Source organism: Panthera tigris, chromosome D1, assembly GCF_018350195.1.
Source record: "Panthera tigris isolate Pti1 chromosome D1, P.tigris_Pti1_mat1.1, whole genome shotgun sequence".
Taxonomy (NCBI): Eukaryota; Metazoa; Chordata; class Mammalia; order Carnivora; family Felidae; genus Panthera; species Panthera tigris.
The window spans coordinates 30838463-30941224 of record NC_056669.1 but is presented as its reverse complement, the minus strand read 5'-3'; the positions used below and the strand labels follow the sequence as shown (position 1 = coordinate 30941224).

Here is a 102762-nt window from a genome sequence, read left to right as displayed (position 1 = left end):
AGACCAAGAGTCACATGCTTTACTGACTAAGCCAGCCAAGCAGCCCCTAGATAATAAAGTCTAAAGTTAAGATCTGAGCATTACAGAAACTTTAGCGCTCGTTCTCTCTCTCTCTCTCTCTCTCTCTCTTTGCAGTCACAGCATTTCACCTTAGATATTTTCTCCTGGTCTTATAATTTATATAGATTTTGCCCTCAAATTAGACATTAGTATATTTTTTATCCAATTAATGTTTGTTTACATGTATTTGAATATTTGTCAACATCCTTCCTTACTTCACATTTTTTCTTGAACCTCAAACATTCCCACTGGGGTTATTTTCTTTCTGCTGACAGAACAGGCCTTAGAATATCTTTTCTTAGCTGAGGTTCCCAGAGAGACTTAAGCTGTAATGCCCTAAGTCACCTGTGGTCTGTATAGAATTAACTTTCCTAACATGCATCGATAAGAAATAAGAAACGATAAGAAACTAGTCATTGAAAACATTTTCTGTAAGGTGTTATCTTATGGAACCCCAATTGAGAAAATCTGCCTCAGAATTCCCTTTATAACATAGCTTTTTCTTTTTTTATATATATGTTTATTTATTCTTGAGTGAGGGAGAGACAAAGTGTGAGCAGGGGAGGGGCAGAGAGAGACACACACACAGAGAATCTGGAACAGGCTCCAGGCTATGAGCTGTCAGCACAGAGCCTGATGCAGGGCTCAAACTCACAAACCGTGAGATCATGACCTAAGCCGAAGTAGGATGATTAACCCACTGAGCCATTCTGGTGCCCAAATGGATCTTTTGATGATAAAACCTTTTGGCACTTGTCTAAAAGGTTTAAATTCTGTTTTGTTTTTCTTGGACAGTTTTGCTGGGTAAAGTGTTCTAAGCTGTGAGCACTTTTCTGTAAGCACACTGAAAAGATTACATCTTCTGGATAGTATTGTTGCATTAATATTTGGAAAAGACTGATGTAGGTATGAAGCTGAGGTATAATAACAGAAGAACAGATGTAAATAGAGAGACATGTATTCAAACACTTCTTTGAACCTTGGTTTCTCCATCTACAAAGTGGAAAAGCTACATGGTTGCTAAGATTAGAAATAATGTATATACCTCATCTGAAATATAACACATACTATGATCTTCATGATTATTATTTCTGTTTTTCTCTCTTGGTCTATAGTATATCCATAGATTTTATGAGTTTGAGTTGACAGCCCAGAGAATAAATTTTTATGTAGAAATTGTGTGGGTGCATGATAGAATTCTCCTTCAGTGAGCCAGCCAGTCAGATTATTGAGAAAGAAAATCATCTGGCTCCTCTGTCCTCATCCCAAGTAGGCAGGTTCCTTTCTTCCTTTTGACACCAGATTATTTGCTAAATTTCTTAGAGACCTTAGGCACCATATCTAACTAAGTGATCAGATATTATTATAGTGCAATGGTTTGAATTTAGGTTAAGTGCTATAAGTTGATTATAAAAAATGTGATTAGTTTCCCATGGCATCATTTGAGGAAATTCACTGGACTAATATTTGTTCACTATCAGTAAGAGGTTTGACTATATACATATAGCTGAGGAATAAAAAGACACAGAGTACTCAATTCCAGGCTTTGCTGTCATACCCATCAGTACCCAGCAACCAAATTGCTATACCTTCTCTGGTTGGGTGTGATCTACCATATCACCTTGGAGACACACAGGGTGTAGGGAAATGCCTGAAGACATTGTTCCTGGTGCCTTGTATTCCTCCCACCTACATGCACACATGCACACATGCACACACACACACACACACACACACACACACTTCAGGAATTTGCCCATCAGCATATACAGTACTTTCTCTGACATAGAGCAGTAATCCTTATTCTCTCTTAGGCCAGAGACTCTTTTTTTTCCCTCCCGCCTGAGTAGGAACAAACATAAATAAAATTTGGTGCTATTTTATTCATATATGCCTAAAAGCACACTTGATTAGAGAATAAGAATATGCTAAGGATTAGGCATCTAACTGGGTAAATCAGTCATTGAAGATGTTGAAGACTTGTTAAAGCCTAAAATAGGCATGACATGGATATAGTATAATACTTATAACAATTTCCCTGTTGAGTTTTTAGGTTCTTTTTACATTTCTGCTATTGTAGGCAACACTGATTTTCTCAACATAAATCTTCCTACAAAAAAACTGCTTGTAGATGAGTTCCAACAATCTAAGAAATGTGTCATAACACAGTATTACAGCTTGGGTTCATCTATAGTTTGGATGTATGAACCACTCTTCCTTTTCTCAAACAGGATGATCTATGAAGAAAAGAAATGTTGACAGTAAGAAAGGGTAAGCCTATTCAGTACAGAATGGAAAAAAAACCCTGAATTGCATTCTGGGCATGAAGGCAGATTTTAATGTTTATAAAACATAGAAGGGATGGGAGGACTCACCTCATTGTCTCTTGGATGAAGCCAGGTACCAGGGAGGTAAAGTGTTTCCTGAGGTCCAATAATTGAATATCGCCCAAGGTTACGTCCATTGATGAACACAAACCCATAATTCCAGTTCTGAAAAGGATGGAATCTTGAGACATAGGAACAGATTCACACAGGCAAGGGAAAACCTAAGGCACTTTGGGGAGCGAGAGCAAGACTCAATGTTTTGTGGCACTGAAAGTGGAAGTGAGTTTAGACTGGGATATGTTCTACCAAGCTGTAACTAGTTTAGGGATGACAGAGAAAAACACGAACCAACCCTTTAATGCCCCATGATATATTTTGCTGCAGTTTTTTTTTTTTTAAGCTGTTGTTCTGTTTCCAGAGGTAACTACTAGGTCGTAAAGATGAATACTAATGCTAAGAACAGTTATAAAAGCTACACATTTTTTTTTTAATCGGCTTGCAATACAATGATGAATGACAGAACTAACATCTAGGAAAAGAAAACTGAGAGACAAGAAGATATTGAGACAATTTTTCCACTAGAGGCATCTGCTTATTTAGAAAGAGGTGGCTGAGAAGCTGAGCAGAACCTTTCACAGCCTCATAAGTTTAGGGGAACAAAAGCTAGATACCATGGAATCTTACTAAGTAATTTACACTCTGGGTTGTGATCCTGAGGGGCTACACCTGAGGAGAAGAATAAATAAGAAATAGTCCAGCCATTGGATGGAAGCCTTGATTCAAATCATTTCAGTCCTCATAATTGTAGTAAGGTGATTACTAGTGTAACTAATCAATACAGAGGTGGATGTAAACCCTCTAACATCATTTTAGGCTTTGAATTATTTTTAGCATTTTTCATATATAATTTCTGGAACTCAACAAAAAATAATCAAGCAGGTGATGTGGGGAAGACAACAAAATAAAATAAAATAAAATACTATAAATACAACACAATACAATACAAAAGAGGAACAAAAGACAATAAGAATAGATGCACAGGTGATGCAGATAATGGATTTACAAGTCACAGGCTTTAAAATAATTATGCTTATTAAATTAGTATTTTCATAGAGTTCAAAGAAACGACCTAGAATTTTGTAAAAAAAAAAAAAAGGAAGCTATAAAAAACATCTAAAATTATATAATGAAAATTCTAGAACTAAAAATTGTAATAATTAAAATTAAGGATTTAACAAATGTTTTGAATAGATTAGATACAATAAATAGACAATATAGCTAAATATAGAATTACTAAACTGAATAATAGGAGAGAAAGTTTTCAAAATTAAGCTGAGAGGAAAGAAGAATGAGAAGCACACAAGACAGGAAGAGACAAAAGGTATATGGCAAAATGGTCCAACATATAAAATTAGGGCCTCCGAAATGCTCCAGTTAAAAAAATTAAAATTTCTGGACTGCATGTTAAATAAAGCAGTTATATGATATTTATAAGAAAACAATCTATAAAGACATCAAACAAAATAAAAGAAAGAACATAAAAAGATAGAATAGATAAACCATAAGCAAAATGAAGTTGCTATGTCAGAAAATGTTGACGTTTAAGGTAAGGAGCACTACTAGAGGTAAAGTGAAACACCTCCTGATGATAAAAATCTTAATCTACTCTGAATGATAATGATATATTAAGAAAGTAAAAGTATAGATTCAGAATATATAAGCAAAATTGATGAAATAACAGGAGAAATAAAATTCACAACCATAGTCTAAAACATTCACACAATGTTTCAATAGCTAATAGGTAAAGTACACAGGAATCAATAAAGACACAATATTTAAAATAAGGTGATTAATAAAGTTGAACTAATTGACACATGTAGAAAATTGATCTAAAATACATGCAGAATATACCTGTTCTTTCAAGTATACATAATAATCTTTATAAATTTTACCCCATGGTGGACTAAACAAGGGTTGTATTTTAAAGTTCTCAGACCACAATGCAAAAAAAACAATTGATAACAAAAAATAGTATAAAGTAGCCAAATATTTGGAAATTATGAAACATGTACACTTCTAAGTAACCCAGAGGCCAAAGCAAAAATCATGAGGGAAATTAGAACATATTTGAATTCATTGGTGTTGAAAATAAAACATATAAAAACTTAAAGCATATATATCCAGAATAGACAAATCCATTGACACAAGGAGATTATTGTTTTTCAGGGGCTGAGGGGAGGGGAAGATGGGGAAGTAACTGCTTAATGGGTACAGGGTTTCCTTTTAGGGTTATAAAAGTGTTTTGGAACTAGATGAGGAATTGTTCCATTCATTGTAAATGTACTAAATGCCTCTGAATTGTTCACTTTAAAATGGTTAATTTTAGGGGCACCTGGTTGGCTCAGTTGGTTGTCTGACTCTTGATTTTGGCTCAGGTCATGATCTCATGGCTTGTGAGTTCAATCTCTGCATCAGGCTCTGCACTGACAGTGTGGAGCCTGCTTGGGATTCTCTCTAACCCTCTCTCCTTGCCCCTCCCCTGCTTACACACATGCACTCATTTATCTATCTCTGAAAATAAATAAACTTAAAATAACTTTTAAAATGGTTAATTTTATGTTAATGTGAATTTCACGTCAATAAATGTTTTAAACTTATGGGATACAGCCAAATTCATATTTAAATGAAAATATAATTTCAATTCCTATGTTAAAAAAGAATAAAAAGAAAGAAGATAATTACTAAGATAAAAAGTAGAACAAACAAAACACTTTACACTTTCAGAATGGCTATTATCAAAAAATTAAAAAAACAAATAAACAATAAATAGCAAGTGTTGCCAAGGATGTGGATAAAACAAAACCCTCATGCACTGTTGGCGGGAATGTAAATTGGTATAGCTACTCTGGAAATCAGTATGGAGTTTCCTCCAAAAATTTAAAATGGAGGGGCACGTGGGTGGCTCAGTGGGTTAAGCACACAGCTCTCGATATTTGCTCAGGTCATGATCTCACACTTTGTGGGTATAAGTCCCCTGTCTGGTTCGGTGCTGGCAGTATGGAACCTGCTTAGGATTCTCTCTCTTCCCTCTCTCTCTCTGCCCCTCTCCCACTTGCACTGTCTGTCTCTCTCAAAATAAATAAATAAACTTTTTAAAAAAAGATTTAAAATAGAATTACTATATGATCCAGTAATTGCACTACTAGGTATTTACCCAAAGAAAACAAAACATTAATTTAAAAAAAAATATATGCATCTCTATGTTTATTACAGCATTATTTATAATAGCCAAGATATGATAGCAACCCAAGTACCCATGGATAGGTGAATGGATAAGGAAGTTGAGTGAATGGAATATTACTCAGCCATAAAAAAGAATGAGATCTTACAATTTGCATCAACATGGATGCAATACCTAGAAGGTATTAATGCTAAGTGAAATAAGTCATACAGAAAGATACCATATGATGTCGTTCATATGTGAAATTTAAATAACAAAACAAATTAACAAAGAAAAATAGATACAAGTGAGAAAACAGACTCTTACATACAGAGAACAAACTAGTGGTTGCCAGAAGGAAGGTGAGTGGAGGAATGGGTGAAATAGGTGATGGGGACTGAGAGTACTCTCATCTTCATGAGCACTGAGAAATGTATCTAATTGGTGAATCATTATATTGAACATCTAAAACTAACATAACACTGGATGTTAATTATACTTGAATAAAAATCTTTAAAAAGCAAAACAATAGAACTAGGTGATGGGAAATTATTAGTATTTAGAATTTGGACCATTAAAGTAATATATGTTAGAAAAATATTTTAAATGCTTAATATTTTATTTTATTTTATTTTATTTTATTTTAAGGTTTATTTATTTTTATCATGTGAGTGGGGGAGAGGCAGAGTGAGAGGGGGACAGAGGATCCAAAGTGGGCTCTGTGTTGACAGCAGACATCCTGACATGGGGCTTGAACCCATGAACTGCAAGATCATGACATTAGCCGAAGTCAGATGCTTAACTGACTGAGCCACCTAGATGCCCCAATATATTTTTATTTTAAAATAGTTTCAGATTGGTTGCCTGGGTGGCTCCATCGGTTAAATGTCTGACTTTGGCTCAGGTCATGACCTCATGGTTCGTGAGTTTGAGCCCCACATTAGGCTCTGTGCTGACAGCTCAGAGCCTGGAGCCTGCTTCAGATTCTGTGTCTTCCTCTCTGCTCTTCCGCCACTCATGCTCTGTCTCTCTCTCTCTCTCTCTCAAAAATAAATAAACATTAACAAAAATTAAAAAATTTTTAAAATTAAAAAATTAAATAGTTTCAGATCTATAAGAAATTTGCAAAGATAGTACAGGATTTCACAAAAGAACAAAATAATAATAATAATAATAATAATAATAATGGCAATGGCAGAAATGAAACAGAAAAGAACTATATAATACAGTAAAAGTCACAGCCAACCATTGATTCTTTGAAAGATTAATAAATTGGTAATATTCCAGTGAAACATAAAAAGGAGCAATCAAACATAATACATTGAAAATTCAGATGAAATGGAAAAATTCCCAGAAAAACAAATTTTATGAAAGCCAACTTTTAAAGAAACAAAATCTGAATAGTACTTTAATCTTGAAGGATTTTAATTCACACTTACAAACCTTCCCACACACACACACAAAAATGTTAGCCCTACATGGTTCAACTAAGGAAATCTACCAAACATGTAAGAAATAATACCAGGCTTACACAAACTTTACTTCCCAAATCATTTCTGGGGGTCTTAAAACTTGGTACCAAAATATGACTAAGATATTTCAGTCACGAATATAAACACAAAAGTAATCTTAATATTTATAGTAGTCAGAGATAGAAGATGGAGGCATAGGAAGATGCTGGGCTCACCTCGTCCAGCTGATCACTTAGATTCCACCCACATCTGCCTAAATAACCCAGAAAATCACCAGAACACTAGCAGAACAGACTCCCCTGAGCCAAGAGGCCCACAGAAGAGGGTAGGAAGGGCAGAGAGGCAGTGTATGCTACACAGACTGGCAGTAGGGAACCAGGGCAGTGGAGGGGCAGCCCGCCCAGCAAGGCAGAGCCCCAAAGTCTAGCTCACAAAGGTGGAGGGGCTGGATTCTGTGGGTCTGACAGCCAGCGGGACTTAACATCTGGAATGTTAAAAGTCAATAGCTCTGCTCTCAGAGAGTGGGGAGGGCAAGAGGACACCAGGAGGGAAAGTTGTTGAGTCCTGGAAGACAGAGCTCAGTTTGGCAGGTGAACAAAGGCGCTGGCAAGTGCAATATCCCTCTCCCATCCCCCAGCCTAAATTCCAAAGGGAACCAGTTCCTATCACTGAACTTGCTTGCTCTGCAAAAATGCCCAACACTGTGCTTCTGTGGATCCATCCCTCCGACCAGCCTGCCTCTCTCCCAATGCTGCAGGGCTCCTCATGCAGGGGACCACCAACAGCAAAGCCAGCTGTGCCTGCCCCTCCCACCCCTGTGCACCTTGCGGACCCACCCTGGCTAATACGCCAGATCCCATAGAAGCAGCACCACAAGCCTGGCAGTGGGCAAGTGGCTCAGACAGGAGCCACACCACTCCACAGTGAGTCCTTGCCCCTGGGAGAGGGGAAGATAAGGTACACACCAGTCTGACTGTGGACCCAGCGGTGGGCTGGGGGCAGACATCAGATCTGACTGTGCCCCACCCACCAACACAAGTTACTCTGGACAGCACAGGGGAAGTGCCCAGCAGTTCGGAGCCACAGCAGGGACTACCCCAAATAGTGAAATGGAAGAATTCTCCTAAAAAGAAACTCCAGGAAGTAGCGACAGCTAATGAATTGATAAAAAACGATTTAGGCAATATAACAGAACAAAAATTTAGAATAATAGTCATAAAATTAATCGCTGGGTTTAAAAAAAGCACAGAGGACAGAAGAGAGTCTATTACTACAGAGATCAAGGGACTAAGAAATAGTCATGAGGAGCTAAAAAATGCTATAAATGAGATGCAAAATGAAATAGAGGCGGCCATAGCACGGATTGAAGAGGCAGAGGAGAGAATAGGTGAATTAGAAGATAAAATTATGGAAAAGAGGAAGCTGAGAAAAAGATAAAAAAATCCAGAGTATGAGGGGAGAACTAGAGAACTAAGTGATGCAATCAAATGGAACAATATCCATATCATATGAATTCCAGAAGAAGAGAGACAGAAAGGGGCTGAAGGTGTACTCGAAAAAATCATAGCTGAGAACTTCCCTATCTGGGGAAGGAAACAGGCATTGAAATCCAAGAGGCACAGAGAACATCCTTCAGACGTAACTTGAATCGATCTTCTGCATGACATATCATAGTGAAACTGGCAAAATACAAGGATAAAGAGAAAATTCTGAAAGCAGGTATGGGGGATCCTGGGAAGATGGCGGCGTAGGACTCTGGGCTCACTGCACGTCCTGCTTATCACTTAGATTCCACCTACACCTGCCTAAATAACCCAGAAAACCACCAGAAGACTAGCAGAATGGAATCTCCGGAGCCAGGCACAGACGAGAGGCCCACGGAAGAGGGTAGGAAGGGCGGGGAGGTGGTGCGTGCTCCACAGACTGGCGGGAGGGAGCCGGGGCGGAGGGGCGGCCCGCCGGCCAAGTAGAGCCCCCGAGTCTGGCTTGCAAAAGCACAGGGGCCAGACGGAGTGTGTTCCAACAGCAAGTAGGACTTGACATCTGGAAGGTTATAAGCTAACAGCTCTGCTCGGAGAACGGGAGGGCTGGAGGACAACAGGAGAGAGAGTTGTTGAGCCCCGGACGACAGAGCTCAGCTTGGCAGGGAACAAAGGCGCTCGCCAGTGCCATCTCCCTTGCCCATCCCCCAGCCAAAATCCCAAAGGGAACCAGTTCCTGCCAGGGAACTTGCTTGCACTGCACAAACACCCAACGCTGTGCTTCTGCAGACCCATCCCTCTGGCGGGTCTGACTCCCTCCCGGTGCCGCAGGACCCCTACCGAAGCGGATCTCCAAAGGAAAAGTGAGCTGAGCCTGCCCCTCCCGCCCCTGTGCACCATGCCGATCCACCCCAGCTAATACGCCAGATCCCCAGCATCACAAGCCTGGCAGTGTGCAAGTAGCCCAGATGGGCCATACCACCCCACAGTGAATCATGCCCCTAGGAGCGTCTGACTGTAGCCCCAGTGGTGGGCTGGGGGCAGACATCAGGTCTGACTGCGGCCCCGCCCACCATCACAAGTAATTCAAGACAGCACAGGGGAAGTGCCCCACAGTCCTGCACCACTCCAGGAACTATCCAAAATGACAAAACAGAAGAATTCCCCTCAGAAAAACGTCCAGGAAATAACAACAGCTAATGAACTGATCAAAAATGATTTAAACAATATAACAGAAAGTGAATTTAGAAAAATAGTCATAAAATTAATCGCTGGGCTTGAAAACAGTATAAAGGACAGCAGAGAATCTCTTGCTACAGAGATCAAGGGGCTAAGGAACAGCCAGGAGGAGCTAAAAAATGCTATCAATGAACTGCAAAATAAAATGGAGACAACTACGGCTCGGATTGAAGAAGCAGAGGAGAGAATAGGTGAACTAGAAGAAAAAATTACGGAAAAAGAAGAAGCTGAGAAAAAGAGAGAAAAAAAATCCAGGAGTATGAGAGGAAAATTAGAGAACTAAGTGATGCACTAAAGAGAAATAATCTACGCATAATTGGTATTCCAGAGGAGGAAGAGAGAGGGAAAGGTGCTGAAGGTGTACTTGAAGAAATAATAGCTGAGAACTTCCCGGATCTGGGGAAGGAAAAAGGCATTGAAATCCAAGAGGCACAGAGAACTCCCTTCAGATGCAACTGTAAATTGAATCGATCTTATGCACGACATATCATAGTGAAACTGGCAAAATACAAGGATAAAGAGAAAATTCTGAAAGCAGCTAGAGATAAACGTGCTCTAACATATAACAGGAGAACTATAAGACTCGTGACCGATCTCTCTACTGAAACTTGGCGGGCCAGAAAGGAATGGCAGGAGATCTTTAATGTGATGAACAGAAAAAATATGCAGCTGAGAATCCTTTATCCAGTAAATCTGTCATTTAGAATAGAAGGAGAGATAAAGGTCTTCCCAAACAAAAACTGAAGGAATTCGTCACCACTAAACCAGCCCTACAAGAGATCCTAAGGGGGATCCTGTGAGACAAAGTACCAGAGACATTGCTACAAGCATGAAACCTACGAACATCACAATGACTCTAAACCCATATCTTTCTATAATAACACTGAATGTAAATGGATTAAATGCGCCAACCAAAAGACATAGGGTATCAGAATGGATAAAAAAACAAGACCCATCTATTTGCTGTCTACAAGAGACTCATTTTAGACCTGAGGACACCTTCAGATTGAGAGGGAGGGGATGGAGAACTATTTATCATGCCACTGGAAGTCAAAAGAAAGCTGGAGTAGCCATACTTATATCAGACAAACTAGACATTAAGTTAAAGGCTATAACAAGAGATGAAGAAGGGCATTATATAATAATCACAGGGTCTATCCATGAGAAAGAGCTAACAATTATAAATGTCTATGCGCTGAATACAGGAGCCCCCAAATATATAAAACAATTACTCACAAACATAAGCAACCTTATTGATAAGAATGTGGTAATTGCAGGGGACTTTAACACTCCACTTACAGAAATGGATAGATCATCTAGACACACGGTCAATAAAAAAACAAGGGCCCTGAATGATACATTGGATCACATGGACTTGACAGACATATTTAGAACTCTGCATCCCAAAGCAACAGAATATACTTTCCTCTCGAGTGCACATGGAACATTCTCCAAGATAGATCACCTATTGGGTCACAAAACAGCCCTTCATACGTATACAAGAATTGAAATCATACCATGCATACTTTCAGACCACAATGCTATGAAGCTTGAAATCAACCACAGGAAAAAGCCTGGAAAACCTCCAAAAGCATGGAGGTTAAAGATCACCCTACTAAAGAATGAATGGGTCAACCAGGCAATTAGAGAAGAAATTAAAAAATATATGGAAACAAATGAAAATTAAAATACAACAATCCAAATGCTTTGGGACGCAGTGAAGGCAGTCCTGAGAGGAAAATACGTTGCAATCCAGGCCTATCTCAAGAAACAAGAAAAATCCCAAATACAAAATCTAACAGCACACCTAAAGGAACTAGAAGCAGAACAGCAAAGGCAGCCTAAACCCAGCAGAAGAAGAGAAATAATAAAGATCAGAGCCGAAATAAACAATAAAGAATCTAAAAAAACTGTAGAGCAGATCAACGAAACCAAGAGTTGGTTTTTTGAAAAAATAAAACGAAATTGACAAACCTCTAGTCAGGCTTCTCAAAAAGAAAAGGGAGATGACCCAAATAGATAAAATCATGAATGAAAATGGAATTATTACAACCAATCCCTCAGAGATACAAGCAATTATCAGGGAATACTATGAAAAATTATATGCCAACAAACTGGACAACCTGGAAGAAATGGACAAGTTCCTAAAAACCCACAAGCTTCCAAAACTCAATCAGGAGGAAATAGAAAGCTTGAACAGACCCATAACCAGCGAAGAAATTGAATCAGTCATCAAAAATCTCCCAACAAATAAGAGTCCAGGACCAGATGGCTTCCCAGGGGAGTCCTACCAGACATTTAAAGCAGAGATAATACCTATCCTTCTCAAGCTATTCAAAAAAATAGAAAGGGAAGGAAAACTTACAGACTCATTCTATGAAGCCAGTATTACTTTGATTCCTAAACCAGAGAGAGAGAGACCCAGCAAAAAAAAGAGAACTACAGGCCAATATCCCTGATGAATATGGATGCAAAAATTCTCAATAAGATACTAGCAAATCGAATTCAACAGCATATAAAAATAATTATTCACCATGATCAAGTGGGATTCATTCCTGGGATGCAGGGCTGGTTCAACATTCGCAAATCAATCAATGTGATACATCACATTAATAAAAGAAAAGATAAGAACCATATGATCCTGTCAATCGATGCAGAAAAGACCTTTGACAAAATTCAGCAACCATTCTTAATAAAAACCCTCGAGGAAGTCAGGATAGAAGGAACATACTTAAAGATCATAAAAGCCATTTATGAAAAGCCCACAGCTAACATCATTCTCAATGGGGAAAAACTGACAGCTTTTTCCCTAAGATCAGGAACACGACAGGGATGTCCACTCTCACTAATGTTGTTTAACATAGTGTTGGAAGTGCCAGCATCAGCAACCAGACAACAAAAGGAAATCAAAGGCATCAAAATTGGCAAAGATGAAGTTAAGCTTTCACTTTTTGCAGATGATATGATATTATACATGGAAAATCCGATAGACTCCACCAGAAGTCTGCTAGAACTGATACATGAATTTAGCAAAGTTGCAGGATACAAAGTCAATGTACAAATCAGTTGCATACGCTAATAATGAAGCAAAAGAAAGACAAATAAAGAAACTGATCCCATTCACAGTTGCACCAAGAGGCATAAAATACCTAGGAAGAAACTTAACCAAAGATGTAAAAGCTCTGTATGCTGAAAACTATAGAAAGCTCATGAAGGAAATTGAAGAAGATATAAAGAAATGGAAAAACATTCCGTGCTCATATATTGGAAGAATAAATATTGTCAAAATGTCAATACTACCCAAAGCTATCTACACATTCAATGCAATCCCAATCAAAATTGCACCAGCATTCTTCTTGAAACTAGAACAAGCAATCCTAAAATTCGTATGGAACCACAAAAGACCCCGAATAGCCAAAGTAATTTTGAAGAAGAAGACCAAAGCAGGAGGCATCACAATCCCAGACATTAGCCTCTACTACAAAGTTGTAATCATCAAGACAGCATGGTATTGGCACAAAAACAGACACATCGACCAATGGAATAGAATAGAAACCCCAGAACTAGACCCACAAACGTATGCCCAACTCATCTTTGACAAAGCAAGAAAGAATATGCAATGGAAAAAAGACAGTCTCTTTAAAAAATGGTGCTGGGAGAACTGGACAGCAACATGCAGAAGAATGAAACTAGACCACTTTCTTACACATTCACAAATGTAAACTCAAAATGGATGAAGGACCTGAATGTGAGACAGGAAACCATCAAAACCCTAGAGGAGAAAGCAGGAAAAAACCTCTCTGACCTCAGCCGCAGAAATTTACTTGACACATCTCCAAAGGCAAAAAATTAAAAGAAAAAATGAACTATTGGAACCTCATGAAGATAAAAAGCTTCTGCACTGCAAAGGAAACAATCAAAAAACTAAAAGGCAACCAACGGAATGGAAAAAGATATTTGCAAATGACATATCGGACAAAGGGCTAGTATCCAAAATCTATAAAGAAACTGACCAAACTCCATTCCTGAAAAACAAAGAATCCAGTGAAGAAATGGGCAGAAAACATGAATAGACACTTCTCTAAAGAAGACATCCAGATGGCCAACAGGCACATGAAAAGATGCTCAACATCACTCCTCATCAGGGAAATACAAATCAAAACCACACTCAGATACCACCTCATGCCAGTCAGGGTGGCCGAAATGAACAAATCAGGAGACTATAGATGCTGGAGAGGATGTGGAGAAACAGGAACCCTCTTGCACTGTTGGTGGGAATGCAAACTGGTGCAGCCACTCTGGAAAACAACGTGGAGGTTCCTCAAAAAATTAAAAACAGATCTACTCTGCCCCAGCAATAGCACTGCTAGGAATTTACCCAAGGGATACAGGAGTGCTGATGCATAGGGGCACTTGTACCCCAATGTTTATAGCAGCATTTTCAACAATAGCCAAATTATGGAAAGAGCCTAAATGTCCATCAACTGATGAATGGATAAAGAAGTTTTGGTTTATATACACAATGGAATACTACGTGGCCATGAGAAAGAATGAAATATGGCCTTTTGTAGCAATGTGGATGGGACTGGAGAGTGTTATGCTAAGTGAAATAAGTCATACAGAGAAAGACAGTTACCTGATGTTTTCACTCTTATGTAGATCCTGAGAAACTTAACAGAAGACCATGGGGGAGTAGAAGGGGGAATAAAAAAAAGGACAGAGAGGGAAGGAGTCAAACCATAAGAGACCCTTAAAAACTGAGAACAAACTGAGGGTTGATGGGGGGTGGTGGGAGGGGAAAATGGGTGATGGGCATTGAGGAGAGAACCTGTTTGTTCTCTCCCAGGAGCACTCACCCAGGAGCACTGGGTGTTCTATGGGAACCAATTTGACAATAAATTTCATATTAAAAAGAAAATATATATATATATAGTAGTCAAACACTAGAAATAATATAAATGTCTATCAACAGTAGAATGATGGTTGAAGATTAAATAAAGTATGATATTTTATAAAATGGAATCCTATACAACTATGAAAATGAATAAAGCCCCACAACATCATTTAATGGCTGAATCTCAGCAACAAAAAAAGCCACGCAGGGGGGGAAAGGGGGGGAAAGGCAGTTCAACTTACATGAAGTCTAAAGAAGAAGCACTGAATTGGAGTGTTAGAAGTCAAGATAATAGTTAGAGAGGAGAGGCAGTGATTGGGAGGGGTGCTGACAATATTTTATTTTTTTATTTCAAATAAATTACATGGTGTTCACTTTGTGATAATTTATTGAACTGTTCATTTATTTTGTGCATAATAGTTCATGCATTTATGTCATTATGTGTATGTATATGTGTGTGTATATATATATATATATATATATATATATATATATATATACTAGGTAAAAATAGCTATACTAGGTAAAAATTACTGCACCCCCAAAGTTGCAGAATATAATTTAGGGAATGATCCCCTTCCTATTAATGGAATAATTGTGTATATGTTTTGGCAAAGTTATATATGAAATCGCACAAACTGTTGATATCACCAGCCTAATCCCCTGAACTCAGGAAATTTCTTATAGAAGTTTCTGTCTGTAAATATTACCTTTTAGGAACTAAACTCCTAGAAGCTTCTACCTAGCTGTCAATCTTACCTTTAGAAAGAAACTAAGGTACTGCTGGAATAGAAAAAGAAATATTTGAGGGCCACACCTGTGCAGAGGAACCAAAAATTGCTAGAAGTGACCTCAACCTCATGATAATGCTAAAACCCCTTCCGAATATCCATTCCAAGCCCTACTAAAAGGAATCTGCTTTCCCATCTTTAAGGGGACAGGCTTTGTAAATTATTTTTCATGATCTCCTTGTAGGCAACTCCACTTGGTATAGTCTCTATCCATAACTCACCAAGGAGTGGCCCATTTTGGTCCAGTGACATGGGTAATGTTTAGTCCTGAGAAGTAGAAAGGAATTGGAACAGGGAATAGATTAGAAGGAGAAATGTCATCATTTTCATTCTATAGCTTCCTATTATTTCGAATTTTCCATTGTGTTCTGATTTATTATTTTTTTAATAATGATAAATCAGGAAGATTGAGAAATGTCGGAAGTCTTGTTCCAAATGAGAAAGAGAAAAACAAGTAGAATAGGGAGGTATTCCTTCCAGGAACACTATAGCTTTGCTTCAAAACTCTTTTGAAAAGAATAGGTGGTTGGGACACCAGAAGAGATTAGGTCAGCTCACTTACAAGTAGTCTCAGGAAAGTGTCCTTGGGTGAAGAACCAGCCTTCAAGGTACCAAGGTAGAAGGCAGGGCCTGAATAGTTTTTTTGGACAGGCTTCCAGGTGGCAGAGCGGAGCCTAGAGAAAGAGCAGAGCGTTGAAAAAGACCCCCTCCTCTTTCTAGTGCCAACGTTTCCCCACTCAGAGCCCATAATTCTGATATCAGGGAGATATATTAGAAGCATTAAATCAGGAGTCAGGAGACTAGTTCTGGGGTTCTAGTCCTGACCTTAAAGCACTCTATAATCAGGGGTAAATCATTTCACTTTTCTGAATCTTGGCTCGTCATCTGCAAAGTGAAGAGTTTGACATCTGTAAGCCCCCTGATCCCTCCAAGTGTTTTTTGGGCATAAGTAGGAACATACCTTTCAAAGAAGCTCATGGTCATCTCCAGAGAGTAGATAATAAAACCGTTCAAGGGAATGTTATCAATAGTGACAGATCCAGTTAATCCTGCAAGTGGGGGGTAGGAAAGAATGTGGACAGGAACTAGACATTCTTCAGTGTCTGGAAAAGAAATGCAGACTGTATATGCCTGTGACAATGGCTCAGACAGGAGGGCAAACACTTGTCTGGCCTGCTATAACTGAAAGTTTCTTGTATGTTTCCATATTACCAAGAAAACGTCCCACTTAGTATCAGAACTTTCTCTGAAATTCCCAATGGGAGACTGGGCCTTGCTCCACAATAGGCCAAGACCCAACCTAACTGCTGTGTTTTCCTACCAGGAGAAGGCAGGACCAGGGAGAGGGAAGGAATTTGAGTCTTTGGTTCTGGGACCTAGGTATCCCACTGCTCAAGGGTTTCATTTTTTCCTCCCAAGTGCAATACTGCTTCAGTATAGGATCCAATTAACCATAAAGAGAGATTACAGCCTGTTTCCCACCTTTCCGCTGATCTTGAATTTTCCATGAAAAATTCACTCGTCCTTGATTCTCCACCAGGATTCTTAGAAGTTGACATTCCTAAGAAGAAGCAGAGGGACAGGGAGAGAGAAAGGAGAGGGTGAGGAGGCGGAGGGAAAAGGAGGAGGAGAAAGAGGAAGAGGAGAAGGAGGAGGAGAAGTAGTTGTTGACATTCCTGCTTGGGATAGACCAGTTCACAGAGATTACATGGCTACGTAGAGTTTTTACTCTAGAACCCATTCTATTCTCTGAGTCCCAGATGGAAGTACAAGTAAATGGGAGAAAATGGGCTCTGCTCTAGAGCCCAACAATCCTCCTCTCTCATGAGGACTCTTTGTGTTCCTGTTCCAAACTCAATCTTCCGTTTTCCCTGCTGACTTGCCTTGGGAAAGAATTTGCCTTGACTCAACTGTGTGCCTTTGATCAGAGACCTAACCAGGGGCAGATGATTGACTCGGGGCCTAATGGGGAAGTTCCATTCACACTGAAGCGTGTATGCTGCAGCTCTGCTAAACTTGGACCTAGGAGATGCATTTATGCTTATAGCCCTAAATACTTGCTGCTGGAAACCCAAATGAGGAACAATACCAAAGGGCAGTGGCATAAGAAGGAGGTAGTCTATCTCAGGACCAGGCTATGACTACATTTGAGTCAGAGGTCTAAGGAAGCACCCAGACTCTTGAATCACATACCCTGATTTTAGGAATGTTCAACTTCTTAATACCATCACCCAGAAGTCCTATATTTTTCTCATTCAAAAACACCTGCAAAAGAAGAGTCAGCATCAGACCGGTAGGTGTACCTGAAGAAAGGAAAAGAGAGGCTCTGGTTTAGGGAACAGATCATTATGAAGTAAGGGGCTGGCCTTGGTGATCACAGATGGATAGAAGCTGACCAGGAGGCTTTCATACACTTAATTTGTGATAAAGCAGAAAGCAAGTTTCTTTGGTTTGACTTTATATTCCCAATGCCTCACAGATAGTAGGTGCTTGAAAATATTATCTAACAGTAAAGTGACCATTGACAATCCTTCCCAATAAGTCAGGCTAAATGTTCTGCTTACCTCCATAGACAGCCTGCTGACCCCTACCTGTGCTGTATCTTGAACATTAGCATGGAGAGAACCTCCACAGCAGATAAAAGTCTCATAAAGCACTAATCCATAGGACTGGCCATTCCCATTGTTTATAGGGAGGCTCTCCATGTTGACTGGTGTATGAGATATAACAGGCTGTGAGAGAAACATTGCAGAAACAGGAACCAGGATGATGAGAAGTTGGGATCCTTCTTCCACAGGTTCTTGTCATTTTTTGTTGTACCTCTTAATTGTCCCCAACAGATATTTGGATGAGAAATACTAAAACCAATGCAATGTGATAATGCTCTTTTGCATCATCTCCACGTCTTCACTGTCTGAAAAACTCAAGGGATGGTGGGAGCATGGTAGAGGGAAAAATTACTGCAATCATGCAATTAATGGAGTGAATAAGTTGTATTTCAACATAAACTAAGTTAAGTAAAGAATTATGCACTAAAGCAAACATTTAGTTAGCATCTACAATGTGCCGATCATGACTTTTTATCTAAAATAGTGATAGCAGAGGTGAAACTAATATGAATTCAAGAGTTAAAATTTTTCAAATAATTTTAACCTTTTCTTCAAAATAGTCCAAGTAATATAATTTTAAAGGGAGAGTATGAACCCATAAAAGTTCAGTGATTTGGCCTATTTGATTGTAGAGTCAAACTCGGTGTCATGGGTTCCTGGCTCTTAGTCTTTCCCATAGGGATCATGTAGTCCCACACAAGAGCATCTATCAGATGGGTTCATCTGAGCTGGCAAAGAGGATCCTCCAATATCTTGCCTCTCCCCCACCCTCATTCATTCTTCAGGTTGAAGCCTCTTCACAGTCTACCCAGAAAGTTTCTGGTTCTTACCCCATAATTCTAAATATGGGCATCCAAAGGATTTATTTTCACCCTTCCCAATAAAAAGTTCTTAAAGGATTCTCTACTCTGTGGCCTAAGGCCTTGTCCCCATGCCCCCAATGGTCACCCCTCCATTCCAGTGCCAGGCAGTACTCACCTTATTTAAGTACTGTAGAACATCCCACAGTGGCAAATAAAGGGACGGTTTCACAGCGGGATACTCAGCCTTGGGAGAGAGCTTGGGTAAAGGGGGCAGATGCACTGCTGAAATGAAAATGAGTCATGGGGCAAGAAGTGCCTGAAATAACTACTGCCTTCTCCAAATTTCCTCAGCCCTACCCAAGAACTCTTGTACCCCAGAGCCAACAAGAGAAATGGGTCCTATCCTAGCATATGAGATACTTCTCCAAGAGTGATGAGAAACTGTAAATAACAGTTGGAACTATTTTGTATGCACAGATAGCTGATAGACACACACCTCTACAGGGTAATGTTGGTCATATAGACTAAGGGCTCTCAGGGAACAAGAACTGTACCTTATGCCTTCTGGCAATGCCAGTGCTCACTTACTTTCTAGAACATAGTAGATGATTGACTTTATTTAAACAAGTAAAATGAAGTAAGATAGCTTTTGCTATTTTATGTGAGGGTACTATGTCATCATATTAAGAGCTCTACAAATAGTAACTTAATTTTCACAGTCACTATAGGAGTCAAATATCATTGTCTTTATGTTTCAATGAGGAAACAGGTTTATGGGCTTAAAATACTCATGCAAAGCCACTTGTCTTTTAAGTGGGAAAACTGGGATTTGAACTTAAGTTTGCCATAGGTCTTAAGTCTCCAAGTTTCTGCCCATGAGGGAACCTTCCCTTGCCTTACCCTTCCACTTCATCAGGAGAACCTCCCTCAAGTTAAAAATGTTGCTGAGTACCTACAACAGATCCAAAGAGTTTTCGAAGCTTGAAATATTTTTCTGTGTAATCCCCAGCCTCTGTCAGCACAGCATCATAGTCTGCAAGACACCAGGATATTTTCATTGGCAGGAAACCCTCCATAATAGACCCTGTTTCAGCACTTCTGTCATGAGACAGGTCAGGACTACCAGAGGGAGACAGAAGATACATCTTCCCCACCCCCTGGACCAGTCCATCCCAGGCTGGGGCGGGGTGGGAGGGTGCAAGTAATGCCACTTTGGGAGCATTCCACACAACACTTCCTGAGGATCTGAGGCTACCAAGACACTGGACTCATCTTTCTGTTTTACTTTCTAATGGACACTCCCTTCTTCCCTCAATCTGGATTGCCTTGGTGTGTCTATCAGTGCCCACACAGCAGTCACTATTTGTATTCTGTGTGTCTTAGAAGGTTCAAATCAAGGGATCAGTATATACGATGAGTGAAGCAGGGCTCTAGGTCTGAGGCACCGCATCTATTCAATTACAGCCTGTTGGGGGCATTATGAACATCACAAAAGAAAGGAAATTAGACAGGAAAATCCTGAATCCTCAGCATAAATTATAGGTCAAGAATTCATTGATGCTCAGGGCATGCTTTTGGAACCTCCTCTGTAGAGCTCCAGTACCACTATGCCAAGAGGTGACCATACCAGTGAGCACTTGCCATAACTAGTGACAACACCTCTGTGTTTCCCAAAATATGTGGCCCCATTCATGAAACCAAAGTTGGTTCCACCATGGAACATATATACATTGAAGGAGATTTCAGATGTGATAAATTTGGACACAGTATCCTCAACATCTGTAAAGGAGGAAGATAAGAACACAGAGAAAATTAAAAATTAAGACAGAAGTCTCTGATAAAATCTTATTCTCAAACCCCTCCCCCACATAATCAACTTAATTATTTTGTTCTCCAACCTCCACTAAGATTCTAACCAGAAAATAGGTGGAATTTACCACAACTATTCCAGGAAACCAAGTCTTATCAATACCAAAAGACTTTTAAAAAATTATTTTTCTCAGAGTATGGACATAATTTGGCTGTATGTTATATATATTTAATAATAGCCCAAGAACCTTTATGTCACTTAAGTATCTAATGTTCATTAAATTTTTTGAAATTGTACAAATAAATTAATATAACCTCATTACTCCATTCCAGGATTACTATCTCTTGAGACACTCATTTAAAACCACTGCAATAGTCCACAAGTGGTTATTCCCAATATTTAGCCACAGAAACTCTTATTTTGTCACCATGATTTAAAAGGTATGATCATCTTTCTACTGGCCATCATGGGGAACATGTGGAATTCAATCCTGGCTGTGCTTTTTAATATTTGCATGAATTGGACAGCCTATTTTTCTCTCAGAGCCTCCTTCTTTATCTCCTAAATGAAGGTCCTAATTCCTACTACCTCATAGTATTGATGACAGAATATACATAAGAAACATGGCATAGTGCCTGACATGAAAGTGATCAGAAAACTTTGGTGGTGGTGGTGGGTTTTTTTGTTTTGTTTTGGTTTGTTTCGGTCCAAGTGCGCTTTCCTCAGTTACCTGGTATTTTTTGTTGGTTTGCTTTACTTCTGGTACAAGTGAGCTTGTTTTCATATCAACAGCAAAATATCTTTAGTAGCAAAATACTTTTATTAAGTCAACAATATCTGCCAGGCACTGTTCTGAGTGGTTTATCTAATTAAATCCTCACAACAAGCCTATGAGGAATAGCCTTGATAATTCCTGTTTCAGGTGAGGGCACTGAGACTTAGCAGACAAGGAAAGCTGCCTTGGGTCACGCAGCTAGTTATGCAGACTAGCAGAGTTGAGACTGAAATCCTTATCTCTTTGGTTCCAGGATCCATGCTTTCAACTATCATCACATATTATCTTCTGATAATTACTACCAGGTAGTTGACAACACCATGGCAATGGCCTGTGCATTTACCAGAGACGATTAAGACTTTTAGCAAATGCATCCCCTTCTTCAGAGATGTTATCTTTCCAAGACCCTTTCCATGACCACCTCGCCTTACCTCTGCAGGCCTGTCCCTGTCTTTTCTATCACTGCACCTGTTTGTTTGCTTCAAAGCACTTTTAATATATGGAACTCTTGATCATTTCTTAACTGTCAATTATACTAAACTCTTAATTATCTTTCATCTCTACCCTGAGGGTAGGAACCAGGTCATTTTTGTTCATCAATGCACCCTCAAGCCTACCCAAATCCCTGTACCTAATAAGTATTGAATAATATTTGTGGGTGAATGAGCTAATTAATTAGCAAAGAAATGTGTAAATGATCCATGACTCAGGGCCACCTCTACTTGGGGTCAAACACTGCAAAACACTTACCTTCAGCATTTTTAATCATATGTTTACCTCCCCATGTGTCAAACCAGCCAACCCAGAATTCCATGACCATAATGGGTTTATTCCTCTAAAAACAAACAAAAGCAAATACCAAGCCTGAGAAGATGTAAAATGAATATCAGAAAAATTGAATACAAGATAAAAACTTTAAATAAAAAGTTAAAAATGAGTTGGAGGTAAAATTGAGGAAATTTCCTATAAATAGTAAAAGTAACAGGATGTAAAATATGAGACAACTTAAATATCTTATAAGATCAATTTAGGATGCCCAACACCTTACTGATAAAAGTTATGAAAAGAGGACAAAGAACACAGAGGAAAGGAAATTACAAATAACTAACATGAAAACTTCCTTTAACTGAAGGATATGTATCTCTAGATTGAAAATGCCCCTCAAATGGTCAACACAATAAATGATAAAATTATTTCAAAGGTTTCTTTTGGTTCTCTGAGTATCCCTTTTTCTTAATATCTTACTCTTGTCTCATGTATAAATAATATTATCCGTATATTTATGAATATTAATAAGAATTTTTATATTATATTCTGTTTCCTGAATTAAATCCATATTACCTGGCTTCCATTTTCTTTCTTTTTGGTAGTTTAATTACTTTTTCATTGGAAACTTTTACTACACAAATGCCATTCGTATTAAAGAGGGAAGACTGATTTCTGGTATTAAAGTGGTACTGTGCTATTGGTGCATTTGATATTCTCCTCTTGGATATCCTCAAAACCAAAATAAAGAATGAGAAATGGAAACACAAACAACATCTTCCATGAACCTAGCAGACATCTGAAACTTCAAAATATAAATTAAAAAGAACAAGTGCCAAAGTACTGAAGTTCTATCACGTATTAAACAAATGAAGAAAGAAGATGCTTTTTGTTGATGATTTTAGGAAAGGGTGCCAGCACAAATTTCTCCCAAATATAAAGCATATCCTATAGTGAAATATCACAGTTTTTTTTATTTTTAATTACAAAATGGGGCATATGAGCTGGCAAAAGGAGTACACTTTGCATAACAAAATGTATCAGAAGCTTGAAAGAAAGCAATTATCGCAGAATCACAGATAAAAACTATTAGTGGAAAGAAGTCTGCTTGTGAGGCATCTGAGAGCAGATTTCAACTGCTTCCCTTGGTCAGCCAAAAATGGGAAAAAGGAGGTAGGTAAAGAAAAGAATTCATCCCTACATAAAACAATGTGTCATTAAGATTGTTAGCCTGAGATGCAGTCATGTACTCTATCTCATAGAACATCACTTAAGTTTTTTAACCAATAAAAACTGATCTTAACTAAAGAGTAATAATAAAAAAGGAATAAGAACAGAATATGTTTTTTTAATTACCATAAAAACAGGGAGAAAAAAAGGAAAGAAATTACAAAGGATAAACATCAAACACTTGCCATGGGACAGTCAAAATTGTGGCCCAAAAATATTGCTGTGAAGTTAAGAATCTCAATGAAACAGTTACCTCTATAAACTCAGGCATTAAACACAACTAAAAGTGCTCAAGGAAGACAGAATAAGAAAACATAAGAAGCTAAAATATTAACCTGGTGCCTTTAAATAGATGCAGAAAAAGCATTTGACAAAATACAGCATCCTTTCTTGATAAAAACCCTCAAGAAAGTAGGGATAGAAGGAACATAGCTTAACATCATAAAAGCCATATATGAGAGGCCCACAGCTAATATCATACTCAATGGGGAAAAACTGAGAGCTTTCCCCCTAAGGTCAGAAACACAACAGGGATGTCTACTTTCACCACTGTTGTTCAACATAGTATTAGAAGTCCTAGCCTCAGCAATCAGACAACAAAAAGAAAAAAGGCATCCAAATCAGCAAGGAAGAAGTAAAACTCTTTGCAGATGACATGATACTCTGTATGGAATACCTGAAAGATTTCACCAAAAAATTGCTAGAGATGACACATGAATTCAGCAAAGTTGCAAGATATAAAACCAATGCACAGAAATTGCCTGCATTTCTATACACCACTAATGAAGCAGCAGCAAGAGATATCAAGGAATCAATCCCATTTACAATTGCACCAAAACCCATAAAATACTAGGAATAAACCTAACCAAAAAGGTAAAAGATCTGTATGCTGAAAACTATAGAAATTTATGGAAGAAATTGAAGAAGACTCAAAGAAATGGGCAAACATTCCATGCTCATGGATTAGAAGAAAAAATATTGCTAAGATGTTGATACTACCCAAAACAATCTACACATTCAATGCAATCCGTATCAAAATAACACCAGCATTCTTCACAGACCTAGAACAAACAATCCTAAAATTTGTATGGAACCACAAAAGACCCCTGAATAGCCAAAGTAATGTTGAAAAAGAAAACCAGAGACACCTGGGTAGTTAAATAAACACCATAATGTAATAACGTTAATAAATAAAAGTTTAAAAATTTGTAAAATAAAAGAAAAAGAAAAAGAAAACCAAAGCTGGAGGCATCACAATTCCAGACTTTAAACTGTATTACAAAGCTGTAATCATTAATACAGTATGGTACTGGCACAAAAAGAGACACATAGATCAATGGAATAGAATACAGAACCCAGAAATGGAACCGCAAATATATGGTCAACTAATATTTTACAAAGCAGGAAGGAGTATACAATGCAATACAGTATTTTCAGCAAATGGTTCTAGGAAAAAAGGACAGCGAAATGCAGAATGAATCTGGGCCACTTTCTTATACCATACACAAAATATTTCAAAATGAATTAAAGGCCTGAACGTGAGACAGGAAAATATCAAAATCCTACAGAAGACAAGCAGCAACTTCTTTGACCTTGGTCACAGCAACTTCTTACTTGATATGTCTCAGAAGACAAAGGAAATAAAAGCAAAAATGAACTATTTGGACTTCATCAAACTAAAAAGCTTCTGCACAGTGAAGGAAACAATCAACAAAACTAAAAGGCAACCAACAAAATGGGAGAAGATATTTGCACATAACATATCGAATAAAGGGTTAGTATCCAAAATCTATAAAGAACTTACCAAACTCAACACCCAAAAAAACAAATAATCCAGTGAAGAAATGGGTAGAAGACATGAATACAGACTTTTCCAAAGACATCCAGATGGCTAACAGACACATGAAAAGATGCTCAAAAAACCAAGAAAGACCTCAAATCAACAACCTAACATTATATCTCAAGGAACTAAAAAAAGAACAAATTAACCCAAAGTTAATAGAAGAAAGGCAATATTGGGGCCCCTGGGTGGCTCAGTCGGTTAAGCACCCGACTTTAGCTCAGATCATGATCTCACAGTTTGTGAGTTTGAGCCTCTCATCGGGCTCTGCACTGACAGCTCAGAGCCTGAAGCCTGCTTCAGATTTGATTCTCTTCTCTCTCTCTCTCTCTCTCTCTCTCTCTGTCTCTCTGTCTCTCTCAAAAATAAGATAAAAACATTTTAAACGTTTTTAAAAAGAAGAAAGAAAATATTAAAGATCAGAGTAGAAATAAATGAGAGACTAAAAACACAATAAAAAGATCAATGAAACTAAGAGCTGTTTTCTTTTTCAAGATTGACAAAATAGAAAAACCTTTGGGTAAACTTACCAAGAAGATAGAGGACTCATATAAATAAAATCAGAAATGAAAGAGGACATACAATTGATAGCACAAATATACAAGGAAAACAAGAGACTGCAATGAACAATTATATGCTAAAAAATTGGACAACCAAGATGAAATACATAAGTGTCTAGAAACATACAACCTGCCAAGGCTGAATGATGAAGATATAGAGAATCTAATACATCCCAATAAACAAAAGTCCAGAACCAGATGGATTAACTGGTGAATACTTCCAAACATTTAAAGAATAACTAATGCAAATCCTTTTCAAACTCTTCCAAAAAATATAAGGAGGGAATATTTTTAAAAACATTTTCCAAGGCCAACATTACCCTGATATCAAAACCAAGCATACTTCAAGAATAGAAAATAGTAAGCCAATATACCTGAAGAATGTATATCCAAAAATCTTCAACAAAATATTAGCAAACTGAGTTCAACAATACATTAAAAGAATCACTCACCATGATCAACTGGGATTTATCCCTACAATGCAAGAAGGTTTAACAACCACAAATCAAACAATGTAGAATAGAATTGAGAGCCCAGAAATAAATCCATGCATATATGGTCAATTAATTTATAACAAAGAAGCCAAGAATACAAAACGGGGAAAGAATATTCCCTTTGATAAATGGTGTTAGGAAAACAGGACACCCACATGTAGAAGAATGAAACTGGACCCCTATCTTATAACTTACACAAAGGCTAACTCAAAATAAATTAAATACTTGAATGTAAGACCCAAAACCATGGAATTCCTAAAAGAAAACATAGGCAGTAAGCTCCTTGACATTGGTCTTGGCAATGATTTTTGGATCTGACATCAAAAGCAAAGGCAACAAACAAAAAAATAAACAAGTGGTATCACATCAAACTAAACAGCTTCTGTTCAGCAAAGGAAACCATTAACAAAATGAAAAGGCAACCTACTTAATGGGATAAAATACTTGCAAATCATCTATCTGATAACCACTTAATATCCAAAATACCTAAAGAACTCATACAACTCAATAGCAAAAAAAACAAAAAAAAAAACAAAAAAAACAAAAAAAACCCCCAAATAGCTGATTAAAAACTGGGCAGAAGTTCTGAATAGACATTTTTCCAGAGAAGAAATATAGATAGGGAACAAATACATGGAAATATGCTCAACATCACTAATCATCCAGGGAAATGTGAATCAGAACCACAATGAGATATCATCTCGCACCGGTCAGAAAAACAAGAAATAAGTGTTGGTGATTATGTAGAGACAAGGGAACACAGTGTTGATGGGAATGTAATATCTGTGGAACCGCTATAGAAAACAATGCAGAGGTTCCTCAAAACATCAATAATAGAAATACCATATGATCTAGCAATTCCACATCTGGGTATTTATCATACAAAAATTAAAACACTAACTCAAAAAGATATACACACCCCCATGTTTATTGCAGCATTATGCAATAGCCAATGTATGAAAACAACCTAGGGGTCCATTGATGGATGAATGGATAAAGAAGATGTGCTATATATATGAGAATTTAAATATTTCAGCCATAAAGAAAAATGAAATCTTGCCATTTGTGACAATATGGATGGACCTGAGCGCATTGCACAAAGTGAAGTAAGTCAAATAGAGAAAGACAAACACCACATGATCTCACTTATATGTAGAATATTTTTTTAAAAAGTTAAAAACCAACAACAAAAAACAAAGCTCAGAGATACAGAGAACATACTGCTGGTTGCCAGATTGTGGGGGGGGTATGTAGTTGGGGGGTTGGGTGAAATAGGTAAAGGGGGTCAAAAAGTATAAATTTCTAGTTACAAAACAAATAAGTCATGGGGATGTAACACACAGCATGGTGACTATAATTGATAATACTGTATTCATATATGAACATTGCTGACAGTAGATCTTAAAAGTTCTCATCACAAGAAAAAAAATTGTTACCAAGTGTGGTATCGCATGTTAACTAGACTTATTATAGTGATTTTTTTCACAATATAGAAAAATATCAAATCATTATGTTATATACATGAAACTAATATAATATTATATGTCAATTATACCTCAGTAAAAAAAAGAAATCATAAAGGAAAAAAACAACCAAAAAATAATAATGAACACTTAGAAAAAAAAGAGGGGGAGAAAAACCTATGAGCACCCCTAAATGGGTAAATCCTAAACTGATACAATGATAGTTTTATCCTGAGTATGGTTATTCTCTTATCTTCAGTCATTTCTCATTGCCTTTTTAAAGATGTTCAAAAGAACATAGGGAAACATATTGAGCTAGCATCCCTGGGGGCCTGTGTGGGGTGGATCTTACACCTTTTTTTGGTAATCTTTATTTATATTTGAGAGAGCACAGGTAGGGGAGGGGTAGAGAGAGAGAGAGAGGGAGACACAGAATCTGAAGCAAGCCCCTGGCTCTGAACTGTCAACACAGAGACTAATGTGGGGCTCCAACTCACAAACCATGAGATCATGACCTGAGCAGAAGTCGGACACTTAACCAACTGAGCCACCCAGGCACCCTGGTGGGTCTTAGGCCTTTATGAAGGTTTTACCTACACAAATTCCACCACATGTTCTGAGGGAAAATTGGGGAGAATCCTCAGTAACTTTCTGTTACAGGTGAATTGCCCTCCCCCAATTCATATATTGAGGTCCTAACTTCCAGGACCTCAGAATGTGACTATATTTGGAGACAGGATTTTTAAAGAAGTAATTAAGTGAAAAAGAGGTCAGTAGGGTAAGCCATAATCCAAAATGAGTGGTGTCTATAAAAAATGGAAATTTAAATACATACAAGAATAGAGGAAAGACCATGTGAAGACACAAGGAGGAGAAGATGACCATCTACAGGCCAAGGAGAGAATCTCAGATAGAAACAACTCTGTGGGCACCTTGATCTTTGACATCTAAGCCTCTAGAATTTTGAAAAGATACATGTCCATTGTTTAAGCACCTAGTCTGTCGTGTTCTATTATTGCAGGCCAAGGAAACTAGTACAGATTTTGGTACCAAGAAATGGGGTACTGCAGTGACTTGTTATTAGTTAACAAATACCTAAAGATATGGAAGTGGCTTTGGAACTGGGTAATGGGTAGAGGCTGGATGAACCTTGAAGTACATGCTTTTAAAAAAAAAAGCCTAGATTTCCTTGAAGGGAATGTAAATAGAAATATGGACTTAAAGGCAATTTTGGTGAGAGCTCAGAAAAATATGAGGAGAGCTGGAGAGAGAGCTTGTATCATCATAGAGAATAAAAATGTCATCATAAACAGATTGTTGTTAGAAATATGAATGTTAATGATGCTTCTGATGAGATCTCAGGTGGAAATGAGTAAATGTTATTAGAAAATGGAAAGGAGGGGCGCCTGGGTGGCGCAGTCGGTTAAGCGTCCGACTTCAGCCAGGTCACGATCTCGCGGTCCGTGAGTTCGAGCCCCGCATCAGGCTCTGGGCTGATGGCTCGGAGCCTGGAGCCTGTTTCCGATTCTGTGTCTCCCTCTCTCTCTGCCCCTCCCCAGTTCATGCTCTGTCTCTCTCTGTCCCAAAAATAAAAAAATAAAAAACGTTGAAAAAAAAAAAAAAAAAAAAAAAAAAAAGAAAATGGAAAGGAAAGTCGATCCTTCTTATAAAATGGCAAATAACTTGGATAAATAGAGTTCTAATATTTTGTGGAAAGCAGAACTTGCAATTGATGAACCTCAATATTTAGATGAGGAGATTCCTAAGAAAATGTTGATGGGCATGGCCTGGTTTCTCCCTGTTCCTTATAGTGAAATATAAGAAGACAGAGATAAATTGAGGAAGGAATTTTTTTAATATGAAATTTATTGTCAAATTGGTTTCCATACAACACCCAGTGCTCATCCCAACAGATGCCCTCCTCAATACCCCTCACCCACACTCCCCTCCCTCCCACCCCCCATCAACCCTCAGTTTATTCTCAGTTTTTAAGAGTCTCTTATGTTTTGGCTCCCTCCCTCTCTAACCTTTTTTTTTTTTTTCTTCTCCTCCCCCATGGTCTTCTCTTAAGTTTCTCAGGATCCACATAGGAGTGAAAACGTATGCTATCTGTCTTTCTCTGTATGACTTATTTCACTTAGCATAACACTCTCCAGTTCCATCCACATTGTTACAAAAAGCCATATTTCATTCTTTCTCATTGCCAAGTAGAATTCCATTGTGTATATAAACCACAATTTCTTTATCCATTCATCAGTTGATGGACATTTGGGCTCTTTCCATAATTTGGCTATTGTTGAAAGTGCTGCTATAAACATTGGGGTACAAGTGCCCCTATGCATCAGCACTCCTGTATCCCTTGGGAAAATTCCTATCAGTGCTTTTGGTGGGTCATAGGGTAGATCTATTTTTAATTTTTTGAGGACTCCACACTTTTCCAGAGAGGCTGCACCAGTTTGCATTCCCACCAACAGTGCAAGAGGGTTCCCGTTTCTCCACATCCTTGCCAGCATCTATAGTCTCTGAATGAAACTAGACCACTTTCTTACACCATTCACAGAAATATACTCAAAATGGATAACGGACCTGAATGTGAGACAGGAAACCATCAAAACCGTAGATGAGAAAGCAGGAAAAAACCTCTCTGACCTCAGCCACAGCAACTTCTTACTTGACACATCCCCAAAGGCAAGGGAATTAAAAGCAAAAATGAACTATTGGGACCTCATGAAGATAAAAAGCTTACTCACTGCAAAGGAAACAATCAACAAAACTAAAGGCAACCAATGGAATGGGAAAAGATATTTGCAAATGACCTATCGGACAAAGGGCTAGTATCCAAAATCTATGAAGAACTTACCAAACCCAACACCCAAAAAACAAAGAATCCAGTGAAGAAATAGGAAGAAAACATGAATAGACGCTTCTCTAAAGAAGACATCCAGATGGCCAACAGGCACATGAAAAGATGCTCAATGTCACTCCTCATCAGGGAAATACAAACCAAAACCACACTCAGATACCACCTCACACCAGTCAAAGTGGCTAAGAGGAAGGAATTGTTAAGCAAAAAAGGAACATGGGGCACCTGGGTGGCTCAGTCAGTTAAGCTCAGGTCATGATCTCACAGTCCATGGATTCAAGCCTCACATCAGGCTCTGTGCTGACAGCTCAGAGCCTGGAGCCTCCTTCGGATTCTGTGTCTCCTTGTCTCTCTGCCTCTGCCCCACTCATGCTCAGTCTCTCTCTCTCTCCCTCTCTCTCTCAAAAATAAATAAACATTAATTTTTTTTTAAAGGAACCAGAACCTGAAGATTTGTAAAATTCTTGGCCTATGTATATTGTAAAACAATGAGAAAGTGTGATTACAGAATATCGAGGATGTGGCTGGACAATCATTTGCTACAGAGGTTGTTGGTGTATGGCTGATGGATCCATTCAGCCATATCAACAGAAGCCAGAAATAGAGATGGAGCTATCTAGGAAAGATGTAAGGATGACCCTCTTGTCTAATGGCTTGGACTCCCATGAATTGTACAGGAGGCCAACAGATTTTTAAAAATTTCATTCTAGCAGAAATGCTACTTGCTTGGACTGAAGGTGGCAGAGCTGAGACAAAATGAAGGAAAGATGTCAGACTTCTGAGATTCTACAGGATGTGTCAATAGAGCTTGTCACAGACTTTGAGTCTGGAGTTCTCTCTTGTCCAGCAAGAGAGCAGATGCAGAATTGAATACGAGAGAGGCTAATGTCTGGGAGGAGACAAGAGCCCCAAACTGGGGTTTTGTCTCTGTATTTATTGAGCTTTCAAGGTTTTACATTTGTGGTGAACATACAGAAGAAAACAAATAAAATAGTGACTATTAACTTGTGTGTGTAAGAAGCAAAGGGTTTTGGGGCGGGCGGGTGGTGAGTGGTGTTTGAAGTTGAGATTAAAGCACAATGATATATTGGCACCAGATGCCAGATGGACAGTTTCTCTGTGGGCGATACAGCCAAGTAGCTGTTATCTCTAAAGTTTAAGATTGCTGGAGCATGCTGCCTCAAGGTTAACAAGGCACCCTTTTCACTAGCTAATCTTGGGTGCTTTTGCCCCATAGCTTTCTACCTCTAATTTTTCTTGGACATTTTCACCCTGGGGAGGCGGCTTTTCACCCTAAGCCTTGTTTTGCTTGATGACTAACCTTGGGCGCTTTTGCCCTGTGGCAGTTTTCTGCTGTAAGCCTTGTTAACCCATTGGTGCAGGCATACAGAATTCTTAAACTTATTTCCCACAAGAGCTATGGGGCTACAAACATGCATTACCCTTCAAAAAAAAAAAAAGAGGAATGACCCTGAAGGTGGTTGAGAGGTCAGCAGGCCAGCATTACTACTGTGGGAACAGAGGGCATAGGCTCAGTGGATGAGGATGTCATGTCTTTTTCTTGGTTCCAGAGGAGTCAGGACCACTGCGCAGGGCTGAGGATGTGGGGCTGTCACCCAGGTGGACCTGAAAGGAGGCCCATCCTGGTAGACACAGAGAACAGAGAATTATTATTGTCTTAAAATCTAATTATTATTCTGAAGCCTTAAAATCTAATGTAATTGACCCTACAAGGTTTTGTACTTGTTTAGGAACCGTGACCCCTTTCTTCTTTTCAATTTCTCCCTTTTCAAATGGATTGTCTGTCCTATGTCTGTCCTACATTGTATTTTGGAAGCAGATAACTTGCTACCTGGTTCCACAAGTTCACACTTGAAGAAGCACTTTACCTAGGATGAATAATATCTGGAGTATCATCTCTACCTGACTTAGATGATATTTAGATGAGATTTTGGACTCAGAACTGATGCTGAAATGAAAAAAAAAATTGGACGTTGGGTCTCCTGGGATGAGGTTAATATATTTTGCATGCAGAAGGACCTGAATCTGGGTGAGGGCAGAAAGTTATGGGCTGAATTGTGCCACCACCTCCCCCCATTTATACTGAAATTCTAATCCCTAGTACCTCGGAAAATGACTATATTTGGGAAAAGTGTATTTAAACAGGAAAATGTTTAATTTTAGGTTAAATGTTTTGGAAAATGTTTAGTTAAGATTAAATGAAATTATTAGGGTGGGCCCTAATCCAATACCACTAGTATCCTTATAAGAAGAGATTAGCATTCAGACATACACAGAGGGACAACTTTGTGGCGATGCAGGGTGAAGTCAGCCACTTACAGGCCAAGGAGAACAGCCTCAGAAGAAACAAATCCTTCTGACACCTTGATCTCAGATTCTAGCCTCCAGAACTGTGAGAAGATAAATGTTGTTTAAGCCACCAAGTCTGCAGTACTTTGATTTCATTCCTGGTACTGGTTGGGGAAGGGGAGCAGCAGCCACTACCAAATCTCCCACAGCCCTCATTTCTAGGGAACAAAAGCCTTAATCTGCAGAGACAAGAGCAAGAAAAGCTGTCATCTTAGGGCACTGGTGAAAACCTGCTTCCTGGAAACAGAAGCAGGAAAAAAAACTACAAAACAAACCACTAGTGTTGGGAGAAGAGTAAGAAACTATGCGGGGCCTGGAACTGCAGCTCAGGGAGAAACAGGAGCATTTGCAAAGGTCAGCCCCTCAGACCCAGGCACATGGTGACTAAGACCAAGGCTCAACCAGAACATCAGGGAATGCATTCCTTCCCTCACCATCAGGCTAACCAGTGTAGAGAATAGATAACATGCAGTAGAGCTAGCAGTGCTGAGAAGAACAGACTCTCTCTGGGGTACAATGCAAAGGGAAGAACCAAAGCCAAGGGGAGCTCAGACATAGAGATGGTACTAGAGGAATTTGAAGCCTATGATGCAAGGAGGATAAACTTAGCAATAACAAACTTCAAATTTAGCCCAATTCCCTACTAAATTAACACAAAAGCCCCACATTAAAAGCCTAGCAGGGGGCACCTGGGTGGCTCAGGCGGACTCTTGATTTTGGCACAGGTCATGATATCATGGCTCATCAGTTCAAGCTCTGTGTTCGGCTCTGTGCTGACAGTGCACAGCCTGCTTGGGATTCTCTCTCTCCTTCTCTCTCTGCCCCTCCTCCATGCATTCTCACTCTCTTTCTCTCTCTCTCCCTCTCTCTCAAAATAAATAAATAAACTTAAAATAAAAAGCCTAGCAGAAAGACATGCTTATGTCAAAGACAATATCTATGTCCCACACAAGATGTTCCATTTTCATTAAAAAACTATGAGTCATACGAAAAGGCAAGGAAAAAAACATACTTTGAAGAGACAAAGCAATAATCAAGAACAGTCTCAGATAGGACACAGATGTTGTAATTAAACAGTGAATTTAAAATAGGCATTTATCCACGGGAGATGGGTGTGCTGGTTCGAAGGGACACATACACCCCCATGTTTATAGCAGCACTATCAACAATAGCCAAAGTATGGAAAGAGCCCAAATGTCCATCAATGGAAGAATGGATAAAGAAAATGTGGTATATATATATATATATATATATATATATATATATATATATAATGGAGTATTACTCGGCAATCAAAAAGAATGAAATCTTGCCATTTGCAACTATGTGGATGGAACTGGAGGGTATTAGGCTAAGTGAAATTAGTCAGAGAAAGACAAAAATCATATGACTTCACTCATATGAGGACTTTAGGAGGCAAAACAGATGAACATAAGGGAAGGGAAACAAAAATAATATAAAAACAGGGAGGGGGGCAAAACAGAAGAGACTCATAAATATGGAGAACAAACTGAGGGTTACTAAAGGGGTTGTGGGAGGGGGGGATGGGCTAAATGGGTAAGAGGCACTAAGGAATCTACTCCTGAAATCAATGTTGCACTATATGGTAACTAATTTGGATATAAATTTAAACAAATTTTAAAAATGTTAAAAAAAATAAAATAATGATGATTAATATGATAAAGGTTGCAATAGAAACAGGTAGATACCATGCAAAATAATATGGGTAATTTTAGCTGAGAGATGGAAGCTATAGGAATGGAATTGAAAAACTAGAAATCAAAAACACAGTAACAGAAATGAGGAAGTCCTTCAGTGAGCTCACTGGTGAAGTCAACAAAGGAGAAGAATGAATCAGTGTACTTAAAGAGAAGCTAATAGAAATCAACCAAACTGAACTTAAAAATAAAGAGAAAAAGAGTAGGGGGAAAAACAGCATCCAAGCAGTTTGAGACAATATTAAATGATCTAATGTACACATAATTGGACCTGCAGAAGAAGAAAGAGAGAAGAGAGGAAATATTTGAATAAGTAATGGTTGACAATTTTCTAAAATTAATTACAGACACCAAACCACAGATCCATTCTGTGAGAATATCAAGCAGGATAAACTCTAAGAAGCAAACCACACCTAAGTATATTATACTCAAGCTTCTAAAAGCTACAGACAATGAGAAAATTCTGAAGGCAGTCAGAGAATAAAAGACAAATTACCTGCAAAAGCCACAGATAAGAATTAATATCAGAAACCATGAAAACAAAAACAAAAACAAAACAAACAAAAAAACCCCACAATAGAATGTCATCTTTAAAATGAGTATTTAGGAATATATTATTGTAAGATATTATTACTACATGTGAAGCAGTTCACTATTTGAAAGTACTTTCAGATTAATTTAACATGTATATTTCAAATCCTTGGGCAACAGCTAAAACTTAAAACCTGAGAAAAGAAATTAGTCCATAGAGGAGATAAAATTTAATCATAAAAACTGCTCAATTAACTGAAGGGGGATAAAAAAGGAACATAACAAATGGGACAAATAGAAAAGAATTAGCAAGATGATAGATTTTAATCCAACTATATCAATAATCACTTTAAACGTGAATTATCTAACCATATCAGTTAAGAGACAAAAACTGTCAGGTTGAATCTTTAAAAATGTAATACAGGGGCGCCTGGGTGGCTCAGTCGGTTAAGCATCCAACTTTGGCTCAGGTCATGATCTCGCAGTTCGTGAGTTCGAGCCCCGCGTCAGGCTCTGTGCTGACAGCTCGGAGCCTGGAGCCTGCTTCACATTCTGCGTCTCCCTCTCTCTCTGCCCCTTCCCTGCTCATGCTCTGTCTCTCTCTGTCTCAAAAATAAATAAACATTAAAAAAAATTTTTTTAATGTAATACATAATTATATGCTATCTACAAGAAATCCACTTTAAATACAAATACTTAAAAAAAGGTAAAAAGTAAAAAGATAAAGAAAGATACAGAATGCAAACACTAACCAAAAGAAAGGTAGAATAGCTATATTTATATCAGCCAAAGCAGACCTCAAAACAAGGAACAGAGGGACGCCTGGGTGGCTCAGTCAGTTAAGACTCCAACTCTTGATTTCAGTTCAGGTCATGATCTCATGGTTCATGAGATTGAGGCCTGTGTCAAGCTTTGCACTGACAGCATGGAGTCTGCTTGGGGTTCTCTCTGTCCCCCTCTCACTCTGCCCCTCACTCACTCACTCTCTCTCAAAATAAATAAATAAACATTTTTTTAAAAACAACATTAAAGGAATTCACCCAAGAGATACACAAGTGCTGATCCATAGGGGCACTTGCACCCCAATGTTTACAGCAGCACTTTCAACAATAGCCAAATTATGGAAAGAGCCTAAATGTCCATCAACTGACAATGGATAAAGAAGATGTGGTTTATATATACAATGGAATACTCCTTGGCAATGAGAAAGAATGAAATCAGGCCATTTGCAGCAATGCGGATGGAACTGGAGGGTATTATGCTAAGTGAATCAGGCAGAGAAAGACAGATACCATATGTTTTCACTCTTATGTGGATCCTGAGAAACTTAACAGAGAACCATGGTAAACTTCTAGTTACACGGACCGAGATAAAAAGATGAAAAGAGAAGACACGAAGTTACTAATATGGGGAATGAAAGAAGGGCCACCACTACCAACAACAAAGACATACAAGGATATCAACAAAATATCACAAACAATTCTGTGACCATTAATTCATAAACTTAGATGAAATAGAATAGAATAAATCCTTGAAAGACATAAACTACTAAAACTCGCTCAAGAAGAAATAATCTAAATGGTGCTACATCTATTAGAGAAAAGAAATTTCTAGTTAAAAGTCTTTTAAAAAAGAAAACTTCAGAGGCGCCTGAGTGGCTCAGTTGGTTAAGCATCTGACTTTGGCGTAGGTCATGATCTTACTGTTTCGTGGGTTCAAGCCCCGCATCCAGCTCTGTGCTGACATCTCAGAGCCTGGAGCCTGCTTCAAATTCTGTGTATTCCTCTCTTTCTTCCCATCCTGACTCATTCTCTCTCTCTCTCACTCTCTCTCGCTCTCTCAGATAAATAAACACTTAAAAATTTAAAAAAAAAAAAAAAGGAAACTTCCGGTCCAGACGGTTTCACTGGTGGATTTTACCAAACATTAAATAAGAAATGCTATCAATTCTGTACAATTTCTTCCAGAAAATAGGAAAGGAACCCATTACTCTGATTCTAAAATAAAGACATTTCAATAAAAGAAAACCAAAGACCAATATTCCTCGTGAACATGGAAGCAAAACTTCTCAATAAGACATGAACGAATTGAATCCAGCAGTATATAAAATGATAATACAGGGGCACCTGGGTGGCTCAGTCGGTTAAGTGGCCGACTTCAGCTCAGGTCATGATCTCACGGTCAGTGAGTTCGAGCCCCGCGTCGGGCTCTGTGCTGACATCTCGGAGCCTGGAGCCTGTTTCAGATTCTTTGTCTCCCTCTCTCTGACCCTCCCCCGTTCATGCTCTGTCTCTCTCTGTCTCAAAAATAAATAAACGTTAAAAAAATTTTTTTTAAATGATAATACAATTGAGTAGGATTATTCCCAGGAATACAAGACTGAATCAAACTTTAAAATTAATGTTAGCCATATTAGTTACAAAGAAGGACATATGAGAAAAACTGCATGAACTTTGGCTTTGTCTATGACCTTAGACATAGGATACAAGAGCATGATACAAGCCAAGATACTTGGCTATCAAAAGGAATCAGGTACTGATTCATGCTACAGTACAGATGAAAATTAAAAACATCAAGCAAGAAGCCAGATGCAAAAGACTAGTAACTGTATGATTCCATTTATATTATATGTCTAGAAAAGACAAATTTATAGCGATGGAAAGCAGACCAGTGTTTGCCTAGGGCTGGAGATGGCAACAGGGGATTTACCATAAATGAAGATGAGAAAATTCTTTAGATTGTGGGAATGGTTATAAAAATCTATATTGAATTGTATATTTATAATGGGTGAATTTAATGGTGTATAAATTATATTTCAACAAAGCTACTTTTAAAAAAAGTGACAAGAGAAAAAGAACCAACAGCAAAAAAGAGACTTATTACAGCAATTAAAAACTAGATAACCATAGATCCAGCTCTGGCAGAGTCCCTTCTTTTTACTAGGTCAAAAGCTGTGTAGAAATTAGTGAGAAGAGGAAATAAGATCAATTTGTTCTTTAATTAAAACTTGTGTAGGAGGGTATAGGGCACTGGAGGAAGCACCATGGGGCCAAGTGCCATACTCTGCAGGACTGAAGAAGGATTTCCTGTATAAGCGAGAAGAGCAGAGAGGGCTGGGCCTGGAAAGGAAGATTGCATCAGGTCACACCAGGCTTTGCAGGCTATGGCATGGGTTTTGGATTATGCTGGGAACAAAAGGAGACCCAGGAAAGTGTGTTAAGCAGAGGAAACTATAATCACGTTTGGTCTGTAAGAGCTCGATCCAGCTGTTATGTGGAGAAAGGATATAATCCTCAAAGGCATGGACTATGGTTTGTCCATCCTTGAAACTATTACAGGGTACCACCCACTGAGAGGAAACTGGAGCTACTCAATCCATGGTTGTTAATGAATTCATGTACAATAGTCATTCATTCCCATAATTTGCAGAGTCTGGCTGAAAAAGGCTGACTCTGACAAAGCTATGTATGAGCCCTCTGTCAGCAATGTATTTAGCCCATTTCTGAGGTCTGTCTTTGGAGAAGAAAAAGAACATCATCTCCCTCTGACTTATGTCACATAATCCCCTCTTCCTCCCTCTGATCATCTCCATAAGGTGCTTCACTAACAGTGGTGATAGAAGCAGGACTTACTCCTCATTCCCCATGACAAAAGGCATAAGCTCCCCAAATTGCTTTGGAACCCAACTGAGGCTCTGGGGAGATGGGGAGCAGGGAAGCAGAAGTCTTTTTGCTAAGCCTGCTGTTCTCACTCAGTACCAGGTGCACAGGCTAAGGAGATTTGGGCAGGCAAAGGAGCAAAGACTCTTCATCTTTAAGACAGCCTTACCTGCACCTGGGAAAGCTGCTTGAAATCATTCATCTGAAATGTGTTCATATTGATGGTGGCCAGAACTAAAGAGAGAAGAGACAGGTGCTGAATGAGGTACTGTGACAGTGCCACCAGGGAATGGTTGGAGGCCCACACCTTGTACACAGAAGGAATTTGGGCCAAGTAACAAGGATGAGACACTACTTTTATTCCACTTTGCAAAGTACAAAAGGCTGCCACACATGTCCTGATATCACTGGACACTTGTAAGGACAATGCAAGATAAGAAGGGTAGGTAAGGGGTGCCTGGGTGGCTCAGTCAGTTAAGCGTCCAACTTTAGTTCAGGTCATGATCTCACAGTTTGTGGATTTGAGCCCCAACTTGGGATCCATGCTGACAGTGCAGAGCCTGCTTAGGAGTCTCTGATTGTCCCTCTCCCACCTGCACTTTCTCTCTCAAAATAAATAAATACACTTAATTTTTTTTTAAAGGCAGTTAAAATTAACCATATTTTTTGTAGAAAACTAGAACAGGACAAGATCATATAACTTGATTAGACCTAGGAACTGAACACAGGTTTGCTGACCCAAGTTCAGCACACTTCCCAGTGTACTATAATAATGTGGAGAAGAGGGGCTCAGTTGGTTAAGTGTGCAACTCTTGATTTGGGCTCAGGTCAACTCAATTCTGTGAGTTGGAGCCCACATCGGGCTCTGTGCTGACAGTGCAGAGCTTACTTGGGATTCTCCCTCTTTGCCCTTCCCCTGCTTGCGCTCTCTGTCTAAGAATAAATATATAAACTTAAAAAATAAATTCCTAGAAAAATAATGTGAGGAAGAGCCACCAAAAAGGAGCGGAGAAAAGTGGTATAAAGAAGTAACTAGTCTTGAGCTAAGGACTACCTGACAGATACTCCCCTGGGCTCATATGGCTGTTTATAATACCTTGGTCACTTCCCTCACTATCATCATCTTATGATTCTGGTCTGAACTGTTCTGTTACTTGACTCTCTATGATGAACTCTACTCCAAGTCCACAGTGAGTGGACTTCAAGATCCCAGACTGGGGCTTGGCCTAGGCAGCCTTCCTGACACACATCTATCTTCTGTTTCTCCATGTGGCTCTCCATGTTAGTGGAGAAGACCTGGATTCTAAGCCATGCCCAATACCAATATGAATTCTTAGCCCACAGAAAAATTATGAAAGACAAAAAAGTGTATTGAGGCCAGAAGAGCTTGTCTGTTTAAAGACAAGAAGGGCAAGGGAGAGAGTTAGGGTTGGTAAGTGGACTCTTCACTTGGACCTTGAGTCCTCATTCATTGTAATACCAAATTTCTGGAGTCCACTTCAATGAACATGGGAGAGACATCAGAGATATAGTTGGTTCTTTCTGAGGCTTGTTGAATATTCAAGCTGGCTGGCGAAGGGCCTCAATTCTTACTCAAAATGAGTCTAAATTTATACCTCCTTCTATGTAGCCTTTTAGCACGTGTTTTGCATCATCCGAGGTCATGAGCAGTTCCACAATCCCTCTTTCCAGCAGGGCCTGTTGGGAAAACTGACAAAATGAATCTACTTCCTTTGCTCCCATGGGAAGAAGGAAACATAAGGAAATTAGGAAACAAATACAGCTTGGGCTTGCTTGGACAGCATGTGAGCTAGAGAGAGGTTTGAGTTTAGAGTCTGACCATCTGCAATTCAGTAAATTAGGGGAATGTTGTTTGGTCTCTGTCTCAGCCTGTGTTGATCCCGGGAACCACAAGAGCAGCTAAGTATGGGTTCTGACATCCATGGCCACTGCCTCAAGGGGAAAAGCAAAAGGCTGAGTTTTATGAGGAAACACTTGAGGGAAACTCTAAATCCAAGAGAAAAAGAGAAGGCTTTCTCTTGAAGGGGAGAGTCCAAGGCTGTGGGGATCGCAGATAAATTTTGTAAAGTTTGGGTCCTACCCAGACACTAAAAGGAAGCAAGGAAGCCTGCCATGGCTTCAAAGAAGGGGGAATCTAATTTGCAAATTATATCTACTAAAGGCAGAGGAGCAGACACGTGGCCAGAGGGCAAAAGGACTTTGTGTTTTCTTTGTTAACTTCATGCCTGGCCCTGGGAGAAAAGTCAAGTGGCAAATTCTGAAAATCAAGAAAAAGCAATGCTAGCTGAATGACATTAATTTGGGGAGATCTGATGTGATGCCCCTGAGAAAAATTAGGGAGGGGAATCCCTCACAGAACTTGTCCAGTACCAGAGGCTACAGCTGCAGGGCCAGAGCCAGGATGTATGGGAAGCCCAACCCTGCCTTCCTTCCTCTCTGGTCACCTTCTTGTTCTTTCTTTCCCATCTGACAACTCCTCCCCACTGCTTTCCAGACCATCCCACCCAGGGGGTTCTGTGTGGACACAGCCAACATGCAACCCCAAGTTCTGCTCACCAACCTGGAGAGGAGGTCCAGTTTATATAAAACTCATCAGCTTCTTCACTGTGGGAAGTTAGGGACAGGAAGGGGCCCGAACCATCAGAAAGGCAACCAGGCAGGACTGCAGTTATTCCCTGGCCTGAGACATTCCCCCCATGGAGAAGCAAGGGCAAGCATGCATTTATGAGGAAAGAGTGTTAGCACTACAGGTCAGGAAGCCACAAGATGAGAGCCATGTTATTAAGTTCATGAAGCATTATTTATTTACTATGGATGTAAATTCACCAGCGCCCAGATTTAAGGAGAATTGTGGGTCATAGAGATAGCAACAGGAAAGAATCAACTTTCCACATCCATTTTTATCTCCTAATGAAGTTATTTGAGGAAACCCTGACAGCTGTGGCAATACTGAAGCTTCACAGAGACACTGAACTTGATCTCACATATTCTCATCACCCACAGCACCTACCACAGGATCACCCATGCAACAGGGTCTCAGAAATGCATGCTTGTAAAAGTGTCAGAGTGAGGAAGAAAGCATGTAAATATGGGGACAAATCAAATGTTTCTTACCTTCTGAATATAAGGCATGTAATCTTTATCCTCGGCAAATGAACCATATTCATTCTCCACCTGCACTGCAATGATGGGGCCTCTCTTGCGATACTGAGAGACAAGCAGATCAAGGAATAGTGTGAAGCTACTGGTGGAAAAAGCCTGGAGTCTCTGGGTTTCCTGCTAAGATCACATATCTGGTGCAGTAAGCTTTGATCCAAGTAGTTACCTCATGTTCCCTCGGTACTCCCTCTCCTCCAGGGCCCAGGGTCAGTCACCTCCAGTTGCCTCAGCTGTTGCACAGAGTTCCACCTTCCCTAGTCTTTGGATTTAAGCAACTCCTACAGTTTTCCCTCTTTTTCTCATACTAATTATCTTTTTCTCATACTAATTATCTGCTTAAATATGAATCCCAAACCTACAAACTCCCCTGCTTCCATGCCCACCCTATCTACTTTCCCCAGAATATGAAAGGGGCATCCCTCCCTCCTCCTGTCTTAGGATAATGCCACCACTCATGTATGGAGTCCCACTGCCTCCTACCACCTGCTTGGGAACTTGGCTCTCTGCCCTGTTCCCTCTACCTTCTCTACTTTCAACCTTTCCTTCCAAACCAACTGCCCTCCATCATCATGGAAATTTATTCTGAACCATCACACTAGAGAGAGGGAGAGTAAACATGGACCCCAATCCCGTTCCCCCACCCACAGTTCTCTTGCTTTCTCATTTTAAAGAACCCTGTTTCTTGAAAGAATTACCAGTTGTCTACACTCACTGTCTCTGCTTTCTCACTTTGACTCCACTCCTCAAACCACAATGGTAAGTGTTCCAATGCCATCTTGCCACCTGTCATCAAGAGTGACCTAGTGCTACTGAAATTATAAGTTTGCAATGTTTAACTTAATCTTTCAATGTTCTTCCACACTCAAGTGCAGAAGTCTCTCTTGATACTGAAGGCAGAGTGAGCTCTTGACAGCCTGACCACTTCACCCACCACATGGCTCCTTATTGCCTATGGAGTAAATGCCAATTTTAGAGTGATATTCCCTTTTGTACAATGGGACCCTAGCCCCTGAGTTGGAACAGAAGAGAATGAGTATGTGTAGTGGGTTTTCCTCTACAGCTTCACCTTTTGCCTCTTTCCCACCTCAGATTCTATGCTCCACACCAACTGCACTTCCTCCAGCTCTTCAGACTCTTCATTCTATCTCTTGTCCTCTGGTCTTCACCCATGATGGAGACTCCTGACCATTGCTAATGCCTGCCCACCCTTCAGGTCACTGTTTAAGTTACTTTTTCTGGAGAGCATGCCCTGAACCTTCCTTTCTCCTTGGCTGCTTACCCCTATGAGGGGTGTCCTGCACTTCTTCCACTGAAGCAACTATTCCTCAATTTGTAAGTGGTCATTGCCTCCATGGGACAGGGACAATGTCTGTCCTTCTCTCCATTGGAAGCTAAGCTCCTACACAGCAGCTGGCACATAGCAAGTGCTCAATAATTACTTGTTGAGTGAACCTAAGTATTCCTCATTGATGAAGTGAGAACAGTTGTTTGTATTATTGAACCATATCTTCTCCCCAACATGAAGGGTGAGATTTCTAAAATCCCCGTCACAGGAGAATTCACAGCTGACCTTACAAAACAAACAGGTTGAGAAGAATGAAAGTCCCAAGTAAAAGAGTAAATACACTATAAAAATTATTTAAATACAGTAATTAAAACAATGAAGGTAACCTAATAGAAAACATTAAAATACTAACAATTTAGTAATAATAGGTCTTTTAAATTTCATTTGCACTTATAATTCCTTGCTTCTTAAAAATTTCCTAAGATTTCTCACCTCATGATTTCAGTGGGATATTTATATATTTGCTTTGCTTGCTGCATCTGCACTAATGCTACATGGCATTTGTACTTGTGCTTGAACTTCTAGCCAAACATTCAAAGTCTTTCTAATTTTAAGGCTCAGAGATTTTTGCTCCTACATCAGGCCCCATCTAAATGCCAGAAACATATGGCTTTCAGCCTTTCTTGACTCTGCATAACAGACCCAGAGTTTAATTCTAAAGATGATGTCTTCTTCCCTGCAGCATTGCTCATCTCTCCTAAAGCTATACTACAGAGACATTATTCTTAATCTGTCTTTCCCTTTATTTCTATTCCTAATCTCCTGTTTCTTTTCTCAATAATTATTCCAATAGTAACTCACAATTCACAATTGAGAAGTAGTTATAAAGGGCTAGGTCCGTATCATATTTCCCCCAAAAAGAAGACTCTAATAAGCTCTTTATTGGTATTTATAAAAACATAATAACTGGTTTTTATCCCCAATCAAGTTATATCAAGAGATACACTCTTAAAATAAGATATATTTTTATTTAAATAATAACCATGTGTCTCCTCTTGTTTATAAGAAAGTTGTATTTAAAAAAAAAACATAATGACCAAATAATTCCTGCCTTATAAACTTCAGGGTATAATATTTGTTCTTTATTGTTTTTATAGACTGGTCTTTGGGCTGTGGGTACCTTGCATAAGATGAGGAGACTCCATGAAGAAAGGAAAATGCATGGTATCTGTACTCTTTACATTTATGAAACTTAAACAAACTGGAATGTGAGCAAGAGAAAATATATCCACACAGGTACAAAGTGATATGTGAACCAAGTTATGCATTATAGCATAAATTTAAAAAATCAAATGTCGACAGGAGAGACGGAAGATGGCGGCGTAGGAGGACGCTGGGCTCACCTTGCATCCTGCTGACCACTTAGATTCCACCTACACCTGCCTAAACCCAGAAAACCGCCAGAGGATTAGCAGAACGGAGTCTCCGGAGCCAAGCGCAGACGAGAGGCCCACGGAAGAGGGTAGGAAGGGCAGCGAGGCCGTGTGCGCTCCATGGACTGGCGGGAGGGAGCCGGGGCAGAGGGGCGGCTCGCCGGCCAAGCAGAGCCCCCGAGTCTGGCTGGCAAAAGCGGAGGGGCCTGACGGACTGTGTTCCGACAGCAAGCGCGACTTAGCATTTGGGAGGTCATAAGTTAACAGCTCTGCTCAGAAAGCAGGAAGGCTGGAGGACAAAGAGAGGGAGAGCTGCTGAGCCCCCGGACGACAGAGCTCAGTTTGGCGGGGAACAAAGGCGCTCGCCAGCGCCATCTCCCCCGCCCATCCCGCAGCCAAAATCCCAAAGGGAACCAGTTCCTGCCAGGGAACTTGCTCGCTCCGCGCAAACACCCAACTCTGTGCTCCTGCGGAGCCAAACCTCCGGCAGCGGATCTGACTCCCTCGCTGCCACAGGGCCCCTCCTGAAGTGGATCACCTAAGGAGAAGCGAGCTAAGCCTGCCCCTCCTGCCCCCGGGCACCTTGCCTGCCCACCCCAGCTAATATGCCAGATCCCCAGCACCACAAGCCTGGCAGTGTGCATGTACCCCAGATGGGCCACGCCACCCCACAGTGAATCCTAGGAGAGGGGAAGAGAAGGCACACACCAGTCTGACTGTGGCCCCAGCGGTGGGCTGGGGGCAGACATCAGGTCGGACTGTGGCCCTGCCCACCAACTCCAGTTATACACCACAGCACAGGGGAAGTGCCCTGCAGGTCCTCACCACTCCAGGGACTATCCAAAATGACCAAATGGAAGAATTCCCCTCAGAAGAATCTCCAGGAAATAACAACAGCTAATGAAATGATCAAAAAGGATTTAAATAATATAACAAAAACTGAATTTAGAATAATAGTCATAAAATTAATCGCTGGGCTTGAAAACAATATAGAGGACAGCAGAGAATCTCTTGGTACAGAGATCAAGGGACTAAGGAACAGTCACGAGGAGCTGAAAAGCGCTTTAAACGAAATGCAAAACAAAATGGAAACGACGACAGCTCGGATTGAAGAGGCAGAGGAGAGAATAGGTGAACTAGAAGATAAAGTTATGGAAAAAGAGGAAGCTGAGAGAAAGAGAGATAAAAAAATCCAGGAGTATGAGGGGAAAATTAGAGAACTAAGTGATACACTAAAAAGAAATAATATACGCATAATTGGTATCCCAGAGGAGGAAGAGAGAGGGAAAGGTGCTGAAGGGGTTCTTGAAGAAATAATAGCTGAGAACTTCCCTGAACTGGGGAAGGAAAAAGGCATTGAAGTCCAAGAGGCACAGAGAACTCCCTTCAGACTTAACTTGAATCAATCTTCTGCACGACATATCATAGTGAAACTGGCAAAATACAAGGATAAAGAGAAAATTCTGAAAGCAGCAAGGGATAAACGTGCCCTCACATATAAAGGGAGACCTATAAGACTCGTGACTGATTTGTCTTTTGAAACTTGGAAGGCCAGAAAGGCTTGGCACGATATCTTCAGTGTGCTAAACAGAAAAAATATGCAGCCGAGAATCCTTTACCCAGCAAGTCTGTCATTTAGAATAGAAGGAGAGATAAAGGTCTTCCCAAACAAACAAAAACTGAAGGAATTCGTCACCACTAAACCAGCCCTACAAGAGATCCTAAGGGGGATCCTGTGAGACAAAGTACCAGAGACATTGCTACAAGCATAAAACATACAGACATCACAATGATTCTAAACCCGTATCTTTCTATAATAACACTGAATGTAAATGGATTCAATGCGCCAACTAAAAGACACAGGGTATCAGAATGGATAAAAAAACAAGACCCATCTATTTGCTGTCTACAAGAGACTCATTTTAGATCTGAGGACGCCTTTAGATTGAGAGTGAGGGGATGGAGAACTATTTATCATGCTACTGGAAGCCAAAAGAAAGCTGGAGTAGCCATACTTATATCAGACAAACTAGACATTAAATTAAAGGCTGTAACAAGAGATGAAGAAGGGCATTATATAACAATTACAGGGTCTAACCATCAGGAAGAGCTAACAATTATAAATGTCTATGCGCTGAATACTGGAGCCCCCAAATATATAAAACAATTACTCATAAACATAAGCAACCTTATTGATAAGAATGTGGTAATTGCAGGGGACTTTAACACTCCACTTACAGAAATGGATAGATCATCTAGACACACAGTCAATAAAGAAACAAGGGCCGTGAATGATACATTGGATCAGATGGACTTGACAGATATATTGAGAACTCTGCATCCCAAAGCAACACAATATACTTTCTTCTCGAGTGCACATGGAACATTCTCCAAGATAGATCATATACTGGGTCACAAAACAGCCCTTCATAAGTTTACAAGAACTGAAATTATACCATGCATACTTTCAGACCACAATGCTATGAAGCTTGAAATCAACCACAGGAAAAAGTCTGGAAAACCTCCAAAAGCATGGAGGTTAAAGAACACCCTACTAACGAATGAGTGGGTCAACCAGGCAATTAGAGAAGAAATTAAAAAATATATGGAAACAAACAAAAATGAAAATAGAACAATCCAAACGCTTTGGGATGCAGCAAAGGCAGTCCTGAGAGGAAAATACATTGCAATCCAGGCCTATCTCAAGAAACAAGAAAAATCCCAAATACAAAATCTAACAGCACACCTAAAGGAAATAGAAGCAGAACAGCAAAGGCAGCCTAAACCCAGCAGAAGAAGAGAAATAATAAAGATCAGAGTAGAAATAAACAATATAGAATCTAAAAAACTGTAGAGCAGATCAACGAAACCAAGAGTTGGTTTTTTGAAAAAATAAACAAAATTGACAAACCTCTAGCCAGGCTTCTCAAAAAGAAAAGGGAGAGGACCCAAATAGATAAAATCATGAATGAAAATGGAATTATTACAACCAATCCTTCAGAGATACAAATAATTATCAGGGAATACTATGAAAAATTATATGCCAACAAATTGGACAACCTGGAAGAAATGGACAAATTCCTAAACACCCACACTCTTCCAAAACTCAATCAGGAGGAAATAGAAAGCTTGAACAGACTCATAACCAGCGAAGAAATTGAATCGGTTATCAAAAGTCTCCCAACAAATAAGAGTCCAGGACCAGATGGCTTCCCAGGGGAGTTCTACCAGACGTTTAAAGCAGAGATAATACCTATCCTTCTCAAGCTATTCCAAGAAATAGAAAGGGAAGGAGAACTTCCAGACTCATTCTATGAAGCCAGTATTACTTTGATTCCTAAACCAGACAGAGACCCAGTAAAAAAAAGAGAACTACAGGCCAATATCCCTGATGAATATGGATGCAAAAATTCTCAATAAGATACTAGCAAATCGAATTCAACGGCATATAAAAAGAATTATACACCATGATCAAGTGGGATTCATTCCTGGGCTGCAGGGCTGGTTCAACATTCACAAATCAATCAACGTGATACATCACATTAACAAAAAAAAAAGGAAGAACCATATGATCCTGTCAATTGATGCAGAAAAGGCCTTTGACAAAATCCAGCACCCTTTCTTAATAAAAACCCTTGAGAAAGTCTGGATAGAAGGAACATACTTAAAGATCATAAAAACCATTTATGAAAAGCCCACAGCTAACATCATCCTCAACGGGGAAAAACTGAGAGCTTTTTCCCTGAGATCAGGAACACGACAGGGATGCCCACTCTCACCGCTGTTGTTTAACATAGTGCTGGAAGTTCTAGCATCAGCAATCAGACAACAAAAAGAAATCAAAGGCATACAAATTGGCAAAGATGAAGTCAAGCTTTCGCTTTTTGCAGATGACATGATATTATACATGGAAAATCCGATAGACTCCACCAGAAGTCTGCTAGAACTGATACATGAATTCAGCAAAGTTGCAGGATACAAAACCAATGTACATAAATCAGTTGCATTCTTATACACTAACAATGAAGCAACAGAAAGACAAATAAAGAAACTGATCCCATTCACAATTGCACCAAGAAGCATAAAATACCTAGGAATAAACCTAACCAAAGATGTAAAAGATCTGTATGCTGAAAACTATAGAAAGCTTATGAAGGTAATTGAAGAAGATTTAAAGAAATGGAAAGACATTCCCTGCTCATGGATTGGAAGAATAAATATTGTCAAAATGTCAATACTACCCAAAGCTATCTACACATTCAATGCAATCCCAATCAAAATTGCACCAGCATTCTTCTCGAAAGTAGAACAAGCAATCCTAAAATTCATATGGAACCACAAAAGGCCCTGAATAGCCAAAGTAATTTTGAAGAAGAAGACCAAAGCAGGAGGCATCCCAATCCCAGACTTTAGCCTCTACTACAAAACTGTCATCATCAAGACAGCCTGGTATTGGCACAAAAACAGACACATAGAACAATGGAATAGAATAGAAACCCCAAAACTAGACCCACAAAAGTATGGCCAACTCATCTTTGACAGAGCAGGAAAGAACATCCAATGGAAAAAAGATAGTTTCTTTAACAAATGGTGCTGGGAGAACTGGACAGCAACATGCAGAGGTTGAAACTAGACCACTTTCTTACACCATTCACAAAAATAAACTCAAAATGGATAAAGGACCTGAATGTGATACAGGAAACCATCAAAACCTTAGAGCAGAAAGCAGGAAAAGACCTCTCTGACCTCAGCCGTAGCAATCTCTTACTCGACACATCCCCAAAGGCAAGGGAATTAAAAGCAAAAGTGAATTACTGGGACCTTATGAAGATAAAAAGCTTCTGCACAGCAAAGGAAACAACCAACAAAACTAAAAGGCAACCAACAGAATGGAAAAAGATATTTGCAAATGACATATCGGACAAAGGGCTAGTATCCAAAATCTATAAAGAAACTGACCAAACTCCACTCCTGAAAAACAAAGAATCCAGTGAAGAAATGGGCAGAAAACATGAATAGACACTTCTCTAAAGAAGACATCCGGATGGCCAACAGGCACATGAAAAGATGTTCAACGTCGCTCCTCATCAGGGAAATACAAATCAAAACCACACTCAGATATCACCTCACACCAGTCAGAGTGGCCAAAATGAACAAATCAGGAGACTATAGATGCTGGAGAGGATGTGGAGAAACGGGAACCCTCTTGCACTGTTGGGGGGAATGCAAATTGGTGCAGCCGCTCTGGAAAGCAGTGTGGAGGTTCCTCAGAAAATTAAAAATAGACCTACCCTATGACCCAGCAATAGCACTGCTAGGAATTTATCCAAGGGATACAGGAGTACTGATGCATAGGGGCACTTGTACCCCAATGTTTATAGCAGCACTCTCAACAATAGCCAAATTATGGAAAGAGCCTAAATGTCCATCAACTGATGAATGGATAAAGAAGTTGTGGTTTATATACACAATGGAATACTACGTGGCAATGAGAAAAAATAAAATATGGCCTTTTGTAGCAACGTGTATGGAACTGGAGAGTGTGATGCTATGTGAAATAAGCCATACAGAGAAAGACAGATACCATATGGTTTCACTCTTATGTGGATCCCGAGAAACTTAACAGAAACCCATGGGGAGGGGAAGAAAAAAAAAAAAAGAGGTTAGAGTGGGAGAGAACCAAAGCATAAGAGACTGTTAAAAACTGAGAACAAACTGAGGGTTGATGGGGGGTGGGAGGGAGGGGAGGGTGGGTGATGGGTATTGAGGAGGGCGCCTTTTGGGATGAGCACTGGGTGTTGTATGGAAACCAATTTGACAATAAATTTCATATATTAAAAAAAAAAAATCAAATGTCCATGACAAGGTACTAGTTAAATGAATTATGATATATCCATTTGTGGAATGCTATGCAGTCCTTAAAAAGAATGGGTTCCAAAAATATATTTTTAAGTTAACAAGAAAATTTTCAGTGGAAATTGCATATTTTTTATTAAAAAGTATGCATACATACACATGTGTAAGTGTGTGTATAAATAATTTGTTTCTATATGTGTAGAAATCCTCTGGAAAGACACAAAAATCTAGCAAAATTGTCTCCTGAAAAGACAATGAATGGCTTTCGTTCAGGGTAAGAGGGGAGACTTATTTCACCATAAACTCTTTTGTACTCTGTTGAGCTTTATCACCAAGAGCTTGTATTAACTATTTAAAACAATAAAGATAATTTAAGGGTAAAAATAAGCAGTATGAATATCAGTGAGTTTAATGAATATCGAGTACATTCAGAACAATGACAACCACAAATGAACACCCTTCATCAGTCCCTTGTAAGATGTGTGTCTTTCTAGAAACCTTGAGGTAAAGGCTGCACTTAAGACAAAGGTCTAGAATTGAAAATTGCAAGAATATCAGTTTAAATTCTCACAGAGACTAGGCATGACCTATTCTGTGAACAAGCCAGAAAAATTATTTTCCTAGAGCAAAGATAAGAAAGAAGGAAAGAGGAATTTGCTTTACCTGGAGAGGAACAACTCTGGAAATGAGGTGGTCAAAATACTTATTAACTGCTTCAACAAAGCCCTTGTAGGTTGTTCTTAATATCATCTTAGGGTCTTGCAGCAACCAGCTGGGGGTGAAAGAAGACAAGCTCAGTTCTGAGTTGGGAATGCAGAGGTGCGGGGGCTGGGCCAGGCATGACAGTCTGCCCCTTTCCAGATCTCTCTTGGGCAGTTTTACATCCTCTGATCATGTCCATGATCCTGGAGAACTCAGGGGTCCTGAAGGGATGTGTCCATGTCAGCTTTTTGGACCATCCCACAGATTTAGAAGAAAAGATACCACCTCCATCGACATGACACTTTACAACTTACCATCAAGATTTGTACACCCACATCTTAATACCCTCCTCCATTCTTATTCAGTTTATTTAAAACATTTTTCTTGAACACAGTGTACGTACTTTAGGCAAATGGTTACATTTCCTCCAAGACCTAAGATTTCCAGCACAGAGGAGGAGCTTACAAGTAAGTAAGCTTGTCCCCAGGTCAACTTGTAAGGTGCTGGGCATGGCTTCCAGCTAACTGCACCATGAATTGCTGCTTCTGGAAAGCTCCCTCTTCTTGCAAGGGTCAGGCATTTTCTGCTCCAGAGCTGGAAAGCGAAAACTAGCTCACCTTGGACAAAAGAAATGCCTTTACATGACAAAGGGGAGTAAAAGTACTCACCTGGGGGCAAAGCCATGAACTAAATGGGCAGTCCTGTCAGCTTGTGGAGATAACAGAAGAGCATTCTTAAATTCTCACCCTGAACCTTAGTTGTTTGGATTAAAAGCATGCATCACAGATGAGAGAAAAAGGCAAAGAAAAATGAGAGGGAGGGGAGGGAATCTGAAGGCGCTTAGTACAAGAGAACTTGGTCTTCCACTGACAAAAGAACAATCAGACATCATCAGAACAAGCCCACCCATCACTGTCTAAAGCTTCTGTTCCCATTCTTCCCACTACTGACAGAGTTGGGCATAGCTCTCTCCAGTGGGGCAAGAAGACTATGATCATCCCAATGCTTCCTCTTCCCCTGCACACTCTTGGCCACATGCCTAGAGCACTAGGAAGATGTGTCATCTGTAAAATGAGGATTACAAGAGTACCTATACCTCACCCTATTACTGCAACCATTGTCTGAGACAATGTGTGTAAAGCACATAACAGTGCAAGACACAGCGGATGTGCTCATTTGTTATTAGACTGAAGTTTTATGTTTAGTAAAGCCAACAACTTTACTATACTGGACTCAGCACTGCTCACCTGGGCAAGCCCCCGAGGTCCATCTCACTGCAGATGTAGGGGCCTGGACGCAGAATCACCCACAACCCGATCTCCGCAGCCATCAGCACAAAGGCCCTAGGGAGGTCAGTGTCAGCAGCTCTCAAGACATCAGAGGGGGAGGGTGGGGATGAGCCTGGCACACATCACAAGGTGGTGGATCTACCTGGCTCCTCCCCTCCCTGCTTTCAGACGCCCTGCGAGCTGGATTCTCCCCTGCTCCCAGCCCAGTACCTTCTGCATACCTCCACTGGGGGCAAGAGGACCAAGGGCATCAGACAGGATACAGGGAGGGGTGGAAGTGGGGTCCTAACAGTGAACCTGACCCCAAGTGCCTTACTACCCTAGAGAGGCAAGCCTTGTCCCAGACCAGATGGCTGGACCACACTGCAAAGCAAGGCAGACACTGGGGATTAGGCACCTCCGAGCTGCAGTGAAAAGGTCTGAGCTCAGACGAGGTAAACCCAGACCCCTGAGAGTAACAAGTTCATGGCTAGAGAGCATTTGGGTCTTGAGAACAAGGTTCCAGGTCCCAGCCTCTCTCTGGTTCTCAATGCAGAACCAAGATGGCCTAATCAAATCCAAGGGGCCACGTCTCTGTCTCCCCACCCTGGACCAGGCCACAGAAGCAGTGACAGCATTTACTTACTCCAGGTCCAGGTTTCCAGAGAAGTCAAATTTGCCTCTTTGCGGCTCATGGAGGTTCCATGGAACATAGCTGTAATAGGGAAGGGGGAAGTACAATAAGCATCTTTCGATTTCTTTCTTCTAAATTTCTAGATCAGTCCCAAATCCATGCTAACACCTGGGATAGTTCTATTTGGGAATAAGCTGAAGTTTCCAATGGCAATTAAATCTGTATTACATGAACAATGACTATTGTCAATAGCTCTTTTCTTTATTAACCAGTTGTGATCCATGCTGCCAATAATCCTATGATTCTAGGTTCCTTGGATTTATATACATTAATTATCCCACTCACCACCCCATTCTCTGTACTAGCCAGTAAGAAAATAAAGAAAATCACAAACCCCACAAATGTCTATATAGGCCCAATAAATTTTTGCTAAGAATTAATCAAAATAAGAATAGAGGAGGATTTTCTATAAGGATAATGGAGATAGAATAAAGAAAAATAGCACATTTAGATTTAGCAAGAAGGACCCATCCAGGCCCCTCCCCTATAGGGCTGAGTCTATAGGGCCAACGGGACATGTGTAAAATTTTTGTTAGGTGCTATTTTTATTAGTGACTATCTTTTTTGTGTGCATCACCAACAAATTTCTTGAGTGTTGTGCCCCTAACCTCATGTTTGCCATTAGCCCTGTAGTTCTTGTTACACAATTGTACACAATGCAGATTTGTAAGAATGCATATGTTGCATTATGGCAGAACTGACTGTATTTCAAGATCTTCTGTTGTAAGGAGGAATGAAGAGTTGGTTTGCTAAAAACTTAAATATGCATGATAAAGTTTATAGCTGTACACTGAAAGAGCAGAATGAAAACATTTTGCTAAATGAGGCTTACAAGTGACTTACTTCAAAAAATATTGCTGGATAAAGTTGAAAACAAAAAGATGGAAAAAGATATATATGAGGCAAAATTATTCTAGCAAATTTTAAATAGGAGGCAAGATGGATTTTAAGGCAAAAAAAATCCCTCACAAATAGATGTTGAGAGGCATCAAATAATAAAAAAGGAAATGATCCATCAAGAAGATATAGTAATCATGGCCTTACGTGCTCCATAAACATGGCTTCAAGTAAGGGAGGAGTTTACTGAATCAGAGAAGGGGACAAATCCATAGCCATAGAGGGAAGATTTAAAATACTTCCCTAAGAAATAAAGATAATAGCAAAAAGTTGTAAGGATATATATTTGAATAACACAAATGAAAGGCCCAATCTAAGAAATACATAGAAACCTCAGTAGCCAACAGGTGGAGTACATACATTCTTAAAAAACACATGCAACAGTTGTAAAATACAAAATAAATCTCAACAAATTTCAAAAATGTCCGTAATCCCAAGGCAATTGCTACACTAGAAAATTATGCTTGAAAATGATAAAAAGTTAAATAAATAAATAAATAAATAAATCAGAAAGCATATTCCCAAATAGCTGAAATGTTTGAAAACAAATGACATTCAAAGTATTACACAGCAAAATGTATGGGATATGTAACCAAAGCAATAATTAGAGGTACACTCATATCTCTGAATAAATATATTAGAAAAAGCAAAATCCTGGAAAGAAAGTGAGCTCAACTATTCAACTCAGGAGACAAGAAGAAAATAAGAGAAAGAGAAGGAGAAGGAGGAAAAGAGGAGGTGGAGAAGGAAGAGAAGAGGAGAGGGGGAAAAATGCTAAACCAAATAAGGTAGAAGAAAGGAAATTATACGTAATTCAGGAACTATCAAATAGAAAACAAAAAGATACAGAGAATATTAATAAAGTTACAAGCTAGTTCTTTGAAAAGACTAAACATTTAAAGATTAAAGGGGGAAAAAAGGCTGATACACCATATGATGTGCAAGAAAGAAAGAATTTTTAAAAGTCCCAGTCAATCCACAAGAAGAAGAAAGAAAAAGAAAAAAACGATATATAGAATAAAAATAGTATATACACTAGGAGAAAAAGCAATAACCATTCAACAAAGTTATACTACCCCAAAAAACTCCACCTCACAACCACAAAAGACAGTAATCACAGAGGTTTTATAGGTGAATTTTAAGAAACATTCACGGTAAAGATAATTCTTTTGCAAGATAGTTTCAGAGAAGAGAAATATATACATATATAGTCACTTGGTGAGTTTATTATAAGATTGATATCAAAAGTGGGCAAGATACTAACAGAAATACAATTTTAAATCCATTTCAGTTATAATCATAAACACACATATCTGAAATAAAACATGAATATGTCAAGTCTAGCAATCTATGTGTGTGTGTGTGTGTGTGTGTGTTTGCACATTCACATGTTCATGTCTCCTAATCAAATAGAACCTATTGCAGAGCCGTGGATTGGTTGAATATCAGAAAAAGATGTCCATATAATTTACTATTTCAATCGATGAGTGAAGAAAAACCATATAATTTCTTCAATAGATGCAGAAAAGCCTCTAAATAAAACTCGATTATTTATTATTAAATCCTTTGTATATTAGATAAGCCAATTATTAATTTAGTGCCTCCCAGCTTCATATTCACTCTTTAGTATCAGCTTTGCAATAATGGAGCCAGCCCTTGAAGCATTTTCTCCTTTATACTGAGTACCACCTTTAGCTTTGCCACAAGAGGGCGGTGGAGGGACATTCAGGAGGAAAGGGGCTTCTGTGATCTCCAGTGCAGTTTTTGTATTACTATGGTCCTGCTATATATCTGGTCAGTGGTGTAGGTGTGTGAGGACATCTGGTGGTTCTTTCTTTTTAAAAAAATCAATGCATCGTAAGTATACTTTGTAACAACCAATGTAGAATTAACCCAGAAAGGGAAGGGAACTCAACTATTATGGAATTAACATAATTAATATAGCTACAGATGTAAAACATTAAATTACATAGCCCATAGCATTTTGCTAACACTTTTCTGCTCTTTCCCTTCATATAATTTAATTTTAAGCCTTTCAGAACTGCCTTTACTTTTTCCTGATGTTAACTAATAAAACCCCACAGCTTGACCATGAAGACAATAGACCCTTCTAATCGCTGGTGACAAACCAAACGTCTCATCAAAAAACAGAAAAATACATTCTGCATCATAAAATGATAAAATGCCCTGTAAAGGGGACTTAGACTTTACAAGAGTTTACAAGCAGGATTGCAAAGCTCTGTGAATGTCCTCCTCAATCTCCAAGTAAAGTCCACAATTATGAAAGACAGTTGAATTGCTTAGCAGCTGGAACCAGGTGCTGGGCTGAACTCAAAGCATAGCTCCACAATTACTAACACTGTGTCTTCAAGAAAGTGCCTTAACCTCTCTCTGCCTGAGTTTTCTCACCTACAAAAGATAGTGATAATACTATTCACCACATAGTATTGCTATAGTGATGAAGTGAGTTAATATCTTCCAGGGTTTAGAACATGCCCAACTGAATGTAAATACTATATACATGTTCTCTGAATAACTAAAACTGGTTGACTTACTTTATAGCGTAGATATATTTAAGTCAGAATTTCCATCCTCTATCAAAGGTGGTATCCTTACACTAAGGGTGGGCGTTCCCGCCTTTTCTCTGACTTCAGAAACACCATTCCCATACACCTGTCACAGTTCTGCCTTCCACGGAATTGTTTCTTTTGGCTCACCCTTCAACACACCTTTCTTGACTCCCAATTTTTTGAATCTCAAGACTTTTCTGTAAATAGGTCTGTTATGAAAGGATCTCCACTGTTCCTAATTCAAATGTGATTTTTATTTTGGGCTAGATTTATGTGACTGGCCATCTGTGCACAGGCAGGAGTCTATGCCTAGGTATGACTTTGGTGACATCCTCATTCACAACTGTATGGTCACACCTTGAGGCGATTGTGGGAGGAGACTCACCCTGAGCAAGCTAGTTAAGCCCTCTATTCTTCTGTTATTGTCCCTCACACAGTAAGAATGACACTATCCGGTCCACAGGACAGCTAGTTGGAGGATTAAATGATTTTGTGAAAATGATTACAAATGCCCAGCCATCAATACACCCTAAATACATGTTACGTTTTGTCACTATACACCTAATCATGTTAAAGATCACGCTAAATTTATCATGTTAAATGTACATTTAATCATTTTACATTTATGTTTAAATTCTTCTGATTGACTAAAGTAGGTTTGTATTTCTTTTTGCCATCATAATGAGCACAGGCATTGTGATAGGCATTTTTCACATACGTAAGGTAAGCGTTTTATCTCATTTAATCATCAAGACAAACTTGAAGCAATTTTTATTTTGTTTACTTATGGATGAAGAGGACATCAGGGCTCTGGGAGGCAATGGTTTGAGGCAGAGCTGGGACTGAAGACAGGTCTTTCTGAATCTCTATGCTTTTAATTATTAATGACATTAAACTTCACTTGAGTGATACTGGTATTTCCTTACATGTTCATTTTATTCATGCTATTATTCCTTTACAAGCTCACTTTAATTGCCTAAAAATTGTTTTTAAAATACCACATATTTATCTGTAAATATACTTTAAGCATTTGTCATTAAGCTGAGTGCTCCTAACGGACCCAGTGACTCTCCTATTAGAGACATTACTGTGGAAATCACTTATTCCTTCTGTTTCTCTCATTAACCCTTATCCAAGGCTGTGACCACAGCAAACTGTGAGATGTGACACTTAAAGGGCACATGCTAGAAATGACTATCAGAAGGTAAATTCTCAGACAGGCAATCCCAAAACCAGAGGCTCGGAGCCTGGATGCAGACATCAGGAGTCCCTGTGGGGTAGAAAGGTCACAGAGAGCTAGGGGACCAGCACTCACGTGGTAAGGGTGTTGAAGCCACAGGCCTTCAGCTTCAGCAAGCGGTCCCTCCAGTACTCCCTGGGCACCCGGAAATAGTGGATGGAGCCCCCGAAAATCAGGAACTTGTGACCCCCGAGGGTGAAGTACGGCTTACTTCCAACTCTGCTTTCAGTCTGAAGTCCCACAGATCTGTCCATCAGCTTGAGGGGGGTCAGGTGAGACCAATTAAACATGCTGAGAGACAGAGAAAGAGAGGAGAGGCTGCCATAGCCTTGCCAGAGAAGGAAGTTCTTGTAGCAGGAGTTGCTGTGGGCATGCTTCTGATATAATTCTCTCCAAAAAAGGAGAAAAGGCTCCCCTCCCTCCCCACTCAGGCAAACCTGTACTGGGCTGGCTGTAGCTGTGCATTTGCAAATATAAGATCCTCTTTGTCTTTCACTCGAGGAGCAAAACCTGATAAGATAACTGGCAGGAAAAAGATGCACACGATTCTTTTCCAGGAGAAACACAGGCTGAAAGAGAAAAAATGACAATGAAAAGGGGAAAACACTGGACTCATCAAGCTGTAAGGACCAAAATGCCACTCTAGAGGCAAGTTAGAGGAAAAAGCCACAGATGCTCACATCAAGGCAGGTCTCTGAGGTTAGCCTAATGTGCAGGGAGGCTGGGGCTTTATCTGAGTCCACTGAGGTCCCCTGCACCACCAGGGCTGTCCCAGAGCCCACCTCAGTACATCTAGAAAGCTGAGGATAGACTGAGTCCTAGAAGCCTGCAGCCAGGAACAGGACAGGACAGGCATGGCACCTGGGCAAGGGGATCCTGGGAAAAGCTGGAAGAAAAGTAAGGGAGGAAGGGTAAGGAAAAGATCAGGGACAGGGGGAAGCATTCCATCCACCAAGTTCAGAAAGGCTGCAGGGCCTGATCACTGGAGCACTATGTCACCATCCACACGCTGATTCTTTTCTCTCTTGGGCAATGGATAGACTCTCACCAGGACTGGCTTATCTAAGGTGTGGGCAGAAGAAAGAACTGGAAGAGAGAAGGTATGAAAGAGGAGTCGATGAGGAGAGGCTCAAGCAGATAGGAGGACCCACGGGGGCGTCCCAGTCCAAAGGGGCCCTTGCTCCACGTATTGCCCCCAGTGCCCAGCGAAATAAATGCCTGTGGATGACTGGCTGACTAACAGAACGAAGAGGGAGGTCCAGGAGGCCTCCCGGGTTGTGCGCTCAGGGCATCCGGCAGGCGAGCTGGGCGCAAAATCCCCGGCGCCTGGAACGGCAGGCGGGACTGTGGGCTGGCCAGGGCAATGGTGCCGAAGGTCACCTGAAGCGCTGCAGGGAGCCCATCACGCGCCGCTCGAGAGCCTAGTCCAGCGCTGCTCCCGCCTCATCTCCGCGGACCCAGACGCCGCGCACCGGGGCCAGGGAGCCTGCCAGGCAGTGCCCAGTAAGTCTCAGGCTCTGGGTGGCGGGAAGGGCAGAGAGCTCCGCATCGAACCCAGTGAGTCCGAACTGCCTGTGGGAGCAGATGCCTTTCAGCCTGTGCAAGTAACGTGGGAGGGTCTTGAGTTATCGCTATGACCTTGGTTTTCCTATACTGTGCGTCACCAGACTGACGGGACGGAAAGGCAGAGGTAAGTGGGAGGAAAAGAGGACAAGTTAGCCTACGCGTGTTCCACGGGCTCAGGGACTGTGGTGAGTGTCCCTGTGGCTGCAGACAGCGCGTTCAGAGCAATGGGTGGGGTGTGAGCACAGAGGAATAGTTTCAAAATGATGGGCAAATGCCAAAATACAGGTTCACCTGGGTACTTGTCTAGGTGAGGGACACCAGCTACGCTGGAGTATAGTTTAACCAAACCGAATCTGTAAAATGAGAGTATTATCAGAGCAAAGAAGGGAGTGCTGTTCCTACCAGTGGGTCAGCTTGAAAGTGTCTACATAGGATATGCAAGAACTACAGCTTGGAATTCCTTGGTTACAAACCAGCAGGAGACAGGGCTGGAGAGATCAGATTGGGAGGAAGCAGGCCAGGAAGGGCAGTGGAAGCAAATGCTAAGCAGCTCAATCTCTTCTCAGAAACTAAGTCAGATATTAATTTTCTTGAGATTAGGTGATTGCAAGATGTAGGCTAGATGGGAAACAGACAAGTCACCCACATAGACCTGGTGATCACAGGATAAGAGCTGGGGATGTTCTCATGGTGGTAAGCAAGAGGATGGAGTTGATTTAAGAAAATTTGGGGAAGTAAAACTGGTAGGTTTTATTAAGTGATTGAATGAGGCAGATGATACATAGAGGAGTCTGGGTTGACACTGTGTGTCAGCCTAAGTGACAGCCTAAGGGTAGGTGGTGGTGACATGTATTGAGATGAGAATCACAGGAAGTGGCAAAAGTTTGAGTTGATTAACCCAATTTGAAACCTGCCAGATTTGAAGTTCCTGTAATGAAGAGAAGTCTTTTGAGTTTTCTCTTTGAAGCTGTTACTTTTTCTCTCCCATTTGAAAGAACAAAGCCTGTGGCATTAGGTTGAAATCAGACTATAGTTTTCAGAGACTATTATGGGTTTTCCTCTCTTGTCTCACTCTTTACAAGGTATAATTTGTCAGTGTAGATTATCCATTTTTTCTCATTCTTAGGTTGGAAGCAATGGACTCTTGGGACTTCCTACATCTTACACAGAAGCATGATATTCAACTTCTTTGAAGATATCCTGTTTTATAAATGTGGTTTTAACAGCTACAAACCTTTATTCTTCTTTGCCAAGATCTTTTTTAAGCTACATTAATTTATTTTTTATATCATTTATTGACAAGTTAGCTAACATACAGTGTATACAGTGTGTTTTGGGCTTTGGGAGTAGATTCCCGTAATTCATCCCTTACATAACTATTCTAAGGCTTGTGCCTTTCCATATAAAATGTAGGAAAAGCTTGTCTATTTCTACAAAAAGCCATGCTAAAACACAGATAGGAATTGCAATCGACCTACAGATCCAGTTATGGAGATTTGGCATCTTTACAATGTTTAGCCTTCAAATCCTTGAACGTGGTATGTGTCTCCATCTCTTTTGGTCTTCTTTCGCTTTTTTAAGTAAGAATTTTGTGATTTTTTTTTTTTTTTACACACAGATCCTCTGCATCTTTTGTCAGGTTTATACCTCAGTGTAGCAACTTATTTTGAGTGATTTTAAACGGTATTATATTTTTAACTTTGGTTTCAACATGTTTATTCTTAGCATCTAGACATTCTATTAAGTTTCTTGTATTGATGTTGGATTCTGTGACCTTGGTAAACTCACTTACTAATTCTAACAGGCAGTTTGAGGAATTGATCCAATTCATTGGGATCTTCTGCAGACGCAATCATGCCATCTGCAAATACAGAAAGTTTTATTTCTTTCTTTCCAATCTGTATGTCTTTTATTTCTTTTTCTTATCTTATTGTGGCAGCTAGAATTTCTAGTACTATGTTGAATCGTACTTTGTTCCCAGACTTGGGTAAAAAATGTCCAGTCTTTCACCATTAAAAATGATGTTAGATGTGGGGTTTGTGTATATGTTGTTTATCAAGTTGAAGTAGTTCTCTCTATTCCTAATTTGCCGAGAGTATTTATTATGAATGGTGTTGGATTTTGTGAATTACTTGGATCCTGTCTTCACTTTCTATAACATTACTATCTTAATTTTCTCCTAAAACATACTTTTGCCAGATATAGAATTTGCAGATGTGTGATATTATATGATATAATGAGAAAAATATGTTTGGTCTTCATTCCCAGTTCCTGCCACAAAACTCCTAAACACTTAGAATTTCCTGAGTGAAAAAGATAAGAAGAGCAATTTTTGTTACTCATAGCAAGCCTTTTTCAAACATGTCTGAATTTATGTTAATGAAGCAACTTTTGGAAAGCCCCTAAGGATGAGGAACTGGTTACCAGCAGACCAAACCATCTGATTAGAGAGTTGGGAATTTCAGAATCCCCCCACCCACCCAACTCTAACCTCTGAGGAAAAGGTAGGGGAGGAGGCAAAGGTTGACTTAACTACCAATAGCCAATGATTTAATCAACCATGCCCATATAATGAAGCCTGCATAGAAACCTTAACTGAAGAGGTTCAGAGAGCTTCCACATTGATGAACACATCGAGGTGCTGGAAGGGTGGTAGCCTCAGAAAAAGCATGGAAGCTTGAGCCTCCTTCCCCATATCTAGCCCTATGCATCTTTTCCACCTGGCTGTTTTTGAAGTGTATCCTTTATAATAAACTGGTAAACCTAAGTGTTTCCTGAAGTTCTGTGAGTAGTTCTAGCAAATTAACAAGCATAGAAGAAAGTCATGAAGAATTCTGATTTATAGCCAATCAGAAGAACAAGTGACATCCTGGGACTGGCATCTGAAATGGGGTGAGTGGAGGACAATCATGTGAGACTGAGCCCTTAACTTGTGGAGTATATTCCTTGGATTGTATAAACATTATTGTTTCAAAAACTCTTTCAACCCAACTTTCTTTTTCAAGTTTATTTATTTTGAGAGAGAGAGAGAGCACAAGCAGGGGAGAGGCAGAGAGAGAGGGAGAGAGAGTATCCCAAGCAGGCTCTGCACTGTCAGGACAGAACCCCATGCAGGGCTTGATCTCATAAACCATGAGATAATGACCTGAGCCAAAACAAAGAGTCAGACACTTATCTAACTGAGCCACCAGGTTCCCCAACAGTCCAACTTTATTTTTCCTCTCCTTCTGGGACTCCAAATGATATAAATGTTAGATGTTTTTTATTACTTGTTTCCCACAGGCCCCTGAGTTTCTGTGTTTTATTTGGTTTTGTTTTTGTTATTTAACTTATTTGCTCTCTGCTGTTAATATTGGGTGAAATCTTTTATTCTCAGGTTCTTGGATCTTTCCCTCTGTCCCCTGTTGTGATTATATTCCTGCATGCCTTGGTGTCTTTGGTGTCCTTGAACAGAAGAGGAGTGTCTCAGGACTGCAAAGAGAGAGAGACTCCCCAAAGTGGCCCCTGCGATTGGAAGCTGTTGCTATTGTGCCTGCCTTGGTGTCACTGGGTGAGGAAAGGGAGTCCATGTTCTAAATGACAGCTTGGTATTTTATTTGGAGTATTAGTATTGAAACCTAAACCTAAAAGAAATGTGTATACAACCTGTCACACTTTCAATTTTGAAAGAACTATCCTGCACATAGAAATTAAAAAGTAATAGGGTACCTGGTTAACCATCCAACTTTGGCTCAAGTCATGATCTCATGGTTGTGAGTTCAAGCCCTGCATAGGGCTCTGTACTGACAGCTCAGAGCCTGGAGCCTCCTTCAGATTCTGTGTCTCCCTCTCTCTCTGCCCCTCCCCTACTCACACTCTGTCTGTCTCTCACTCTCAAAAATAAACATTAGAAGAAAAAATAAATTAAAAAGTAGTTACACCAAGATATAAGCAAGGATAATAAAAATATTAAAACCATAACTTCTAGAACAGATTATATCATCTGGTGATGTCTCAAAAGTAAAACTCATGTATTTGGTTGCAGAAAGGAAAGTAGATTTTTAGCTTATTCAGGTTGTATTCAGGAGGAAAAGATAGATAGAAGGAATAAAACGCTATAATAATCTTAAGAAATAAGAAATGGAAATAATCTGTAATAGAAAATGTGCCAGATGCCTTTGTATTGGTGGGAAAATATTAGAGTAGAATACCTATAATGAATCTAGGACATAGTTTCTCTCACTATGCTACTAATACCTGCAAGAAAAAATTTAAATACAATAAAAGATCTACGGTATTTGTTTTTCTGGATAAAAATACATTAGTACCTGAAGCATCAAAATCATAACTAACAAATTATATTATATTGCATTATATATATTATATTGACTATGCTGATCATACAACTTTTATTTAACGTTATTACTTAACATTCTAGAAAAATTCAGGCTTTTTGCCTGGTTCTTATATTTATATATTTTTTTTCCAATTTCTGAAAACTTCTTATAAATTAATGCAGCACTCTTAATTATCTCTACTATAGCAAAAAATATATTATTCAGTTTTTCATACATATCCTTCAGTAAATTTGGGCATTTAAGTAAAATAAAAATTAGTTTCCATAATCTTAAAATCTAAATAGAGGACTTTATCCAACAAGATGTAACATGTAATGGAACAGACTTACCCTCTTGCCTTAAAAATCTAGAAAACCAGACCAGACAAAAATATTTCAGTGTTTTTCAGATTTGGACAGAAAGCAGCACAGGATGTGATCCTTGAGATAAGGGAAGCCAAAAAGATAAGCCCTATGACTGCATGAGCTTACTGCCTAAAATCAGTTTCCAGGGTATAGCACAGTGAGAGCAATACAAATAGAGCCCAGTATCCTTGCTAAGTTGAAGAGATAGAGATCCAAATTCAGGAGGGCCAAGGCAGCTAAATTGTACTAAGGCAAATACTTTATAGAACAAAGTACTGAAGAGAAATCTGCAACAGGGTGTTCCAGAGAGCTACAGAAATGATCCCATGGGTCTTTGACTGAGTTCTGAACTGGGAATATATATGCAAAAACTACCAAGGCCATGGAAAGAACCACTAAAAAGGATTAAGCAGGAAAAAAAAATCCTCGGGTTTGCATAGGGCTAGGAATAGTTCACATTTCACCAACCAGTGTGGGAAGACAGTCTCTTAATGCCTGGAGAACCTGGTAAAGTCCTAATAAAGATATTGCAATATATACTTCCTCTAACAAAGCTTATAAACAATCCTTGAAAGGATTGAATTAATCCCAAGTAACATAGTGGTATCCCATAACAAAATCCAAAAATATCTAAAGAATTACAGCAAATCCAGCAAACAACATGAAATTGACAATGTCCAGCATACAATAAAAAATTACCAGCCATACAAGAATAAGGAAAGTATGATGAATAACCAGGAGAACATCTAATCAGTAGAAATATACTTACATGTGACATAGATAAAGGAGCTAGCAGAAAAGGATGTTAAAATAGCTAATACAGTTATACTCCATGTAGTCAAGATGGTTGAGGAAAACATGAGCATGATAAAGAGATAAAATAAAATTTTGAATAAATCTAAATGTAATGTCCAGCAATAAAAATACAATATATGAAATTAAAAATACACTGGGTAAATGAACAACACTACAGAATATACCAGTGAGCCTGAATAGCAAGAGAAATTATCCAAAATGAAGGACACAGAAAAAAAAAAAAAAACAACAACTGAACAAAGCATTAGTATCCTTTGGGACAATACCAAGTGGTCCAGTATATGTGTAATTGGAGTCCCAGAAGAAGGGAAACAGAAAAATATTTTACTTGAAGAAATAATGGGAAAATATTTCATATTTGGCATAAGGTGTTTACCTCAGATTCAAGATGTTTAATAACCTCTAAGGAAAAAAAAAATCATAAAACTGCATCAAGATCAAATTGCCTAGGGGCATCTGGGTGGCTCAGTTGGTTAAGAGTCCAACTTCATCCCAGGTCATGACCTCATAGTTTGTGAGTTTAAGCCCTACATTGGGCTCTCTGCTGTCATCACAGAGCCCACTCCAGATGTCTCTCTCTCTCTCTTTCTCTCTCTGTCCCTGCCCTATACTCTCTCTCTCTCAAAAATAAATAAACATTAACAAAAAAAGATCAGTTTGCCTAAATCACTGATAAAAATTTGTTCTTGTTTGTTCAGAGCAGTTTAAATGTTTGTTTGTTTGTGTGTTTGTCTTAAGGAGAGAGAAGGAAGCATGATCAGATGAGGGGTAGAGAGAGAGGGAGAGAGAGAGAATCCCAAGCTGGGTCTGAACTGTCAGCACAGAGTCCAATGCAGGGCTCAATCTCACAACTGTGCGATCATGACCAGAACCAAAATCAAGACTGCAATGCTTAAGTGAGTTGCCCAGGTGGACCTGTTCAGAGCAGTTTAATAAATAATAGCCAAATAACAGGAAACAAACTGAAAACCTATTAGCTGGTGAATGGGTAAACAAATTGTGGTAGCTTCAGATAATAGAATTCTATGTAACAATAAAAGTTTTTAAATTACTTGATATATATATATATATATATATATATATATATATATATATATCAGAATATATATCGGAATACTACTCATCCATAAAAAATGAATGAAATCTTGCCATTTGCAATGATGTGGATGGAGCTACAGAGTATTATGCTAAGCTTAAAAATAACTCAGTCAGAGAAAAACAAATACCATATGATTTCACTCCTATATGGAAGTTAAGAAATAAAAAAAATGAACATGGGGGGAAAAAAAGAGAGGCAGATCAAGAAACACACTGCCAAGTATATAGAACAAATTGATGGCTACCAGAGGGGAGGTAGTTGGGGGGATGGGTTAAACAGGTGATGGGTATTAAGGAGGGCACTGATTGTGAAGTACACTGGGTATTGTATGTAAGTGATGAATCACTAAATTCTACACCTGAAACTAATATTGCATTGTATGTTAACCAGCTGAAATTGAAATAAAAACTTAGAAAAAAGATTAAAATTTACTGATATACATAATATGAATACATCTCAAGGCACTTTGTTAAATGAAAAAATTCAGATGTATAAGAAAATATATTGTATCATTCTGTGTATATACATTCTAGAAAATGCAAAACTATAGTAACAGACAGAAAATCAATGGATTCCATGTCCAGAACAAAAGGAACTATAATCAGGTATGAATATGTTCAGTTAAATGCAAAAAGAAATGTCTGCTGTGATTCCCTTAAAATAAAGGGAGGAACACTGTGATAAGTGACAGCACATCCAGGCCATACTTAGCCCCTGCTGAACCCTAGCAACCTGGTGGCTATCCCAGAGTTCCAGGGGACTCCCTGCTAGGCTCTTGTTCTGCCCCTTGCTCTGTAACTCCATGGCTTTTGCCTGGAGATAGGTTGGAGATAGGTTTTGGAACTCTGGTATTCTGTTTCAGAATCCATGTTTTTAATTACTATGCCAGAGATTTAACTATATTTGAAAATTTAGACACTTATGATAAAAATAACTATTACTAATTAATAAACTTACTGATCATTTGTTATTGGACATTTTGATGAGTGCTTCATATGAATTTGCTAATTTTAACCTCACAACTATATGAGGTAGCTATTAATATCATCCCAACTTTACATGAAGAAATGGAAACATAGAAAGGAAAAGTAACTTACCTTAAGTCACACAGCCTATAGGGAGCCCAACTTGGGACCCAAACCCAAGTATATCTAACAACAAAGTCCATGTTCTTAAACACCAAAATGTCTTTCCTTTGAGAGAAGTGTGGTAGAAAATGGCCTATTCAAGAAATGTTACTAAGACTTGATCCCAAACTCATTCCTTACAACATCATAAGTTTCACATATATCACAGATTCATGAGTAAAAAACAAAATCATAGAAATACTATAAGAAAAAAAATGCAACAAAAACTGAAAGATGATAGTAAATTCACAAAAGAAGAAATAAAAGGGTTCAAAATATGTGAAGAAGTTAGCCTCACCAGTAACAAAGAAATAAAAATTAAATATCATTTACATGAAAAGTTTCTACATGCTGACAACATTTTTTTGAGAATATGAGTTAATTGTCATCTACTCTTTTTGATTCATCTCTCTGTAGAAATTTACTTTAAAATGTTAGTCACATAAATGTGAAAAGACATTAATATCCAAGGATAATCATCAAAGTATTGCTTATCATAATACAACTTTGGAGATGATCCAAATGATGATCAGTGTGCCCACAGTTAAGAATACATATATACAGGGGCACCTGGGTGACTCAGTCAGTTGAGCGACCAACTTCAGCACAAGTCATGATCTCACAGCTCATGAGTTTGAGCCTCGCACTGGGCTTTGTGCTGACAGCTTAGAGCCTGGAAGCTGCTTCAGATTCTGCACTTCCCCTTCTCTCTGCCCCTCCCTGCTCACACTCTCTGTCTCTCTCTTTCAAAAATAAATAAACATTAAAAAATTTAAAAACAAGAACACATATATACAATAAAATATGATGCAAGTGTTTAAAAGGTGGTAGATCTATATTGATTGACATGAAGTTTATCAACCTCTCATTTTTCTGTGGAAATTAGGCATTAAAGAATAGATAAAGAGAAATAATCCAATTATATAAAATAGAATATGTGTGGGATACTGATTACCACTATTTTAAGAATGCTTTTCTCTGGATGGTGGAATTTTGAATGATTTACTTCTTTCTTATGTTTTTGTATGTGGTTTAAATTTTGTTAAATAGTTTTAAAACACAAAAAAAAAACCCAAGAGAGAATTACACTATTCTTTTCCATCTTTGTATCTTTCATAGACAATATTGGTGAGGTTGGCTTCTACCTGAGCTGAACACTGAGTATCACAGCCACTTATCTGATGTCTGCATCCTGTAATGTTGATGTGCCTTACGTAAAGAAATAACCAATATGCCAGCACCCAGGATTTTCTGTGGAGTCAGATGAGAGATTTTCCAAGAGTGGAGGGCTCATAAACTGAGTTATTAGTTCATTTTAAGAAGGACTGATCCCTGGGGCACCTGGGTGGCTCAGTTGGTTGAGCGTCCGACTTCGGCTCAGGTCAGGATCTCACAGTTTGTGAGTTAGAGCCCCGCGTTGGGCTCTGTGCTGAAAGTTCAGAGCCTGGAGCCTGTTTCAGATTCTGTGTCTCCCTCTCTCTGCCCCCTCCCCGCTTATGCTCTGTCTCTCTCTGTCTCTCAAAAATGAATAAACGTTTAAAAAATTAAAAAAAAAGGACTGATCCCGAGCTGTGAGCTGACCCGCAGAGTGCCCTGCTGCAGGTGCAGCTGCACCTGACCGTGGCCGCCTTGCCTTGAAAGCACGTCCTAGCAGATTTGTAAGAAGTTGTTCAGCATTGGAAGAGGGGCCAACATGGCAGAGAAATAGGGGGATCCAAAGTTCTCTCATCTCACAAAGCAGTGTTGAAACTAAAGGACTTTGAACTCTGAGAGTCTTGGAAGAAAAGAGACAGTAGCGCTTCCAGGGACCCACTGGGACAACCTGACAGGCATTATTGCAAACTGGGAGAGATAAAATGAGAACTGGGAGAAATAAAATGAAAGGAGGGGAGGGATCCCCTTCTGCAGAGAGACAAAAGGAAGAGAAAGAGATACTGGGGAAACATAGGACTGTATCTGGACAAGAGAAAAGCCACGGATAGGGTCAGAGAAAGAGCCAATCTCTAACTGAGGGGCTTTCTCCAGACTGAGGCCAGCTGCCTGGATCGTGCACCTGAGGAGGAGGGGAGCTCAGTGACTGGGTCAGGGGTGTAGTCTGCAGTAGGAGACAGTGATTCCCTCCCTATGGTGCTGTGGGACATGACAAAGCCTGCCTATGCCTGCCAGCCAGGGAACACATATTGGGCAGTGCAAGGCGGTGCTTCCCCAGTACAGGGGCACACAAGAGCAAGAGTTTGAATCCCAGCCAAGCACCAGGGCATGGGAGTCAGCAGAGCAGGACAAACCGCCTTGTTTGCACCTGTGGCAGAGTGAGGACAGCTCGAACAAAGTGGTTTGAGATGCCTTGTCCATGGAGGAGAGACTGGGGTGTCGCCATTTTTCTCCCCATCACCAACAAGGAGTGACAACGGGGCCCACAGTGGAGGCAGCACCCACCTACACCAAAACAAGTCCCTCCTCACCTGGTAACTGTGTATCTACTAAAGCAGGATTGATGCTGATGAACCAGATGGCCTCTCCTCCAGACCAGCGCTGTTGCATTGCCTGATTTAATCCTCAGACAGTTATTATATAGATATATTCTTCCTTCCTTTTCTCCTTCTTATCTCTTCCCTCCTCTAGTCTGGTTACTCTGGTTGTTAGTTTGTTTAAGCAGACATATTTAATCCATTCTCTTGATGCGTGTTCCACACCTCCTTCTTTATCCTCCTTTCTCTCTGGATTAAGCCATATAGTTTCTCTGTCTAGATAACTTTCTTTCTTTTTCTTTTTCCCCACCTTTTTATATTCCTTTCTCTCTCTCTGGATTAAGCTGTATAGTTTCTCTGGTCAATTTTTATTCTTCCCCACCCCCCCCCCCACGCTGTAATTTCTGTCTTTATGGGATAATGCCTCTTCCATCATCACCACCTCCACCCTGTTGTTTACTTGTAGCTGGTGTTTCTGGTTGTGTGTGTGTGTTTGAGTGTTTTTGTTTTCTGTTTCTTTTTTGTTGTTTTGTTTGTTTGTTTTCCTTTTCAGGGCTACTTAAAGGAACAAATGAAAGCACACCTAGTAGAGGGTTCAAAATATCGAGTAGGGAGATAAAGTAACCGAACTCACAAAAACAGAGAACAAGTAACACTTTCCAAAAAAAAAAAAAAAAAAAAAAAAAAAAACCTCCTAAAGGGCCAGACCCAGGACAGTGTATGACCTCTCTTTAATATAGTGGTGCTCGCAGGTGAAGGGCACATAACAAGCTTTTCAAACACATAAGGGACAGAAAGCTAGCCAAAATGACGAAATGGAAGAATTCTCCTCAAAAGAAATTCCAGGAAGAAATGGCAAATGTTTTATATAAAAACATATAAAAATATAACTGAACAAGAATTTAGAATAATAGTTGTAATGTTAATTGCTGGACTTGAAAAAAGCATAGAAGACAGCAGAGAATCTATTGTTACAGAGATCAAGGAGCTAAAAAAGAGTAATGGTGAATTAAAAATGCTATAAATGAGGTGCAAAATAAACTAGAGGTGGTGAGAGCCAGAACTGAAGAGGCAGAGGAGAGAATAGGAAGTAGAAAATAAAAATATGGAAAAGATGAAGCTAAGAAAAAGAGAGAAAAAAATTCTGGATCATAAGGGGAGAATTAGAGAACTATGTGACTCAATGAAATGAAACAATATCCATATCATAGGAGTTACAGAAGTAGAAGAGAGAGAGAAAAGGGCTGAAGGTTTGCTTGAACAAATCATAGCTGAGAACTTCCCCAATCTGGGGAAGGAAACAGACATTGAAATCCAAGAGGCACAGAGAACTCCCTTCAGATGTAACATGAATTGATCTTCTGCATGACATATCATAGTGAAACTGGCAAAATACAAAGATAAAGAGAATTCTGAAAGCAGCCAGAAATAAATGGGCCTTAAACTACAGAAGTAGACACATAAGGGAAATAACAGGCCTATCTACTGAAACTTGGCAGGCCAGAAAGGAGTGGCAGGACGTTTTCAATGTAATGAATAGAAAACTACACAACCAAGAATCCTTTATACAGCAAGCTTGTCATTCAGAATAGAAGGAGAGATAAAGATTTTCCCAAACAAACAAAAATTGAGGGAATTTATCACCACTAAATCAGCCCTACAAGAGAACCTAAGGGGGACTCTGTGAGTATTGTAAACACTATAAAGGACCAGAGACACCACTACAAGCATGAAACCTACAGGTAATACAATGACTCTGAACACATATCTTTCAATAATAACACTGAATGTAAATGGACTAAATTCTCCAATCAAAAGATTCAGGGTATCAGAATGGATAAAAAAAAAAACAAACAAACAAGACCCATCTATTTGCTGTCTACAAGAGACCAATTTTAGACATGAGAACACCTTCAGATTGAAAGTGAAGGGATGGAGAACCATCTATCATGCTACTGGAAGTCAAAAGAAAGCTGGAGTAGCCATACATATATCAGACAAACTAGATTTTAAACTGAAGACTGTAACAAGATATGAAGAAGGGTATTATGTAATAATTACAGTATCTATCCATCAAGAAGAGCTAATAATTATAAATGATTATGCACCAAATTCAGGGGAACTAAATATATAAAACAATTAATCACAAAGCTAAGCAATCTTATTGGTAAAAATGTAATTGCAGGGACTTTAATGCTCCACTTACAACAATGGACAAATCATCTAGAGAGAAAATCAATAAAGAAACAATGGCTCTGAATGATACACTGGAACAGATGGACTTGACAGATATATTTAGAACTTTTCATCCAAAAGCAGCAGAATATACATTCTTCTCGAGTGCACGTGGAACATTCTCCAAGATAGATTATGTAATGGGTCACAAAACAGCACTCAATAAATGTAAAAGAATTGAGATAATATCATGCGCACTTTCAGATTACAATGCTATGAAACTTGAAATCAACCACAGGAAAAAGTTTGGAAAACTTCCAAATGCAGGGAGGTTAAAGAACATCCTACTAAAGAACAAATGAGTCAAACAGACATATAAGAAGAAACTAAAAAATATATGGAAACTAATGAAATGAAAACACAACAACCCAAACCCTTTGGTATGCAGGAAAAGTAGTCCTAAAAGGAAAATACATTGCAATCCATAAATTAATCCATAAATTAGAAAAATCCCAAATACAAAATCTAACAGCACACCTAAAGGAACTAGAAGCAGAACAACAAAGAAACCCCAAACCCAGCAGAAGAAGAGAAATAATAAAGATCAGAGCAGAAATAAACAATATAGAATCCAAACAAACAAACAAACAAACCAGTAGAACAGATCAATGAAACTAAGAGTTGATTTTTTTAAAAAATAAACAAAATTGATAAACCCCTAGCCTGACTTCTCAAAAACAAAAGAGAGAAGACCCAAATAGATAAAATAACAAAATGAAAATGGATTTATCACAACCAATCCCTCAGAAATACAAATAATTATCATGGAATACCATGAAAAATTATTTGCCAGCAAACAGGACAACCTGGAAGAAATGGACAAATTCCTAGACACCCACACACTACCAAGTGGGAAGAAATAGAAAATTTGAACAGACCCATAACTAGTGAAGAAATTGAATAAAAAATCTCCCAACAAACAAGAATCCTCGACCAGATGGCTTCCCTGGGTAATTCTACCAAACATTTAAAGCAGACTTAATACCTATCTTTCTCAAGCTGTTCCAAAAAATAGAAATGGAAGGAAAACTTACAGTCTCCTTCTATGAAGCCAGTATTACCTTTGTTGCTAAACCAGATACAGATCCCACAAAAAAGGAAAACTACAGGCCAATATCCCTGATGAACTTAGATGCAAAAATTCTCAACAAGATCTAGCAATTCAAATTCAACAGTGTATAAAAAGAATCATTCACCATGATCAAGTGGGTGGATCAAGTGTTTTCGTTCCTGAGCTACAGGACTGGTTCCATATTCTCAAATCAATCAATGTGATACATCACATTAATAAAAGAAAGGATAAGAACCATATGATCCTGTCAATAGATGCAGAAAAAGCATTTGACAAAATACAACATATTTTCCTAATAAAAACCCTCAAAAAAGTCTGGATAGAAGGAATATACCTAAACATTATTAAAGCCATATATGAAAAGCCTACAGCCTACTGCTAGAACTGATCCATGAATTCAGCGAAGTTGCAGGATATAAAATCAATGCACAGAAATTGGTTGTATTCCTATACACCAACGGTGAAGCAACAGAAAGAGAAATCAAGGCGTCAATCCCATTTACAATTGTACCAAAAACCATAAAACACCTAGGAATATAACCAAAGAGGTGAAAAATCTATACACTGAAAACTATATAAAGCTTGTGAAAGAAATTGAAGAAGACACAAAAAAAAATGGAAAAAGTTTCCATGTTCCTCGATAGGAAGAACATATATTGTTAAAATGTCGATACTACCCACAGAAATCCACATATTCAATGCAATCCCTATCAAAATAGCACCAGCATTCTTCACAGAGCTAGAACAAACAATCCTAAAATTTGTATGGAACCAGAAAACACCCCGAATAGCCAAAGCAATCTTGAAAAAGAAAACCAAAGCAGGAGGCATCATAATCCTAGACTTCCAGCTATACTACAAAGCTGTAATCATCAAGACAGTATGGTACTGGCACAAGAACAGACACTCAGATCAATGGAAGAGAATAGAGAACCCAGAAATGGACCCACAAATGTATGGCCAACTAATCTTTGACAAAGCAGGAAAGAATATCCAATGGAATCAAGACAGTCTCTTCAGCAATTGGTGCTGGGAAACCTGGACAGAGACATGCAGAAGAATGAACCTGGACCACTTTCTTACACCATACACGAAAATAAACTCAAAATGGATGAAAGATCTAAATGTAAGAGAGGAAATCATCAAAATCTTCAAGGGGAAAGCAAGCAAAAACCTCTTTGATCTTGGCCACAGCAACTTCTTACTCAACACGTCTCCAGAGGCAAGGGAAACAAAAGCAAAACTGAACTACTGGGACCACATCAAAATAAAAGCCTTCTGCACAGCAAAGGAAACAATCAGCAAAACTAAAAGGCAACCGATAGAATGGGAGAAGATATTTGCAAACAACATATCAGATACAGGTTTAGTATCCAAAATCTATAAAGTACTTATCAAATTTAACACCCAAGAAACAAATAATCCAGTGAAGAAATGGGCAAAAGAGATGAAGACATGAAGAATGAGACATGACTTCTCCAAAGAAGACATCCTGATGGCCACTTGACACGTGAAAAAATGCTCAACATCACTGATCATCAGGGAAATACAAATCAAAACCACAATGAGTTACCACCTCACACCTGTCAGAATGGCTAACATTAACAACTCAGGCAACAACAGATGTTGGCGTGGATATGGAGAAAGAGGATATCTTTTGCACTGCTGGTGGGAATATAAACTGGTGCAGCCACTCTGGAAAACAGTATGGAGGTTCCTCAAAATATTAAAAATAAAACTACCCTATGACCCAGCAATTGCACTACGAGGTAGTTATCCAAGGGATACAGGTATGCTGTTTCGAAGGGACACATGCACCCCCATGTTTATAGCAGCACTATCAATAATAACCAAAGTATGGAAAAAGCCCAAATGTCTATCGATGGATGAATGGATAAAGAAGATGTGTTATATATATACAATGGAGTAATACTTGGCACCAAAAAAGAATGAAATCTTGCCATTTACAACTATGTGGATGGAACTAAAGTGTAGTATGCTTGGCAAAATTAGTCAGTCAGAGAAAGACAAATATCATATGACTTCACTCATATGAGGACTTTAAGACACAGAACAGATGAACACAAGGGAAGGGAAGCAAAAATAATATAAAAACAGGGAGATGGACAAAACATAAGAGACTCTTAAATATGGAAAACAGAGGGTTACTGGAGGGATTGTGTGAGGGGGGATGGGCTAAATGGGTAAGGGGCATTAAGGAATCTACTTCTGAAATCATTGTTGCACTATATGCTAATTAATTTGGATGTAAATTAAAAAATAAAATTAAAAATAAAAAAATAAAGTACAATTAAAACAGATATTAGATATCTGAAAAAAAAAAAGGGACTGATCCCATGCCTTTTTGCTATCTTTGGGTTTCATCTGTCAATGGATTCAATAGCCTCTACCATTGAATCCTGGAAGGAATTTGCAAGTTTCCCAGACTTCTATGTCAATTAAATCTGTAGAATTTCTAAAGAAGTACAAAGTGAAGCAAGATCTTGATCAGACAAAGTGTCAGTTTATGTCTTGAGATTAAGGAGTAAACCTCTGTAATAGACCGAATTGTGTTCCCCCCAAATTCATGTCTTGGACTCCCAATCCCATTATGACTGTATTTGTAAGGAGGGGCCTTTAAAGAGATAATTAAGGTTACATGAGATCATAAGGATGGGGCCCTATCAAGTGTGACTGGTGCCCTTATTAGAAGACATGGGGACACCAGGGATACAAAAAAGACCATGTAAAGAAGCAGCACGAGAGTGGCCATATTCATGCCAAGGAGAGTGGCCTCAGGCAAAACCAGACCTCAGGAGAAACATGTTGACACCTTGATCTTGAACTTTAAGCCTCCAAAATTGTGATAAAATAAGTTACTGTTTAAGACATCCAGTCCGTAATATTTTGTTATGACAGCCTGAACAAACTAACATAATCTTAAAAGAGAAAGATCAAACACACAACATCCCAAATACAAATGAGCCACTGGAGCTGGACACCCAAATTCCTGATACTATTTGTTAAAAAATTAAAATTTTCCCCTTCAGTTTCCATCCAGCAACTGATTATTGCAGCAGTTAATGACCTAAAGCAGGGGAGAATATCAAAGGGTTTGAGGACATGACCGTGCAAACTTCCTTGCTGGCAGTTTAATGGTAAGCACAATTCCCTCTCCTAAATTATTCTACTATATTAACAGCAACTTCCAGAAAAGATGACAGGATATTCTGTCACATTCATGAATGGTGCAATATGAATTAGCATATAAATAAGAAATGTTAAGGTCTGGAGCTCCTGGGTGGCTCAGTCAATTAGAGCTCAGGTCATGATCTCATGGCTTGTGAGTTTGAGCCCCGCATCCAGCTCTGTGCTGACAGCTCAGAGCCTGAAGCCTGACCTGGATTCTGTGTCTCCCTCTCTCTCTTCTCCTCTCTCTCTCTCTCTCTCTCTCTCTCAAATAAATAAACTTTAACTCTCTCAAATAAATCAATAAAATATATATTAAAAAAATAAGAAACGTCAAGGTCTGATTTCTTCTTAGGCTGTCCTCCTTAAAGAAATGTGCATAACATTTACAGGCATACCTCCTTTTACTGCACTTCACTTTATTGCACTTCATAGACCCTGCATTTTTTATGAAATGAAGATTTGTGGCAACCCTGCATTAAGCAAATCTATGGGTGCCATTTTCCAACAGCATTTGCTAACTTCACGTCTTGGTGTCACATTTTGGTAATTCTCGCAATATTTCAAACTTTGTCATTATTATGTTTGCTATGGTCATCTGTGATCAGTGATTATGACACACTAAAAGCTCAGATGATGGCTAGCATTTTTTAACAATAAAGCATTTAATTAAGATTTGTACGTTGGTTTTTTAGACATAATGTTATTGCACAGTTAATAGACCACTGCATAGTGTAAACATAACCTTTATATACACTGAGGAACCAAAAACTTGATTTGACTGACTTTATGGTGACATTTGTTTTATACTGGTGATCTTGAACTGAACCCACAATGTCTCTAAAGTATGCCTATAATAATAAACTTTATGAAATACAAAATTTTGGTTAGAAACTGATATTATCAGTGAAAAGTTTATAGGAAAGATTATTAATTATTAATATTCGAAACTGATATTATCAGTGAAAAGTTTATAGGAAAGATTATTAATTATTAATATTCTCTGTGATTTGAGAATAACTGTGAACAAAGATCCAGTTGAGGCAAAGGTACTTTTAAGACTAAATCATGCAAAATATGTTGTCTATCCTCCTAGGTGCTGAATTTTGTCCTCTCCAAATTCATATATTAACGTCCTAACCTCCAAAGTGATGGTATTATGAGGTGGGGCCTTTGGAAGGTAATTAGGTTTAGATGAGGTCATGAGGGTGAGGACCTCATGATGAGATTAGTGCCCCTATAGGAAGAGACCACAGAGCTTGCTATGTATTGGCCATGGGAGGATACATCAAGCAGGTGGCTCTCTGAGATTCAGGAGGAAAATTTTCATCAGACCTGACCATACTGGCATCCTAATCTTGCATTTACAGCCTCCAGAACTATAAGAAATGTTTCTATTGCTTAAACCACCTGGTATATGGTATTTTGTTAAGACATCCTGAGTAGACTAAGACACTAGGTTTACTGATAGTTAATGAAAAGCAGGAAATTTTGTAAAAGTGAAAATTTAGCCACTTTTCCTTATAAACCATGCTTGTTTTAGAAAACTATTTGCTTACTTAAGTTTTAAGATGTTTATTATAGGAAGTCAAAAGCACTCATTTGAGCTTTTGGATTCAAATGGACTCAGGAGTTCCCCAGTAATTAATATCACCTATGATGGATGATATGTAGTTAATAAAGAAAGACAGAGGGATAGATGACAGACATATTTTTACTAGTGAGAATATTAAGACCTTAGTTTTAAATTTTCTCCTTATAGACATTCAAACTTCAAGTAAATTGATAACCACTCCAACAAATTTAGATATAAATAAATGGATATGCTGCCATCACACAGGGTAGCTCCTAGAAAGGGGAAAGGCAGTAGACAACTCTAGCACTGTCCCTCAGTGGGCTAATAATCAGATTCAGGAGTCTCCAAACAAGGTGCCACTGGTGGCAGGCAGCCTATCTTGACTGCTGCCTCTGATTTAGTGTCACACAAATGTGTCTTTTACTAAATCTGCTAGATGCATTTATTAGTTAAGGAATGGAAAATCATGAAAAGCTCTAGGTAAGAATCCTTGGTTAAAAGGTTCTATCAAGACTATTTTCCCCTCTGACTTGAAGTCCATCATTGTGGTCAGGCAGAGATGCAAAGGGCTTCATGCCCTGCTCCAGTGCAGGTTCAAGTACAGAAAAGTGGCAGATCTTTAAACAATAGAAGAATGCAGGAAGAATTACTGTCTCCCTGATGGAGTACCTCTTCAGCAGGCTGCTCTCCTTGAAGACGATAATCTGATCCACTGGGAATTATCTGTAAGAATACTAAAAGCTTTGTCTGAAAGTGATTCATTTTCATCACATTTTTTTCTCTCTTAGCAAGAGCTAGCATTTACCAAGTACTCACATGTGCCAGACACTATTCTAAGTATTTCACATTTATTTTATCTTGACTCTCACACTCTCATAAAGCAAGTACCATCATGATCCCTGCTTTATCAAATGAGGACACTGGGCACAGAGGTTTCAGTGACTTGTATAAAGTCACACAGCAGGCTGGTGACAGCTGGGATCTGAATGGCCTTATTAGTAGTGAAGTTTGGTCTCAGGCTGCACTAGTGCCCACAATTCAATGCTCTTCAGCTGGATTTGGCTCAGCTGCTATCTATGAACTGGCACCCACAAACAAAGCACTGCTTTGTACAAACCAAGTGACATAAACCACAGTAAAGTGCTTTAGGAAAAACATGAATGCATTTAAAATAAAAGTGTAACTATGTGACTAGTAAAACGGATCATAAAATGCTTCTAAACTAACAGATCTACAAAATAAATTATGGTGAACATGGAAAGCTTTATTAGAATAAGAGAAGGCTTGAAAAATCTCATGTTTTATTATTAAAGCAATCTGATGTTACCCAATTTAGTCATACTAAAATAGAATTCAGTTCGAAGAGCTGAAGAGAAATTTTTAAAAATCCAACTCGAGTCACTATCTAGTTATTGGAAACATTTCTTGTATCACCCGATACATTTCTATCTTTGTTTCTGCCATTACTTTGGAACTGTGTGTTTGTGTCCGTCCACCCTCCTAGAACAATGAGCTGCTGGGAGAGTAAAGTTTGTCTTCTGGTCGTCTGTGTGCCCCCAGAACTTAGTATGGTTCCAGTCACATGAAGACATCCTTCAGTAAAAGTTTGTTGACCAGCATTTTATTTTTTGTTTCTGTGCGTAACTGGAAAATGCCAGACAATAGCTCAAATCTTTCTGGTGTTCTGCAGTAAGCGTCACATCCTTGTCAGCTGTAGACACCATTTGGGAACTTTTTCAGAAAATGATATTGAAAGTATTTGTGAGAAATTGCCATTTAATAATGCTACAATTTCTCTGACTCATTTTTCTAAGCATAATACACTCTGGTTCCAACCACATTGTTGTAAATGGTAAGATTTCATTCTTTTCTATCACCAAGTAATATTCCATCACACACACACACACACACACACACACACACACACACCACATCTTTATCCATTAATCAGTTGATGAGCATTTGGGCATTTTCCATAATTTGACTATTGTTGATAGCATTGCTATAAATAAACATTGGGGTGCATGTACCCCTTTGAGTCAACATTTTTGTATCCTTTGGATAAATACCTAGTAGTGCAATTGCTGAGTCATAGCGTAATCCTATTTTTACCTTTTTGAGGAATCTCCATATTGATTTCCAGAGGGGCTGCACCAGTTTGCATTCCCACCAGCAGTGCAAAAGTGTTCTCCTTTCTCCACATCCTTGCCAACATCTCTTGTTTCCTGTGTTATTAATTTTTGCCATCCTGACAGGTGTGAGGTGGTATTTCATTATGGTTGTGAATTGTATTTCCCTGATGAGTGATGTTGAGCATCTTTTCACCTGTTAGCCATCTAGATGTTGTCTTTGGAAAAAATGTCTATTCATGTCTTCTGCCCATTTCTTCACTGGACTATTTGATTTTTAGGTGTTGAGTTTGATAAGTTCTTTATCGATTTTGGATACCAGCCCTGTATTTGATGTGTCATTTGCAAATATCTTCTCTCATTCTGTTGGTTGCCTTTTAGTTTGTTGATTGTTTCCTTCACTGTGCAGAAGCTTTTTATCTTGGTGAGGTCCCAATAGTTCATTTCTGTTTTTATTTCCTTTGCCTCCAGAGACATGTCTAGTAAGAAGTTCTGCAGCCAAGGTCAAAGAGGTAGCTTCTTGTTTTCTCTTCTAGAATTTTGATGGATTCCTGTCTCACATTTAGGCCTTTCATCCATTTTGAACTTATTTTTGTGTAAGGCATAAGAAAGTGGTCCAGATTCATTCTTCTGCATACTGCTGCCCAACTTTCCCAGCACCATTTGTTGAAGAGACTGTCTTTTTTCCACTGGATACTCTTTCCTGCTTTGTCAAAGAATAGTTGCCCATATATTTGTGGGTCCATTTCTGGGTTCTCTATTCTGTTTCATTGATATATGTATCTGTTTTTGTGCCAGTACCATGCTGTCTTGATAACAGCTTTGTAATACAGTTTGATGTCCAGAATTGTGATGCCTCCAACTTTGGTTTTCTTTTTCAGGATTGCTTTGGCTATTCAAGGTCTTTTCTGGTTCCCTACAAATTTTAGAACTGCTTTTTCTAGCTCTGTGAAGAATTCTGGTGTTATTATGGTAGAGATTGCATTGAATGTGTAAATTGCTTTGGGTAGTATCAACATTTTAACATTTGTTCTTACAATCCATGAGCATGAGATGTTTTCCATTTCTTTGTGTCTTCTTCAATTTCTTTCATAAGCTTTCCATAGTTTTCAGCATACAGATGCTTTACCTCTTTGGTTAAGTTTATTCCCAGGTATCTTATGGCTTTTGGTACAATTGTAAATGGGATCAATTCCTTGATTTTTCTTTCTGTTGCTTCATTATTGGTGTATAGAAATGCAATTTATTTCTGTACATTGATTTTATATACTGCAACCTTACTGAATTAATGTAGCAGTTCTAGCAGTTTTTTGGTGGGGTCTTTCAGGTTTTCCATCTAAAATATCATGTTATCTGTGAAGAGTGAGTGTTTTACTTCTTTTTTTTTACCAATTTGGATGCCTTTTATTTCTTTTTGTTGTCTGATTGCTGAGGCTAGGACTTCCAGTATGTTGAACAACAATGGTGAGAGTAGACAGCCCTGTCGTGTTCCTGAGCTCAGGGGGAAAGCTCTCAGTTTTTCCCCATTGAGGATGATATTAGCTGTGGGCCTTTCATATATGGCCTTTAGGATGTTGAGGTATGTTCCTTCTATCCCTACTTTCTTGAGGGTTTTTATCAAGAAAGTATGTATATTTTGTCAAATGCTTTTTCTGTATCTATTGAAAGGATCATATGGTTCTTACCCTTTCTTTTATTAATGTGCTGCATCATGTTAATTGATTTCTGAATATTGAATCAGCTCTCCATCCCAGGAATAAACCCCACTTGATTGTAGTGAATAATTCTTTTAATGTACTGTTGAATTGGATTTACTAGTATCTTGTTGAGATTTTTTACAACCATGCTCATCGGGGTAATTGGCTTGTAGTTGTCCTTTTTATTGGGGTCTTTGTCTGGTTTTGGAATCAAAGTAATTCTGGCTTCATTGAATGCATTTGGAACCTTTCCTTCCATTTCTATTTTTTTGGAACGAAATGAGATCAGTCAGAGAAAAGCAGTATCATATGATTTCACTCATATGTGGAATTTAAGAAAACAGATGAACATAGGGGAAAGGAGGGAAAAATGAGATAAAAACAGAGAGGGTGGCAAACCATAAGAGACTCTTAAATACAGAGAACAAACTGAGGGTTGCTGGAGGGGACCTGGGTGGGGGGATGTGCTGAATTGATGATAGGTACTAAGGAGGGCACTTGTTGTGATGAGCACTGGGTGTTATATGTAAGTGATGAATCACTGGGTTCTACTCCTAAAGCCAATACTACACTGTATGTTAACTAACATGAATTTAAATAAATAATTTTTTAATGCTACAATTTCACCAAATGTCTTGAAAGAGGAGGGAAGCCATGAAAGAAATGACATCCAGTGAGTCCCTTAGTCCCGTGTAAGACTGTGTAAGATCTCTTAGCATATGAACTCCCAGAGATAGTCACACTGGAGGACATTTTAAGTACAGCCCTCTGGTCCCTCACATCTGCCCATTCTCACCTGCAGTCATGTTCAGATTCCAATTACTACACATTTGACTACTACCATCACCTTCTGGTTGTGTTAGTTACTGCCCCTTCAAATTCTCCTGTGAATGTATTACCCTCAATATATCTACTGTTTAAAAACATCTTGTGTATTTTGCTGATCAAGTAAAATTTCAAACTTCTTAGCCTGGCATTTATGACCCTCTAAATTCAAGCTCAGCATACCTTTTCAATTTTATTTGACTTTCTTCACCATACTCCCCCAGACCACCTTAAGCTGAAAAATAAGGAGCCTCTCCAAACACACATTTTGACTCTTCTCCCACCCCTATTTTGGCTGGGATCCACTTTTCTCATTCACTTCAGACCTTCTATTTATTTGTAGACTCAACTTAAATCTACACCTCCTTCATGAATCCTGTTGTTTCAAATCCTTCCAGTCTGAAATGCTTTCTCCCTCTAACTTGTATAAATCATGAGCTAACATTGTAGCTGAATGTCTTATAACTTCCCCATTAAATTATAAAACCTTTGAAAGCAGAAAGCCTGTTTTAAATATGCTTTTTATCCTGCCCCCCTTCCAGAATCTGAGTTGCTTAAATGAAGAATTCACTCAAAATAAAACCTATTGCAGTTAAAAATCAAATCTTGATATCCTATCTGATAACATTTCTATCTGATAACGTTAAAAAGATACTCATTTTTATACATGAAATTGTTCAGGAAGAGGTTTCTCATGGTCCTTCCCAAGAACATGCCGAATCCTTTTTGTTAATGTTTATTTATTTATTTTGAGAAGCGGGGAAGGGGTAGAGAGAGGGAGAAAGAGAATCCCAAGCAGGCTCCATGCTCAGTGCAGAGCCCAACATGGGGCTTGATCCCACGACCATGAGATGACCTGAGCCAAAATCAAGAGTCAGACACTTAAATAAGCCACCCTGGCACCCCAAGAACTTGACAAATCCTTAAGTCAATTTAAATGCTAAAAGAAAAGAGCTGGGGGGGTTCCGGAAGATGGCGGCGTAGGAGGACGTGGGGCTCACAGCGCGTCCTGCCGATCACTTAGATTCCACCTACACCTGCCTAAAGAACCCAGAAAACCGCCAGAGGATTAGCAGAAGGGAGTCTCCGGAGTCAAGCGCAGACTAGAGGCCCACGGAAGAGGGTAGGAAGGGCGGCGAGGCGGTGCGCGCTCCACGGACTGGCGGGAGGGAGCCGGGGTGGAGGGGCGGCTCGCCGGCCAAGCAGAGCCCCCGAGTCGGGCTGGCAAAAGCGGAGGGGCCGGACAGACTGTGTTCCGACAGCAAGCGCGACTTAGCGTCTGGGAGGTCATAAGTTAACAGCTCTGCGCGGAAAGCGGGAAGGCTGGAGGACAAAGGGAGGGAGAGCTGCTGAGCCCCCGGACGGCAGAGCTCAGCTTGGCGGGGAACAAAGGCGCCAGCGCCATCTCCCCCGCCCATCCCCCAGCCAAAATCCCAAAGGGAACCAGTTCCTGCCAGGGAACTTGCTCGCTCCGCGCAAACACCCAACTCTGTGCTTCTGCGGAGCCAAACCTCCAGCAGCGGATCTGACTCCCTCCCGCTGCCACAGGGCTCCTCCTGAAGTCGATCACCTAAGGAGAAGCGAGCTAAGCCTGCCCCTCCACCCCCCGTGCACCTTGCCTACCCACCCCAGCTAATACGCCAGATCCCCAGCAACACAAGCCTGGCAGTGTGCAAGTAGCCCAGACGGGACACGCCACCAGACATTTAAAGCAGAGATAATACCTATCCTTCTCAAGCTATTCCAAGAAATAGAAAGGGAAGGAAAACTTACAGACTCATTCTATGAAGCCAGTATTACTTTGATTCCTAAACCAGACAGAGACCCAGTAAAAAAAGAGAACTACAGGCCAATATCCCTGATGAATATGGATGCAAAAATTCTTAATAAGATACTAGCAAATCGAATTCAACAGCATACAAAAAGAATTATTCACCATGATCAAGTGGGATTCATTCCTGGGATGCAGGGCTGGTTCAACATTCGCAAATCGATCAACGTGATACATCACATTAACAAAAAAAAAGAGAAGAACCATATGATCCTGTCAATCGATGCAGAAAAGGCCTTTGACAAAATCCAGCACCCTTTCTTAATAAAAACCCTTGAGAAAGTCGGGATAGAAGGAACATACTTAAAGATCATAAAGGCCATTTATGAAAAGCCCACAGCTAACATCATCCTCAACGGGGAAAAACTGAGAGCTTTTTCCCTGAGATCAGGAACACGACAGGGATGCCCACTGTCACCACTGTTGTTTAATATAGTGCTGGAAGTTCTAGCATCAGCAATCAGACAACAAAAGGAAATCAAAGGCATCAAAATTGGCAAAGATGAAGTCAAGCTTTCGCTTTTTGCAGATGACATGATATTATACATGGAAAATCCGATAGACTCCACCCAAAGTCTGCTAGAGCTGATACATGAATTCAGCAAAGTTGCAGGATACAAAATCAATGTGCAGAAATCAGTTGCATTCTTATACACTAACAATGAAGCAACAGAAAGACAAATGAAGAAACTGATCCCATTCACAATTGCACCAAGAAGCATAAAATACCTAGGAATAAATCTAACCAAAGATGTAAAAGATCTGTATGCTGAAAACTATAGAAAGCTTATGCAGGTAATTGAAGAAGATATAAAGAAATGGAAAGACATTCCCTGCTCATGGATTGGAAGAATAAATATTGTCAAAATGTCAATACTACCCAAAGCTATCTACACATTCAATGCAATCCCAATCAAAATTGCACCAGCATTCTTCTCGAAACTAGAACAAGCAATCCTAAAATTCATATGGAACCACAAAAGGCCCCGAATAGCCAAAGTAATTTTGAAGAAGAAGACCAAAGCAGGAGGCATCACAATCCCAGACTTTAGCCTCTACTACAAAGCTGTCATCATCAAGACAGCATGGTATTGGCACAAAAACAGACACAGAGACCAATGGAATAGAATAGAAACCCCAGAACTAGATCCACAAACGTATGGCCAACTCATCTTTGACAAAGCAGGAAAGAATATGCAATGGAAAAAAGACAGTCTCTTTAACAAATGGTGCTGGGAGAACTGGACAGCAACATGCAGAAGGTTGAAACTAGACCACTTTCTCACACCATTCACAAAAATAAACTCAAAATGGATAAAGGACCTGAATGTGAGACAGGAAACCATCAAAACCTTAGAGGAGAAAGCAGGAAAAGACCTCTCTGACCTCAGCCGTAGCAATCTCTTACTCGGCACATCCCCAAAGGCAAGGGAATTAAAAGCAAAAGTGAATTACTGGGACCTTATGAAGATAAAAAGCTTCTGCACAGCAAAGGAAACAACCAACAAAACTAAAAGGCAACCAACGGAATGGGAAAAGATATTTGCAAATGACACATCGGACAAAGGGCTAGTATCCAAAATCTATAAAGAGCTCATCAAACTCCACACCCGAAAAACAAATAACCCAGTGAAGAAATGGGCAGAAAACATGAATAGACACTTCTCTAAAGAAGACATCCGGATGGCCAACAGGCACATGAAAAGATGTTCAACGTCGCTCCTTATCAGGGAAATACAAATCAAAACCACACTCAGATACCACCTCACGCCAGTCAGAGTGGCCAAAATGAAGAAATCAGGAGACTATAGATGCTGGAGAGGATGTGGAGAAACGGGAACCCTCTTGCACTGTTGGTGGGAATGCAAATTGGTGCAGCCGCTCTGGAAAGCAGTGTGGAGGTTCCTCAGAAAATTAAAAATAGACCTACCCTATGACCCAGCAATAGCACTGCTAGGAATTTATCCAAGGGATACAGGAGTACTGATGCATAGGGGCACCTGTACCCCAATGTTTATAGCGGCACTCTCAACAATAGCCAAATTATGGAAAGAGCCTAAATGTCCATCAACTGATGAATGGATAAAGAAATTGTGGTTTAAATACACAATGGAATACTACGTGGCAATGAGAAAAAATGAAATATGGCCTTTTGTAGCAACATGGATGGAACTGGAGAGTGTGATGCTAAGTGAAATAAGCCATACAGAGAAAGACAGATACCATATGGTTTCACTCTTATGTGGATCCTGAGAAACATAACAGAAACCCATGGGGGAGGGAAAAAAAAAAAAAAAGAGGTTAGAGTGGGAGAGAGCCAAAGCATAAGAGACTGTTAAAAACTGAGAACAAACTGAGGGTTGATGGGGGGTGGGAGGGAGGGCAGGGTGGGAGGGAGGGCAGGGTGGGTGATGGGTATTGAGGAGGGCACCTTTTGGGATGAGCACTGGGTGTTGTATGGAAACCTATTTGACAGTAAATTTCATATATAAAAAATAAAAAATAAATAAATAAATAAATAAATAAAATAAAAAAATAAAAGAAAAGAGCTATTGCAAAGATTGGATTAACAAATAAAATAAGGAGAATTTCCATTGTTTAAATGGTAAAGCAAAGCCTGTGGTTCTCCCCTCATCCTCTTGGAAATAATCCTAAATTGACAAGGAAATGAAAGAGAAAAATGCACATTTCCATGTTCTTTGAAACTAAAAGATATCCAACAAGACAACAGACCTCAAATGGAGTCACTTAAGCTAAGCTTTATGTTCCCAAACCAAGACTTACTTACAGGTTCAGCTCTCCCAGAAATGGAATCTTAAAGCAGTCAATTAGGAATCATCTGATCAACACCATTGATGTAATCTGCCTGATACACCCACTGCAAACCCCTAAAGGAAAGTACGTTTACATAAAGCAAGCCACTCTTTTGCCAGTATAACTTCCTTAAACCCTCTCCTTTCAAGCTATTAAAAGTCTTCCATTTGTATGGCTCCTCGGAGCTTCTTTTTCTCTGCAAGATTGAATACCGCCTAATTTGAATTTATTTTTGCTCAAATAAACTTTAAAAGTTTTATTATGACTCAGTTTATCTTTTAACACCCCATGTCATGGTTTATGAAGTAGGGCATGTTAAAATTAGCCCACCAACAAATGCACTAGCTGTCTCCACAGAGGCCTGGGCTGAGACAAATCAAGGTCACTGATCTGGTTTTAGCCTGTGAACAAGGAAAGCCCTGCACTCCCTACTGGAGATAAGGAGCCCAGGATTCCATTCTGTTTATACTGGATCTGGGAACTTGCACATAGTTCCTCTTTGTGTCTGAAAGATGCCATTATGATGTCAGGGACCAAATTTGCCTCCTGTAAATGTTAGGTCTTCACCCCATAGTGAACACACAGTATGTTACATATGTCTTTGTTCAATGCACATGCTCCATCTTTCCTCATGGATAATCATAAATTTCTCTGCCCTTTCATCAATATGTATGTAATCCCCACCCCTATGGCTATTTTTGTTTAAATGTTTACTTATTTATTTTGAGAGGGGAGGAGGGGCAGAGAGAGAGAATCCCAAGAAGGCTTCACATTGAGCGTGGAGCCCAAGGTGATGCTCAATCTCACAACCAGCAGTCAAAATCAAGAGTCAGATGCTTAAACTGAGCCATCCGGGCACCCCCCAACCCCTACGATTATTAAAAACTTGTTCTAACCTAAGTTGAGGAGCCAGATGTGGATTAGTCTGATGTCTCTTCATTTGGCTGCCTCTAGCATAAACCCTTTCCTTGCTGCATATTCCATCTCTCAGTGATTGGCTTTGCTGCACATGAGACAGACAAACTTAGGTTTGGTTACCTATCACTTACCTGAAATGTTATGTCCTAAAATCCAAAACTACATTTAACAAAAGATTTTATTTAGACAGTGCCTCTGAGGTCACCATCTCACTAATCCTCCTCTCTGTTCTTTCCAGGTGGACAGTTCTTTAGATGTAGCCCAAGTCCAATGATCTTGCTATTCTACATATTTTTAGCTTTCTCTTTTACTTTGCATTTCTCTAATAATTTTATGGTTTGGATTTTCATCAAAATAAAGCCTCCCATAAATCTCCTCAAATTTACCAGTTTGATCATTTTTTGCTTTTAACATAAATAAAAAGGTGAATTTTTATGAGTGCCACTGAATACATATTTGAACATTTATTTTGATTGTGTTCTTTTGCCTTTTTTAATCAGAAGTAGCAAGTCTCAAGGCAACTGATTATTTTAACTAAAAATGTTACATGAAAAGTGTGGGTAGGAGAGGACTGTGAAAAAAGTACAAATAAGTAAACAATAGTTGCTCTAATAAGATAATGTTCAAAAAGTGGCCCAAAAGCAACCATGGAGGGGAAATTAAATGAGTATTCATTATTCTTAAGATGGCTCTGGACAACATTCTCCTAAGTGAGGAAAGTCATTGCATTTGGTCTAAGTCAAGCACGGACTCTGTGAATTTTATTGTATGCACATTTGTTGACAACCAACTTATTTCTTCAACCCCAAAAGTGGAAGATTGATAACAAACAACAATCTCTCCTTTCTATTGAATCTTAAAATTGGTAGAGAATAAATTCTCTGATCTAAATTCTGTGGGTGGAAAACCAAATCTATTTATGTCATTAACAAACTTGAACAGCAATTTTTAAAACTTCAAATTTTACCATATGCAGAGTTTGGATTGAAGTTTAAAAATATCATTTTAGTTGTTATAGAAACTAGCATTCTACTGTATCTTAAAATGGTTTTTGAGAAAGAATGACATTGTAGCCTGGTAGAGGAATTGTGGGGTATACATTGACTATGTCTTAATGCCAGAACTCTCATATTCCCTGCTACTAGTGGTGTGAGGACTTTTAAGTGAGACCACTAAATATATTGGCCCTTTCCAACTCAGCTGAATGGAGATAGACTTGGAGTATGTCCAGACATAAAGGGAAGCCAGAGAAACATAAATAAGCATAATATGCCCAAATTATTTAGCCTCCAACTTAAATTATATTAGTTTACTAGTACCACTAGATAATCATATTAAAACTTTCCTTGGTTCGATATCATGCCAACTAAATTCAGGAATACGTCATTTACAGCACTCACATTGGTGAGAATATAGGATTTTAGGATCTTCCAACGTTCTACTAAAACATTTCAATAAAGCCATGCTATCTATCTCAAAAAGCAAAATTCAACTGAATAAATTTCAAGATTTCATTGGCTTTATTCATGAATCAGGCAGCATCTCATCTAGCAAATGGAAAGGAACTCAAAGTGCTGAACACAACAGGAGACTTTTATAGACATAAAGGGGCAGGGACAAGGAAAGAGCAGAGTATCTCATCTTTCTTTTGGGAATGGAAGTGGTTTGTCAACTGAATTAATTCAGTAGTGTTGACCAGGAAATTCCAGATTTACTGGTATAAGATTACCTTCCTGCGAGAGGTTGAAACTACAATTAGGTTGGGTATTAAGTTTTAGTTTGGTGACATGGGCTTAGCACAAGTGACTCCATTTGGGGCCTGTTGTATCATTTTTAACACCACAAATATCTGCTCTATGAGGGCAGAGACTGTGAGTGTCCAGTTCACTGTTGGATCTTAACACCTAAAAACTTCCTGGCATATAGCAAACCCTCAGTAAGTGCTTGTTGATTACATAAATAATTTAGGCAGCTGCAGGAGGAGGGTTGGATCTTCCTAATATGAGAGAAAAGCTAGCCTGAAGTGTGGAGTACAGGCTCAGAAGGAGGAAAGCCTCTGGAGGCTTGGGAATGAGTTTTGGTAGCAGGAGGCAGAGAGGACAGGACTGGCCATCCTTTGAGATAAAAAGACAGCATGTCATTATTCTTTGTGAAACTGCTTTAGTCAAATTATGCCAACTACACTTCTACTGGGGAAAAAAACATGCATGACTTAATATGAATGCTGTTAGAACTGAGTTGCCAATGTTGTCTTGGCTTTGCAGCAATCTTTCAACACCAAAATAAATGTGTACTCTAATTTTATGAGGGAGGGTGAAATTAATAAAAATATCTATAAAACAAATAACTCTAATTTCACATATCTCTATAACTAATTCTGTGATCTGAAGTTAGTGCTTTTTAAAATCCAAACTTAACTCAGTGGGAACCAGTACACACCTGGAGCTCTCCCCACAAATGGGACTGACATCCATATTATCAGAAGTGGAGAGTGTAGCCTAGGGAAACCCACCAGAGAGTTAGTGGCCAGGGTGGGAACAGGTTTCAGGAACAGAAGCTGTTACTGAAAAGCTGAATGGTTATGTTTTAAGTATGATCCATAAACCGGCTTTCCAATAATATAGGAAAGGGATACCCAAAGTCAAGAAAATATCCAATGGCTGTTCTTGATGAAGTAGCTTCCTGTTCAGTAACTCTAAGAAAGAGTCTTAATCCATGGTAGATTGGAAACTGTTCCAGCTAGAGACAAATCACTCTGGTCCATGGAAGGACCCAAATAATTGATCCTAAAAACACTGATAAATGAAAAAGAGAAGTCTGATTTTCTGCCAAGAGGCCTTTCAAGTAGAACAGCTCTAGGACGGGGTCTAGAAAGTTCCCTTTGGTTAAAAAAGAAAGTGATGTATGATACAGCCAAGGGGCAAAATAAATCAGGATATGGGGATATAGACAAGTAAAACTGATCTCAGGTTTCAGTGAGGTGAGGTGGGGATAGATAACAGAGACTAAATCAAAAGGATGCTGGAAGTGTGTGGGCTGTAAAATAAAGAGTGGGTGGGAATAGAAAATGCTCAGGGATTGTGATAAAGAGAGCCCAGGTGCAAGGTTCCTGGCTTATAGAAAGGAAGAAAATGAATATGGAGGAGACTCTCCCCTGGCCATCCCTTAATTCCAGGCCCCCCTACTTTAAATATATCCAGAGAAAACAAAGAAAGAGAAAACTAAAGAAGACTCATATTCCCTACTGTTTTCTTTACAAGCAATCTGGCAACCTGCACAGCAGTCCTGACCATGTGGAAGTCAGACTCTCTGGTAAGAATAAACCCAGTATAAGACTTTAGATTATGTTCTTTGTCTACTTACTGAATGAGTACAGAGATGTTACCAAAGCTCCTTGATGTGACTACTACAAAAAATGAACCCCTGCAAGCAACCTGATAGACAAATTTATGTTGACTAAAGAGAAACAAAGTCCTCTTTGATACTAAAAGCTACATGAAGATCCCTAAAGAACTGAATACCTCTAGTGGGTATAGGAGAAGCACATCAACTGGTCAGCAAGGAGCTGGGAACTAAAGAAAGGATATTTTCAAAGAGAAGAAAAAGTATATCCCCAGAATGTGAAGACCAGAACTTTAACCTCAGCTCCTCAACTGGCTAAATGCATGACTTCAATAATTTACTTAATTCTCTGAGATGTGTCTTCTCATGGTTAAATTTAGTACTATTTCCCACTTTCCCACTATTGTTGTGTCAGGTAGTGTACGAGACAATGAGGAAGCAGTAACAAATGAGATCTGGCATAATCCTCCACAGAGTACCTTTAACCAGAGGAAATAGATATGTTTCCAAAAATATCACCTTACTTTCTGAAATATAGAATTAGAGAAGTATGTGCAAAGTATAGAAATAATCATTTTTTTAAATTTGTTCAAAAATGTGTGTGTGTGTGTCTCCTGGGTGATACTGTGTGCTAGACTCAAAGACCAATCATATGTTTCCTATTCTCAGGCAATTTTAGACTTGAGGAGGTGGTAATCATGTAAAGAGAAGTTCAAGTGTCAAGGTCATAAGTTAAGCATCACAATGGAGAGAGCCCTGCATAAGGCATTACAAGGAGAAAGGGATTCATTCTATCAGGAAAGGGTTTATTCACCTGAATAGGCTCTTGAAGGGTGAGAAATTCTCCAGGTGTATTAATGTGGAAGGACTTTTAGGCCATAACACATCAGAAGTAGAGAAATACAGGTCTTTGGAATTCCTAAAGCAGAACATAAAAGGTGATGGACCTGGCAAATGAGGCTACAGAAGCAGTGTTCAGACTATGCTAGGAGTTTAGACTTGACACTTTAGGGAAAGAGGAGTCAGTTAAGGTTTGGAACAGAGATACATGTGCTCAAATTCATATTTCAGCAAGCACTTTTAGGTGGTAGCAGACAGAATGCATTGTAAGGGGAAGTAGAGATTGCCCTATAAAACCATTAAAACACAAAGATCAAATTAATGACATGGAAACACGTTGACAACATAGTGTTTAGTTTAAAAAGCAAATTACAGAACAGTATGCACAGTACAGTCCCATTCATGTGTGAGTTGCTTGCTAAAATGAACAAGATCATTATAACAGTAACAGCTTCTAAATTTTGAGAGCTCACTGTGCTTCAGGCATTGTGCTAAATAATAGACAAAATGTGCTGTTATCTCACTTTTGCTTCACAGTAACCAACTGATACCAGGGAAAATATCGCCGCCATTTTCTATCTGAAGAATGAAGGCTTTGCATGAACAACTTGCCCAAAGTGGGAGAGCCTGGAGCTGAATCCACAAAGTACCAAGGGTACCGGCTCAACTCCCCCACCTGCACCAAGATGAAATCATAGAAAAAGAGTATTTTAACAGAATAAATCTATATCAGTTGTATAAAGTAATATTTCTCCAGTGAAACATCTGAACATTCATATTAAGGAGGATAAATAAAGACGATGAAAAAGTGTCAGGTCAATTCATAAAAGGTTTTGTTAATTAATTTTGTTAATTTTGTCATATTAACTCACATTGAGTCAAGATTTGGTGAGTTAGTGAAAAAAAAAAGTTTTACATAATTTTTTGAATGGCAAAATTATGGATAAGAGATTGTAAACTTGAAAATTTTGACATTATTATTGGAATGTACATAGAGTTCTAGTTTCAAACTAGCTATATGGACATTTCCTGCAGTCTTCCTCCTAGGATCACCAGTGGAAATGAACGAGAAGACAGATGTTATTTTCAATAAGTGAACAATAACTAAACTCAAAATCAAGGGGGAAAAAGCTCAGAGTTTGAAAAAATAGGAATATCATGGAAACAAAAACAAATGGGATTCTATAAAAGAGCATAACCACTTAGAATGGCCATGGTGAGGGCCTAACCTCACAAAAGAAGGGAGAAATCTGTGGGAGCCCCAAGTTTAGCATGGTGAAATCCAGGAATTACAGGAGGCGCAGGGTCAGACTACAGAGAGAGTGATTTGATTCAACTGCATATTTTGCCAGCTCTGGTAGTAGTTCACTCCCTTTGGCCCTCAGGTGTAGGTGTGGAAGTGGTTTTCCTATTTCCTGCTAATGGCAAGCCCCAAAGTGCTTCATTATCCCTCACTGGTTTTCTTTAACTTCACCCGTTACCTCAGTTACCCCTTCTGAGTGTACCTCCTCTTCCCTGCTGAAAACCTAACTGGTAGAGTAACTGATACAAGAAGTGGCCCCAGAAAATAGATCTTTAAAATGAGGTTTGGGGACTAATTACAAAGACATTTAGTAAACACAAAGATAACCTTGGTGGAGTTGGTGGGTGGCATGATTATGCAAATTGCCATTGACAGGCATGGGTGGAGTGCAGGTGGAAGACAGGCACTAGGAGATCAAGAGGCTGGGCACTGGTTCCCATGGCAACAATGGTGGTTACAAAAACTGTGAAGTAGGTAGGGTGTGTACACTGCTCAAGAAAAGTGGAGAAAAGACAACATAAAAGCTTTGAATGTCCAACTCAGGGAAAGGGAAGAAAATCAGAAAGAATTTGTTGAAGACTGGTGCAGTGAGAGTGGACTCAGTCATGTACCAGCAGACACAGATGGGGCTGAGAACAAATCTCTCCAACCTTCCCTTAAGCCAGCCATCCCCCATTTCACCATGGCCCACTAGCAGAATACAATGCCTCGTCCAGGAGGAAATGGTCTATAGATTAAAGAGTGTTAGCATTTTGTTTGGATTGAAAACAAATGAAACCAATTTGTTTAAACAGGAGTCTGGGGATCATGTATGGGACTTGGATGTAAGGGTGTTAAGCTATGCAAAGGGGAACAAAAATTTAAGGTTAGAGCAGACATAATTCACTGATCTCAGGAAAAATATATAAATAAATAGTTATAGCTATAGATGGCCAATAAAATCCCCAAAATAGTGGGTATAGTAACACTTAATAAGTGACACAATAGGGTTTAAGATAAAAGGATTTAATAACATTAAGGAATAAGAGTAGTTAAATGAGGAAAAGAAATCTGCAAATAAAACCTAACGATCCTGATCATGTGTAAATTTAACAATGTAATCTCAAAATACATAAAGTATAAAGTAACATAACTACAAAGATAAATTGACAACAAATGTAATCTCAAAATACATAAAGTATAAAGTAACATAACTACAAAGATAAATTGACAACTTCAGTGTTATACAGGGGACTTTAATATATATACTTCTCTGAAAACACTCGCAAGAAGACCAAAAATAAATACATTGAATAACATTTTTACTAAATTTAAGCCAATAGATTATTATAGAGTCTCTTAAAAGTACAACAAACACATACAAATTATTTTCCACATTTGAATATATGTTAGGTTCCAAAGAAGTGTTAGAAAATTTCAACTAACTGACATTTTATGAGAAGTATTTTCCACACACAAACACTGAATTGGAAATCACCATCAAAACCATTAAAAAAGCAGGGCACCTGGGTGGCTCAGTTGAATATCTGACTTTGACTCACGTCATTATCTCAAGGTTCTTGAGCTCAGGCCTCACACTGGACTCACTGTTGTCAGTGCAGAGCCCACTTCTGGTCCTCTATCCCCCTCTCTCTGCCCCTCCCTTGCTCATGTTCTCTCTCTCAAAAAAAATAAATAAATAAAATTAAAAAAAAAAAAAGATTAAAAACCAAACCCAGTGTAGGCCTCAGGTTATTTGAACAGTTTAACACAAAACATGGATGTCAGACCAAATCATACAGTTTATATCAACAATATCAACGACAAGATTAAAAAAGAATTGAAGAGATTCCTGTATGCCCTGTTTTTTCAGCCTGGCCATGTCATAGATATTGTTTGGTACCTGGGAGGCATGACACGCTTTTGATGAATTTGAAAACAATAGAAAAGCTGAAACTGCCCTGTCTTTCAGGCATTTAAAAATACCACCCCCTGCCGTGAAGATTACCTATGCCAAGATATAACCTATTGGATAGTTGTCTTTAAAGGATTTGGTGGAATTTATAGTGTTTGTTTCGATGGCATTTGGTCAGGCCATTTTAATAGTTGAAGGGGAGTGAAAGTGAATTTTTGTGGATGATATTAAAAACATACCTAGTTTTTTTAGCCTTAATGAACTTTGAAATACTTTGAAGACTTTGAAGACTTTAATTTTGTACAATAAACTTTTATTTATATTTTAAAAATATATTAAAAAACCATGCATTTAGAAATGAAAATCATACCTTAAAATAATCCATGTATTAAAAAACTAATCAGAATACATATTTTTAAGTATTTAGAACTGAATGAAATTGGGTATGCTACACATCAACATTTGGAGATTTTTGGAGCCAGACCACACACAGGAAGCAAATATTCCCTGTTTTTATCTGTGTTCTGGGAGGACAGATGTCTTGCAGTTTTCCACTACTGCCTATGCATGAGTGAGGGCAGGTATTGATCCCAAGCACTCCTGATAAATGCCCTGTGAACCAATTTCTGTTTCTGAGGCTGTAAGACTATGAGCCCAAACAGAGTTACAGATGTTTACAAAATAAATGACCTGTATCTCATACAAGTGGTTCCAGACAACAGAAGAAGGTGGAAATATACCAAGTCCATTTTGTGTGGCAAATCCACCAAACAAAAGGAATGTAAGAAAAGAAAGAAAATCATAGTAAATGATACCATGAAATAATACTGAATAATAATAAAATAATAATAATGAAATGAAATAATACTAAATGGCTAATAAATACACATGCAAAAATTCTAAGTACATATAGCAAATCCAAGCTAAAACATAGTAAGTAGGGTTTATCTGAGCAAAGTAACTGTTCATTTGCAGCATGGGGAAAAATCTATGTGATTTACCACATTAACAGATAAAAAGAGAGGTGCCTGGGTTGTTCAGTCAGTTAAGCCTCCAACTCTTGATTTTGGCTCAAGTCATGATCTCACAGTTTGTGGGACTGAGCCATGTATTGGGCTCTGCTCTGGTGGCATGGAGCCTGCTTGGAATTCTCTGTCTCTCTCTCTCTCAAAATAAATAAATAATCTTTAAAAAAATCAAAGGATAAATGTCATTTAATCACCTCAATACATGCAGAAAATCAGTCAATACACAAACAACTAATAATAATACTTTCAAAAAAGTTAATACTTTCAGAAAACTAGAAATAGTGTGGAAATTCTTTAATATGATAAAGGTACGAATCAGTACAGAAAGTTTTTATTCAGGTTCCTTACAATAATATTTTGCTATTTCTCAAAAGAAGAAATCTGGATGAGAATGATTCTAGGATCAGTTATTTCAGGGGTATATTCATCTTCTCTGAAGCCCTCTGAGACCAAATTGCTCTTATGCTGGCCTCCTAGTAACATGGTGCTGAAAGGAACCTAGTGCAGACTCAAAACATTAGCATTGACACCTATTTGTGTCTATCTTATTTTACTGTATTTTATTTATTTTATATTTTATTATTTTTTAATATGAAATTTATTGTCAAATTGGTTTCCATACAACAACCAGTGCTCATCCCAACAGGTGCCCTCCTCAATGCCCATTACCATCCCCTCCCTCCCACTCCCCATCAACCCTCAGTTTATTCTCAGTTTTTAAGAGTCTCTTACGGTTTGGCTCCCTCCCTCTCTAACTTTTCCCCCTCCCCTCCCCCATGGTCTTCTGTTAAGTTTCTCAGGATCCACATAAGAGTGAAAACATATGGTATCTGTCTTTCTCTGTATGACTTATTTCACTTAGCATAACACTCTCCAGTACCATCCACGTTGCTACAAAAGGCCATATTTCATTCTTTCTCGTTGCCACGTAGTATTCCATTGTGTATATAAACCACAACTTCTTTATCCATTGATCAGTTGATGGACATTTAGGCTCTTTCCATAATTTGGCTATTGTTGAAAGTGCTGCTATAAACATTCGGGTACAAGTGCTCCTATGCATCAGCACTCCTGTATCCCTTGGGTAAATTCCTAGCAGTGCTATTGCAGGGTCATAGGGTAGATCTAGTTTTAATTTGTTGAGAAACCTCCACATTGTTTTCCAGAGTGGCTGCACTAGTTTGCATTCCCACCAACAGTGCAAGAGGGTTCCCATTTCTCCACACCCTCGCCAGCATCAATAGTCTCCTGATTTGTTCATTTTAGCCACTCTGACTGGCGTGAGGTGGTATCTCAGTGTGGTTTTGATTTGTATTTCCCTGATGAGGAGTGACGTTGAGCATCTTTTCATGTGCCTGTTGGCCATCTGGATGTCTCCTTTAGAGAAGTGTCTATTCATGTTTTCTGCCCATTTCTTTACTGGATTATTTGTTTATCAGCTATGGAGTTTGGTGAGTTCTTTATAGATTTTATAGTTCTTTATAGATACTAGCCTTTTGTCTGATATGTCATTTGCAAATATCTTTTCCCATTCCGTTGGTTGCCTTTTAGTTTTGTTGATTGTTTCCTTTGCAGTGCAGAAGCTTTTTGTCTTCATGAGGTCCCAAAAGTTCATGTTTGCTTTTAATTCCCTTGCCTTTGGGGATGTGTCAAGTAAGAAATTGCTGCGGCTGAGGTCAGAGAGGTTTTTTCCTGCTTTCTCCTCTAGGGTTTTGATGGTTTCCTGTCTCACATTCAGGTCCTTTATCCATTTTGAGTTTATTTATGTGAATGGTGTAAGAAAGTGGTCTAGTTTCATTCTTCTGCATGTTGCTGTCCAGCTCTCCCAGCACCATTTGTTAAAGAGACTTTTTTCCAGTGCATATTCTTTCCTGCTTTGTCAAAGATTAGTTGGCCATACATTTGTGGGTCCAATTCTGGAGTCTCTCTATTCAATTCCATTGGTCGATGTGTCTGTTTTTGTGCCAATACCATGCTGCCTTGATGATTACAGCTTTGTAGTAGAGACTAAAGTCTGGGATTGTGATGCCTCCCGCATTGGTATTCTTCTTCAATATTACGTTGGCTATTCGGGGCCTTTTGTGGTTCCATACAAATTTTAGGATTGCTTGTTCTAGCTTCAATGAGAATGCTGGTGCAATTTTGATTGGGATTGCATTGAATGTGTAGATAACTTTGGGTAGTACTGACACTTTAACAATATTTATTCTTCCAATCCATGAGCACGGAATGTTTTTCCATTTCTTTGTCTCTTCTTCAAATTCCTTCATAAGATTTCAATAGTTTTCTGCATACAGATCTTTTACATCTTTGGTTAGGTTTATTCTTAGATATTTTATGCTTCTTGGTGCAATTGTGAATGGAATCAGTTTCTTTATTTGTCTTTCTGTTGCTTCATTATGGGTGTATAAAAATGCACCTGATTTCTGTACATTAATTTTGTATGCTGCGACTTTGCTGAAGTCACATATCAGTTCTAGCAGACTTTTGGTGGAGTCTCTCGAGTTTTCCATGTATAATATGTCATCTGCAAAAAGGGAAAGCTTAACTTCATCTTTGCCAATTTTGATGCCTTTGATTTCCTTTTGTCATCTGATTGCTAATGCTAGCACTTCAAACACTATGTTAAACAACAGGGGTGAGAGTGGACATCCCTGTCGTGTTCCTGATCTCAGGGGGAAAGCTCTCAGTGTATCCCCATTGAGGATGATATTAGCTGTAGGCTTTTCATAAATGGCTTTTTAATGTTTAAGTATGTTCCTTCTATCCGACTCTCTCAAGGGTCTTTATTAAGAAAGGGTGCTGAGGGGCGCTGGGTGGCTCAGTCGGTTAAGCGTCCGACTTCGGCTCAGGTCACGATCTCGCGGTCCATGAGTTCGAGACCCGCGTTGGTCTCTGGGCTGATGGCTCAGAGCCTGGAGCCTACTTCTGATTCTGTGTCTCCCTGTCTCTCTGCCCCTCCCCCGTTCATTCTCTGTCTCTGTCTAAAAAATAAATAAACATTAAAAAAAAATTAAGGGTGCTGAATTTTGTCAAATGCTTTTTCTGCATCGATTGACAGGATCATATGGTTCTTTTCTTTTATTTTATTAATGTGATGTATCACATTGATTGATTTGCAAATGTTGAACTAGCCCTGTAGCCCAGGAATGAATGCCACTTGGTCATGGTGAATCAATCTTTTTATATGCTGTTGAATTCGATTTGCTAGTATCTTGTTGAGAATTTTTACATCCATATTCATCAGGGATATTGGCTGGTAGTTCTCTTTTTTTGCTGGGTCTCTGTCTGGTTTAGGAATCAAAGTAATTCTGGCTTCAGAGAATGAGTCTGAAGTTTTCCTTCCCTTTCTATTTTTTGGAACAGCTTGAGAAGGATAGGTATTATCTCTGCTTTAAATATCTTGTATAATTCCCCAGGGAAACCATCTGGTCTTGGACTCTTATTTGTTGGGAGATTTTTGAAAACTGACTCAATTTCTTCGCTGGTTATGGGTCTGTTCAAGTTTTCTATTTCTTCCTGTTTGAGTTTTGGAAGTGTGTGGGTGCTTGGGAATTTGTCCATTTCTTCCAGGTAGTCCAGTTTCTTGGCATATAACTTTTCATAGTATTCCTTGATAATTACTTGTATTTCTGAGTGATTGGTTGTAATAATTCCATTTTCATTCATGATTTTATCTATTTGGGTCCTCTCCCTTTTCTTTTTGAGAAGCCTGGCTAGAGGTTTATAAATTTTGTTTATTTTTCAAAAAAACAACTCTTGGTTTCATTGATCTGCTCTACAGATTTTTTTTTTTTTTAGATTCTATATTGTTTATTTCTGCTCTGATCTTTATTATTTCTCTTCTTCTGCTGGGTATGGGGTTTCTTTGTCGTTCTGCATCTAGTTCCTTAAGGCGTACTGTTAGATTTTGTATTTGTGATTTTTCTTGTTTCTTGAGATAGGCTTGGATTGCAATGTATTTTCCTCTCAGGACTGCCTTCCCTGCATCCCAACACGTTTATATTGCTGTATTTTCATTTTCATTTGTTTCCATATATTTTTTAATTTCTTCTCTAATTGCCTGCTTGGCCCATTCATTCTTTAGTAGGGTGTTCTTTAACCTCCATGCTTTTGGAAGTTTTCCAGACTTTTTCCTGTGGTTGATTTCAAGCTTCATAGCATTGTGGTCTGAAAGTGTGCATGGTATGATCTCAATTCTTTTATACTTATGAAGGGCGGTTTTGTGACCCACTATGTGACCTATCTTGGAGAATGTTCCATGTGCACTCGAGAAGAAAGTATATTCAGTTGCTTTGGGGTGCAGAGTTCTAAATATGTCTGTCAAGTCCATCTGATTCAATGTATCATTCCGGGCCCTTGTTTGTTTATTGACCCTGTGTCTAGATGGTCTATCCATTGTTGTAAGTGGGGTATTAAAATAAAAAATTACTACATTCTTATCAATAAGGTTGCTTTTGGGCCAGAGAAGCAAAGATAGCGGAACAGCATGGAAGCTTTTTGTGTGTCTCATATCGATGAAATACAGCCAGACCAACACTAAACCATCCTGCACACCTAGAAAACTGGAGGATTAACACAACAATCTGCATAACCTGAACCACAGAATTCAGCAGGTACATGGCACAGAGAGCTGAACTTGGGGAGCGACAAGACACAAAAGGTAAGGAACCACTTTTGCGGGCAGAGAGAGGATGGAGATGGGGAAAAGTGGAGAATACGGGAAAAGCACCCCTCCACAAAAGCAGCTGAAGAGAAAGTGGAATATTGTAAACAGCCACAGGGACTAAACTAAAATTGAGAAAGGAGAAAGGAGAGGGTTTAAATTCCATTAAGACTCTAATAAGGGGATCACAAAGGCTGCAACTCCACAGCTCAATACCTGGTGGTGTTCTGGTGGGAAGGGTGAATCTCCAGGAACAGAGTGGGGTCCAGGAGGTTCTCAGCCACATGGGGAAAAGTGGTTCCACTGTTGAAAGGACAGTTTGTAGAGACTGGTGAAGCCACCTTGTCCCACCAGACCCCAGAAAGCAGCCACATTCGCTGAGGCTCGGGCAAGGTCTTTAAGGGTGCAGCCTGATGCCAGATGTGTGTTGTGATTTTCCATAATCTCTGAAACGCTGCTGCTACACTATCTCATGAACTTTTTCTGGGCAAGCTGGTACCCGACCGCAGTCCTGGAGCACCGGCAGCAGCAGGGTCCAGCAAGTGTTCCTGGGTGCAGCTGGCATTTGGCTATTTCTCAGTGACATCCTCCCACAGAGGGCCAGAATGGGTCAAAGCCACAGTCCTTCAGAAGTAAGGGGTCGGGGAAAACAGCCACATCTGTGACAAAACTCAGGAAACAGGTAATGCCTGGGGCCTGGTCATGGAGAGTGAAAAAGCAGTGAGTGGACGAGAGCTGAAGACAGGACGGGTGTGCAATTGCTAATCTGGGAGAACAGACTGGGTAGCAGGGTGGTGCCAATTTCACCGCTCCCACGCATGCACAGAGGTACCTGTGAGCACTGCAACAATCCACCCCAGTAGGCTAGCAGTGCCATCTAGTGGAAAGCGGAGCAGTTACACTGAGCCCCACCCAACTGGTCCAACTTCACTCTTCAAGAACACACGTCTCACCACGGGCTTAATTTATAGATTATAAAGAGCTACATAGACTGACTTCTAGGGGAAAACGAAGCAATTTCAGTCCTACTTCAATCTCTGAGCAGGCTCATCTATTCAATTTTCTTTCTTTTTTTTCCTTTTCTATTTTAAAATTATTTTCTTTTTCTTGAATACAGAAAGAGAAACAATTAGTTTTTATTTTGAATTTTTATTAAAATTATTTCTTTAATGTTTATTACTATATTTTTAAATTTTGTACAATTTTTTTTAAATTCTACTTTACTTCCATCATTTTATTCTAGTCTACCTCAGTGTACTCACCTTTTCAGATTTTCAATTTCCTTTTTTCTTTTTCTTTTTTCTCTTTTTTTCTTTTTATTTTGAATGCAGAAAGAGAAAAACTTCATTTTTACTTTCAATTTATATTAAAAATTTTTTATTTAATTTTTATTACTATATTTTTGCTTTTATGTAAATGTTTTCAAATTTTATTTTCCTTCCATTATTTTATTTTAGTCTACTACACTGTACTCACTTTTCAAATTTTCCAACTGTTTCTTTTTTTCTTTTTTTTAACTTTTTTATTTTTCATTACTTTTCTTTTTT

General features: G+C 39.0%; 1 protein-coding gene across 1 annotated transcript; it reads right to left on the bottom strand.

The window, feature by feature from the left end:
* Positions 1 to 1923: 1923 nt before the first annotated feature.
* LOC102952066 (beta-galactosidase-1-like protein 3) lies at positions 1924 to 59679 on the bottom strand. Its single transcript, XM_042958481.1, is given in 21 exon segments — positions 1924 to 2297; positions 2436 to 2552; positions 16047 to 16158; positions 16446 to 16533; positions 16967 to 17045; positions 17678 to 17749; positions 18076 to 18216; positions 19072 to 19178; positions 19849 to 19929; positions 20538 to 20675; positions 22232 to 22316; positions 39144 to 39208; positions 40591 to 40672; positions 42110 to 42202; positions 51392 to 51500; positions 52678 to 52773; positions 53345 to 53413; positions 58175 to 58390; positions 58537 to 58668; positions 59480 to 59510; positions 59513 to 59679. Coding segments are annotated over 21 exon segments (2013 nt in total). The 5' UTR covers positions 59547 to 59679; the 3' UTR covers positions 1924 to 2231.
* Between the last annotated feature and the right edge of the window lie 43083 nt (positions 59680 to 102762).